Here is a 143,771-nt window from a genome sequence, read left to right on the forward strand (position 1 = left end):
ATTTTCACTATTATTATTATTGTTGTAATTTCATTAACGCTATAGTTTTAGTTTCCAACTCACATGTCTTTTCCCTCTTATTTCCCTCTTCCCTTTCCCTGCAGGGCTAGTGGGGGAGGGATTTTGGAAGCTCAACCACACGGGTTTTAGCTGCTGAAATTTAGCTGGGTGGGGCTAAACCGTGATATCTTTTTAGCACAATACCATGTAATGACAATTATAAATGTCATTCTTTATGACCTCTCAGCACCTGTATGTGGTATAGGTTTTCATTCCAGGTTTTTACTATGCCTCAAATTTCTCAATTACAACTAATACCTTTACCTTACAAGTAGGTGATGTAGATATTTAATTCAGGTGACACTACAGAAACATTGTGTTAGGAGGAAAGGAGACAGCAGTATTCCCCAGCACATATACTCATTCCTGAGACCCAGGTAATCAGCCTGCAGCAGGGAGTTTGGTGCTGCTGTGAGGCACGAAGTCTCATTAGAGTTAATGAGTGACAGACAGAAGAAAGGAAGCCCGCATGCCTCCGAGTTGTTAGATGTGAATATAAAGGGTCTTATTAAAGACGTTCTACAAGAATACAAAGTTAAGCACACTAAGCTGCATGCTGAGACAGACCAGGTCTCCATCCTTACAAGGAGCGTCAAGCTGTCAGAGTGATGATTCTTGGAGAGACTGGCATTAGGCTAAGATGAGTTGTTAACACGTCTGACCATTGCGTTATTTCTCTGTCACGCACTGCCTCTAGTGGCAGGGAAAACTGATCGACTTACAAAACAGCGTTTGAACTCCCACAGTTACATTTGACAAATGAAAATCAGTTTCGACCATCATATATAAAGTCAAAAAACATGGTGGCACTGTCCTTCTGCACCGCTGACTTTCTCAGGATGCTGATGTGAGAAACACAAACAAAGCATCTGAACATATGGGTTAAGTTTGAAGTAGCAAGAAAAAGACAGTTCTACATCTGTCAGCTCAGTAGTTGACTTCTTCATGACTGCCATATTGCAATGCTTTGTCAATTATTTGTTATTTTTGTCAGTGAACTTTTTTAAGGAGAAACAGAAGAGAGCTTAATTCATGGATGACAAATCCATGCAGGATTGCACAAGTACTCTTTGAGGCTACTTGCCTAACCCCCTGGCCCAAACTGAAGGTTCCCAAAATCAAACCACATAGCTCAGAACTTGTTGGCAAAGTCAGCTTAGCGTAGCTGTTAGTACCTCTGCTCAAGTGGCATAACTCTCTTGTAGCAGGCAATAAATGACAATCCACCAATGCTTTCTAATTAAGAGTGAAATCTCCCCTTCTGCTCCCATCTCTGCCTACCATCTCTTCTTATCACAGTAATGAATACTGTTATTATGAAGGTTTTTTGGATGCAACTTGAGCTGACAGCACTAGAGGAAACTGTCATCACAATGATGGCCTCTGTGCTGACAACACAGCAAGCCTCTCAGAAAATCCACATGTGGGATCTGCCTGCCTGTGGATTTCAATCTTTGGAAGGAAAAGATGGACAGACACCACCACCGCCCCCCCAGTCCCGTGTCTTTTTATTGGAAATAAATCTCTAAAATGAAATAAAGAGAAGGAAAAAAAAAATCCTAGAATTGAACACAGAGAGGCTAGTTCAACAGCATAAAAATTGAGATTTTATTCCGGTCTACTTATAGAAGCTTGAAAATGAGGAACTGGACTTCTAAGATGAACAAAGTTTAGCCAAGCAGAATTCTCAAGTCAGTAAATAACAGAACTGCTTCTGGAGCCTTCCTGTAGTTGTGATGGACTAGAGGAAAAAAAGAAATCTAATTCCCAGTAGGTCTTCAGGAACATAAGATCAACATACGGTTGTCCAAGGCAGTGCTGCATTTTGGAGCCAAAGAGACTGTAGCCATGCATGTCTTTTTCCCAGACTCTCACACTACTGGGCATCAGCAAGGTGTAAGCCAAAACAGAGCCTGCCAAAAGTGTTCAAAGCACTCCATTAAGTCGCCAGGATGTTTCTCCATCTCAGCTTGACAAGCTAAATCCAGACCTATCCCTGTTTTATCCTCTGATTTTATTACTGCCATGTGGAGAGAATACTTTACACCAGAGACAAAACTGACATAGTTGAATATGAAATGCAAGGAGGAAAAGATGGATTTTTATGGGATTTTTTGTTGTTGTTGGTTTTTGTTTTTATTTTTATTATTCAAAGAAAACCAGGCCTAACTGTATCCTTTCTTGCAGCAATCCCTCCCTTCTCTCTGAGAAGCAAATGAGTATCAAGAGACCACAGGTGAAACCTGCTCTGTAAAGGAATCATTGCACTAGAGCACATGCAATGTAAGAAGTAATGGCAGAGCAGGAGTTAGGCAAATGGTGTACAGGCAGCAAGCCAAGAGAATAAGAACAGTCACAAAAGCCAAGAATGAGCACAGGTAAAAGCAAAGAACTGGTAATGCCGCCTGGAGTGCTACCAGCATTATGACCATGCCATGGGTAAAAGCACAGGACAAATACAAAGCAACAATTGTATGTTGCAACTCAACCTGGCTCTGAGCCTTCTTTGTCAAAACAAAAAAGCTGCAGGGATCTCGCAGTGCTGGCACCAATCAAGAACCAGAAAGAGATGAGTACATGATGGCTAGCATCCTTGATCTCCACGGTATCTCACTGGTATCTGTGAGAAAATAAAATCAGTTTTGTTCACCCTTTATCATGTGCTCATACAATAAGCTTTGCTACATTTATTGTGGCAAAGTAGAAGGAAACTCCCAAAGCTTTAACTATATAAACAATATCAGTACAATGCACAGAAGTTACTCAAATTCCATTAAGTCTCCATGTAAGAGCCATCAAGTTTGCAAAGAGGAGGATTAACTTTTCAGGAAGAAACAGCAGTTATACATGATAAAGGAGCAGTAAGGGCAGAACCGTGTCAACCCAAAAAAGGAGGCATTTAGATCTTGTTACAGTTTGCACAAGTTTGCAACTTAAACCTCTGTACAAACATGCACAATGCAGGCCTAAGACAAAGCATCCTTTATTGTTGTGGTTCTGAACAGAAGCCAAGTAGACTGCAGCAGCAATATATTCAACAAAACTGGTGTGATAAAAGACAGATTGTCAAAGCTGAAGTGTGATTAGCACGATATAAAGCTTACAAGGTAAGCAAGTCACAAATTAATCAGTATTTAAATGTCTAATTGCCTATGACTCTGTATCAAATTATAGTCAGGAGTTTCAAGTCAGAACTCTGGAAGGAATTTTTAAGACACAAGTTAAATCAAAGTATCTTAAAGCCTGAGATTAAAATATTGTGCTGATTTTTTCTTTCTCTGTAGTATACACTTTATCTACACACAACACCACCAGTACAAGGCAATTTTAGTTCCTGACACAGTCGGCATCATTAATTAAGTCAGCTGAAAACAAGGCTTACGCACACCCTCACAGTATAGTACAGGCGCTGACCATACATGCAGTGCACAGGACACCAAATGAATTCCAGTGTGGGAGCAGAAAGGGAACAGCTCATGAATTTTTGAAGCATTGCTTTTTTTTAAGATTCTGCTGTGGTAGACATGACTGGAGGCATTCAAGACGGTAACTTTTGTCACAAAATATCCTCTCTTCAACCCTAGTCTTAGAGCTAACTGTGCTCTGTACATCCAAACACTAACAGCCCATGTAACACAGCACTCGCCCTACAACTTTTGCCAGCAAAAGCTTAGAGGATTTCTACTTGTTCTGCTGGAAAAGGGGAGGGTATCATCCAGGCACATGCAGCATTTCACGAGGGAATGGCGTTACTCTCAAAAGCAGAATTGGCAGGATACTTAAATTGTCCCTGCCATGCAAAGTCTATTTGTTATACCCAGTAGGCAGGACACTCACTGAAAAATCCAGTATCTGTTTTAGGGGCTGAAGGTTTCCAGGCTTTGAAGTCCATTCAGAACGCTACCCTAGATAAGTTCAATGCAAAAGTTTAGAACACTTTTAACTTTCTCTTCCCAATTCAGATCAACATTTTTGTTGATCTGCACATACAACATTTTGTTGTATGATGCACATACCTGTGCAGCACCACAGTTCTCTTAATACTCCAGCCTGTGTTCAGGCTGTAACTAATGTTATTTGATAAACATTTTCTCTACATTGTCAATTAAATCTAATCAAATATAAGTTTCAATTTTCAACCATCAATGCAGAACATGGTAGGGTATTGAGAGACTAGTAACTACTCTCCCTTAGGGAGGAGTAAAATGAAGTAACAGGGGAGCAAGATGATGGTTCTCTTCCTCTGCAAACGTCCAAGCCTTCTAATAATACAGTTGCCACATACATCAGAAAAAAGAATGCTAAAAGCAGTTCACAGGTGGGAAAATGACAATGGCTCACCAAGTACCCCTGAGATCCACTGCACAACAGGGGTGGACATGTAGTTAAGCTGCATCAACAGCATATACTGGCTTGTTTCTCTTCACTGCAGAAGTTTGGCTACTCAGCCACTTTGCAACACAGCAATGCTGAAAATCAGGCAACAGAGCTGAGCTCAGTATCTGTACCATGAACTGTTCAACAGCCACAGGTTGACAGGAGGGCTGGTATAGTTTTCCCAGCTGCATTTCCCTCCACCTCTTATTGCACTCTTGAGGCTGTGAAAAAAAACAGTATTTATATGGTCTCAGATAATTTCTCCTGGAAGATCGGAGTCCACAAATAAACACCATTGCTTCATATTCAGTCTATGCACTATATTATTGTCAATACAGTGGATATGTCCTTGGAAAATCTTAACACGTGACCAACTGAGAGAGCACATGCAAACTCACTTCTTATTACACTGGTCTTTTAGCTGGAATAAAAAAGGCACCCTGCCCTTCCCTTATTATGACACAGTTTTCCCAACATTTATTACCTGGCTAGCAGACAATCCTATCTACATTTAAGCTCCAGGTGAGAAGGCTGTATTTACAGTTTTGCTCCTTAAAGTGTGCATCTGTACAGGATAAGATGTGATTCAGCAGAAAGGTTCTGCAAAATTAGTCTGTGTCCAGCAAGCAGTTTCAATAGTTACCGCCTTAAAGCAGGAGTCAAAGTAATGAGACAGCACAACAGAGAAAGTAATCTTATTGTTTGGCTTAATATTTTATTCGGAATAGAAGCTGTAAGGTTAATAAAACCTCAGTTTCAGTAAGTTTTCAGTTTCACATTTTACACATAAAAATATTAAAAAATAACCATCCAGTGACTATTACAGCTGGGACTTGGGCCATTTTCACTCATTTTCATCCACCTTCCACAGCATCAAAAAATCAACTTTTTTGGTAATCCTGAAAAGCGTAAATCACATTGTTACCAAAGTAAAAGGGTTTGCTCCCCTCCTCAAGGTTTTAGTATTCATTTTATATATTCTTGAGATACATCTACTCTGAGCTGGTTAATGCTGTCTGCTGCAGCAGCAAGCATGATTAATTTCTGCAATGAATCTGTGAAAGAGTATTAGAATCAAAACCCACTTGAATCAGTAAGGGTACTCCAAATAAGTCCAAAATTCTACAATTAAGTGTTAATTGAATTTAGGATCCAGGTAAATGTTTCTTTTTGTTAGGATAAAAAGCTAGCCAGTTAATTCTACTTTTAAACTTAAGGCAGGCAAGCTGTTCCAACACTTAACCCTGCCCTACTACACATACATTCCTAATGTTTTTTTCTTACATGCTGTCCCTACTCAGCAATAAGTTGTCTGCAGGGACTAATAGGTGTTTTAGTCTCTGCCTCATTCTTCAACCACGTCTTTGTTCGTATCAGCTGTAGAGATGGGTGAGGGCAGTAGTACTTTTATGGTGCTACTCCAGATCTTATCCTCTCATTTCTTCATATGCTGCTTATTTCTAATGTAGGTAGAATAAAACACAGCTGACTTCTCGCATGGATATCAAACTTACTATGAAAGCACCCAACTGCCCTACAGGCAGATGTCCTCTAAAACACAGGTATTGTATCATGCCCACAAACTTGAAAAATGCCCTAATAATACAAATTCTTAACTCAAGATATGAACAGAATGAACTTTTTCCTAAGCCAACATAACCAGTTCTGAAATAAGACAAATTCCCTATACTGCATTAACTCAGGGAAAAGTTTAATGCTGTATCTTTTATGCTCTTGTTTTGCAAAATTATGGCTCCATAGAAATGCAGATAAATGCCACTTGAAATTGATGTCCTGGAAAAGGGATGTTGCTTTTGATTGTGTTTGCCACAGTGGAGAAGATGGGCAATGATGTCATCATATCATCAGTGTCTCCACATACCTCACTGATCAGAAATAAGTTATAGCAATAGCCAGAAATGACGCACGTTTAATACTTTTCATAGGCTGTCATACATCTAGTGATACTTTTCTCCTGACAATTTAAGAGGCTGTTTCTTGAGAAGTACAGCTGCCACACATTTAAGTTTGGTGAATACGCCCCACAGGCTACAGCGTTTTGTTCTTGTGGAAGTACAGCAACTTACAGGGATAACATGAATTCTTTCTTCTGGCAGCTAGCCCTCGATACCCATCAGGAATCACTCAATCTGTTCTGCTAAGCTCCAGATCACTACCTCAACATGGCTGAGGTAAAGAGAATGTACTGTACAAGATGATCCAGTGGGTCCCTTCCAACCTGGTTATTCTAAGATGCAAGTACAGGCTAGCCTAAGACTTTCAGGGAACGCAACTTAGTTTTGTTTGGAACTACTTCTGCACATTTCCACACTCAATAACTATAGCATCATGCTGTACTTCAGATTTTATTTAAACAAAGATTGTAGGTTTGTTCTTCCAAACCAACATTCTGATTTTAAGTTTAGATGATAACACTATGTACGGATGTCAAATGAAATTCAAGGTAGCAGATTTGCTAGCTCTAATATTGGCCATCTCCTTTAATGTTTCTTGGCATTAGAAGACCTACCTTTGAGACTCTGAGGTTCTGTCAGCCCAGCTAAGATGATAACACAGCATAATGGATTTTCCAATGTGCTTCAAGAAGCACTTAGTGGAAACAATACTGCTTTTTAGACTGTTACTCAAATGTCTTGAAAAATAGTGCTGATGTCCTAAATGCCTAAGGTATAGCCAGTCTCAAAAATCCTGGCATTAAGCACACAAAGTGCAACTTCCTCTTGCTGAAGATGAGACTTTAGGAAAGACATTACAGCTATTAGTGTTTTAGCTTGATACAGGTCTGGAAACTCTGCTTATTGTCAAATGCAAGACTTCAAATGGTTAAGTCACATAATTCAAGAAAGCACTTCTTCCTCTTTCTGGTCCTTTAGTTAACAGTCCTCTTTTGGGGCATGTACATCAAAACACTAATTGTGGACCCTCACGTGGTGTTGCAAAAGGAGCAAAAAAGCTTCAGTCAATCATTTAAGCTATGGTCACTTGACAAGTTCACACATGGCTGTCAACCCATGGTACTGTGGTTAGCAGAGAGCACGCAAATAGTCAACTGATTAAATTTTCCTTTTAGATTAGAATCTTAAGCCTCTTTCATTTGGCACAGACTAAGAAACAATAGGTCAAAGTGCCTGAAAATTATGTTAGACTCTAATAACGTAGCTGTCTCTCTGAATTCAAGACAAAATGCACTTCAGTAGAAGCATCTCCATTCCAAAAAGATATCGCTCACATCAAAACAGAGTTTCAAACTGGCAATAATAAAAAGCTGATGCTAACCTGATAGTAGTTATCTAGCATACTCCAGCTGTTAAGAAGATCAACTCAAGTTTAAGAGCCAGTATCTGCACCTCTGCTAGAAGGTCCAAGTAATATAGGTCTTAAGTATTCAGGGCTTTTCTTGCGATGAAGATAAGAAGTACATGCTACTGTTTGGGGAACACTGGAAGCTCCATATAGAAGTAAATGTTAAGGAACAGGGTTGCCTTTTACAGGGGTCATAGAAAAAGGCTTAGTGCTCCTTAACCAGCGCGGTCTTAACTGTTAAATTGCTTAGTGTAAAAGAGAGAGAGAACAGAAATCTCTCTTCTGAACTCTATACTCTCCAGTTTGTCATCTGAAAGATTACATGCTATGTTTCTTTTGCTACTTTGTCCCATTACTTTTTTTTGTTTGTTTGTTTTAAGGGACACTAAGTTAAGTTACTTCCACCTGAGTAAGATAAAAGGCCTCATAAAAGCCTGTAATTTACTGGGTAGTATCACATTTCATTACAGAATCTAATGGAATTAGATATTTCTTCTAACAAATACGATTCGTAATTGTCATAAAAGAGCCTTTTTTGTACCCTTTCCGTTGGCACACAGAACTAAGTCATTCTCACCCCAAGGCATTTATTCTAAAACAAATTATTAAAGGACTTCAGCTGGAGCTGGCACCCAGGGATATAGTTCATTCTTGTTCCAAAACACTGAAAGTATCATATTCTTTCTGAAAATGCAGCTCCTGTTTTAAAACATTACGACATTACCTTGATCTATTCCTTCTGTTCTTTTCCTTTTTAAATTAAAAAGTGTATTTTGTTGCTCCTTTAGAGCTTCCACAGGACAGTTGGGTCTTGGCAGCTGATTTCCTGGAGTGGGTCCTGGCCGGTTACTGAAATACTTCTGTTTCAATGCCTTAATGATAATGGAAGAAAAATAACCAAGTAATGAGTATAAAGTGTCAGAACACCAACTATAATGAGGTTATAATGAAATAAAGTACTTGCAATTGTGACTTCAAAACTATGAGGGCACTGTTGTACTAGAATGCGGACTTCAGGCAAATCAAGATTTTATGTTCTCAGAGACTACCACAGCACTTCCATTTGTAAATCAAGACATAGACATGTATTATTTTTAACTAGTACTCAGACATCTTAACAAAACTATAGTCTACATTTCAGGAAGTCCTGTACAAACAGCAAGTTTCTAGCTCTGAAAAGCTTACAATCTGAATAGACAGAGGAGAGAAGAGGATAATGAAGAAAGTAGGAGCAAAGAAAGATTAAAAGAATAACTCTGAAGTCTTGATCAGATCCAGGACCTGGACACCATCTGTTTTGCCAGCTTTTATGACAGATCTTTCCCACAGTTTTCTTTAACTGTGCTGTTTCTAATCTGTAAGCTGTGAGAAAAATGCAGACTGAATTAGAGCAGAAAAGAAACAGAGGAGCGGGGTTGTTTTCATGTAGTGGTATTACATACCCTATTTTAAATTTTAGCTTCCATAAACTGTGGTTAAGAAAAATATGCTAAGTTGACTCTTGGGTAACTATTACTCTTGCTTATGTCAGTTACATGGTATTCAGTGCCAGCTACAAATCAAGCCAATACAGTAAGGAAAAAGCTATTTCCTGCCTTAAACTGTGGCATTGTCAATAGAATTACTACACTAGAAAATCATATATATTCAAATCACGATCATACAATATGACCTGTAAAATGACTTCATACATACAAACTAGTATAAAAAGCACCCCAAGCATAGCAGCACTAATTATTTGGAAGCTTATAGTGAAAGTTCCAGATGTTGAGCAAAAAAAACCTGAATATGCTCTGAAGAAGCTGTCTAGTAAAAAGATACTTAGCATGCACTAATCTTGTCTAACAAGCAATGAAGAAGTATCAGCCTTAGGGAGACAGCTCTGCTTCTCCTGTAACAGCGTAAGGTGACAGAAATACAGTTTTGAAACTGCCAAATGCTCTCCTCTTCACAGCAGAAATGAACGCTCTGAAAGGGAATACTCTAAGATTTCCATTCAAAGTCCTCCCCTTTCTCCCCATCAAGTATTTATGAAATTGACATCAGTTTTACACAAGTATGATGGAAAAGAATATTCATATCAGAATGCTGGTTTAAATCACCACAGAATTTAATGCTAAAGAATAAAAAAAGTTTAAATTAAGTTGAAGAAGAGACTGTATAAATTAAAGGTGAAAATCTTTTGAAACCAGGCAATGAGATATGCTTTAAGTTTTAGGTGACTGAATTTTAAATGTCAAATATAATGACTGTTTGAAGGCCATGACTCGTACACCCTGTAATTGTCTACCTTTGCTCTACACTGGTAACAGACAGGTGGTCAGTCAGTATTGTTTATGCCTTTCACAGATCTCTCTATAAAACACCAGAATTATCCCTAGTATTTCAGACTGAGCTATACGACATTTTATTTCAAACTCGGCTTATTGGCTTCAAAGCACATTTATCTAATACTAATAGTAGGTTAACTAACATTAGGACATAACACAAGTATACTATACCTGAGTAGCTGTAAACCTAGCAGAAGGATTAAATGTGAATAAGCCTTGCAGAAGACTGAGCAAATCATCACCAGCTGCACTGAAGATATGTTGAAGTGGCATTCCAGGGAAAGACTTAAATGTGACATAATCTGGAAGACTTGTCATCCCCTACAAAGACAAAAAAGGGATGTTTCATTTTTCAAGTTGGAAAGAATTCAGCTTTTCACAGAAAGGGAACTTCATATGGTTATTTTTCAGCAGAACCAAATTATCTTTCAGAAGACCCTGCTAAAAGCTGGTCACTGAAATGAAGTAGGAATAGGACTAGTGGATCATTAGCAACCTCCGCTTCCCTTGTGCTTCAGTGTTGACAAGTACAAAAGGAAAAACTGCTTATAAAGAAATGAAGTATGAAAGAAATTTAGAGTGGGAGCAGAAAATGAAGTAAAACTTTTCTCTTTTGCAAACTGACATGGTGGAAGAGATGATTTACAAAAACAGCCAGTCCACGTTTTCTTCAAGTTAACAATACACTGTCCTCCTCTTCAAAGTTAGCTGATCATCATCAGCATTTTGAGTTTCTTTTGAAAATAGATAAGTGATAAACTTGTTATGTGGGGAGTGGAAGGAGGGAAGAAAAATAAACAAGCAGTTAAACAACAGATTAATTCATAGAATCATAGAATAACCAGGTTGGAAGAGACCCACCAGATTGAGTCCAACCATTCCTATCAAACACTAAACCATGCCCCTTAGCACCTTGTCCACCCATGCCTTAAACAGGGAAGGTGAATTGCCTTCTTTTTTTTTCCTCCTGTAGGTACGAAATAAATCCCATTCAAATTACATGATTAAAATTACCTTTTTTTCATATAAGCATCAAAACATAGTATTTTAAACCTCTAGTCACACTTCAGTAATATTAACACTGAAGTGAAAAATATGCTCAGTTATAATCTTCACAGTAAAGGTTTCAATTCATGAAATGCATGGACTTGCAAATTAAGCTGGAAATGCATCATCTCTGTCATGCCAGCAAATCTCCTATGCTCTCATTTCCTCACCTATCTCTTAACTTTTCACTTCCAAAACAGCAGACATGTCACTACAAAAAAACTTTACGTGTTTAATTTAGAATCCCGTAACAACAGAATTGTATGGGCCTAGTACTGCCTTTTAGGATTATAGCTCCATCTGGTGATCAACCACCACCTGAGGCACCACTTGAAGCACACAAAGGGAATGCAGCACAAAGGGAGAGCAAAGGTAAGATGTGACAACTGGTTAGCAAGTGCAGAGAGTGCTTCCACAACACAACTACAAAATAGGACAGTGATCAGGGAAATCAGGACTTCTGCGCCCACTGGCTGGTCAAAGCTGCTGTTCAACAGCAGCCGTTGTCTGCTTTCTCTCAGCCTGCCTAATAACCATGGTTATGTAGGTCAGTGTGCACTCCGATGTTGAATTTAGCCCAGTATTAGTGAATTACTGGACTTAGTGTCATCTCAACCCAGATAATAATACAATTGATTTGTATTTGTAACTGCACCACTATTCTCAGATAAACTGTTTATCCCTAAAGATGTTGGTTTGCAAGTGGTTACCATAGCCTGAACCTGTACTTTGGCTGGGTCACCTCCGCTGTTTGAAGTGGGATATGGCAGACGGCATCATGACCTGTCCCAGCCCTGTAATGGGTGCCCTATTTGATTGTTTTGCCCTGCCAAAACCCACCAGATTCTCTGACAGTGGGAAGTATCTGTTCCCTTTTCCTAGCTACTTTAATTACAGAAATTCATAAAGACAAAAACATGAAGGGGAAGTTACTCTATTTCTCTTTGCTCACTGCCTCAGAAATACTAAGCACCATCTGAATGCAGCCAAAGCCTGAGCTATCTCCCTACAATGAGAACTAGCTCAAGCCCTGCAGGATATTCAGCCCGCATTAGAAGACAAAACTCTTGCAGCTGCCTTTGCTAAAAGCATGCATGGAAGAATTACAGTGTCTTGTGGTTGGCGAGGTGGCACCACCTGTCTAAGAAAAATTTGGCAGCTAGAAGCTACAGAAAAGGAAGTTTCTGCAACAAAAAAACCAAAAAGCTTTATATACTGATCAAGATGACCAGGTAGAAAATACTTAGTTTTGTTTGGATTCAAACAATGATACACAAAATTCTTGAAGACCAACCAGAGTTATGAATAGAATTAGTTATTGAAACTGAGTAGGATGTTAGTGGAGGTATTGCAGGTATCCCTACATGCTCTTTCACAAACATACAACTAGCCAACTCAAGGAAGTGCTACCATGGACCTGTTACTGTCAATTATTGTTGTGGTTTGAGCTAAAGTAGAACCAGTTTTCTAACTGCAGTAAAGTCTCATCCACATAATTTCATTTCCTGAAAGTTAACTGCATGTTTTTCAGACAGTGCTTCTCTCTACTACTGATAGCATGGGGCACTGGTATACAGAAAGGGGAATCTTATACTTAATCCTATAGTAACCAAGGCCATTCTTGGGCTAGTGGAATGCTGTAAGTCAAAGACAAAAAAGGATCACACCTGCAGGGAGGGTGGACAGGACAGGTGTCCCCAAACTGACCAAGAGAGCATTCCATCCCATATATGTCATACTCGGTACAAACTTGAGATATCATGAGTGTCCATATTCTTCAATGACCAATGTCCAGTGAGGACAAGTCTGTCTCATTTCTCCCTGATTCCTGATCCATATGCTCCTGAATCCAGTTCCTGAGTTCAGCTTCCTTCCTGCCACTCAACTTGCCTGCCCTGCAGCATCTGTGGTGACACAGTCATCAAGGGGTGGGGGTGCAATTTTGTATATTTGTATATATTTTATTATTTTCTTAAAAATAATAATGAAGAAAATATCACTAAAGTTGTGGTTCTAGTTTCCAAACCACAAGCCTTCTTCTCATTTCCCTTTCCCCAGGGATAGCGGGGAAGGGAATTGGGAGCCCAAGTGCTTGGTTTTAACTGCTCAAATTGGCCAAGCTGGGGCTAAACAGTGACAATTACCTAGCCTCGCTGGCAAAAATAATGGGGCGATACCGCCCAAACTTCAGAATTAGAAGCCCTGACCCTAACTTGTTACCTTTTCTGACATTGACAAACTCCTCTGGAGTTTACACTTTCTACATTCTATTCTTCATTATCACCATCACAAATTCTTTCCCCTAAGGGATGAACTCAATCCACTGTGCTTCACCATTGGGCTCTTGGTATCGCAATCATCACTAAAGCAGCCAAATTTTCAGGCCCCAGTCATTGTATTCTCACTCACCTCCCTTTCGCATTCCTGTTGCTACCAGCCATCATTCAGATTCGCCTTTTACTTAGAGTCTCTCCTTTCACCACCCCACAGGAGGATGCCTGGTTTACTGATGATTCAGCAGTCCTTTGTGGCAAGAATAAGTTTGGGTGCGACACCACTGTCTACACCACTGATGGCCACTGTCTACACCACTTCACGTCCAGTTGCTGTAACACTGCCCAGACAGCTAAAACTCCTAATACTTTGAGCCATTTGGTCCTCTGCCCACACTGTCTGATCCCTGTGTTGTTCTTCTAGGTGGACCTGGTGGCTTTGCCTTTTGGAATGTGTACTCTTTCCACACCCTTACCACAGAAATTGGGGGCCACCTTCTTTGAGAAGACATTTGCACACTTCGGCTATAGGTCATGTTGATTCCCATTCTGCTCACTCTATGGCTGAGATGAGGTGGAATGACCAAGCAGACGCCACTGCTGCAGAGGGGTAGAAGTGGTTATGGACATAACACCCATGATAAACTGATAGCTGCCCAACAGTAGCAGATGAAACTGAGGAAACCTTAGCCCAAACCTGCAACTTGTCATGTGGAACTATTGCTGTAGTTCACTGGTAGTGTGAGCACTGAAGTTTTCCCACTGTTACAGCCTTAGCCCAGGTTGCAGCACACTGTGGAATACACCTTCAAATACAGTCAAATGAATGCATTAAAAGTGCATTGCAAAACAGGAAAACTTGGCTTATGAACCTTGCTGCTTTAACACTACCCCAGCTGCTGAAACCTGACCAGCCACCTCTCCATACCAGATACTCCCAGTGAAGCAGGTAGCATCAGCATCAATCTTGGCCTTATGCTGACATGGCATGACAACCATGCTTTCTCCCATACAGTTATATAAGCAAGAGGTGGAAATGCAGGGCCAGCATTGCCTTATACAGTGTCCTCTCCATGTGACGGCCACACACCTTATAGAGCTATAGCTCCATTTAGTCATTATGCACTACATAAAATGGCATCCAAGAACTGTTCACACAAATGAAATGCAGTACAGACAAGGAGCAGAGGTGGGATGGGAAAACTGGTTAGCAAATCCAGACAGTGCTTCCACAACACAGCTGCTAAAGGGAACTGTCTGACTGGGTAATTTAGGACTCCTCATGCTCATCAACTGGTCCAAGCCGCTCATCCGAAGTTATGCCCTGCTCCCCATCAGTCTGCCTGATAACCACAATTAGGTAAGTCACTGCATGCACTGACACTAAGTTTGGTCTGGTATTACTGAATTTACTGTCATCTCAGAAATAACTTTACTACTAACTTGTATTTGTAATGGTATCATTAATCTGAGATAAATTGTTTTTCTCTAAAGCTATTGGTTTGGCATTTTTTACTGCATCCCAAAACTATAACTTATCCAGGCCAACTTAAGTCCCTACAAATTACTCCTACTTATGAAAGCGATTAAAGCCTTTCAGGTCAAAGCAGACTAATTAATCAAGCATCTCAAAAATGTTATGCAATGACCGTTATTTCATGCCAATAGCCACGAGAAACTGTGGATACACTCAGAAAGGAAACCAAAAATTCTAATTACTGTTGCTCAATGCTAACAACTGCTATATTGACTGGAGACTTGCCAAGAGAAAAAATAAATGATAACAGCTTATCCTCTTCTTTGTGAGATCAGGCATTTGCCTTCTGAAAATTTACTCAAGTATTCTAGTCTGCCCTTTCAATTAATTTCAAACGCTAAAATGGAGAGCATCAAGTAAAACTAATGTCAGTCTGCTAAACAAAAGGACTCACAGGCCATTGTTCTTCTGATGGAGTGCCCAGTGTTTCAAATATCCTTGACAGCTGGTCAAGATCTGAGTCTCCAGGCAAAAAAGGAACCTGGAAGAAGGCAACAGCATTTAATTGAATTAACTTCGATACCAGAGAGGAGCTCTGAGCTATACTTCATAAATGCAGGGCAAAATATCTTTGTATACCACTACTACATTAACATAACTAAACACAGCAGAGGAAAGATTTTATACCTCCATTGCCAGTTTAAAGTCAGTTGGTCATGGTGACCATCTATCCATGATCTGCTCCCTGAAGTTAGGTTTTAGACATATTCAAAGCATTTAAAGTGAATTATAACAGGATCACACAAGCACTGGTTAGACTGATGGAATGAGATCCCAGCACGAGGGAGAGCAGTGACCCACTATAATAGAAACTCTCTTATCAGGGTCACGACTCACTTGAAGTAGAAGACAGAAAAGAAGGTATTTCCCCAGTTCAACTTGCAGCTCGCACATCACGTACACAATGCAAGAAAAAAAAAGGACTTTGTGACCAAAGGAAAATTATGGTGGATTAGAGACAGTATTTAGCTAAGTAGGACCATAATGAAAAGCCATACTAGGCAGTGTACTAAATTTTGGTGTCACAAAAGCCCCTTGAACAAAAACTGCTTTTCTAAAGCTCCCAGAAGTTGCATTGTCCTTGACAGAGTATACTCAGGAAGAAAAAGGACAAATGTATTTAAAACTTTCACAGTAATAAAACTGAACCACAACACATTTTCTGCTTTGTGAGAAACCAAAGACTCAACAGAATTCAACTTTCTTAGTTGCTTTCTGACTTCCTTTGAGTTCATCCAACTTTAGCACGTCTAATGCATATTTATGTACGTATCAATAGCACTGCTTAAACAGCTTCTGTACATTTCCATTTCTGAACTGTCAACCAAGCTGTACCACCACACCTATTAGGGTAAAAATCCAAGGCAGAAGATTTGTTTCAAGGTGTTTTTCAGACAAACCAGTTCCCCAGTCTGGTTCATGAAATGGCCACACTAACAGTTACAGTATAGTGTAAAACCAAAGCAAGAGCCACTTGCTCATGGACGATAAATTATACTATAGGCAACTTTATGCTTTCATCTGTGTCTGTGCCTTTAGCCTCCACTCCTCACCTCATATTTGCATGTCCTCTCCAAAGAGCTGCATAATAAATGGTCTACTTCAGCAAAAAGTACTTAAGAACCATTACATTTGTGAACGCTACTCAGAAGCAGCATAGGATTAGCTTGATGTCAACCTCCAGCTTCATTCCAGTATTGTCAGCTAATGAGAGCTCAGAAAAGCACCAGTCTCTGTTACAAATAACTCCACAATTAAGGTAGTGGTGATAATTATTTACAGGTATTGAGGAATAACATGTAAGGGACAGAGTATGCATTTATCTGTGACGTTGCATTCCCAGGACAGCATATGAAAACTGATAGAAGGCTGTGCGAAAGGATAACACTAGAACAGTTATCTACTTGACATTCCCTAAGGCAAGGCTGTGAGAGAGTTCACTGCAGTTTTTTCACCCAGACGTTTTTAAAAGCTTCCAGCAATTGTGACGCTTAAGGATCCTCAGACTATTCCAAAGCTTCACTTTCCTTACAGTTGGTAAGCTTTTGAAAGCTTTTTCTAGCCCCCCTTCTCTTCTTCCCTTTCTAAAAATAGCCTAACTGCTTTCACCTGCTGCTGTTAGCAGTACAGAGGAAGCCCATGTAAGAAGTTGTAATTGCACTGAAAAAAAAATACAAAACATTTGCATTAGAAGACTTACCCTGAGGAGCAATTCCGCTAAAATACAACCAACAGCCCACATATCAACATTAACACCGTACATTCTAGCACCAAACAATAGTTCTGGGGCTCGGTACCACCTGAGAAGAAAACACATTTGGGGAAATTCAGCCGGCTTCGCTCACGTCAAATGCTGTATACTGTAGCAATGCAAGAACTACAAAGAGGATACTGCTCCTGCCTATATATTTTTCAGACGCTGAGAGCTGTACTCTACGCTGCAAAATATTTGGTTTAAAAAAAGACTGAATAAAATTGTGCATCCTTCACCATGTGGTCACATATAACCACAAATTACAATTTCTACCGAGCTAATTAAAAAGCAATAAAACTGCACATGGGCAAAGGAAAAGATATTTAGCAGGCTGGTTTGCATGTTACAGACCAAAACTTTCTCTAAATTTTATATTGAAGAAGTGACAGAAAGACTGAACTCCTTCCAGCTTCCAAAAATCTCTACATCAACACTAAACATAGAAACTAGTTTTATGCAAAATGAAACTCAATAGTAGTTTAAAGCAGCTACTTCCACTTCCTACTTTAATGTGATGATCTTATACACGCTTCATTTGAAACTACTATATGATTTCTGTGTTTTGAATAAAGGTGTTAAAATAAACTAGCTTTTCCTGAATAGCTTTAGCATTACAGCAGACAAAGGAAATCTGTTTTCTATATTGCAGTCCTGCTTTTTAAATCATACCTTAAACTTGCATGCAATAAATAACATTAACAACTATTTTAATTGGTTCCAGTTTTTGTCTCATAATAGGAATTGTGACTAGCTACAATATTCTAGGTCTCACATAACAGCTGCCCGACTCTGAAAGCCAGGCTTATACCCAGATACACATTAATTCCATGTGTTTCAAAAGAGTATCATACCCTAGGACAACATACACGAATGTATATTCTAGCACTTCTTTACAGAAACTTAGCCAAACAGTGCTTTCTTGTGTGTTTTTATGAGGCTTTTGCCACTGCAGCCATATCACATAAACTAGATGTCAAACTTCGTCCAAGTTGATTTGACATGACATATTTCAAGAGACACAGCAAAAGAGGTACGCAGTCACTATATAGGAAACAAAATAGAATGTCTTACCTTGTTACTACCTGATGTGTATAAACTCTATTTGGGCTTCCAAAAGACTTTGCTAAGCCAAAGTCAGCCAATTTTAAAACTCCATTTTCATCTAACAACAAATTATTTGGTTTAAGATCCTGTCAGTACAGAAAAAGAATTAATTTTGTCAATGTTGATAAAAAACAGGCATATAAAGAACCTACCAGCAGGTATGTCATAACAGTCTCCTAAAACACATGCTTGTGATGATATAATTAACCCTACATTGCGAGGAAAGAAAAAACAAATGGGAAATCAAGTATTTCATCACACATGAAAATCATAGTGAAATGATAATATCCAAATGGGTGTATATTTCAGGCACAGAGTCTAAAAACCCTGCTGCCTCTTGATAAGTTTTAGCTTTACTGCAGGAACAGCAGTTCTGCCTTAAATGCATAGTTGCCAACTGAATAATAAAAAGACCTTGCAAGTGTTTCAATTAACAGCAGAAATCACGGGAGCTGTATGGTTTAATACAGTAAAAATGTGCTGTGGGTTGACCTCTGGCCAGCAGCAAAACAAAGCAGCATGGGATAAACAGAAAGCCTTGAAAATACCCAGGCACTGTTCAGTAACAGTCAAAACACTAGTTTAGCCACACATTCAAAATGCAGCCCCATACAGGCTATTGTGAAAGAAGTTCAATCTCTCCCAGTCAGACCCAGTTCACAGTGCTAATAAAAGTTGTACGTAACTTGAGACACTTACATAAACGATAACCACATCAGTAATTGTTAACATTTCTTGTATTTCTATTGCCTCTCCAAAACAGCTGGCATGAATGCTTATGGACTAAGAATGGTTGAACTTCAAAACTATCTTCATTAGATTTCAGAATCAAATTCTATCAAATGTGACTTTTGTTACAGCATAAAGGCTGTCAGGTTAGCACATGCTTACCCTGTGTAGAATCCAGTGCTGATGTAAATACTCTAATCCTTGAAGAGTCATTAGCATATATGCCTTGATGTGAGACTGTGTCAGCACAATAGTAGTGTCCTTTATAATAACCTGCAAAGGGATAGATTAATAGTAAAGCTAATCATACAAGATTAACTTACATTCTTTCAGCTCAAAATTTATTTCATTCTCTAAGACAAAGTTTGAATCGGCAGTCACATATTCTCCACTGTAATCACTCTTTATCCAGAGAAATAGATCTGGTTTGGAGATTAGAAATCAAAATTGGGAGTCCACATAGCCTTTGTGAACTTTGCATAACCAACAAGGAGGAAATGGGTAGGAAATGAGTTTAATAATAAACAGTAGCCTCAGTGGTACCACAATATAGTTCAATGCTCTGCATACCACAGAATTATGTAGTACAAGAGTGTTTCATTCCTCTTTGTTTCTTCTTCATCTGTAAATACCGCAGTTACTAATTACAGAGAATGAATCCTCTAGAAAGTGCATTCATTACTTTAACTTCTAGTACCAAAAAAATGATCTAACCTTTTCAGCTGAGGTTTCAGTGAGGTAGCTTAACAGCTACATAAATTTCAGTACACAGTAGGTATAATGTGTGCATACACTGATAGAACACAAATTGTCATCTAGGCCAGTCTTCCAAAATGAAGACTTGTGCATCAAAATATCTCATACAAAGAGTTCTGCAAAAACTTCCACAAACTGACTTAAGGTCTTCGAGAATCTGTACAACTGCGAGACGCCGATTTGCGAAGTTAGTAGAACCTAGCACTGTTATATTTAAAAAAAAAAATCACTTTGGGTTCATGTGATTTTACTACTAGCTCATCACTTGTCATACTTTAATATCACACTTACTTCAACACATTTGGTAGTATGCTTAGCAATTGCACTCTGAGACACTGTTCTACGACTGAGGTTCTATGCTCTGACTAAAGCCCCAGAAAACTGACATAGTAAACAATTTGCTTCCTTAAGGTCATGCTGACAATTATTTAAAAGTAAGGGTGTTAACAGCTAAGAACTCAGAAAACCTGTCAAATTATTCAAACTACTTTTAAGACATGATCTTAATTTACTGACCTTTCTAGCACGTGCAAATGTAAGCCACTTGAAGTAGTATTTTCAAAAAACATTTGAAGATACACCAATAAAAAATCTTTACAAAAATCTTACCTCGAGGTCTGTCTCCATAAAATCAAACACCAAACTAATATTGGACTTGTGTCCAAATGCATCTAGAAGCTATGAAACAGAAAAAACATTATGATGAAGCACACTATCATACTTCCACTTTTCTCAAGTTCTGCACTGTTGTAGTCTGCACGTGGATTTTCATCTTGCTGAACTGGTTTAAATTTTTCAACTTGCAATATAAAATTTCTCACTCTGTTTAGTTTCTTAACTCAGTCTCAAAAAAACCCCTCCCATTAAGCATGGTAACAACATTAGTAACATTCTACACAATTGCTCCTCCTTCCTGAAGTTTGGTTTTTTTTTTGGAGGGGGACGACAGGAGGGTGCAGAGAGAAAGAATTAACTTTACTGTGTTAGCTAGAACAGATATTCTGATGCACACCTTGTCCTCTCCCTAAGCTTCATTGTTCCACAAAACTCCTGCCCTTTTTTGAGGCCACAACAAGCTTTGCCACGGGTTCAGCTCTCTGCATCTGCTTCCTGTAAGCAATTTCTGAGTGTTAGGCTTACTAAAGTCCTTTCAAAGACCTTCTTAAGTGTGTATTCATCTTTGTAGCAAGCTTTCTAGGATAAATAAAACTCTCTGGAGAATATCCAAACAGCCCGTTCCTAGGATGAAGCTTTTTAATTTGAGGTAACACAAGAGTGATGCCCTATAAGAAATACAGATCATCTAACACAGCATTCTACCCTAACAATCAGGAAGGTATGCTCTCCATGGTGTGGCTCAGTCCTTACCGTCTCCATATGGTGACCAGGAATTACCCAATTGCAAGAAAGTTGTTTGCATAGCTTGTAACATCAGTGGCTGTGCTCAAACTCTTCTTCGGCAGAAATCATGACAACAGGAGATACTATACAGGTATGGCCAGATACTATAAGACTATGGCCATGGCCACTCCTTTGTACCTCGTACCCCTTACACTCCCAACACCCACAGCAGTTTTATGAGGACTGTTAGGAAGGGTTTTGTCTCATTCCTTTTTTAAGCTGTGAATGCTATCCACTTTTACAATGTCTGTGGCAACATATTCAGGAAATTCACTACACACTGTGTAAATTTCCAAACATCCACTTCCCCTGATGCAAATACATTTTAAACACATCTCTTATTTCTAGTACTGTGAGGCTTTGTAAATATCAGTTCTGTATGTGCTTTACCTACCACCTCAGTTTTGTAGACCTGCCCATTCTAAGCTTTTTCCTCTCCTGAATGAGGAATCCCAGACTTTTTCATAAAACATACTCCAATCCCTTGCCATTTCAGTGTCATTCCCTGCACAGTCTTGAACTTTGATAGCCAAAGCAACCACTTCAAAATTAAGTTCACAATCCAGGAAAGAATCATATTTCCGCTTTGAAAAAGTTAAATAAAATATCTGGAAAAATCATATTTGGTCTAATATATATACAGCAGACTTACAAATTATCACCTTTAGCTTATTTTAAAATATATTTAGCTCCAGGTGGCTATCTTCAGCTGGAAGTGTCCTTAAAGGCAATCGAAAACCCACAGATTTTACTCCTGTCAACAGAGTTTTTCTATATCGGCTCTAAAACCCACTAGGGCATATGAATCCCACTTTACCAATGTTTACAAAAGCCTGCTTTTGGCTGTCACCAGTTCCGCATGAAGCAAACAATCAGGTAAATTCAGCACTGCTCTCATTTGTAAGTCTATCAGAGGATGCAAAATCAAATATTCCAAATTTCTACAATTTCCCCCATCATTAATATCCACATGCCCCCAAGCTAAAACGTAAGAGGATTTCAAGAGAAACTACTTTGTCTTTGTTATTAAAATAGGTGTTTTGTAGTAACAATTGTTTTATTGACTATTTTGGGATGGATAAAATGGCTTAAATAAAATTAGGTAGCATGTCCAAGACCCAACTAATTCTAAATTTCAGTTCAAAACTGTACCAAAAGTATTTGTGGACTGAGTCTAGAAGTTGCATTCACTTTACTTACACCAATAATATTTGCATGGCTTAGTTCCTGTAACAATTTTATCTCCCTGAGGGCTGTTCTGTTGATTCCTATATTGGGGGGGAAGAAAAAAATTAAGTGATTAGAGACGAAAATAATTAAAAACTTTGCTCCAAAGAAATCTCTCATTCTGTTATTCACTGATCATTTACTGCTACAAACTACTTCCTCATTATTCAACAATTTGTTAAACAACAAGTACATGGCCAAAGACAAGTAGATTTCTGCAGAATTAAAGTGGACATACGCTTTCTTCCACAGAAAAAAAGAAATCTACACCACAGTAATTAGATTTAGATTATGAAGCAATGTGTCCTTCTTTTGTCAAAATGGGAAAATTCTAGCAAAACCCTAGGAAAAAAAAAATCACCTTTTTTCAGTGTATTTTAAGCTCTGGTTTTATTTTAAAGCAGAGCTGCACCTAGCAAAGATCAGTTCTTCAATGTGTCTCACTTCTAGAGAGAGCTACACTGACAAACCTCACAAATATCTCTCTTCTGACACAGCAATATTTAGTAAGGCCAGGCACGTACGTTTTTCTATATTCATGCTATGGCATAAACAGTACAGTGCCCAAAACCTTCTTGACTCCTTTAATAGCCAGATATCATAGAAATATAAATAAAACTGGAGCATGGGGCAGGAGAGAGAACAGTGTGTTTTGGCAATCACACTGACTGTATGGCATCAAACCACGACTCATGCAGAGTAACAATTCCTCCTTCAAAAATGCTGGTATCTATCCGCTTGACTGGTAAGCAAAGTCTCCTGTATTATGTTGGACAGGAAGTTCAGCTGTGCACGAGCTGAAAAGCAGTGTCCTCCCAAATCCTGAGATATAATTCAACACATAAGACTTAAGCAGAAGTTTGGGCAAAGCTACATGGATTACTTTGCAGTCCCACTCTAGATTAAAAAAAGGTTATCAGATACCAGGTTATCAGATAAGGAAACCAGATATGATCATCAATTATTAATAACATCTTTGAACAACAGCTAGACAGTGTACGGGCCAAAAGCAATGACTAAAATGGCATGAGTCCCCTGAAGGCCAGATGGATCACAACTCTGCCACAGTCAGCAAAACTGTAAGACATGTGGACGAGTAGTCAGTTTCTCTCTAAAAATTTTTCCCTTGGAACATAATTGAAGAGTTGAGAGCAAAGATTCTTCCCTGGAAAGTTGGTAACCTGATGCAAGATCCCTGAAGGATAGCAGCCTAGACTCATACAAAATTTTCCTGCAGCATCCAGGTTGTGAGACAAGACCAGGATTATTGGGTTCTCAATTGCAATATCCATGCCTAAAGGCACGTGGCTGGTCAGAGCACATGATGAATAACACTGCTCCATGGACCACATTTTCCAACATAACACAAATCCTCACAGAGACAAGAGTTCTAAGATTTGGATTTTAAGTTTTGTCTCAGCATAAGTAATGAAAATAGAACAAAGGAAATAACTAAAAACACACAAATGCTCTTGCCTGTCTTAAATATTTAAAGCACAGAAATGCAAAAATATAAAAAGGTATTCCAAATTCAGTGCTGTAAAGGTTATTATCGTAAGCTATACTCATGTTTGTATTCCACTTAAACAGAGAAGCTAGCCTGTTACCTACTCACATTTAGACACATGCTATATATGCGGATATCTCTGCTGTTTTTTTCTGTCCCTGCAGTTTTGGAAGCAATTGTCTACTAAGCCTAACACCAAGAGAACTGAGCTGACTTTTATCAGCCAAGCTACGGTGTAGGAAATTAACGTACCAATTTAAAAAAACGAAGCAAACATAGCACTATGAATTTGTTTTAAAACTCACCATCTTTAGCTTCTGATCTATGTCCCAGTTTAATCTGAAAAGAAATGTTTCATGTTATGTAAGGTTGAGCCATCTGCCCCAAGAGCATCTCTCCTAAGACAGACTGAGTTTCAGCACTATGAACTGCTTTGCCAGCTGAGGCTGTTTGGGTTTCTGTCCCTCCTTGAAAAACAATTGCCTCTACAGCATTAAAAGCCTAAAAATAGTCACGACAGCACTGAAAACGGACATAATGCAAAGTGACAACATAAAATACTTAGTAGCCACAAAGCCTTATTACATCACTAACGAGCTTCTCCTCATAGAAAAATAAGGACAAAGTAATTTACAGTTCTCTTGGAATGATTCCAGAAAAATTAGCATCCTCTGTAAACCTGGGTTGGCTTGAAGTCTCTTCATCTCAATCATCTACTGCCCTGAAACTTTCAGACCTGTAATTCCAGCAATGCTATTTCCAGATGACAAAAAGGTAAGAAAATATCCTGATCAAACAAGAATGCTTTTAACAACAGCTGCTACAAGTAGTATGACAAGTAGTAACTACTAGTAGTAACCACACAGATAAAGTATTATAATGCTGAAGGAGATTAGTGCATCAAACAAAATCGTTCACCACTGACATGGTTCAACTCATCTAGTAAAGCAGGCCCTTTAACCAACCAAAGATCTGCAATGTGCATTTTTCATCTCAACTTCCTGCAACCCCTCAACAGTATGAAGTGAAACGCTTTATCGTAACATACTTTTTTGAGTACAAATGTTGAAAACGTATAAGTTGCAAATCAAAAATCACTTTTGTCAAATTTTGCCAATGAAACTACATTTGATTCTAAAGAACTTAATCAGAAACAACATTCATGGACTGAAGAAAGTTAGACACACCAAGAGTTAAGATTCTTTCTTTTTAAACAAAGGGAAAAAAATAAGCAGCTATGAAAAACTATTAAAGCCTGCAGTTCAGAAACGTGTAGTGTTTTCTTTAATAAATCTGCTTAACAGAAGTTTCAAGTCACAGACCAGGTAACTCCTCAGAGCGGCTGAAACCAGGCTCCCTGCTCTGGAGATATTACAGATAGGTCAACTCGACAATTTAAAAAAAAACACTGCAGGAACAAAGGCAGATACCGTCCCACGGTTAGTCGGTCGCACAGAAAAAGGCACGAGGCAGCTCAACAGCAAACGGACGCTCGACCACGGGACGGCGAGGGGCACCCACACTCACCTTTTTGATAGCCACGATCTGGCTGGTGTTCTTGTCCTTAGCCTTGTACACGGTGGCAAACTGCGGGGAGAGGGGAGGCGACCGTGAGAGAGGAGGGAGCAGGGCAGGGGAAGAGGGGACAGGGAGCAGGGAAGGGCGCAGGGAAAAGAGCAAGGGAGAGGAGGGGGAAAGGAAGGGGACAGGGGCAGGGGGCAGAGGCAGGGGGCAGAGGCAGGGCAGGGCCGCTCACCTGCCCCTCCCCCAAGAAGTCGATCTTTTCGTAGCGTCTGGCGCGGGCACGCGCGTCCATCGCCGCCGCAGGCAGGAGCGGGAGAAAAAGAAGAAGGAGGAGGAGGAGAAGGACGGCAGGCAGCTGTCTAGCAGCAGCCGCGAGGCCCGCGGCGGGGATTTAACAGCGAGCGCCCGGCCGGGCCCCGAGCCGCTTCCGGCCCCACCCCTGGCAACGGACGGCGTCGCCGGGCCCCGCCCCTCTCCCTGCGCATGCGCCATAGCGCCCCCGCCCGCCTCCGGAGCCGCCGCTCCCGAAGCCCCGCCCGTCCCGCGCACGTGCCCCCGAGCCCCCGCCCGCGGCCGCCCCAGGGCCCCGCCCAGGCCGCGGAGGGGCGGCGCCCGGAGCCTCCGGCAGCGCCTCGGGGCCCCGTCCCTGCCCGCAAAATCCGTCCTGACGGGAGATCCGCTCCTTTTCCACTAGGAAAACTACAGAAAACCCTTCTTCCACCACAGACCACGCGCGGCGCGTGGTCTCAACCCCCCGCCCTCCTCACGGGGTTTATTACATCCAACAGTTTTCTTAATACTAAGGAAACACCTTTATTTTGACTACAATAAACCATTCTTCAACAGTGGCCAACAATCTTCCATACTTATTCCGGACCCCCGCGCTGTAAAAGAAAAGAAGACTGTTAATAACACTCCACTAAACAAACAGGAAGAGGAGATCAAATCTTTTGCACTGTTACAGACTAATGGACAGAGCTGCAGTTAATTTGTACATTGATTTTCAATCTATATAACAAGACGCACAGTGTGTCAAACACGCATCTAGCAGTAACAGCTCCATTCTTCTCAGGGGAGAAAACAAAATGATTAACATCCACAACCTACACTCACAGCTGCTTCCACTTCCCCAACTCCTAAGGAACCAGACTGTCATTCCCTTCAGAAAGCTGAGAAATGCAGCAGTGAACACGAACTTCACATTTGTTTTCACTGCCCAAATTCCAAAGTGCAAAGTAAAACCAAAGCCACAATAAGCCATTACAATCTTCATAAGAAATCAGAAAGTTATTAAATTCATTATTTTGGCAACAGAAGTATTTTACAACTTTTCTCAGCATTAGAAAATCTCTGCTAGACATCCAGTAGTACATTACTATGGGAAATCATTCATTTTATTTCTAATACTCTACCCACATACGTGCAGGAAAACAGATTTTCTGTACTAACATGATTACACTGCAGGTGTCCTTATCATTTAACAAAGCTATGCAAGCATTTTTTTATTTTGAACAAAGAGCCTCTCACAAGTTCTTTATTTTGTGCAGTTTCCCTTTTTAAGTGTCAGTAGGTACACCTGAGAGCTGCTGCAGAACAAAACCATTTCTTCTTGCCTTTCATGTGCAATGCCACATCTGCAAATGCCGCAGAAAATCTTCCTATCAAGTTTAATGAAATATTTCCACTACAAATACAAGGTTTAACTTACAAATAAATAACTTATAAAAACTAGTTTGAGAAATACTTTGGACTTCAGTCACCTGGTAAAAGCCTTTGCTGGTCTAAGAGCACTTATGCTCCTGCCTGGCACATTCCAATTACTCATTAAACTGCTGTTACAAAATGGGAAGTGACAGTGACTAACGCAGGCTATGACTATTGGTTAATACCTATGCAGTTGTTTCATGTCCCTGTCCCTCTACTCAGTGACACCAAAAGCTAATAATTAGTGAGAGTTGGGTGCCTTCTGTATTAAGAATTTGTAGCCTGCGTATTCTGCATCAAAGCTCTGAAAGCCTGGGGTGCTCTCTCTCCCAGAATTACAATGCAAAACCACGTCTGAAATTTTGAACAAGGTATAGAAACAAGCTGAGCGTTAAGTAAATACAGACAATACACAGCAATAAATTATACTCACTTGGATATATTCTATCTCTTCGTCTGACACAAGTCTCCTTCTGTATTTTAGAGGTAAGATTCTTGCTAATTCAGAAGTGTCTGGTGTACCTTGTACTCTACTACCAGGGGAAGTGTTTTGAAAGGCCGGTGATCTGGCTCCTACAGACTCCTGTGCATTTGAAGCATGGAGGGATGGCACACTTGCTTGTAGAGATTCCTGTACTGAAACCCAGATTGCAAACCCATTTACAGAAATATAATAAGACTGTAACATTAATTACTGAGCACAGACAATAAAAGTGATCAGTTATTGACCATTTGCTTCATTATAAGGAACACTTAAAGGAATTAAGGCAACTCTACTTCTCAGAACCCATTTTTATTGTTGTTCAATATCTCAAAAGCCTAGCAAAAAAAATCTGACAGTATGAGCACATTTGAGTGGGAAGCTGTCCTTACAGAAAAAAACATGTGAGGAGAAACTTACATAGAAAGTTAATTAAGATAAATAATTAAGATCCATAAAGATGATGATTTTTGTTTAATGCAACTGTAAAGACAGAGAAATGAAAAAGACGTAGAGGCTTATGGAAAGACAAAGCTCACAATCTTGACACCCCACAACACACAATGCAGTGTTGTGCCCATTCTTAATATTACAAAACTGCATGCTCAAGCTGCCTTGAGTTTGAGAACAGAAGAGATGACAAAAGGACATTGCTGTCGAAGTCAGCATTGCAAACCCAAGGTCTGTCCCACTATGGCTCATTTTACAATGGAAGCACACAATTACTACACAGAGGACAGAGTCTCACAGCAATATGTTTATTTCATAAGCACTCAAGACCTCTATTTAAGGTTAAAACACCTGAGAAACCGGAATGCTTCCACAGGGGGTCCCCCTCAGTACTCCTGAAGAATGAGCAAGACAATTGCAACATTCTAACAGCTGGGATAGAGGGACTACAGAATGACAAAATAAACAGCATCAAGACTAGATGAGTCAAGGAATGTGAAGGGTCAAAGTACTGCCTGCCTCTCGCCCTCCTGCCTCTGAAAAGATCAATGGGGACAAAGGCCACAAAGCAGTTTTAGCCACAGTGCATCTGAGGCAACGGTAGGACTGGGCTATGAAATACTTGCAGCCATGTGATCCAACCACCACTGGTGAAAAACAAAAAAAAACCGCCACCGAGAGGCATATTCAGAAGTCCTCAGTCAGAAGACTGTATCTGGAAGTTGCAGATGCTTCAGGAACTACAGAAGGTCCAAGAGCAAGGCAGAAGAGAGACCATCAGAAAAAGCATATTCTGAACAGGGAGCAAACTATTTTTGTTTCAAGAAATAGCACACCTTATATATGAAAAAGCAAAAAAGAGTTTCTCTAACTTTGTTTCATTCATCACAAAAATGTGTAAAGACTTGCCAAGGATTTCCTCTATTCTATTTTTCAGTCTGAAGTGCAGCTGGAGTAGATACCTTAGCCAACTAAAAACTTCTGAAGTCAAGACTCAAAAGTAACAAACCTTAATATTGCTGTTGTTTTAGCTCAGATACAGTCTTTACTCAATTTTTCCTTTCCTTATTTCAGGCCATCGTGTTGCAGTAGTAATACAGTAACAGAACTCGGCTGGTCTTTCAAGCACTCACGTGCCTAAAAGCTTAGTCCTGATCTTCAGAGCTCTGTTTGGGTATCTAGAAGCAATGAGTCTGCCACAGTGAGACAGTTACTGCCACAGTGCTCAAGCAAGATAAGGTAGATTGCAATTTACTAGTAAGATGACAGAACTTGATTTAGGTAGAGAAGTCTCATAAGATACAGTCACAAAAATCATCTGATGCAGAGTTAATCAAGAGGTAAGCAACATGTTTTCAAGCCTTTGAGAAAGCAGTTCACTGACATGAAAAGTGGTGCATTTGGCTGACCTGGGCAAAACATACAAAATTCTGACAGTTACCACAGAAAGTAGTTCAAGAGGAATCCACAGGTAAGTTAGAAGTAGCACTGATGTGCATTGTAGATACTTGTTAGTGTTAATGTATTAAGTAAACTTAAATCTAAATCACAAACATGATGATGCTGTGGCTAATAACATGGTATGGTATAATTTCTAAAGAATCACTGAATGGTTTGAGTTGGAAAGGACCTTAAAGATCATTCAGTTTCAACCCCCCTGCCATGGGCATGGACATCTCCCACTAGATCAGGCTGCCCAAGGCCCCATTCAGCCTGGCCTTGAACACTTTCAGGGATGGGGAAGCTGCAGCTTCCCTGGGCAACCTGTGCCAGGGCCTCACCACTCACATGGTGAAGAACCTCTTCCTTACGTCTAGCCTAAATCTGCCCCTCTCCAGTTTATACTCGTTGCCCCTAGTGCTACCATTACAAGCCTTTGTGATGCACTGCCCAGCACTTTGTGAACAGTCCCTGCCCAGCTTTCTTGTAGCCCCTTCAGGTACTGGAAGGTCGCTAGAAGGTCTCCTCAGAGCCTTCCCTTTTCCAGGGTGGACAACGCCAACTCTCTCAGCAGAAAGAGTCCTCACAGCAGAGGTACTCCAGCCCTCTGATCATCTTTGTAGCTCTCCTCTGGACCTGTTCAAACAGCTCCATAGTCTTCTTACGTCGGGGATTGCAGAACTGGACACAGTGCTCCAGGGGATCTCATCCACGTCCCTCTGGATGACATCCCATCCTTCTGGTGTGACAACTGCACTGCTCAGCTTGGTGTCATCTACAAACTTGCTTAAGGTGCACTCGCTTTTGCTGTCTATACTACTGATGAAAATATTAAACAGCACTGCTCCCAGTAGGGAACCCTGAGGTTCACTTGTCATGGATCTCCATCTGGACATCAAGCCATCGACCACTACTCTCTGAATGCAACCATCCAAACAAATCTTTATCCACAAAACAGTGCACCCATCAAACCTATATCTCCCCAATTTAGAAAGAAGGATGTTGTGCGGGAACACGCCAAAGGCTTTACAGAAGTCCAGAAAGATCACATCCATTACTTTTCCTGCGTCCACTGATGTGGTTGCTCCATCATAGAAAGCCACAAGGCTAGCCAGGCAGGACTTGCTTGTGGTGAAGCCATGCTGATTGTCTTGAATCAACTCCATGTCCTCCGTGTGCTTTAGCAAAGCTTATAAGAGGATCTGTTCAGAGCTTCTTAAGAGGTCTCCTACTTTAGTTTCAAATGCTTTCTTAACTCAAATGGGTATGAAACCAACACACGGCTCATATAACTTTGATGTTTAAATGTGACAGTATTAGGAAACATATAAACATCAACAGAAATAAAGGTATAAGAAATAGTCACGAAGATTACAACTAATTTTTTCTTTTTTCAGCATTAATTAGTGACACAAGGAAGTACTTCTTAAAGTGTACAGTGCCATGGCTCTCCTAGGCATAATTGTTTTGAACACCACAGACAGACAGCACACTCTAAGAAAAGAAGAGATGAGGAAAACAGAACATCATTTCTGCAAAAACTAACAAAATACCTAAAGATGCTTCAAACTGACAATCATTTCAGGCAAATATTAGTATTTGGGAAAACAGGACTTATTATATATAAGTAGAAAAACAACACTAGAAATCTTCATGAATCTGCCTTGACCAAGAAAGACAGGCATGCCTGTATTACACGTATTGCCACAGTCATATAGAGCCTGAAGAGTCAAGAGTTCCCTTCAAACTAAAATGACTAAGTTCAGAAACGCTGCTCGCAATGTCAGTTGCGTTGCACAGCTGAAGCACAAAAATTGCGTGGCAGTTCTTACATAAAACAGTTAATACAAAGAAAGATGGAAAAGTTCTACTTATAGACTAAATACTTACTTTTAGGTCTGGGGCTACCTTTCCTGTCTGGGAACTTAATTAATGGAGTATGTGGCTTGACCACCTAGAACAAAGTAACGAGGAGAAGAAACAAGGATATTAAAATATATTTCCTGACATCTTCACAATCATAAAACTGAACACAGACTGCATTAAAACAACCACTTCTATAGTGCTGCTTTCTGTGATACAAAACGTAGAATATTTCGAAGTGGAATGTTATGATTTAAGCTGAAGTACAGTTAAGTTTTGCCTAAGCAGTAGTGGTTTTTCAAAAGTTACACAGAATGTCCCTCTGATAGCATGTTTTCTTTAAAATGGTGTTTTCCACACACTGTTTCTTGAAGATGATAATGTCTTGTGTTCACTATGCTCTATGCTGAGCAGATGTCTCTTCTTCTGTAATCATCCTGGAGCCTTCATCTATCTTTAAGCCGACGCCAAGCAGAGAGCTGAAGCCAGCTCCAAATTAGCAAGAGTTTTGACTGTTGCAAAGTTTCATAACATTGAAATTAGACCTTAGAAAGTAACAGAATATTCATAAGATTTCTGGGTAAAATTATAGATATGCATGTGAGCGGGAAAACTGTAACAAGCCTTTGCCCCACTGCATATGACGGAGATCACTTCCATATGTTGCCCAGACCTGACAAAGGATGCTTGCTTTCTAAAACTCCAAAACGAGTCTTAGAGAGTTTTATTTGCCAGCATTTTTGGTACCATCTGCACCACAGCACTGATAAACCTACTACTTGTTAAAGCTGTATGTTTCACCCCAGGAGAAATTCCACCTGTATAGGTATTCCTCTATCCCAACGTCCAGAGTAGGAACACAAAACCTTTTCTTTTCCTCACAGCAACCCGTCTGTGTGTGAGTGTGCAGGAACAGCTACTACAGCTGCATACGCGCAATTGTGAAGCTTTAGCACCTGGAAACGCGAGCTGCACTCTAGCTGTAAGTGTTGTCCAGCCAGCTGAAAATACTGCTTCCATTCGGAGAAAGTTATATATTAGAAAGCCGGGCAATCATGGAATGGTTTGTGGCGGAGGGGACCTTGAAGATCAATCAGTTCCAAGCCCCCTGCGATGGGCAGGGACTCACAGTTAACGCCACACCATTTATTCCCGAAATGCCTTTAGCAGATGACCCGCGCCTCACCTCGAAGAGGGCTGAGAGAGGAGCTGCCCCGCATCCTCCGGCACCGCAGAACCCACCCCGGTCCCCACAAGGACACCGGCCTCCCCGAGCGGCGTCGCAGCCCTCGGCAAAGCCGCCTCGGGGGCCAGGCCCCTCCACCCGAGCCGGCTTCCCCAGGCACCCCCCGCACACAGAGACAGGCGCAGAGACGAACGCGCGTCCTTTTACCTGCACGACCCTGGTGGCGGCCGCCATCTTGCTGCCCATGGTGGTGACGTACGACGCCGCGCGCGTGACGCCGCTGTGAGCGTGTCCTTCCTCGGGAGGGGCGGGGCCGCGGTGCGGAGCTCAGCCGCAGCCAGAGGATAGTCGGGAACAAACGTACCTGTCTGCCACTGAAACGTGTCCCTCAGCACCTCGTCTGCCCGTCTTTTAGACATCTCCAGGGAAGGTGACTCAAACACCTCCCGGGGCAGCATCTGCCAGTGCCCAATGACCCTTTCTGTGAAAAACCTTTTCCTAATGTCCAGCCTGAAACTCACCTGGAGGCGCTTGAGGCCATTCCCTCTTGTCCTGTCCCCTGTCACTTGGGAGAAGAGGCCAGCTCCCTCCTCTCTACAACCTCCTTTCAGGTAGTTCTAGAGAAAAATGAGGTCTCCCCTCAGCCTCCTCTACTCCAGGCTAAACAACCCCAGCTCTCTCAGCCGCTCCTCATAAGGCCTGTTCTCCAGCCCCTTCACCAGCTTTGTTGCTCTCCTCTGAACTCGCTCCAGAGCCTCAACATCCTTGTGGTGTTGAGGCCCAGAACTGAACACAGGATTTGAGGAGCGGTCTCACCAGTGCCGAGTACAGAGGGAGAATAACCTCCCTGGACCTGCTGGTAACACTGTTTCTGATCCAAGCCAAGATGCCATTGGCCTTCTTGGCCACCTGGGCACACTGCTGGCTCATGTTCAGTCGCTGTCAACCAACACCCCCAGGTCCCTCTCCTCCAGGCAGCTTTCTAGACAGACTTCTCCTAGTCTGTAGCACTGCACAGGGTTGTTGTGCCCCAAGTGCAGCACCCGGCATTTGGCCTTGTTAAACCTCATGCCATTGGACTCTGCCCAGCAGTCCAGCCTGTTCAGATTCCTTTGCAGAGCCTCCCTACCCTCCAGCAGATCTACACTTCCACCCAGCTTAGTGTTGTCTGCAAACTTGCTAAGGGTGCCCTCAATGCCTTCATCCAGGTCATTGATAAAGACATTGAACAGGGCTGGACCCAGCACTGAGCCCTGGAGACACCACTTGTCACTGGCCTCCAGCTGGATTTCACACCATTTCCCACCACTCTCTGGGCCCGGCCATCCAACCAGTTTTCCACCCAGGAGAGTGTGCGCCTGTCCAGGCCAGAGGCTGACAGTTTCTGAAGCAGAATGCTGTGAGAAACTGTGCCAAAGGCTTTACTGAAGTCCAGGAAGATACATCCACAGCCTTTCCCTCATCCAGCAGGCGGATCGCTTCATCATAGAAGGCGATCAGGTTAGTTTGGCAAGACCTGCCTTTTGTGAACCCGTGCTGACTGGGCCTGATCAGCCGGTTCTCTTGCATGTGCTTCATGATAGCACTCAAGATCACCTGCTCCATGACTTTCCCTGGCACTGAGGTCAGACTGACAGGCCTGTAGCTTCCCAGATCCTCCCTCCAACCCTTCTTGTAAATGGAAGGAGGGCAATTTGTTAGGTGTTAAAAATGAAACATTTTATTTTAATCCAGGAAGAGTGACAGTATTTCAATGCGTAATTGCAGTGTCACAGCCAATTCTCTTCAAGCACAAAGCAAAAATGCAGTTAATGAAAATGGCATTCAGGCACACAGTGGATATCGTGAAGTCACCTCTTGTTTTACTTGCATTCTCCCCAGGTTTGTCATTTTGCTAAGCAGGACAGCATCTACAGGCCGGGCCTACTGCTGGATGCTCCACTTAACGAATCAGCATACGGCACAGTTAAACCAGCTTTCCAATTAAGGGTGTAAACTTCTCAGTCTTTAAAATCATGTATAATGCTTTAACATTAAAAAAGGTAACACAAAACCAAACACTGACTGAACTACATTTACAAGTTCGGAATTTTAAGCCAGGCATAGTAGACAGGGTCCTGCATCCTACCAGAGCTCCACAGCCAGCTGGCATATGGGGAAAGAAATGGCAGAGTTTGGGTTTTGACCCACTCTTACATAAAAGCTTAAAATGTATACATTATTCTTTTTTCTTGTGTCATTGCTGCCTTTCAGAAGGAAAAAAGTGCTTGGGACAGGGTAGCTGTGAAGTGGCTCTTCAGGTGGTCCCATCAGCAATGCTGCAAATCTTTAGACAGAACAACTTCCAGAACAGCCATATTTTCAAATTCTTAAATGTGTGCTATTACAATACCCATTAACTATCAAGTTTAACACATTGACTACATGCAGCGTATAAAATTAAACACCAGTTCTCCTGACTCACATAAGATAGGTGTTTGTTTCAAGTTTTAGAACAGCTTCCTTTAAAGATGGGTCTTCTGCCCAGTTAGTGTTGCTTGCCATTACAATAATCTAGGAAAAAAAAAAAAAAGAAAGATTGCTGGTTAGAAAAAAGACTTTAAAAGGTATTATTCCTAGTAAAATCTCTCAAGACTGTCTGCTTTTTTTTATTTTTCATTTGGAAGCTCTTGAAATTCACAGCAGTGGGTGGGATGGAGAAAGAGGAGAAAGGAAACTATTGGTTTTAGATCCTGCTACCAGTTCATAGGTAAAATAAAAAGCAGTGCTTTAAATTTCCTAGAGACGCTCTCACACCATACCTATTTTAAACATAGGCATTTACAGGATTTTTTTTAAAAAACATAAAATAAAGTTTGCCTCAAAGAAAATATAACACAGTTAACATTCTCACCCCACCATTCTGAACTGAAAATAGGAACTACTTAATTTAATCAAAAATTGTTGGCTCTACTTACAGCTCAGAAGATTTCAAGAAAACAAAACCAGAAGATAATTCTAGGAATCTAATCTCACTTAAATGCTTTATTTTTCGTTCTTAATTTCAGACATAACATTGTTATGTTATTGTTATGCAAACCAGTAGCAGACATAATACACAGTATCAAAAACATGGTGCTTTTTCTGTCCTTGAAATTATTCTGATTGTCCAGATTCATAGCATGTTATAACCTGCCTGCCACCTGGAGCCCTCCAATATGTTCTCTCTTTTTCCCCAGTCTAAATTTTTTTATGAAAACTTTGTGCTTGATTAACTGGGATTTTACAACCCAGATAAACTCAAGAGCACTGCAATCAGAATTTATAGTTCACTGTGCCTCCCATCTTTGTACTGAAGTCCCTGATCTGTGACGCCAGGCAAAGGAAGACAAATCGCACAGCGAGAGGCCACGCACCGGACTGCAGTACAAGACACACAAACTTGTATTAAAGCCCCTCTGCACACAGGATGCTGTAGGAGGGCATTCTATCCTGTCCCAAAGCAAAAGGTCTTCTTCCTCATTTTGCATGACTCCATGCTCCAGATGAGCTGCTAGCCAGCTCATGGATACAACCCACTCGGCAATATCTGATACATGGTTATCCAAAAGGCTAAGGGCTACACCACCGAAAGTAGTGGAGACTGGCCATGGTTATAGACCAAGGCTTTCACAAGGCTGCAGCAGGCAACACTGAGAAATGCACGCGGTCAGAAGGGGCAGACAGACCAACAGCAGCCCAGCTCGCCAGTATCAAGAGGTTGAGATCTACTTATTTTTCCAACCTATGATATGGGGAAACTTTTGCGGGGGTGGCTCTCCTTGTAAGGAAATACAGCCACTACTTTGACAGACATTCTCCGGGAAAATCCATTATTTTGTACCTTTAAGGGAACATCGGAATAAAGATAGATTGATAGAGTGTCGGTAAACTCTGTAAATAATTATTCCAAAGGAGTTTGTGACAATCTTGTGCTTTTAGCCTTTAAAGCAATAAAGTTTTCCTTTCATATAGCAGTTTTTCCATTATCATCATTACTTAAAGTTTATAGTAGACAGAATTTTGTTCAAAGTTACATTTACTATACATTATATTATCTTGACTGCAATGCAAAACTGCAAACTTGCTTCTAAAAGCTGCAACACATTACCTGGAACACAGTTTGAATTATTGTAGTTAATTCTCTTTCTTTTTGTAAGTTATCATGTAACTTCTGCACACTTCTGGTCACTGACACACTTTCTTGTTCCACTGGTCTTTTCATCAAGTGTCTCAGTTGCAGCATTTTCTGTTTTCCTGTTTTTTTTAGTGCTGTTCCATTTTTACAAAAATGAAGCATGAAGTAGTTAGGTGAGCAACAGAATTAAAGATAAAATGTTTTCCTCAGACATCTAAGGAACTTCCACTACAATAACCCTAACTGCACACTCCATCCCTTCTCTCCAATACACTTCAAGATATTCCTTTCACAGGAGGCAACACAGGTTGTGGCTACTTGGTATTTAAGTACACCTGTTAGTTCCCTGGGTGCTAGCAAAACAGAAGTGCTTTGTATGCTGTCTTCATTTCCATCAGACATGGAGAATGATCTGGACACGTGTCCTACACTCTGTTTTCAGTTTTCACAGATTTTATAGCCAGAGGTATTCAAGACCATTTCCCTTTTTTCAAAATTGATCAAAACCAAATTCCAAAGTCATACTAGGGACGTACGGAAAACACCAGTGAATATTACTAGTTTTTTATATGATACCAGGCTGAAAACTAGACCAAATAAAACCATGTAGGGACAGTTCACATGTCGCAAGAATGCTGACACAGCATTCCATCCCTCATTGCCGAAGATATTAGGGACACTCTTTTTTCTGAGGAAGACTGATATTTCTCTGTGTTCGTTCATTACTGTCAACAGATACATCACTCTCTATGCATGAAACAAACAACAGCTGTTCACACTTTGGAAAGCCTGGTCATAGGACAGTAGGCACCTTCAAAAAATACATTTACCTTATTAAGTTCTGGAAATAGTCATCCTATCTAAATCTGTACAGGCCTACTGAATTAAAAATTAACAAGCCTACTGAATACCAATGCATCTACTACTATGAGAACTCCTTGTAAGTAGATCCTAGCCTACAAACATTTCGTAAAGGTCTGACATTTCATAAAAGTCTGACAAAAACCCCCAAAATCTTTGGGTGTTGTAGGACTGACTTAAATTATTAAGTGATGTGTAATTTTCAGGGGAGCGTATACTAAATAAGGAAACAGCATCACATTCTTTTTGAGTATCTTCTTACATCTCTCATTCTAACGTGTCAGTAACCAAGCTGAAGCAGAAAACACACCAGCTCATTTTTACAGTACTTCCTACAGTCTTCCAACTGTGTCGAGGGCTTCACAGTTACTTCAGATGTTAATTGATATTGCTACAAGAACTGTACATTCAAATATAAACAAAAGTCAATGTAACTAAAACACTCACAGAATCTTTTCTTTCTCAAGTCAATCAACTTCTGTTCCTTCTCATATACTTCCTAAAAAGGAGGAAAAAACCAAAAGTATTTCAGGCTCTTTGCTTCAAAAAATACTGAAACATGCTAATTCAATCCACAAAAGGAGTTAAGGGCAGCTCTAGAACCAGACTTTCTTACATACGCTCTTTACGTAATCATTCAGTAATTTTAACAGCAGTAGAAACCACACCCTTTGGGCCACATATTTAGTTTCAAATGACTTGTACAATCTTGCTACTTTCAAACTGCCTCCTAGCGTATTGACGTTGGTAGAGCTGCCCAACTGCAACAGAAGCTACCACTGTCACTTACCTCCTCACATGCAGTTAGGGCCCTGGTGTACCTTACTATGTCTGTGAGAGTTTCCATGATCTCTCTAAGGAAAGAAACACAGTTGCATAGTGAAGACCATTAAGTAGTCAATAGTGTAATGTTTTAGTCAAGGTTATTGGAAGGGGTGGGAAAAGGAAAGGAAAAGAAAGGATGAGGGGGAGGATGAAGGGAGCATGAGGAGAGGAGGAGAGGGGAGAATGAAAGAGGAGAGAGTTGTTTTCCTAAGGACTAAACAGTCTCTTTATTTCCCTAATGTTTCAATTCAATCTGTCTAACATTTCAAATCATAGAGTGTGGAAGGCATCAAGGAAGCCTAGTCACTTCAGAATGACTAACAACTAGAGCTCCTGAATTCTGGCAGCTGACAGGGACATCATGGAGATGCCGTGTCTTCAGTTGTATTTCTGGCAGAAATTAAATTTCTCATGTTTCACTTCATATTTGTACACTCAATAATACTGGACAGGAAATTAAAAGCTAATTTTAAATATGTTCAAAACTTTCAGTTCTTTTCCAAACACGTTAAGCTCCTACATGATTAATTAATGAAGGCAGCAAAGCAGATGCAAGGCTCTGTTGAAAGCCTGTAGTACGCATTCAGATATTATAAATGCAAGTAACTTAATCATTAAAGACAAAAAACTGTTAATCATAAACAGTCCTCACTAACGAATGAAAAATTACAATCTCTGTAATCAAAGGCTAGTTAGTTCAGAGCCCAAATGTAAATCTCTTCTGGGTATAAGAGGTCTGATCATGCCAATTCTAGCCAGAAGGTAGAATGTTATCATTCAGCCAAAACTGGAAGAAGGAATCTAGCTTTTAGAAAAGGTACAATGAGATAATGTAGAAATGTGTCACATTAAACTGTGTGAAGTCCAAGTCTTCTGAGACATTGTTTTCCCTGAGAACATCTTACTGTGATTCATTGTTGTTTTGTTCCAGCTGATTTTCCAGGGCACGTCTAAGTTGTATCCTGCAGGTTGTGGGGAAGAAACATAGCTGATGGGAACTGATAGGAAACTGCGAGAATTAGATTCAGATAAATAATGGAAGAAATATTTCCAAGGTTTCATTTATGCTCACTTTCACATTGGAATTATATATACAAAATATTCAGTAACCTTTTAACTCTCGCACTTCTTCAATTACAGAGCTTAACTCAGGACAAGAAGGGCGTATAAATGATTATTTGTGAGAGTTGCAATCCCCTTGCCTCTTGCCAAACAGACTCAGACACCATTATTTACAGAGTCTGCAGAAGGGAAGCTTGGCAGAGGTGGGAATTCAGACAGCCATGAAATACAGGAGACTATCAGCTTCCATCTTCTCACAGGTATTTGTAAAATACTGCCAAGAAACATGCTTACCCATTTATCCAGTCAGACTTCCACAATTCTGCAGTAACCTTTAGGTTTACACTTTTCAACTTACAATTTTTTGTGTTTCTTTATGGAAAACTTCGTCTGCGTTCCTATTGGTTCAGTGGTGCTAAAATCTCTCATCTTTGTAACACCCCCCCCATGTAATTTTGAAATGCTATTTTAATCAGAATTATGTATGTGTGCATAAACATAAAACAAATAAACAGGAAGAAAATTTTACCTTTGCAAGGCTAGTGTCTTGTTCTGGAGAGAGATTTTTACTTCATCAAGACGTCTTTGCAAATCTTGTATGGCACTGAAGGAGAAAAAAAACAAACACAACTCCCAAACAGCATGAAGCTAACAAAAAATTTAAAAGCAGTATTACATTTTTAACTTGCTCTCTATGTGTCTAAAGTAAGAATTTTTCCTGTAAAGCACAGATTATTACCACCAGGAGTATTATGGCATGTGGAACTATAGTAGTGAATCCTAGCCATTACAAGAAGGACTAGAAATTTAGAAACAACATCAGATAGAGAACTGGATTAGGAGACTGAGTAAAATATTTCTTCCTCATATTTTCTCTTAATTTCCTTTATTTTCACAAGTTTCCTGCAAAATGCTGATTGTTAATCCAGAGATTTACTAACAAGGAGCAACTAGAAGGGAACATCCCACTTCAGTTCTCAACTCTTCTCTTCTTTATTTTAAAATACACCAAAAGTTTAAAAAGATCCAATGACATACTTCAAAACCAAGTTTTCTTCAGTGACTTGGCGAGGGTGACGTTCTTGACCTGCAAAGGAAGAACATCACTAAAAAAGCATAACAGAGCTTTTAAACGCAATCTACAAAGCATAAAGTATAAGCAGTTGATGGCTGTACTAACAAGGTATTTCTTATTTGCATCTCCATGCCTTATCATCTCTACCACTGCTAGCGAGACTACACTACCAATTAGTTGTATCAGAGAAATAATTAGGATGTAAAATATTTCAATTTAGTGGTTTTTAGCCACACCAGACCTGGCTCACAGCCATGCCCTTTATATGAAGCTGGCTTGTTCAGCAGAAGAAGACATAGGCAGAGGAAATACAGTGGGAGCAAGAAGAAATGCCCTAAATCAGTATCGCTGCCAAACAAAAGATCTGGAAGAGTTTTGGGAAGACTTCAGCCCCCGCAACCAGATTCCTGAAAACTGCCATCCCACATCCGCGGTTTAGAGGCATCTAGAGTGAAAACAAAAGAGGAGAAAAGGCAGCAGGCAGTTCTGCAAACACTCAAACATGCTCCAAGTGCTGTACAGAAAACGCAGCAAGATGTTCACCCTAGAAGAAGGTTTATTATAACAAGGAACGGTTATACTCCAGTACCTGAAAGGAGCTACAAGAAAGCCTATTTACAAAGGCTTGTAGTGATAGGACAAGCGGTAACGGGTGTAAACTGGAGAGGGGTAGACTTAGACTAGACATAAGGAAGCCTTTCTTCACTGCGAGGGTAGTGAGGCACTGGCACAGGTTGCCCAGGGAACTGTGGCTGCTCCATTCCTGGAGGTGTTCAAAGCCATGTTGGATGGGGCCTTAAGCAGCCTGATCTAGTGGGATGTCCTTGCCCATGGCAAAGGGGTTGGAACTGGATGATCTTTAAGGTCCCTTCCAACCCAAACTATTCTATGAGTCTATGATTCTATATTATTACAATGGGGGCTGCGGGGGGTCAGCACAGGTGTAATCCTGAGCTATGAGTGTGAGCCGCTGCGTACAACGCAGTGTCCCTGCTAATGCCCAATCTAACCACAGATATCGATGGACAGAAAAGCTCTCGTTTTGCAATATTTAAGGAACAAAACAGCAAAGGCTGCAAAAGGCCAGCACTTCAGGAGCCAAGAGATGGGAGGCCAAAATAACCTTTACTTCAAGCCTTATATGGGAACTTTGAAGGCAGGAAGGTGCGAACAAGGCCAGGAGGGACTGTGGCACTGACCTTGGGCTCTACAGAGAGCAAACACGAGGGGGAACCATAGAATGGTTCGGGTAGGAAAAGACATTAAAGACCATCCAGTTCCAACTGTGAGAAACACCGATTCACTGGTAAAATATTGAAAAGGACTAAGTCTTTGAAGCAAAGGCAATAATACTTACGTTTTACAATTCAGTGCTGAATCAGATGCCCTTCTAAAAAAGGCATCCCATCTTACAATAGCAGTGAGTGTATATAGACTCATTTCAGACAAAGAACCATGTAAGTCCCCAAAGAATGGGGTTTATTTTAAGTTATCCAACCATGCCTGGAGACTCCCCTCAGACTGTCTCCTGATCTAAGACAACTTCATCTTACAAGACAACTAAGCATATTGAAAGAAGGAATAAATTGTTATGTTAAGGGAACGAGTTAGCTTAAGCAATAATAATTAAAGAATGATAAGAATCAAATCTTGGCCAGCTTGCAGTTAGGAAGAATGTGACTGTAACAGGAGTTCAGCTTGTTTACTTGTTGAAACAAGGGACAAATCAAGTATTGAAAGGACAGTCCCACAGCAGGCATAAAGGACAGACCTGAGCTCACCAAGAGGACACAGTGAAGAAGGGGATAAGATAAAGACCACCAGAGGCTTCTGAAGACAGAGAAACTGTGATATACCACAAGAGCAGGTGAAAAACATTGTACGCGTAACATGTTTCTGGGAATCTATGTGAATGTGTATGTTTAACCAGTATAAAAGTCATGTAACCAGTCTCAAACGTGGGTCACGTTAGGTGGATTACCCCACATGAACTGTAGTGCTGCTTATTAAAGGAATATCTGATTAATAGTCAAATTGCCACTGAGTTTAGCTTTTCATGGCATCAATATCAACAAATCCTTGCAACTCTTAAGAGTGTTGATTCTTTCTGGTTATTCATTCGTGTCTGGAGATGAATACTACTATAACAGATACTATCTCTTGACACAAGACAGATTTATATGACAAGATAATTACACATACAAGCCAGTTGCAGCAAAACTTTCCAACTAAATCTCACACAAACCCCTGCCACGGGCAGGGACCCCTCCCACTGGATCAGGGGGCTCAAAGACGCATCCAACTCGGCCTCGAGCACCTCCAAGGGTGGGAGGGGAGGGCACCTGTTGCCGTTTGCACCGCCGAACGCAACCACTGCCCGGACTTACTGGGACCGACGTCGGCGCCTCTCTCCGGCAGCTTCTCCGGCAGCTCTTCCCGCAGCCTGCGCGGGAGCGAGGGGACAACGGTGAGGCCCGGCCCGCGCCCCGCGCCCCCGCCCGGCCCCGGCCCCGCACTCACCGCCGCCGCAGCTCCGCCGGACACCGGCCCTCCACACCCGCCATCGCGCCGCCCGCGAGATCCCGCGCGCGCCAAACCGAGCGGCTCCCGGCAGGCACCGCGCGAGCGGCCCCGAGGCGCGGCGGGGGGGCCATGGGGTGGCGGAGTCCTGAGAGGGAGCGCGAAGATCAACTAGTTCCGACCACCTGACGTGGGCAGGGACACCTCCCACCAGCCCCGGCCGCCCAGGGGTCCACCCAGCCTGGCCCTAAACAGGCCCAGGGATGGGGCAGCGGCAGATTCCCTGTGCAACCTGTTCCAGTGCCTCACCACTCTGAGTGAAAAAATTCCTCCTTATGTCTAGTCTAAATCTGCCCCTCTGCAGTTTATACCCGTTGCTCCTAGCGCTATCACTACAAGCCTTTGTAAACAATCCCTCCCCAGCTTTCCTGTAGCCCCTTTCAGGTACTGGAAGGTCGCTATAAGGTCTCCTTGGAGCCTTCTCTTCTCCAGGCTGAACAACCCCAACTCTCTCAGCCTGTCCTCTTATGGAAAGTGCTCCAGCCCTCGGACCATCCTTGTAGCCCTCCTCTGGACCCGCTCCAACAGCTGCATATCCTTCTTCTGTTGAGGATTCCCAAACTGGACACAGTGCTCCAGGTGAGGTCTCACAAGACAGGAACAGAGGGGCAGAACCACCTCCCTTGCCCTGCTGGCCACGCTCCCTTTTGATGCAGCCCAGGACACAGCTGCCCTTCTGGGCTATGGGCACACACTGATGGGTCACGTCAAGCTTCTCATTCAACCAACACTCCAAGTCCTTGTCTGCAGGGCTGCTCTCAATCACATCGTCCCCCACCCTGTATTGAAACCACAGATTGCCCCAACCCTGGTGTAGGACCTTGCACTTGGCCTTGCTGAATCTTACGAGTACTTTCACTTGTGTACATACGGAACACTACAAGGAAGGCTGTCTATCCTTCATCTTCCATATACATCTCCTGGATTCTTGGTCAAGCCTGTGTGTGCATGTATCTTTCTGAACCACTTTCTAAACAAGGTCCCAGTGGCCATCAAAAGGGCGTCTCTTAGTTACTGAGCTTATTCCCTACTTGGGCCCTCCCAGCAAAATAGTCCCTCAGCTGTGGTGGCCACAAGGTACAAACAAGGCAGACCCTTCCCCCAGCCATAAGGGAAAGGGAGCAGGAGTACCTGCTTGTAACAAAGACAAAATAAAGCAGAGACAGCAGTAGGCAAAGAACAATTACCACTCATAAGTGAAGGCAGATACAGCTCTCTGGCCAGTGTTTTCCTAGAGGTAGAACTGATCTGTATGAGGTGAGTTATTGACAAATACTATACTGCAATAAATAAGCACTGAGGTGGATTAGAGTGCGGCCTGATCACCTTAACTGTCAGACGCTCTCTCCACCACTGCATGAGTGGTGTGATGCCAGCATTCCTGCCTGTGCACTCACTCAGAGGACCAGGAACTCTCGGGCTCACCCACCGCCTGTCCCCGTTCGCAGACTCAGCTGCAGGATGAAGTCAACCGTACTTCCACAAAAACCACCAGTAACAGCCAAAAATGTTTTATTAGATTTAACACACAGATAAAATATACTGTATCTGCAGGGTTTTCATGTGTTCAGGTTCTACATTTGTTTGCTTAGAGTTACATCTTTTTCATCAGAAATTGGTCTTGCCTCCATTTGCCGGGGAGTTCAGCTCTTCAATGCTGCTAATCTTGTGGTCTGATCTCTAGCTGTAGTTGATCTTGACCTCCTGCAGAGAGACAGGTTTGAAGACAGAGTCACTCTAAGTGCCAGCAGATACCCCTTGCAGTCCTAATCTACACATACCAACCTTTAGGTTTTTGAGATTCTTGCAGCAGCCGGAGAAGCGTGGGTCATCATCATCTTCATGTTTACCTTGCACATCAAGGAACATCATGGAAAGATCCTGGCACAATGTATCTTCAGCTAAGTCCCAACCATGGTTTTCCACACTGGTTGCATACCGCAGCTCCAGCTGCAAAGAAACAGGATGAGAGAGTTGGGGTTGTTAGCCTGGAGAAGAGAAGGCTCTGAGGAGATCTTATAGTGACCTCACGGCACCTGAAGGGGCTACAAGAAAGCTGGGGAGGGACTGTTTACAAAAGCTTGTACTGATAGGATGAGGGGCAGATTTAGTCTAGACATAAGAAGGAATATCTTCACTTTGAGGGTGGTGAGGCCCTGGCACAGGTTGCCCAGGGAAGCTGTGGCTGCCCCATCCCTGGAGGTGTTCAAGGCCAGGTTGGATGGGGCTTGGGTAGCCTGGGCTGGTGGGACGTGTCCCTGCCTGTGGCAGGGGGCTTGGAACTGGATGATCTTTAAGGTCCCTTCCAACCCAGACCACCCTGTGAGTCTGTGAAACTGGGGGTCAGCGGTGGCAGCGCCTCGGGGCGAGCCGCACGCCGTGGTTCGGGGTCTCACGGGTCCCGCTCCGGGGCAGCGGCGGGATGCGGCGGGGGTACCTCCTGCGGCTCCGGGCTCGGCGGCGGCGCCTTCTGCTCCTTGCTGGCTCCTCTCCGCACCCTCTCCAGCGCACTCCGGTACGGGGCGTCCACCGGCTTGGTGGCCCCTCGCTTCCTCGGGCTGGAGAAGCGGTTGCCGATGTCGCCCAAGGCGGTTCGCGGCCGCCGCTGCACCGCGGTGGTCGGAGCCCTTTCGCTCTCGGCACTCTGGAGCGCCTCCATCCGCGCCTGGGGACGGGAACGGGGCTCAGCGGGCACGGGGAGAGCAGCCAGGAGCCCCTGGGGATGCGGGAGAGGAGCCGGGAACCCCTGGGGATGTGGGAGAGGAGCCGGGAGAACCTTGGGGATGCGGGAGAGGAGCCAGGATAACCCCGGGGATGCGAGAGAGGAGCCAGGATAACTCCGGGGAAGCGGGAGAGGAGCCAGGATAACTCCGGGGAAGCGGGAGAGGAGCCGGGAGAACCTCGGGGATGCGGGAGAGGAGCCGGGAGAACCTTGGGGATGCGGGAGAGGAGCCAGGATAACCCCGGGGATGCGAGAGAGGAGCCAGGATAACTCCGGGGAAGCAGGAGAGGAGCCAGGATAACTCCGGGGAAGCGGGAGAGGAGCCGGGAGAACCTCGGGGATGCGGGAGAGGAGCCGGGAGAACCTCGGGGATGCGGGAGAGGAGCCGGGAGAACCTTGGGGATGCGGGAGAGGAGCCAGGATAACTCCGGGGAAGCGGGAGAGGAGCCGGGAGAACCTCGGGGATGCGGGAGAGGAGCCGGGAGAACCTTGGGGATGCGGGAGAGGAGCCAGGATAACCCCGGGGATGCGAGAGAGGAGCCAGGATAACTCCGGGGAAGCGGGAGAGGAGCCAGGATAACTCCGGGGAAGCGGGAGAGGAGCCGGGAGAACCTCGGGGATGCGGGAGAGGAGCCGGGAGAACCTCGGGGATGCGGGAGAGGAGCCGGGAACCCCTGGGGGTGTGGGAGAGGAGCCGGGAGGATCTCGGGGATGTGGGAGAGGAACCGGGATCGCCGCGCGGAGCGCCGGTGCTGGCGTGTTAAGTCGCGGAGCCGGGGCTCTGCACGGTGCCCCCATTCCAGCCCCGAGGCGCAAAGGGCAGCGGGCAGAACCGAGGGAGCAACCCAGAAGCACCTACAGAGGCCACCGCGAAGCAGCAGCCGGGGCGAGAGGAGGGACTCGGGGGTTTCACCCTCTGCACCGGGTTTCTGGGTGGAGGGGAAGAGGGAGTGGGACGGGGTGCAGGCACCCCAAGGAAGGGCAAGCACGATCCCCCGCTCCGCCACCCGCTCCCCTACGTGCCAGCCCGCCCTGTCCCGCACCTACCCTGATCGCCCTGAAAGCCATCACCTTAGCGTCGAGCAGAGCCCGAGCGCCCCGGCTTTAAATGCTTGGCGGCTGCCCGCAGCCTCGCTATTGGCCGCGGGGGATGCGGCCCCGCAGCGGGCAGGAGGCGCCGGAGCTCGGTTCCATTGGGTGTTCTCCTGACGCCTGCGCCGGGTCAGAAGAATCAAGATGCGGTCTGTAGAACCAAACCGTTATCGAAAAACACGTTTGTTTTTCTGTTCTGATAAACATATGTGCTGGGTACTGCCCGACACAAGAGCTGCACCTTGCTTTCTGTGATTCTCCTTTGGAGGTGCTTTGTTACAACTGTCGGCACACACATCCCACGAGCAGACAGAAAAACCTCTCTGCCGTAGCAGTCATTGAAACACAGATCAGTTGGCCTGCAACCAGAATGTGAAAACCTGCCCTCGCATCACGGCTCCGGCAGATCTTGCTGTGGATGTACGGGAAAACGCTGAACCCTCGGAGGCTTCTTGCCACATAAGGGCTCTTACTAAGCAAATTTAAGATAGGCAATGCTTATGGCTGCAGTCGGCCTGTCAGGTTAGCCAGGAAAAACACTATACACGTGTGTAGGGTAACACAAAAAAATTCCAGGAACAAGCTTATCTTTGCTGCCGTGATCATCCCACACGGTCCCAACCACCTCAGCTTATTTTGGGTTCTGTCGCTCAGCTGAAGTACAAAATCAGTCTTTGCCAAGCATAAAGGCTTTTCAAGTATGTTAAGCTAATGTGATTTGATAAGAATCAATCTCCCTCTCCTCCCCTCTTTTCATCCACCTATTGTAACAGGGCTAGTGCTCAGTTTGGTGAGAAGTTGTCAACTCCGGCCTCAAATATGAGTGGCACATGCAAATATTAACTGAAGCTTCTTGTTTGAAACAGTTCCCAAAATCTAAAGATCATCCTGCCTCCTGGCTGAGCACAAGTGTAGCATTGTTAGTCAACTGACCTGAGCCTTCTGGAGGGTGCGAGGTGAGAATACCACTACTGAAAGCATACAGTTCAGGAGAAAATGGGATCAAGCCTTGAGAACTCTGCTAGTTCTGCAGTATGATCCTGAGAAATGTGATTTGTGCCATCAACCTTCATCACTCCTTGTTACAAAAAAGCAACTGTTAGCAACTTTTCTGACCCCCATTATTCAAGTTAGTCCTGTATCGCAGATAGGAATTTAGCACGGCACCAGATAATGGAATGGAATGCAGACTTGTTTAACAGTTACAAAAGAAACTATACAGTTTGTTATGAACAGTCATATCACAAGAGAAGAGTTGCTCAGGACATTTCAAACGGCAGTCACACTATCCCCAAATTCCACTAATAACAAGTGCAGTCTTTATGATACTTTCAGAACTGATCCTAAATGCCAGAACAACAAAACAGTAGGACAAAATAAGACTGCCATGATAAATGGAACGATGAAATACTTGTTCTTGCTCACCACTGGATTAATTGGCTGAATTCCAAGGAAAATATTTTAAGGGCTTCAGACAAGAAGGGGAAGACTGTAAACAAATGCAAGGACAACTGCCTCTGAAGACACATATTATTATGCTCTTGACAGGTTTTCACTAAAGACAGAAATTTGTTTTCTTCACAGTATTAAGATCCCAACACACAACTATTTCTGAACACACTCCTTCTAGTCAAGAAGTCTCAATTTACAGTTTGTTTCAGCAACTTGCCAAGTGCCAGACTATTATCATAGTTTAGCATTCTAAACATGGATTATGTCCTTGGGTAACACACAAAGATAAAACTGGCTACAGAACCACCTGCAGCTGTGTTATGGCATTACAAAAAAAATGAAGTGAACAACAGAGTAAAAGATCATGAGGAGGTGAAGTTTAGCTGAATGCTGGAATCCTCACCAATTAATTTCTTTAAGCTTCAAACTACTGCAATTGCAGTTATTCATACAAAAAGTACAAAGTAATTATTTTACAGAGTGTTTTTTTGAGTCAGAGTCTTCCCAGGAAACAGAAAAGTGTCTGCAATTCTTTCTCCTCCCACTTTTTCACTGTTAACCTGTGGATTTCTCTCCTTAAAAAATAATTTGATATAAATGTAAAATGGTAACATCTACTTCTCTTATGCATTAAAATTATGTTTATAAATTGGATCTGTATGCCAAGACATAATAGAAAACCTGTCTATTTCTATTATCTAACAAAGTGTGCAAAACCATGACTTCATGTTAGTTTTTTATCCCCATAATAAAAGTGTAATTTCTTTCATTCAAAGAGTCTTCAAGCTCTGTTTCAAAGAAAAATTGTTTTTCAGTTGATTATGTTTGCATTTCAATATAAACCATTTCTGTTTCCTGCTAAGATGAAACTATAATTCTGGTGTTCCATACTTAGAGAGAGTACGGAATATATCTGTGCTCTTCCACAAGTTGCAAGATTTCTGTTTAATAAACTCCAAGTACAGCATTGAAGGTTTCCATTATTTTCACATATACATCAAATATTTAAGTCCATCTCATTTCCTTTATAAAAGCATCTTAATCCAATTATAATAAAGATAGTATGCTAAAAAAAAATTCAAATATATAGTACATTTGTTTCTGTACATGTATGTGCAAGATCTCCTGACAAAACGTAATACGAATATGGAATCCTATAGCTTCACCATTTGCACCTCCTTTGGCAAACTTTGAATTACATGATGTAAGTACCATCTTTGTAGTATTTCATGGATTCTAGTTGCTGAGTCATTGCAAGGACATCCTGAAATCCTGTACTGAGGCCGGACATGTGTTGAAAATAAGCTTCCTTCTCCACTTGGACAGTTAGGTTGTTCACCCCAGCATCTTTCAAAATCGCTGTAACCTGAACAGCACAGTACAGTTAATATCTGTGTTACACATCATATGCGCCTCACAGTAACTTGCACTGTTCTGGCTCTGAAATACTATGTTAAAAAGAAGGTATCCTAAGGATTACATTTTCTGGAAAGTGAAGACTAGCTTCAGTGGGAATGGCTCTGCAGCTTCAGCATAACAGATAATTCTCACTGTGTTGTGTAAGGAGATTAGTGTCTTTTCAAGAAAAAACAAAAGCCCAAGGCTGACAGATACCAGCAGGCCAAACATAAACCCACGATTAGCAATCAGACATGCCTACTGTTTACAGCACGAAATCACCTCCTCCTTCTTTTCTCAGAGCAGATAGGCTGCCACTTTCAACAGTGAGAAAGTCCTCCCTGCACCTGTATTTTTCATTCTTCTGGCAAATCTTTTAGCAAACAACTCTTTATGCAACTAATTCCAAAAAAGTAAGGTTCCATGGAAAAGTACATCACTGAAGACTAGCTCTGCGATATTAACTGATCAGCCACAAAACCAATCCCAAACAGCAGATTCAAAATTCAGTTTATGACCCAAAAAAAGGCAACAGAGTAAGAAGTGAAGACATTAGGGTCCCAAAACCTTGACCTTACCTGCTGTACAATTCTCTGTTCCATCACATCTGACACAACTTGCACATGTATTGTACCTGCCACAACAGTTGCAGAATGACACCAAAAATGGGGATCTCTGTAGGATATGACTCCCTCTATTTTTTGAATCTATAAAGAAATGACAGTAGCAACAATTAACTTAAGAACACACTTTAAATTTGTGCATCTACATGGATATTGGTGGCAAATATTTCACAGGGAAACAAAGCAGCTTCCCAGCTAAGCCATATGCAGAAATACTCAGTATTGAAAGGTCACTTGGATACTGTTGTCAAAGACAAGAAATTAAAAGTCAAACTAAGGGAAAAACCCAGACTGCAATGCTAAATAGAATGTAAAAAACCTAATTTAGCGTACAGATCACAACAACCTCAATGGACAGGCCAACCAGAACACTATCCGGGCATTTACCTCTTTCTAGGACATCTGTTCCCTCACTATTCAGGATAAGTAGCCATTTAGTTGGCTGATGTTGTGCCCATCTACAAGAAGGGTTGGAGGGAGGATCTGGGAAACTACAGGCCTGTCAGTCTGACCTCAGTGCCAGGGAAAGTCATGGAACAGGTGATCTTGAGTGCTATCATGAAGCACATGCAAGAGAACCGGCTGATCAGGCCCAGTCAGCACGGGTTCACAAAAGGCAGGTCTTGCCAGACTAACCTGATCGCCTTCTATGACAAAGTGACCCGGCTACTGGATGAGGGAAAGGCTGTGGATGTATCTTCTTGGACTTCAGTAAAGCCTTTGACACAGTTTCTCACAGCGTTCTGCTTCGGAAACTGTCAGCCTCTGGCCTGGACAGGCGCACACTCTCCTGGGTGGAAAACTGGTTGGATGGCCGGGCCCAGAGAGTGGTGGGAAGTGGTGTGAAGTCCAGCTGGAGGCCAGTGACAAGTGGGGTTCCCCAGGGCTCAGTGCTGGGTCCAGCCCTGTTCAATGTCTTTATCAATGACCTGGATGAAGGCATCGAGTGCACCCTTAGCAAGTTTGCAGACGACACTAAGCTGGGTGGAAGTGTAGATCTGCTGGAGGGTAGGGAGGCTCCAAAGGGATCTGAACAGGCTGGACCGCTGGACTGAGACCAATGGCATGAGGTTTAACAAGGCCAAATGCCGGGTCCTGCACTTGGGGCACAACAACCCTGTGCAGTGCTACAGACTAGGTGAAGTCTGTCTAGAAAGCTGCCTGGAGGAGAGGGACCTGGGGGTGTTGGTTGACAGCCGACTGAGCATGAGCCAGCAGTGTGCCCAGGTGGCCAAGAAGGCCACTGGCATCTTGGCTTGGATCAGAAACGGTGTGACCAGCAGGTCCAGGGAGGTTATTCTCCCTCTGTACTCGGCACTGGTGAGACCGCTCCTCGAATCCTGTGTTCAGTTCTGGACCCCTCACCACAAGAAGGATGTTGAGGCTCTGGAACGAGTCCAGAGAAGAGCAACAAAGCTGGCGAGGGGGCTGGAGAACAGGTCTTATGAGGAGCGGCTGAGAGAGCTGGGGTTGTTTAGCCTGGAGAAGAGGAGGCTGAGGGGAGACCTCATTGCTCTCTATAACTACCTGAAAGGAGGTTGTAGAGAGGAGGGTGCTGGCCTCTTCTCCCAGGTGACGGGGGACAGGACAAGAGGGAATGGCCTCAAGCTCCGCCAGGGGAGATTTAGGCTGGACATTAGGAAAAAATTCTTCACAGAAAGGGTCATTGGGCACTGGCAGAGGCTGCCCAGGGAGGTGGTTGATTCACCTTCCCTGAAGGTGTTTAAGGCACGGGTGGATGAGGTGCTAAGGGACATGGTTTAGTGTTTGATAGGAATGGTTGGACTCGATGATCCGGTGGGTCTATTCCAACCTGGTTATTCTATGATTCTATAACTGGATCTAATTCAGAAACATGACATCTTCCTGTAATTTATCATTTTTCAGAGTTGATTTTCATACAGGGTCTAGTGGAACAGACTGAAATTTCTTTTCACAACAGCCTGTATGGCACCATGTTTCGAATGTATGGCTAAACCAGTTTTGATAACAAACCTATGTTTTGGCTCTTGCTGAACAGCACTTGGGCACTTTCAAGGTTTACTCTTTCTCTCACTCTGTGCCTGACCCCTTGAGCAGGCTGAGGGCAGGCAAGAAGTGAGGTGAGGGAGCAGCTGGGACAGCAGACCCAAGCTGACCAGAGGGATATTGCATGGCATACAACATCATGCTTAACAATAAAACGTGAGGTAGAGGAAGAAGGGGGTTTTTTGGCTCCCAAGGTGGTTCCTGCTTGCAGACTGGACAGGCATCAGTTTGCTTGTGGTAGATGGTGCACTGCTTCCTCCTGCCACCTCCGCCTGTTAAAGAGCCTTTAAATTGCTCCCAGATTTTTTTTTGCTTTTGCTCTTCTTATTCTTTGCCCTGTCCACTGGCAGTGGTGGTGGTAAAGAGAGGGAGCAATCAAGCAGCTGTGTGGATGCCTTACTGCTGGCTGGGTTAACCTATTTTACTGTGATGTATTCTTTTAAATGTCTTTTTTTCTGTTACCTTTTAATGAACTGCTCTCTGATTGTTTTCAAAAAGAACTCAGTCTCCCAGAAGTGCTGTCTTCCCTCATCAAAAAGTGAAACCCCTTTCTGCATCTCCCTTTCCTTTCACTACACAAGTCTCTCCTAGCCAATTTCTATTTATCTCATACAGACAAGATGCATCTTCCTCTCTACCAACTGACAGTATACCATTAGGACAGTCCTCTGTGCTGCCTCTAGTTGACAGTATCCTCAAAAAACATGTAACTAGTTTTTTGACAGAGGGGAGTTCTCCACACTGAGGTCTGCATTACAATTCTGTGCAGGAACTTGAAATGAGCCAACAGAGAAGACTAGGTACAGTCTCAAAGCAGAAATGTACTGCAGCAGACAGGAAGAGAACAGACTAGAAAGAAAAAGTAATTAGAAAAAAACAGCTTTACTTTTGTCAACTCACCAACTGTGAACCAGCATGCCCATCATGATATGGGCAAGTAAGAATATCTGCAATTACAGGCACAAGATATAATCTGGTAGCCTGAACTGTACACATCAAGTTTTACAAGGTCATGAGCTTTCAGGAATTGCTATGTTACCTTCTCAGTACTAAGACCTTTCCCACACTGTTACCATACTTCTCTGAAATCATAAGCTACCTATGAAAACAAAAAAGTGCAAGTTTTTTCAGTTGCAAAAGAACTTCAGTCAGCAGAACTCCTAATCCTGCCACACCTCTGCAAAACAGATTTCAAACAACTTGAGACATGAAGTTGTCCTAAAACAAAGGAAGCTTCCAGACTGAACTACTTGAGTTTAATAATTATTAAAACCATAATAATAGTAATATAATAGTTTTGTTTGTTTGTATATGAAAACATTTAGAATTGTAGTTCTGACCTTCTCTAAAGCAGCATGCAGATCTTTCTCCTGTTCTGGAGGTATCCTCAACAAAAGCACTTGACAGGCATCTTTCAGCAGCGGGATAACGCTAAGAAAAATCAATGTAGCAATAAAAAGAGAGCAGAGTGGATCAGCTATGAGCCATCCAAATTGCTGAATAAATATTGTGGATACGATAACACCAACACTGCCAAGAGTGTCTGCTAACACATGCAGAAACACACCTGAAAAAAGAAATAAACTGAGTGATTTAAGTGAAACACGTCTGTTAAAAATGTATGTATATGTTCAACAGCAGAAACACAGTAGTGTTCATTTAACATAATAAACACCCCCCAAGCTGAGCAGCAGCACCTAGACTGGTGCAAAATTTATGATTTGGTAGTGGACAGGTACAGTTGCACTTGATGATCTCAAAGCTCTTTTCCAACCTAGGGACTCCATGAAAATTAAAAGAAAACATTTACCTTTCTTAATGTTTAATTACAAATCAATGTAAAAAAAAATTTTTAACTCTACAGTGCAACAAGCTAGGCAGGCACTTGCAAATTAAATCAAATGTGGATAGTCTAAATTGTCAATGGCACTTGTACTACACAGCATAATAATTTAACTCAGTAGAGAGACTCAGCAATCCTTAACAGAGTAGTAAAAGACCAGTGTAAACGCATTGGACTACTAATATGGACAGATATTAACACATTTGGTTTTTGTATGCCAACTCTGCTCCAAATTTATAAGAATATTGTCTATTTGCTACTGCTAGAAATTTTATACTTTATACTGCTTTAATGGTGGGTGGCATCTCAACGACCACTCAATAGGCACAAAAATAATCTCTTACCATTTGTAAGATTAGTGCTAGTGAAGTATCAGGAGTTGAAAGGATATTGAAATAGCTAAGAGTATGGGCATTCTTCACAAAAATGGCAGAGACCAAACCAGCCAACTGAAGTAGGATGTAAAATAACCAATGAAATATGACTACTCCCTAAAATGCTTGTGTCCTGACAAAGTTACAGGAAAAACTTCATTGATTTATAGGAATTCTTTTCTTATAAGCCAGTCAGCTGCTAAATAACTACTTTCTAACTAACATGGAAAAATTTTAAGAAGTAGCTATGCTGAAATTTTATACATATTGCCCTTCTCAATTAGCTTCTGATTTTAGATTTCTAGAAGAAAGTTTCATCTTTATCACCTTATCTCCTGAATCACAAACAGAAGCATATTCTAGATTGCTGGTCTACATTTATTCTTCTGCTTCTTATCCCCTCCCATCACATGATACCTAGAACCATGGTGATTATTCATAGAAACCTTGTAGTTTCATTTCCAGGTGGAATGTAGAAACAAGGTCTGTAAGCTTATGCAGTAAGGTTTGCAAAGACTGTTTATAAACATTAATGAAAACTAGAGGTTAATGCTTCTTGTGAGTCCTGAAGCATTACCCACATCTAAGAAAACCATGCAAATAAACCATTTAATGTTTCTTCAAGTTAAACTCCTTGATGAAGAAACAGTTTGAGAAATTGAAGTATACTATATTAAATGGCTGTCAGACCACTTCTGCAGAGAGATTTTAAGCATAGTACTGGGTCTGATTCCGAAGATCTGCAGCCTGCTGGGAATCACATATACCACTCACTACTCAATCTGTACTTGCCTCTCATGTTGGTATTCATGCTGCCTCCAGAAGACCCGTGGGAATGCCCGTGGCTGTGCCCATGATCACTGTGGGAATGGCCGTGCCCATGGCTGTGGCTGTGTCCGTGGTGAGAATGGCTGTGATCGTGTGAGTGACAACCTCCCCGGGAAGCCCCATGGGAGTGTGCATGGCTGAAGGCACAGATGCCAACAAGGTTTACGATCAGCCCTCCAACAGAGACTGGCTGTGAGAGGGAGAAAAGTCTTTAGCATCACTTCACATCAGGTGTTCAAGATGTTTATTTTCTAAAACATGGTAATCGGAAACACTGTACTCCTAATTAAGGAAAACTGTGGAAGCATTAACAGGACTATTCTAATATGTATTCCTCATCATATTCCTTTCAGCACCCATGCTGCTTTCAAAGGAACTTTCATGCCCTCTCAAAAAGATCCAGTTAACCCCAACCTTCTCAATAAAACCACTGAGTAACTGCCACAAAAATGCAAAACCTAATATCCACAAACCAGGACAAGATAGCAAATTCCATTTTAAGAAGGGGTAATGTATATCGTACCTAAGACACACACACTCATCTAAAAAGCTACTGAACTGAAGACAGCAGCTACTGCTTCATCGGTCTGCCTATTTTTCTCCTCTTCTCTTAGGAAACCAGCAGAGCACAAGAGTAATTCCAGCTAATAAGGAAGTTAAGCAAGTCTTACTACTAGGGGCTTGTAAGTTTCTCTGGCTATGCAGACTGTGCTCATGTAGAAGGGGTAATTCCTCCCACCCTCAAGACACAAAATCAGTAGTGAAAATGGAGAAAATATTGAAGATGAAAAGGGAAAATTAAAAAAAAAAAATCAGGTCTCGACTCCAGCAGCGCACATTTCTCGTTGTGCCTATATAAAAATCTTTCTCCTTGGTACTAAAGAAAGCAGGAGAGCACGAATATATGTGTGTGTGCGCATAAGAGAAAAAAAGTGTATCTGGAAATGTGATAAATGGAAGGCTTGGATTTGCAGAGTTCTATAATAAAAAAAAAAGTTTGAAGAAAATGAAATCACATTTCAAAGAAAGGGTTGGAAACTTGAAAATAGTCAAACTTGAAAATAGTCCCTGAAAAGGCTGTGGAAAGTAGAGAGACATAGGTGTAGTTAAGATCAGCTAAGCACAGCTTCATTATTGTTCACACCACAGTAACACATTCAGCACAATGTTACGAATTTTGGCTGATTTTTGAGGTTTTTCAGAGACTAATACAAAATAGTTTCTCCAATATTTGACCTATAGATACATTACAGCAGAACCAAATTTAGCCATGTACAGATTATTTCTTTAGGATCTTTTACTCTAGGAAGACCACCATCTAAAAAGAATAGTGCTTGTAACTATTATAGTTAAACTACATTAACCCTTATATATTTTTAAATTTTTATACTAGACATAGTTTGGATTTTAAAATTAGAATACATTAAAAACTCAGGGCATAGTTTAGCTTTCTTGAGTATGCCACTTTTCTTTTAATTGAGATGAACATAAATGAACTGTTAACTGCCAAACAACATTCAAACAGAATGACAGAACTTACAGTTAGCATATTTGTGTCTATGTCTGGAGGATCCACCAGTCTGGCCACTGATTCCATGAAGACAAAGAAAGCAATTACCATCAGAAAGAGGCCATTAATAAATCCAGACAGAATTTCCACACGTCCATACCTGAAAGCACACAAATGTACTTTTGAGAGTGAAAACGAGTAGCCTGAACAAATTTCAAAGCTGTAATAAATACTTATAATACATTTAATGCATCACTGTTTGCTTTCATTTTTTGCCTCCATGCCACAAAACCATGACTTAATTTCTGGGTTATTTATTTCTGACCAAGAAGTAGCTAGTTTACAACTGTCCAAACACCAATAGTAAAAAGCTATAATAATCTAAGTATTCTTTTCATGCATACTGCACATTCATGGCTTCAATGTAATTTAACTACATAAATTTTGATTATGACTGCAGAATTGAGATCCTCATTTAAACACTGACTTCTAACACATATTTCAATTTGAAGTTTTCTTCAGTTTCTGACATGGACTAGGTAAGGCAATTTCTAAGTAATACTCACAGGGACAAAGATTTATTTGTAGAGAAACAAAAATCAAATTTCAGACTCTCTGCAGGGGCAAGAGGGGAATTGCATGCACTTGGGGAACAGAAGAGATATACTAGATAACCCGTAGAAGCATGCAGCATTAAAACACCCCAAACATTTTATAGGAAGACATTTTGAAAATGAGCAGGTAGAATAATTTTCAGACTCTCATCAAAGATTCTAATATACACACCCATAGGAAAATATGCGAGTTGCTTTCCATCTTGTCATCAGAGCTGCAAAAAGCCCCATCACTAATGCAGAACAATCAAAAAGCATGTGAAATCCATCAGAAATAAGACCAAGGCTATTGGTCCATACTCCATAAAAAAGCTCCACAAACGTGAAAGCCTAAAACGAAAGAAAGTTTGAAATTTTCGTCGAATATTAACTTGTATTTTTATGCCTGTGTAGCTGGGAGGAAACTCTTGTCATAGGACTCCTAACAGTTTTCCAAAGTATTGTTCAATGTATTTCTACACTATTTTCTCCCTCCTCTAATGAAAAAAAGGTAAGCAATACACTCCAAGTTGATGAAGAGACATTTTCTAACCAACCATCCCAAATGCCTTAGACTCAAGGAAACAACCCTCTACACGACTAAATTCAAGTTTTCATTTAGAATTTTAAACTAATGTTGCATAAAGTTTTAAGAATTTTGTTATTAAACAATGTGACAATTCTGGTCTGATCTATTATTCTTGTAAAAGCAATGCTGTCTATACATCTGTTCTGTGAAAATTTTCATCACCAATTAGGTGACTGTTTAAATCTTAGGAATCAGTTTTGAGAAGGGGACACAAGGAAATATTTTTAATAAACATACTTTCCCTATACGATTTACTATTATTAACTGGTCTGCCTATAACCTTCTTTCCCATCTTTCACATTCCATAATGGAAGTCATTAAAGTTACAGATACTTCAAGTTTCAATCCCTGTTCTCTTGGATAATCACTGAAAACCAAAGATAGATCTTTGTAAATGGGGTTCTACCAGTCTTGCTTACTGCATGATATTTTCCTATTCGAAAAAGAGAGAAGGTAGGAACAAAACTAGCCCACTCCACAATGACACTAATCAATCCCACACTTGGGATGTTTTGTTGTCCCCATTCTTGAAGGCTTTATTAGCTTCAGCTTATCTGCTAGCAACATTGACATACTTCAATCTTCAATTACCATCATACTAGTATTTACTTTCTGGTATAACAGCTACACACAGAAACACTGCTATACTGTGACAAGAAATCAAAAAGACCTGCCACTTAGGGCAAGATTAGTGTAAGAATCTTCTATTTTAACACTCCATCTAATGAAACTCTTCTGTCAAGGGTCACTTTAAAAACAGTCAACCATGGGAACCCTTTAAAGAACAACCCTTCTTACTGTGCTATCTATGTACTAGTGTGATTTGGTTTGCAAAAAGAACACATGCACTTACCAGATTTAGGCACAAGAAATAGAAGATCTGCCTAGAATCGTACTCCTCAAGGATTTGTTTCAGTGACTCCTTAATAAACCGGGGTAATGACTGAGAGCTCTGCTGTAATGCATCACCCATGAAATTATAGAGAGGAGTGCCTTCAGGGGAATAGCCAATAAGGGTACCCTTCTGCCCTTTCCTGGAGGGGGAGGACAGGATATTGGCAGCTGCAAGGAAAGTATTGAAGTTTTTGTTGCTGTTTCTAAGCTTCACAGCTATTTTCAAGTATGTTTTATCAGCAATCAAAGCTTACATGAAACTTGCAGGCAGCAAAGTGATTGTCAACTTCATCTTGAGGTTTATCATTAGATTTCATTGCTATGTAAGACTGGATCATCACTTCCAGAATCAAACAGATCTATTACATCCTTTTTTTTTTTTTTTTTTTTGTAGACAGATAGCAAGAGCACAGATACAGACCCCTTTTATTCAAAAGGATCCACAAAAGCTCATCCAAAATAATTCTGCATATATCCATTTTTCTGATTGGCTTCCCAGCCACAGGGACAATAGATTTATTAAAACACAAGTAAAAATACGTACATAAGATGAAGAAGACAGCACTCACTACCACCCCTCCAGAAAGAACGTGCTCTGTGCTCTCCTGGTGTGGTGGCTTGTTCATAGCTCGAAGCTGGTCTGTTATCGGATGTGTCCAAAAGTTTCCAAAAAGCAGTGCACTAATGAAAATAAGAAAGGACCCATATCGAGCACACGTGGAAGCTTCCATCTTGACAAAGCATATGGACTCCACATAGAAATCCAGGATTACAACAAAAAAGATGACTGTTGCGAAAGGCATGATGAGAGAGGACCAAGACTCTACTTTACTCTGCAACGAAAAACACATTTCAGACAGGATTGCTCTCGGTTAGATGTGATTGTATATATAGCATTCATTCACTTTCATTATAAATATTTTCAGAAATCCCATCAAAACATAAACACATTCATATTTTCAATTTACCCTATAAATCCAACATTCCAGCTATACAAAGGCACATACAGCTAATATGCAGTACAGTATCTTATTTTAAATACTTTTGAGTGCTTAAAAGCAATGCCACACGTAATGCCATGTTTGCAATAGTCTACTCTCCCTACACATGCAGGCATAACGAACATGTCTTTAAATTACAATAATCTGCTCCTCAGGAATAAGAGAGCCCAGCATTTATACAGTCATTAATACTTGTGCAATGTTAGTATACGAGTTTTGATATAATATCTGAGCTAGAAAGATGAAATAAGTTATCACACAAAAGAAGAAATCAAGGTATCACACACATACACACCAAAATATAGAGGAAAAAAATGCAAAGAGCACTCACTACAAAATTAAAATGGCAACTTTGGTTATTTTAAAGGTGTTTTAAAGCAAAAGTTTAAATTCCACTTCACAAGCAGAAACATTACAAAAAATTATTTCATTGTGTACTTGCTCTCTTACCTCTGTTGTCAGAGAGAGGACAACGACCCATGGGCACAACAGAAGGACAGAAACAAGGTGAGACAAAGCCTGAAGACGCTTGGCTCCACCTACATCTACAGACAGTTTTCGGGAAGCCATGTGAAAACCAACCTTACAGCACAATGCCAGTACCAGAAGCAGCACTCCTCCCTGGAAATAGACGGATCCTGTTGGCATTTCTCAAAGACCTCACTCCAAACAAAATGACACTTATATGACAAAATATTATTATGCTTTCCTTAACTTATCAACAAAAGCCAAAGACAGGGTACTTCCTGTAATTGTTACTCTAGTTTAAAAGAGTAACATGCATACACAGTTATACCTCAGCACTACTCACAACAGCCTAATGTGACATGAAGTTTAAAACTCAATAGTGTTAACTGGCACATAACAGCAGTGAATTGATAGCAAAGAGCATACTAGAAAAAAAGAACAATCAACCAAAACTTAAGTTTCCTATCTTCCATCATTAAAAGAGTGCCAAAAGCATACATAAACCCCAGAAGTGTCATGTCACCTTGACCTCTAAGCCTTTCATAGTCCTCTCATTCACTTACCTTTAGATGCACCGTATTATATTTCTTCATCAGATTCTTTCAAAATTGTTCTATAAGTAAATCACAAGATACACACACAGCATCCCATCTCCCCCTCAGACCACACTTGCTTTGTGCACAGTTAGACAGTCTCTCAAGCATTTGATTTACTTCTAAATTAATACTCTCTCAGCTGCTCCATACTTTTTTCCTGATTTAGTTCTCAATGCAGCCACTTTAGCAACAAAAGTAAGCTAACAGAAAACTCAATCATCCAGGCCAATCCCATACACTAATGTTTTGCTACTCAGTTATTTATGGCACTGATTATAATGGCACTATACTTCTGAAGTATCAGAATCTGCACCTTCAAATACAAGCATCTAACTTAAAGGAAAGACTGGGGAAAACCAGAAGCAGCAACAACACAAAGACCTCAAAAGAGAGCAAGAAACTGCTTGTATACAAAGCATTTTGAAACATCCAGAACACTGCTACAGAACGCTTCAGGATAATTTTAATCAGACTTTATAGGTTATACATTACAGCAAAGTCCTTGCCAGCTGTACCAGTTGAATGTTGTATGGTTTGGGTTGCTGTACTGATGCTCCTCGTCCTCCTAATTCAGCTCCAGTACGGTGGATGTTGAACTTTTTGGTTTTGATTTAGGCTTGGATTAGCTCTGAGATGGTAAAATTCTTACTAACAAAAGTTAGAGGAATATTAACCCACTAAAATACAAGTTATTTACCTTGTGGTCTGCAACACCAAGGAAAGCAATGATTGTGTACAGAACATGGGTAAGAGCACTGTCATGATGTCCCTCAGCTAAATAAAAATAAGTTAAGGAATAGTTTCATTTGATGATTTTTTTTTTAACCAAAGAAGAGGTATACGTAGCAGAAGGCCACACAAAGCAGAAGTAAACAAACTGAGCTTTAAAGTTCGTCAGATCTTTAAAATTTAGGAAAGAAGAAAGTATTTCCACAGAAAATAGGCAGTTAAAAATAGTGCATGTGTGGAAAAGTGTTTTAAAACATAAGTACACAGTCACTGTTAAATACTGGACAGCAGTCATGACACAGGATTTATACTAATCATGGCAACCAGACTTTGAAATATATACTTAACAGCATTAAAAATTAGATTGATTTTTTACTAGAAGCACTAACAGTGAAGCGTCTAAATTATAGTCTGCACCTTTCCAGTTTCTAAATATTTAAACTTTAGAAAAGAAAGAGTATTTGTCAAGCACAATGCAGCAAATATTAAAGTAACAATAGCTTTTGGGAAAACCACTAGCAGGCACTTTAACAATTAACTCTTCCACTGAAAACTTGGTGGATTAATCAACACTAGTTCTGAATGTATAATTTGCATCTGTCATTCCATGTTTTCATCCTTCCTTGAGAAAGACTACTTTCACCTTGTTCGTTTTTACTGCTCACCCTTAGTTGTACTGCTTTTTGCTAGTACACTTCACTACATGAAGACAACTGGTTGAAAACTCACTTCAGAATCACTTCCAATTTACTCGGTAGCTTTGAAAGCATGCCAGCCAGCTTAAATTTGAAGCTTAAAGTCCACTCTTACTGGAGATACTGCAGGCTACTTCACATCATTTTCCAGCCGGGCAGATGAACTGTGATCACCATATTTGCAAAGGCACAAAGCAATCTTTAAGCCACTCACCATGATACCTGAAAAGTCATGGCAGTCAGGAGAAGTACCCAGTAACTGGAAGAAGGGAAGATGTACCTACTTTTATCCAAGGTAGAAAGGAAGATCCTGGGAACTACCAACCTGTCAGCCTCACCTCTATGCCTGGGAACATCATTGAACAGATCCTCCTTAGCCATGCCAAGGCACGTGCAAGGCAGGGAGGTGATTTAAGACAGCCAGCATGGCTTCATCAAGGGCAAGTCCTGCCTGATCAACATAGTGGCCTTCATTGATGGGAGTGACTGCATCAGTGGACAGGGAAGAGCTATGAATGATACCTATCCAGGCGTCTGTAAATCCTTCGACAGGGTCTCCCACGGCACTTGTCTCTCTAGTTTGGAGAGGTATGGATTTGACAACTGGAGTGTTCAGGGGATGTGGAATTGGCTGGATGGTTGCATCCAGACGGTAGTGGTCAATGGTTCAATGTCTGGATGGAAATCATTGACAGTGGTGCTCTCAGGGGTCTGTGATGGGATCGGTACTGTTCAGAACCTTCATCAGTGACACAGACAATGACATCGAGTGCACCCTCGGCAACTTTGCAGACAACACCAAAGGGAGCGGTGTGGTGACATGCCTGAGGGATGGAATGCCATCCAGGGGACATGGACAAGCTTGAGAAGTGGGCACACATGAACCTCAGAAGGTTCAGTGAGGCCAAGTGCCATGACCTGCACCTGAGTCAGGGCAACCCCTGGCAGCAATACAGGCTGGGAGATTAAGACAGAGAGAGCAGCCCTGCTGAGGACGACTCGGGGGTAGTGGTGGATGAAAAGCTGGACATGAGCTAGCAATGAGCACTCGCAGGCCAGAAGGCCGACCGTATCCTGGGCTGCATCAGAAGCAGCACGGCCATTTGAGGAAGGTGATTCTCTCCCACTGATCAGCTTTGGCGAGACCCCTATCTGGAGGAAAGTGTCCAGTCTGGAGTTCTCACCACAGTAAGGACATGGACCTGTAGGAGCACGTCCAGAGGAGGGCCACAAAAACGATCAGAGGGATAGAGCACCTCTCCTGTGCAGAAAGGCTGAGAGAGTTGGGGTTGTTCAGCCTGAGGAAGAGAAGCTCCAGGGAGACCTCACTGCAGCCTTTCAGTACTTAAAGGGGGTTTATAAGAAAGATGCGGACAGACTTTCAGCAAGTTCTGTTGTGACAGGACAAGAGGTAATGGTTTTAAACTGAAAGAGGGTAGAGTTTGACTAGATATAAAGAAAAAATTTTTTACAATGAGGGTGGTGAAACACTGAAACAGGTTGCCCAGAGAGGTGGCAGATGCCCCATCCCTGGAAACATTCAAGGTCAGGTTAGACGGGGTTCTAAGCAACCTGAGCCAGGGGAAGATGTCCCTGGGGGTTGGACTAGGTGAACTTTAAAGGTCACTTCAAACCCAAATAGTTGTATGATTCTGTGAATCTTTCTGGACGTATGGAAGAGACTGCCAGGTAGGCTGTCAACCACGTACTGCACACATTTAGGCTACAGCCATTATGTTTAGAATTTCCGAAAAGAAAAAAAAAAAATGAGAGCTGATCAAAAAAGCTTCTATCAATCCTAAGTGGCTAAGTATGTGCAAACAGGCAGGAAGCCTTTAACTACAGCTTAAAAGCTATAGCTGTGTTCTAAGTTATCAAAGTAAGCAATGCTGTTCATTCAGCTGAAATATCAGCATTTAGGTGTAAGAGTAAAATCCTATGCTATAGTATTCATGAAAGGTAAGACTCTATTCAAGAAAATGCAAGTATATCTAATTTACAGCACTCAACTTCACATTCTCTCTCCTCTGGTAACAACAAGCACTTGCTCTTACACACAGCAAGAAAGGATACGGTGTTCCGCTATTTTAGCCATGAGGTCATCATTATCAAAAAGCAATAAGCAGATGACAGCTATGATGAAAAATGCAGCACCTCTCGTCTGTAAAACAAAACAAAACCATAGTCCAATTATTATTATAATAAAATAAGGAAAAAAAAAAACCCATTGCTTTCTTTATGAAAAAGTGACCTTGACAATATAATTTTATACTTATTCTGACTTTCAGATTTACAGGATAAATCAGGGCAAATCACCACTCTAACCAGCTAGAAGCCTGTATCTTAGGGAGTAATTGCTTCCTTCTTCATGGTGTATTTCTGCCTGCCAGAATGAACAGCTACTTAAGCCTGGTGATTTAATATTTTGTAGCATCAAGGAGCTATAAACAAGGTCTAGTCTACAAACTGTAGGATTTTGTCTTAGGGGAGGTAAAGGCTAGAGTGCTCTACAAAGGCTCTGAGAAAGAACTCTGTGGTGTTTTTGTGGAATTGATAGAGGTAGCTATGAAATCCCAGCTCCCAAAGCCTTCATCACCCTGACTTAAGACGCTGTAGTTTTGGTATTCATCATCTTGGCAAGACACTGAGCTCTACAGCTACAAAATACTATTACAATTCATCTTCTGAAGCCAAACACAGCTACCACATTCTTATTTTGGAAAATCAGCTGACTTCTCTTTGTCACAGTTCATTTCAAAAAGCTGAAACATTCCGAGGACATGTTCATCACTCCCTTGTTTCTGCTCCCTTAGACAGGCAGCTTAACTTCCATCTATGGCCTACTACGACACCGACAAAGAACCTCTCTGAAAGTCTACATCTACCCTTCGGTGGTTGGTTGGAGAAAACAACTGTCTTCTAGATTCATGCTGGATGACCTAAACATGCCAATTAGATAGAGGTGAGCACAGAGTGTCAGAACAGACAACTGTGCTAGCCACTTTAAGGCAAGCCTAGAAATGATCAGTGGACTCCAACAGCAGTTATAAGAAAGAGATTACAAAACTCCCAGCCTAGTGCAGCCCCAAAGCCAGACTTTCTCTTATGCAGCCAGCACTTTATCCTCAGGTTTAGATCTTATCATAACATATCTTCCTCCAAGAGGGAAAGTGGCCAAGATTACCATTCCAAGGTGCTGGGATGAGCTCAATCTACTTAGGGCTGATTAGGCATAGTATTCAAAAAACTGTGTGTAATAGGACGCTAACAAAGGATGTCTCTAGTATAGATCTCTGATCAAGTGCAAGACAAGGTCCAAGTGTCCAACACGTTTAGGCTCACGCAGACATTAAAGTACTTAGAGAACCCTTTGGCAGAAAAATACAAAGTATGTGACAAGCTACAGACATTGAAGAGGCTAGGTAAGCTAAAAACTCCAACAAAATGCAGCTTCTATGAACACAGGGCCAAACCCATGTTTGTTCTGGGCAAAGAAGTACTTGAATACAGAGCATTCAGTATTTTTTACATTTGGTGAAATAAAATTTTAAATACCTTTGCTGGTCCTCCACCTGAGCTTGTGAACAAGACACTAAGGAGTGACAGCACAACCACATCACTGTGCTCAAACAGCAACAATGTCCTATAAAAAAGTGAAATAAACACTTCTGTCCACTTACAAACACTTATGCCCACTTTTAACTGGCCAAGCCTGAGATATACCTATTTCAGTTAAAATTCAATGACACAGCAGACAAAGATTTATCCTGTGATTTCAACAGCAAACTTAAACAATTCAAAAGGATAAATGCAAAAATATTTGCCCTTGTGAGTGACAGATCTAGCTGTGGACAGTGATGCATATCACAAAACAAAGAAACAGATTAAAATTGCTCATGTATAGATTACTTTAAATGGTACTTTCTTCTGTTAATACAAGAAGACACTAAGTTGCTCAAGATGGAGTTGTTATTGCATGACAGTATCTGCTCTAAGCCAAAGCTTCTAGTTCCCAGAAAAAAGGGGTCCTATTCTGTTTTATTACATCCTGTTCATTGAGGTGTGGGTAGTCTAGTAGTTTATGCCACCTCAGAACCTCTTAATTGCTGAAAATGAGAAATTCTGCCTTTCACAGTGTCTCCTTCAGAGAGCAAAGGCTGACTAATGAGCTGTGTTGACAACTTTCCAGTGCAAAACAAGAAAGTAATAACCACTGTCAAGTTTATCCAATGCTTCTGCCATTCTATGCATCACAATACAAACTGCTAGGGCCCACGTTACTGGTTCTGTTTGGGAAGATTGCCAACATCTAGAAAGGCGCTAAGATATTAAGCAACGCTTTATTCTAAGGTACACCTTCTCCTGTAGAGGATAAAACTTTAACCTCATAAAACGTTATCATTTAAGGCTTCCTCTCTCCAATGAAAGATGCTCTCTGATACATTAATCTTCACTTTTGAAAGTCTACCATTACTTTCTTATAGTTACTCAGTCAGTACTGCTAACAAACAACACAAGTAATTTCACTCAGGGTATATATACTAATGCTAAACAATTCCAATACAGCACAAGCATATAGAGAGTAGTGTTCTTCAATAAATTGTTACTAGAAGTTGTTTCTAGTCACCTGGCACAGGTATATACAGCTAGTATTAGCTGCCAAGCCCCGGATTTCAAAAAGTTAAATAAACAATTTGTGTTACATTAATGAGATTAGGGAAATGATGAAAGACTCAGTCAGTACAACAGTCAGTGATCTTTTACCACTCACATCAATAGTTTAAGCACCATTAAGAATTTCCCTTGCATCCTGTCAAAGAATGAATGAAGAAAATGACAAGTTCTATGGAAAATTATATGTAGCTTTTCCTAAGTACAACAGAGTTCACAGGAAAAACATAAACATCCATTTAAAATTTCAAAGAATAAAGCAAGAGGCTGGCAGAATGGACTAACAGACACATACAAAAAAGGAGCAAAACAGGGAAAACCAAAAATTAGCTTAAAAAGAGAGAACATTCTTGACCCTAAATAGATATTTACCTCAGTGGTCCACAAAGAGTAAGGCCAAAAAACCACAAGAGTGAAATGATACATCCCACAACAGCATGTTTAACAATTTTGATCCACTGCAAAAGAAAGGTATTTCATAATTTTCTCCACAGTTTCAAAGTAAACACCTCATTATTAGCTTTCTTTTAGCATAGTAGCTGTAGAAATAAAGAGGAAAACATATGCTTTACAAATTCTGCAAGATTCAGAATATGATTATCTTCATAACTACATTATCAGGCAATTAAGGTGATGAGCTAGAATTACTTATTTATTCACTATAGAATCTAGTGCTGTGGCAGATTAGTCTGAGATTTCTTTAATGAAGAACCTGATAAAGATACTGAAAAAAAATTTAAGTCCACTTACCAGCCAAAGATACTCTACTTTGTAATATATCGTATATATCTGACAAGCATCTATAAAACTACATAAAACAACCACAATAAAGAGACTAAGACTTTAAGCCTACAAATATTTATGCATGTGCTAAATACTTTCTTCAGAACGCAAATTATAATTCAGCTATTCAATACATTATTAACTGTAAACGCAAGTATTTTCAAGAAAAGTAGTTAATTTTGGAAATACATCAAACAAGACAATGTGCTTATGACAAACACCACACCTTCAAAATCAGAATTTTAAATTTCTTAGCAATAGTGAATAGATTTTTCTGAACACAAATTAAAGATGCAATTTATTCCTGTTCGCACTTCAAAATTCTGTCATACATGCCTATCCACAAATACAGTTGACATTTGGAACACTTCTGAGGCTATCCTTCAGATTCTCATTACTTAGTACATACAGCGATCACTGACATCGTGCACGGATCAAATTTTTGTATGCATATTTACATAAAAGCAAGATGAATATATGGAGCAGGTGAAAAAACTATTTCTTATGAAACAGCAGGTGCCAACCTGGCCCAGCTTAGACAACCTGGGATACTGGGAATTCAGGTCTGAAGAGCATCGAGTAACCCTTTATCAAAATGCACGATGCAGAAAGCATTGTTCTGGCATGGGGGACATGGTTGAAGCACTCTGACATGCTGGCAGTCTAGAAACTGCCCTTCAAAAACTGCTGAAGTCAGCTAAGCAGACTAAACTCCTTCTGAAAATCTAGTTCTCAAAACAGATGCTTCTATGGTGCCAAGGACCAATCTCTTCAAAATGCTCTCAAAAGCTAAAAATGCTGATTGTTTGTGTCTGTTGTCAATGTCAGCATACTACACACAGTTAGTTAGACATTTCTGGAAATTGCAACATTTTACAGACAGAATAACCTTTGTTCCACTTTCGTTTTTTGCAAGAGCCACGTTGTCAAGAGTATCTAAAAGATGCGCATCACTATTACATAGATCAACTCACCTGACGTTTAGTTACCACTTTTCCAGAAGAAAATGGTTTTTGAAACAAAACCATAAAAAATGCAGACCTGTGAAAAGAATAAAGTTTATGCATTAACACTTGTTTTTTTATTCAAACCAGCTCTAAACAACCACGTCCCTCATATTAGGCTCAGCTGGCAAAAATACTTCCTCTACATTTTTCACCAAAAGACCACACTGACAGGTTTTATTTTCCCACTGCATTACATGTGTCAGATACCAGTACAAAGATAATTACAAGTGAACTTCAGTTCTGGTTAATTTTAAACACAATTTATTCAGACAACGGCTAAAGAGAAGTCTACCTGTGATTCACAAAAATCAAAAGAATTGATCTCAGAAGTTGTGAGGAAAAATAATACTATGTTTTTTATTATAAGGACGAAAACGTGTCTTCTACACCCTTAAGAAAACTTGGCAAAAAGCCAAGTTTCTTATGACCAGTACTGTACTAGTATGATAAATTTTAAATTAGGAAAACCATTGAAGTTTCTCAAGAGCAGAGAGGCCTTACAGAGAGACCTGCACAGACAGGAGAGCTGGGCAATCCCCAGCCATATAAAATTTAACAAGACCAAGTGCTGCATCCTCCACCCTGGGGCAGGGTATTCTTTGTTACACATAAAATTGGGGAATGAGAGGCTGAGGAGCAGCCCCATGGAAAGAGATCTGGGATTAGGGTTGATGGCAAATTGAATATGAGTTAATGGTGTGCCCTGTCAGCCAAAACGGCCAACTGTGTCCCAGGGTGCATCAAGCACAGCACAGCTGGCTGGCTGAGGGAAGTGATTGTCCCACTCTACACTACATTTGTGCAGCCCTACCTCAAGGACTGTGAGCAGCTGTGGGAGCCTCAATGTAAGAAAAACATTATACTATTACAACGCGTCTGTGGCCGGGCAACCAAGTTGGCAAAAGGTCTTGAGGGCAAGACCAAGGAAGAGCAGCTGTGGTCACTTGGTTTGCTCAGCTTTAAGAGGAGACTCAGGGGTACCCTCATCACAGCCTACAACTTCCTCAAGGTGGGCAGCTCTGGGGGAGGTATTGACCTCCTTTCACTGGAGGAGACAGAATGAAGTTGTGTCACGTAAGTTCAGATTGGGCATAAGGAAAGGATCCTTCACTAAAAGCATGGTAAATCACCCAACAGGCTCTCCAAGAAAGTGGTCACAGCACCAAGCTTGTCAGAGTTCAAGGAATGTATGAACAACATTCTTAAGTCATATGGTTTAGTTTTAGGCAGTACTATGAGGAGCAAAGAGTTGGACGCGACGAATACTGTGTTTAGTTCTGGGCCCCTCACCACAAGAAGGATGTTGAGGCTCTGGAGCGAGTCCAGAGAAGAGCGAAGAAGCTCGTGAGGGGGCTGGAGAACAGGCCTTATGAGGAACGGCTGAGAGAGCTGGGGTTGTTAAGCCTGGAGAAGAGGAGGCTGAGGGGAGACCTCATTGCTCTCTACAACTACCTAAAAAGAAGTTGTGGAGAGGAGGATGCTGGCCTCTTCTAAGGGACAGGGGACAGGACGAGAGTGAATGGCCTCCAGCTCCGCCAGGGGAGGTTTAGGCTGGACATTAGAAAAAAAATTTTCATGGAAAGGGTAATTGGGCACTGGCAGAGGCTGCCCAGGGAGGTGGTTGAGTCACCTTCCCTGGAGGTGTTTAAGGGATGGGTAGATGAGGTGCTGAGGGGCATGGTTTAGTGTTTGATAGGAATGGTAGGACTCGATGATCCTGTGGGTCTTTTCCAACCTGGTGATTCTATGATTCCTATGGGTCACTTGCAACTCAAGATATTCTGTGATTCTGAAATTAAAGTGAGCACAGATATGAAAGGAAAACACCACTATGAACAGAGTATTTCCCGTACCCATTGCAAATGCCTTTTTGTTCTGTGATTAATCTGTAGCACAATGCTGAGTACACAAAGGCGATGCTGACAAAGAACATCACAGACAAAGCTTGCCCTAAGAGTATTGGACGAGGCTTCGCCCCCTGAGCACTCACCCCAGCCGCACTATGAAGATGAACTGCACGAGATGGACAGCCTTCAACAGATCATAGGATTCAAACAGCCCCACGGCTTTCAAAACCTTAGTGAAGCACAGCAGCACGATGTATCGCGTCAGCCTGCAAAAGGCAAGAACGCAGCTTGCACCTGCGACCACGCACGAGGCCGCTGACACCCCCCAGTCCCGGTTCCCGCTGGGGCCTCCCGTCGCGCACGCCGGCCTCACGCCTCGGAGCTCTCGAGGGGTGCGGGGACACGCGCGCCGCTCCCTCCGGATCCCCCTCGCCCTCCCCCGCAGTTACCGGGCGCTGGGCACATCCACAGGACCCAGCGCCTGCCCGCTGTACTTCTCCTCCATCGCGGCACACACTACGCATCCCCTCCAGCCGCCGGCGGACCGGAAGCGGAAACGAGGTCAGGGAGGCGAGATCGGAAGCGGAAGCGAGGTCGGGGGGGGGGGCCGACCGTGCGCAGTCGGGGCCGTCGCGTCCGGGGCGCGGGGAGGGCGCGGGGGGTGATCGGCGGCTCTCCGGGGGCGGAGGAGTCGGTGGCCACTCTGCGAGAATCGTTGTGGAGCTCTAGACAGCGAGACTGGGTGCACCCTCAGCGAGTGCACCCTTAGCAAGTTTGCAGATGACACCGAGCTGAGTGGTGTAGTTGCCACACCAGAAGGACGGGATGTCATCCAGAGGGACCTAGACAGGCTGGGGGAGTGGGCCTGTGAGAGCCTCATGAGAGTCAACAAGGCCAAGTGCAAGGTACTACACCTGGGTTGGGTTAGTCCCTGATTTCAGTACACGACGGGGGATGATGTGATTGAGAGCAGTCCTGCGCAGAGCGACTTGGGGTGCTGATGGATGAGAAGCTCGACATGAGCCACAATATGTGCTTGCAGCCTGGAAGGCCAGCCATGTCCTGGGCTGCATCAAAAGAAGCATGGCCAGCAGGGTGAGGGAGGTGATTTTGCCCCTCCATTCCTCTCTTGTGATCTGGAGCACTGCATCCAGTTCTGGAATCCTCCACATAAAAAGGATATGGAGCTGTTGGCGCTGGTCCAGAGGAGGGCTACGAAGGTGATCCGAGGGCTGGAGTACTTCCCATACAAGAACAAGCTGAGAGAGTTGGGGCTGCTCAGCCTGGAGAGGAGAAGGCTCTGAGGAGATCTTATAGCAACCTAGTACCTGAAGGGGCTACAAGAAAGCTGGGGAGGGACTGTTTACAAAGGCTTGTAGCGATAGGACAAGGGGCAATGGGTATAAACTGGGGAGGGGCAGATTTATGCTAGACAGGGGAGAATTTCTTCACTCTGAGAATGGTGAGGCACTGGCACAGGTTGCCTGGGGAAGCTGTGTCTGCCCCATCCCTGGAGGTTTTCAGAGCCAGGTTGGATGAGGCTTTGGGCAGCCTGATCTAGTGGGACATGTGGTAGGGGTGTTGGGATTAGATGATCTGTAAGGTTCCTTCCAACCCAGACTATTCTGTGATTCTGATTCCATGGATCGTGTGCAGTCAGATGGGTTCTGAGACAGGGGTATTTTTTACCCACAGGTGGATGTGTAAGTGTTCCCAGCAATCTTGAGCATGTTCCTTACTTTCCAAGGACTGATATTAATGTCATTGTGAGCTTCACAACAATCAAATCTCTTGCTGATTTGGAGCTTTGGAGCCAACCCTGCCTGACCTTTCCTTTGGGATAGAGAGAGGCTGCAGAGACAGAGGGGATCATAGGAGAAAATGCATCTGCTCAGCACAGGTCACACTGCACACGAGAAGTTACCATCTGAAAAGAATGAATAGTGCTTGGAAAAAAAAGGTCTCTGAAAGAAAACATGCTGTCAGAGGGACGTTCTGTCTTAATTTTCAATAAATGTAACTACTTACATAAACAACTCTAGCTTAAAGATATTTCACTTTCTGTAATAGTAACTACTTTTATCACTGAATGCACCACAGGAAAAGAGTCTTTGTGTTTGCACTCTGCGTTGTTTCAGGGAAGCCTGTTTCCTCCCTGTTTACCTGGACTGCTGTGTCCAGTTCTGGAATCTTCAACATAAAAAGGATATGGAGCTGTTGGAACGGATCCAGAGGAGGGCTACAAAGATGATCAGAGGGCTGGAGCACCTCTGCTATGAGAGCAGGCTAAGAGAGTTGGGCTTGTTCAGCCTGGAGAACAGTAGGCTCTGAGGAGACCTTATAGCAACCTTCCAGTACCTGAAGTGGCTGCAAGAAAGCCAGGGAGGGAGTTTTTAAAAGGGCGTGTAGTGTTAGGATGAGGGGAAGTGGCTTTACATTGGAAGGGGGAAGATTTAGATTAGACATTAGGAAGAAGTTCTCTGTGTTGAGGGTGATGAGGCACTGGCACAGGTTGCCCAGTGAAGTTGTGGAAGCCCCGTCTCTGGAGGTGTTTAAGGCCAGAGTGGATGGGGCTTTGAGCAGCCTGGTGTAGCAGGAGGTGTCCCTGCCCATGGCAGGTGGGTTGGAACTGGATGATCTTTAAGGTCCCTTCCAACCCAAACCATTCTACGATTCCATCATTCTAGGATTCTATGTTTAGAAGTACAGCTGTCCTGGTGGTACTGTGGGAGGGCCCATGGGTTGCCTGGGCATGAGTGGGCAGCATGCAAGTGAAACTGAGCCTTAGAAATGGTAACATGCACAGCATATGAACTACAGAGGGTTTGCCATGCCTTTCTTGTGACTTGCTATCCCAAGTCATCCTCAAATTTCCCCATTGCTTCCACTGTGCTTTAAGGAAAGTGCTTTTGTCTTTACAGATGGATGCAGCCGTCCTTATAGTGGCTTCACATGATGCCTTCACACACAGTGCTGCAGAGCTAGGCTGTGCCAAGGCTCAGCTGCTGTAAGAGTTCTCTGAGCCCTGAAAACAGGGCTGTATCACACAGTGCAATACCAGAGCTGTCCCGCAGCCATTCTTACTGATGCAGTGGTGTATGCCAGCAACTGCTGTTGTTGCAGGGTTCTGCTGGCAGGAATCAGATGGAATCAGTAGCCAGAATTGTGTGCTGTGTGTTGTGTCAGCTGTTTCTATCTGAAGAAGTTCATCAGTAGGTAGGGCCTTGCAACTTGTTTCCATTAGACGAACAGTGAAAACAAAACTCTTAATGAAAGCACAACTTGGAATAAATGCCCATTGGCAGCATAGCTCTGCCAGAGATCCCCAACCCATACAGATGCCTGTCTCTACTGTTTCAGTCACATTGTGAAGAACCCTTGAAGGTTTAATACACAAATCCTACCCGCTGTCCAAAAGCTCCAGTCCACAGCCTGAAGTTCCCTGAAGCCTATGCATCAACCAGAAGATGTCGATGATGTCTGGGCAGTGGGAGGAGGAAGATGCTTAGTTGGATGCTGTGTGCTCTGTCTCCAGGAGATGGAGATCTTGGGAAACAGCACAAGGGAGAGGACTGCAAACCAAAAGCAGGGGTGAGTGGTTTGGCTTGGGAGCGGATTAGGGAGAGTAAGTGCTGTGAGAGCCTGAGAAAGGTAAGAATCAACTGGCCATGTCAAAGCCATGCAGAAGGGGAAGGAGAAAAAAGGCTAGAGAGGCACTAGGGAAAGCTTCTTGGGACCAGAATTGGGAGAAACAAAAAGTAGAGGTGTGATTTAGATGCGGATGCAGGCAAGGTTCCTCAGTACTTTTTAAGGGTGGGAATGTGTGGCATGTTGCCCATCAGTGACTCGCCTGTTGCTGGGTGGTGATAGCCTTGTGGTGCACAGGCCTTGTGTTGTCCCAGAAGCTAGCCTCCCAATTCTCTCAGCTAATCCCCACTGAGCACCTTCTCAACATGTGTCTCAGGCACGCTGTGCCTGGTGGCCTCACTTTGGCTGCTGCTGGTGCTCGGTGTCCTCTGCTGGGATGGTGGCAGGGCACCTCTGCCCAGGCTGTACACCCTGGCAGCACCCCTGGCTCAAAGGGATGTGTCCAGGAGGACACATATCCTGCCATATAAGTGGTCCTACCTCACCTGTATGTACAGAAGGATACCTAGGATGTGAGCTTATATGCATGTGGATCTACTTGTAGGCTTGACACGGTGGGAATCCATCTTGGCTTATCAGCCTTTGCAGTGATATTTGGTTTGGCCAGGAGGTGTCTTGGTGTCAGCGTGTGAACTCTATTATTTGTGAAAATGTAGTGTGTCTCCACTAGTTGTGAAAATACACATTCCTAGACCCTGCCAAGGTCAGCGTGAGGGATGTAAAAAGTAGTTGTTCATGTACTCAAGTGGAGCAGAGAGCCTTGCTGTAAAGGCAGAGGTCAGGTAACCAAATCCCAAAACTGCAGAAGAAAATTCACCTGGTAAAAATAAGTTGGATTGTTCAAAGGAACAGTGAGAATAAATGAAAAAAAGTTAGAGTCTGCAGGGGTAGCTGAAGGAGAGAGAATCTAAAGTCTTGGAAAGAGTAAATTCAAACCCAAAGACTTTATGATTTAAAAGAAAAGCCACACACAGCAAGATATGGTGTTCTTGGATAGGGTTTGGGAGGGCTTTTATTTAAGTCTTTCAAGACATGCAGAAATGGTCAGAAAATCAAGACATAAAGCAGTGTATAAACATCTGTTTGGATGTAATTGGAGTGTTAGCAGTGGTCCTAGTGTATCTATGTTACTCATTTGAAGTTACAATGTATTAAGAAGGAGAAAACATGCCTAATAAATGTCCCTGGTAAACCATAAACCTGATTGTTGCTGCAACCTGGTGAGACCAAGGGAAACCTGGAAGAGAAAGGCTAAAAGAAATTTGGCAGGATAATTTTTTTCACTTTTTCCACTAAATTAGGTCTTAGGGTAATTGGAGAAAAAGAAGGACTTGCACCACTTTCTAAGTAATGTCCTTCTTTTTGCTATTTCAAGATAGCAATTAACTGTAGTAGATTAAAAAAAGGAAACTCCGTCCCCCGGAAGCAAGAGTGTTTATATTTATGGTTAATGAAGAGATGCAGAGTAATTTCAGAATTGGACTTCTGGTCTATCAAGAAAGATCAAGCATTTTCCTTCTGGATGGAAAGAAATGATGTGTGTGTGCGACACAGGAGTGGTTATCTGGGGCTGGCTCTGGACTTTGGCCTGCGAGGGAGCACGCTCAGGATGGTGGCAAACATCCTGGTGGAGGAGCTCTGGCAGAACTGTGCTACCAATAGGTATTTATTCCAAGCTGTGCTTTCATCAAGAGTTTTGTTTAGAAAATATCTTAATAGCCTTGTATTTATTGAATAATGGTGGCACAGATATCTGTTCCAGGAAAAGCTCACTGGGATTAACTAAATAATTGGAATGACAGAAAATGTCTTCTCTTTCTGCTTCAGTGTGAGAAGACGGTGACTTTTTGAGGACTTAGCTTCTGCATTTCTTCCTCCTGATTTCTGCTACAGGCCATGCTCCTTAATTTTTCAGCTAGCAAAAAGCTGCTGAGCAGAGAGCAGCATTACTGGGCAGTGCACAGATAGCAATGATCCATGGATCTTGGTTCAGCCAAGATACTGAACTCCCCAATTGAAATTTGCAGAATATTTCAGGATTGGCTTGTGAGGAAGCGAGGGAAGAAGGGTAGCTGTCTCTGAAATAACATTGTGGCTTGGATTGCTGTGGAGATCTATCTCTTCTTGCCCTGCTGTTATATATCTTTTGTAGTAATTCAGAGAAAACAAATGACATAGCAGGAAAGCCTTATTGTGACTTAAAAATGACATTTTCCTGCTATAAATCTCCAATATTTACTATGTAGCAGGCATGAGAAGGGAAAAAAAGTCTCACAGAAAATTAGAAAAGCACCTGAAAATCAAGGTCACTTTAGAGGCCTTAGTGATTTCCTGTCATGTGACAAAAGCTGTGTAATGTGTTTTTGCTGGGAAATTTGTAGCTGAGGACAATGTAGCAGAAAGTAAAAACTGAGAAAACATACACAAGGTTGCTGTGCTGGAATGAGGGTTGTGTTCCTTATCAAACTGGTCACAGAGGATGGTGCCTGTTAAAATTTACATAAAACAAATGCTAAAGCATCTGTTAGACTGTATTCTAACATGGGTGTTGCTTCCTGGCAGTTTAATTTTGTGTTATCAGGAAGCTTTTGTTTAGATATAAGCATTCTTTGTTACTTGGACTTGTTAATACAGGTTTTTGGCAATGATTTTCCCTCACTCCCTACTGTGGGCTGTTGACACTGGGCAGCGGGCAGCAGTGCGCGCTGCAGCCCAAACACCATCCTCCTGGTGCAGTTCTGGCACTGCTGTGCTTGGCATTTATGGGGCTGGTGGTGGAGATCTTGCTGGCTCTGGCATCTCTGGTCTGGAAGGCAGTTAGACTCCCTGCCTAGCTCTGTGCTTAAGTATGTGGCCCCACTGAGAGTTATGCTGCAGTCTGACCTGGGGTATCCCTGAGAAAGGCAGGAATTGGGTGATTAGTCCTCCTTTTCATTTGATGGTGGCAATGCATGCAGAGAGCTAAGCATTTCCCAGGGTCATGTGTGTGATTTGCTAATAAGTTTAGCACACATAAGGCAAGGGCCAGTGGAATGATGTGATTTTGTAGGGAGCGGAGTTGGGGGCTGAATGTCAGTCTTAGGCCAGTGGTTTAACCACAAGATCGATTCCTCATTCATTATGAACTATTTCATAACAGATCTGAAATGAATACTTGGAATTGTCTCAGAGATTTTTTTGCGATTTTCCAGTGAGAGTTACTTAGGTGCTATTAGTAAAGCACCTGAACCATTAGAAATGATTCACTGCTTTCCTTCATAAGGATTTAAATTAACAGACGTTCTGTTTTGCTGACAGAGTGAATTCTGCTTTCGGAAACTCATGTAGCACGGCTAGTGTGAGTAAAGACAAATGCATAATGCTAACTTTCCATCTGAAACCAGCAGCTTCAGTTAATTCTTATTTTGTATTGTCTTCCCTCTGCTGTGACAGTCCTGAGTAAGAAGAAACATGCTGCTGAGAAGCTGAACTATGCAAACCTTTTTCAACAGCAGTTTGCCTCTAATTTCTCTCTTCCCTAGCTTGACTGAAGGCAGCAATTACAGAGTTGCAATCATGTGAACATTAGCAGTAAAAACATTGTCCTCTTCAACTTCCTGGATGACACAGAGATAAAAGCATTGATGGTTGGTCTATACCAGCCCAACTATGTTTTCTTTCACTAGCAGAAAATTGAAGAAACCTGGTGATGCAGGCAGGGGAGATGATGGAGACATGGTAAATTCAAGGCAATAGACAGAATAAGTCCTGTGACCTGCTTCACTGCCTTCCTGCCTTCCCCCAGATATGGCGAGGCAGGGGTGGGGAGGATACTTGTCTTTCAAGATCCTGGGCATTTGTTAATAAAAGAAGTATGATAAAATGTGCTTTAAAACCTCTATATTTGGGCTATGTTATGGTAGGCTGTCCCTCACTGTATACGGCTTTGTGCCAGTGTAAGCTGTGTATGGCCTATGAGTGAGCACTTGGAGCTCAGGCTCGTGGCTGTGGAAGACTGCAGATGTACGGGCTTGAAATGATGTAGATGGAGGGCAAGCCCAGCCTTGGGAACGAGCTTGGCCCAATGCAAAGTGCAGGCTTATTCAGAAAGCTCTCTGCGCTGACAGAGATAAATGAAAGCTGTAGGAAAGTGATAGAAAGCAGAGTTCAGACTACTCTCTGTGGGTGATATTCCTGTTCATGTTTTATTTCCAGGTACTTTAAAATTAAGCCATAAATTGAAGGCAGAATTCACGTTACACATTCATCTCTTCTTCTGCAGGCCCCTTGGGGGACAGCCAGTCTACTTTATCATGATGCAGAGCAGAGGTTTTCTGACCATTGTTGAACTTTTGTGTGTATGTGTAGGTACCACTTGAACAGGGAGGTGTTTTCTTTTATGTTATCCTGGGACAAATCACACTTTTTTTCCCATGCTATTATTTGTTAACATCCGCACTGGTATTCCTCAGCCTTGTTTTGACAAGATTTATAGTAGAGCTTGGTCCCTGGGGAACCAGCACTTATGCTGAGTATAGGTTGTTGCCCATGTTGGAACACAGGGTTCAGTAAAATACTTTTTTGGGTTTGAAGAAACATTGTTACGAAAGCAGGCAAGGTGAGGAGAAGAAGGAAGAGAAATAAAAAAAAAAGGCTCTGTGAACAAAGGGACATTTTTATTGCCAAAACTATAGCTATTAATGGTATATGTCTTGTCTAGAATGACTTAGAATCATAGAATCACAGAATCATAGAATCACCAGGTTGGAAAAGACCCTACTGGATTATTGAGTCCAACCATTCCTATTAAATACTAAACTGACCACTGGATCATTAACTAAGCCCAAATGACTTTTTTTCTTGCTATTGAGGCATTTGGGATGGTCTTAATCTATGTGGATTCTCTATTGTCTTGTAGTTGGGTCAGACTCATTCTGAAGACTTTTCCCTAGTGGGATGCCAGTCTACGTCTCACCTCCATCTGGCTGCATATAGTCACAAAACTCTGGGAACTGAATGTGTCTAGGACCTCTACTGCTCCTTCAGTAATTAAGGCTGGCCAACAAGTCAAAGTATCTTAGGAGGGAATGAGCACAAAGCCAATGAAATTACCCATAGGCAGTGCTTAGGGAAGCAGGCTGGCAGGAAAGCACGCATTCAGCTGTAGTGAGCCTGCCTAGAAAATGAAACAGTAAACGTTTCTGGGTGCCAGACTGAAGCTGTGGTTTAGCTAGCTTCTGGTGTGTGTGGCCTTGGACTGTGCGTTCCCTTGGGTTGCCCTTGGGTTATGGTTTTGTTTCTCATCTCAAGAAAACTTGTTGGCATGACTACTCACAAGCTAATTGACCCTATAAAATTGCATGGATTGGAGATGGTGCAGTGGAGGGTGTCTGGCTGACTTAAGGAGGGAAGTATGTGGAGTTTCTAGGGGCCAAATGGAGTAACTTGTCCTGGTGTTATGGAAGCAAGGGAACCTAAGTAATAAGTCTTTGTTGGAGAAGCAATGGAAATGGAAATCAAAGGAAGAAATGCAGTGGGGGCTATTGCAAGAAAAGGAGCAGTTGAATTAAGATGAGGGTACTCTGACAAACCACTTCTTTCTTCTTTTTCATTTGTAATATAGCCCTGCCTACAGCTCTGAGCTCATGTTTTTGTTCTCCCCAGCTTGCTCCATCTGCTCCCACATGCTCTTTGGCAAATCCGAGTGCTTTCACGACTACGTGGCAAAGTACCAGGTTCTTTGGCACAACTGGTGGCTGGGATCAAAGCTTGTGTTCCATTCTGGCTTGGCAGGCTGTGCTTCCTCTCACTGCAAATCCTTTTGGCTTTTGCCATCCAGGCTTGTTCTTTCCTGATTGAGCATAGACTCCCTCCACCAAGCTAATGGTGCAGCATTACCCTCCTAGCAGTGAGAATTAGCCCTTGTAAGCAGCACTGCTTCCCTCTCAAATGGACCAAGGGGAGCCTGTGATGCAGAGGCTACAAGCATGTCCTTTCTTACCTGACAAGTGAAAATCCTCTTCTAACAGAGCTTCCCATGCCTTTTGGGGGTCTAAAGCTGTATTTCACACAACTCTCTAAGGTTCTTTGTTTGTTTCAGGCAGCAAAAAAATAGCAAGAAAGGACATGGTCAGCAAGACTGTTCCCCAGATGATTGTGGAAACATGTTTAATCTTATGTTGCTGTGAGTCCATTGTTTGTTTCTCAATGCTAGTAGTCAGAATGTTTATCATAACTGCTCTGGATTATCTCAATATGCCGTGATGGCAGGCAGTGCTAGTGTCTCCCTTTGAAGTGGCCTTTCTTTCAGTTGGTGGATTTAGCAAAGAAAAGGAGAAATTATTTAGTCAAGGTTATTGGAACAACCTGAGATCGCTGAGCTCAGTCAGAGCGGATGCTCCTGCATGAATGGTTGCTTTGTGTGCACTCAGGGAGCAGCAGCCTATGGGAAGCTCTGTAGGAGCATGGATCATGAAGGGCAAGGTCTGACACTGGCATCCGCAAGTGCGAGTCCACTGAAACCGACTCAGTGGCGTGTTGTGCCAGCTCTGGATTTGGTAGTGATTGTTAAAACAGATGGGATGTGGAAGAAGGAGATGACCAGAATTCACAAAATATCACTGGGCTAAGTAGTTAGTTCATATTGGAGATGGTCAAGCTGCTCTCTGTCTCTTGAAAAATAATTATTTGGATTATGACCTAAGGGAGGTGTCATGTCTCAGTCCTTTTAGTGCGGCCTATTACGAAAGCTCATTTTTCTCATGTTTGGTGCAGCTGTAAGCACTTGGAATGTGTCATGACATGGAAAGCTTGAGCCTCACAGTCACTGGAACACAACCACACAGCAGACTGGAGGGATGGTGCTAGCTTTGCCTGTGCTCAAATCTGGTCAGACACCAAGAGGCTCAGCCTGAGCATGCTGTGGTGAGAGGCTGCATGCATGTAGAAGGATTATCAGGTCCTGCCAGGGAGGCGAAGCAGGCCAGTTCCTCCCTTTGATCTACACTCTAGACACGTCTAAGGTGTTTGGGATGATGTTGGTGCAAAATTGTCTTCAGCCTGGCAGCTTCTGTGGATTCTCCTATGTAGGTAAGGACATCAGAGGAGTGATGCACCTTCACTGAGGAGGTATGTTGACCCTATAGCCTCTGGAGGTACAACTGCTGGAGACACCTGAAGCTGCAGAAGGGATGAAGAGAGGAGGGTGGCAGGGCTTAGAGCAGCATGGATACCTGAGCTACCAGGTGAGACAGATTTTGGCTCTGATGGCAACCACATTGCAGGAGAGGTTCTGAGGAAAAGCATGAGTATTTAACTGGGACGACTAACACATATTACAGCTTGATAGCCTTCCTCTGCAGCACGAAGAGAGGAACATGATTTTACCTTTATGTATTTCTGTCAGAAATTTTGACACCAGTACCCATAATAGCTAAGACCCATCCTTTTTGCCCCTTTTCCCCACAAAAGATGGCTGTCGTAGCCATGTGGAGTGTATTTACATCTCTGTGGCTGAACCTTTTTCCTGGACCTATGGATGGATTTCAGCTAGAGATGTAGAAACATTGATTTCAAATAATTTTAATGAAAATGACAGCCTGGCTAGAGAGGATAGATGCCATGGAGGGCTCCTTTGAGGGACTGGTACATGTCTGTGTTCAGCCTTTATTGAACCCTGTAGAAAATCTGCATGGGAAAGGGATATTTTGGGTGTTCCTCATAAAAGAAATCTTCATCTGGATTTTGTGCTCAATCAGAAAGCCCAAGCCTGAGAAGTGAAGTTGAAGGATACCAGGTTCCAGTGGCTTAGTGAGTCCTGGTGCTAATTCTCCTCCTCTTTTTTGTCTGCAGAGGACTTGCAGACCTCAGAGTGGATTTGGCTAATGATGCACACAGATCCTGGCACCAAAGGAGTAGAATTACACAGAGAAGCTTGCCTCATTTGCAGCATGCTGCCACGTCAGGGATGTGCTGTGAGCTGGGCTCAGAGGTGCTGGTCTGGAGGGAGAGGAAGAGCAGCAGTGAAACTTGGGAGATGGAGTGGGTTTTGCTGCTGAAGTCATGCAAGAGCCAACCCTGTCCTACACATGTGTTTTCTTCTTTAGCAGTACTCCTATAAAGTGTAGCTCACTGAAGGACAGTGGCCCATTTACCTAGGTGTTTTGACACTGTTAGTTATTATCAGGTTTTATTGGTGCTCTTTGGGGTTTTGTTGGTTCATGGAGACCAAACCCCCAGGGCATATGACAAGGGATATGAGCTAGAAAAACAAGTAGCCTTGTAGCAGAAGTCACATTTCTTTACTGTAAACATGTGAAAATTCTTGGCTAAAACACAATATGGGGGAAAGCAAACTTTGATGAAAACTAGGTCAAGGAGTGACTGAGCCAATACAGTTCATATGAAAATAAATAGTAGTCAAACAAAAGAAAGCCAAGAGCTTTCTTGGCTCTCTTGCAATGACATTTTAATTGAGAATACAATTACATTTTTTGTTTGTCTTGAGGTCTGCAAAATTCTAGCTAACATATTTGTTCTCCTTTTTGCATCCCTTTACACTTCTTGTTTTTAGACAGTAACACAGAAGAATGTGCATGTTATGAGAAAGACAGGTGGTGTATTTCTGGCCAGACTGAAATCAGGACTTTTCAAAAGCTTTCCTGGAAGAAAAGGCATGTGATGTTGTCATTTTTCTAAATCAGGTAGTTTTGGACACTTGAGAATTATGCCTCAGGGTACTGGTTGCTGTGCAAATAAAACCAGAGGACTCTGTATGCTGTAATATTGAGTTACTGGTTCTGCTGAACCTTACATTGTGTATGTAACTATTTAACAGGGACAGAATTCCCAGAGCTAACTTCCCATTTACATTATAGTCTCTTTGCCACCTTTGCAGTGCATCAAATACTCAAGCCGACACACGTACGTACCCACAGCTGCACCTGCACACATGCATACAAATGTATGCGTGTGTTTGTCCCTAAAATGCATACACCTTACATCTATATCTAGATGTGTTTTTTACAAGTGAATCCAGACAACAAGGATGAAAATCTGTTTTACGGGTGATGATTATGGTGTTTTCCTCTTGACACCAGTGAAAGATTGGTCATGCAAAAAGTCAAGGATCAAAAATACCTTTTGTGGTATCTATACTGTTAATAAAAACACCCTAGTCTAAATTCTGATAATATGGAAATCAATGGCAGTTCTGTCACTGATTCCAGTACGATGAGAAGTTGGCTCAAAATTTCAATTTATACTACCTTCTTAATAGTTTTGTCTATCAAATTTAAATTGTTGGAGGCTAGAAGATAAACATTGGGGATAAAAAAAATGTAATAAAATGGTTTAATTTGTTTCTGGGTCTAACAAGCATTTGTGCTGATAGTATTTTTATGTTCTTAGTTTTCATTTTAAAATAACCACAACACTGCAAAGGGAGATTTCCTAATTTCCTGTTAATAGTTTTTAAGTTGAAAAGCATTTTTCAGTAGGAGAGCTGCCCATTTAAATTATGAATGGCCATTTTATTCCATAAGCTCTTCTCTTCTGGCTGGATTTCCTTGAGTTATAAGGCATTTGTAGCTTCTTTAACAATACTTAACAACAACAAACTGACACTTCAATATACATCTCTACAGATGTTAAAAGGTTGTTATGGTTATAACCGAGAAGGGCAAAATCAACAAGTTACAAAAGAGAATCTATTCACCTGCAGCCCCTCCCCAGCCCTGAAACCTGTGTCTCCTCTCTCTTCCTTGTGGTGGTGACGCACCATGTAAGCGCACAACTAGACAAGTACAGGACTACATGAAACAAGAGCCCCAGGAGAGCCATGTCCTTCAGTGAAGGGAGGACAGGAGTGTTCCCATGGCCCTGACCATATGCCAGACCTGTGTGATCCACAGTCTGAGTTCCACCTAGTTCAGAGCAGAGGAGAGGCAAAACCTGGGACCTAGAAATAGCACCTCTCCTATGCCTTAATGCTCTGAAGTGGCCTGGGTTGTGCAGCTGGATCCCTGGGCAGGATATCTGTGTGAGCTTATAAGGCAACGGGACCTATATATATTTAGAATTTCTCATTTAGGACCATATACTTTATCTTTCCCTCCTTGGAATCAGAGAAATGCATGCATACAAACATACATGTGCATATCTGTATCTGTGTCCGTATCTATATGCATATATTTATATGAGCCATGTGCTCACCAAGAGGTAGGATTTTTTTGCTACTGATGGAGCTGTGAGGTTGACTTGTTGGCAGAGGGTTGAAAATGGCAGGTCGTGAGCAGAAGTGCAGGGCAGAAGAGGCAGCAAAAGGTTACACAAAGACACAGGCAAAATAAAATCTGATTGTGAGGTCCTGGCCCCACTGAAGTAAATGGAAAAACTCACACTGGCTTTAGAGCCGATATTTCATCCAATATGAGCAAGATATTAGAAAGGAACTGATTAGAGGGGAGAAAACCTGGTAACCAGTGACCGTGGAAAGGAAAACAGAAAGACTACACGACATCTTAGTGAAGCTTTAATTTAGCTACACATTTTATTCTTTTAGGGACTGATGTAGTGTAAGAGTGATTCCTCCACTCCAAATTTATCTGCTTTATTGGTTTTGTGTCACTGCCATAATTTTATTGATTTTTTTTTTTAACGGTGATACTGTAAGATGCCCCTGGAGCTCAAACATACAGCAAATAAACTCTACTACATTCATTTTATCTTGCAAGTCAGAATCCTATGTTTATTTTTTTTATTTCAAGGTGCACTTGAGTCTCAATGTAGCTTTATAAATGGCCAGTATGTGGGAATAAGAGAGGGAGAATTCTGTCCTCTAGGCTAATTTTTGATGTGCCTCTGATTCGAGATTATTACCACAGCATGTACCATCAGTCACATTGGATATGCAGTAAATGACCTTGACTGTTAGGAAGCCGTTAATCAACAAATCATCAATAAGATAAAACCTAGTGTCTTTTCTTGTGCCTTTGGATGTGAAGGACAGCATCTGATTGTCCCTGAGCCACTATAAGCGGAAGAAAAATACTATTGACTTCCTGGTGAGTTAGTGCAGTTTTGTTTTCCTGATACCACATTTACCTGGTGAGGGTGTGAAGTCTTCTGGACTAATATTGGAGGATGTTTTGCTGGCTGCTCACCTGTTGCCAAGGAAATTCAGGGGTTGGAATATCTTAATTTTATGGATGTGAACAAGTTGTTTGGGAGAGCTTGCCTGGGGCCTGAAATTGAAAGCAAGTGTGTGAGTGGTTTGCTTGGAAGTGATTTTTAAACATGAAGAAGCATAAAAAAACCCATTGTAGTGTGTGCTTCTGCTAAAGCATTTGAGGGTTATCGTATCTCCCATTCTGAAGAAATGCAAGGGGACAAGGGAAGCAAGTTTTGTTGTCTTTGAATGGGAGAAGATATTTACAAGCCATTGTTTTTTTGACGTTGCTGGTCCAGAGCACTGGCTGTTTCTGTGATTCCTTTCTTTATGGCTCCAAACTCGGTTCAATTTTCCTGCCATATATATTTGTGTTTTACCTGCAGCAGATTTAGATCTCAAAATATGTATTGGGTTTTGCAATGTTTCTGCTGCTTACAAGAATGCCTTAGTTAACCAGGTAGATATGTCTGATAGAAGAGGGAGAGTATCAAGAAAAATTAATTTCAACAGCCTTGAAATGTGGTATTCAAGCCTGTAACATGATTCAGTGACATGCACTCACTCTTGATATGTTTTTAGAACAGTTGAGAGTCAAACTCTCAGTCAATGCGTCTTTGTGCAGCTCTTTCTTATGTTTCCAGTTAGTGTTGTCTGTAAACATCTACTCATCCATGCCAAACTCAAGAGATGTCCCCTCCAACCCTCCTGATATCTTTGGATTTCATTCAGTACTGTACAGTGTAGAAGTGAGCCTCAAACCCTGGAACGCCTGTGCTCACAGTGCAGTTCTGGGAGGCACCATATTCACCGAGTAATTGCTAATCTCTACAACAGAGTATAATTCACTTTATCTGCTACTGTATGATGCATTGCAAGTGAGTTAGCGATTTTTAGAGCAGAGACTGTTGAGTGGTGTAACAGGCATCATTTCTACAGGTTACCAGAGCCAGTATACATTCTCTGTGCCTGGTAAAGCTGGGTCTCAAATCATCATATTAACTGAGAAGATGCAACACTACATCCATACTTCTGTGTGGGAGGCTTCTGAAACAAAAACCACAGCACCACTAGAACAAGCATATCCTATATAAGGACACTAATAAATGCACTGTTTTGCATTATACACATTAAAATCATGACATATAGTACTCCTACCCACCCATATTTGTGTTTGGTGACAATGAGGATAGGAACAATTAAGGGTTCTGGTGGTAATTGTAGAGATCAAGTTCAGCTAAGTTATAGCTTTTGCTAATGTGCTCCTTGACTGGTGAAATTCTGCTATAAATCAGTGAATTGGATATGTCTGTGAGCACATGCATTAAACCAATAAAGGCTTGAGAGAGTATTATTGGGTTGTTTAAAGGATGATGAACCTCCTTATTCCATGGACTGACAGTGGAAGCTGAAGGAGATCAGTAGTAGGCAGGAAAGCTAAATCTTGGTCTTGCACACACTTCTGCATGCACTCAACTTTAAAGCTGTGTTTAGCTTTCTTGGTGTTAATGGCACTCCTCAACGGAATTGAGATGAGTTGATTTTTAAAATCTTGCAGGTCTGTAGGCTAATAGCATTCCAGTATTGGACCACAGCAGAAGAAGGAAAAAATGTGTCACAAAATGTGCTGTATTAATTCAACAAGTGTTTTTAAGTTTTACTTATTTATAACATTTCAGAGTATATTAGTAAGTGTTCTGTAGCGTATTGGTAATTGTAATGAAGTCTGAGTAATTCAAGATCTAATTACATCAGCTGGCTATTAAGTTGTGCTTAGAAGCAGAAAAGAAGGCACCAATACAAGTTCAAACAACAAGATATGATTCAGCAAAAAATTGCTGGTTGGACTAGATTTCTAAAACTTCCAGGAGTATTGAGTAGTAAGTATCTCTGCCTGTCATAATAGATGGGATTATTTAGCTTAGTTGGATAACCTCAAATATTGGTTTACAGCATATGTAGTAAGACAAGCAAACTGTCCTATAATTTGTATTTAAAATGCATCCAAACTCCATCAAAAACCTTCCAAACCTCCTTCCTGTAACTTTATTCATGGAAGAGGCTTCACATTGTTGTGGGATGCACTGCCACAGCCATAAAGACTAGTGCCAGCACCAGATGTGGTTTGGCAGGGACAGGGCTGGCAGGTCCAAAGGGCCTGGGTAATGAGCATCATGAGGAAAAGATTTCTGACACAGCAAGCCAAGGCCAGGTCTCTGAGGAGGCATCCTGGCTTCCTACTGAAATACCAAGGTGGTGGAAATGGCTGTCATGGCTGATGGGCAGCTGTGTCTGAAACAGCTTCCCCTGCTTGTCTTGTGTTGCCTGCTTTATGGTGCTCTCTTTTGCCTCTTCCCTAGCACTGTCATGGAGAGAATGCCAACATGCACCCCTTGTAAATGCATCAAGAGACCATAAAAGGTGATAATTAAGAAGATAAGACTTCCCTAGCTCATTAGCATTTATTTTATGATATTTCTGGTTATTGATTCCAGCAGTTTTCATTTGTTGGTGTTGATTTTGGAAGTCCGTGCTTTGCCTGAATCTGAGTTGTTTTGACCAACAAATGTGAATTAAAATCAATAGAAATGTCATTAACATCCCATTGCTACGAAAGATAATACGACCATTTCTCATGCATACAGTTTATTAAAATTTGCTAAAGTGTGAAATATGTATGACAAGTAATGATGTTTTAATCTTTCACCAAGGTAACAATTGAAAGCTGATTGATTCCATTCGGTAATTATAAAATCAAAATGATGGAAGATTGTAATCAAGAAGGATTCTGTCTTATACTCTGTCACACCTCCATGCAAGATGAAATTCTCATTTTTAACATCTCTTTTATCTGAAAAGAAATCAAACTCCTATTTTCCTCAGTTTAAATCTCATGGCTAGTTAGATAATGAATATTTTTTTCATTTTTTTAAACTCAGATGAGGTTATAAAAGCAGAGGGGTTATACCCTCATGTATGCTGCAATACCTTGAAAGGTTTTTCTCCATTTCCAGGTATTTTTACGTGGGTCAAGGCTGAGAGAACACCTGCATTGCTTTGCTGGGGTGCTAGCAATTATTTCAGTCTTTGTAAGCCAGCTGAACATCCAGTCCTTCCTCTTTCTCCTCCATAAAAAAGCAGTGTTGGCTTCTAAGCCAAACTGTGGAAATGTTCTCAGGGTCTGATAGGCTTTGATGGTGACGCCTGGGGCCAGGCAGTGTGTGCTGCCTGGGCAGAAAAATGCTGCCTCACTGGCTGCTCAGCATCTCCCCTGCCTCTGACTCACCCCACAGACGTGGGCCCCAAAAAAGCTAGTCAAGAGGCTAAATCTCGAAAACTACCCATGAATGTTTTGTTTGAATTTACTCAAAAGATTTGAAACAGCTCCAAGTCAGCATTTCACTGTAGTAGCAAGATCCATTAAGAGGACAGGGACTTGGGAGATCTGGCTTTTTTTTCTGGCTCTGCCATTCATCTTCTGTGTGGCCTTGGCCCTCCCCTTCTCCTTGCCTCCCCTTGCCCATACACCTGTCTTCTGAAGTGTGTTATGGCAGTACCGGTGACTTACTGCAGTACCATGGCTGGTTGGATCTACACAATTAAACAATAAAGGCATAATTGTGTAATGTTTTAAAAAAAATATTCTGCTTGGCAAGATCTTGTGTTAACTAGGGACAGAAAAAAGTGTGGTATGTTTAGGTTTCTCTACTTCTGCTCTCTGCTTACTTTTTGCGAAAAGTGGAGTCTGTCCACTAGCAGAACAAAACAATAGTAGGTGGCGGGTCCCAACCTAACAAAGCAACTGGTGGATTAATTAGAAATTGTCTGAAACCCAAACAGGGAGTGAAAGTCAGGCCAGCTTATATCTTTGCTTGCTTTAGGCAGAAAGAGTAGTCTGTGGGATAGATGGGTACTCAGTGATGTCCTGGAGCAGAAAGGAGTTTGCTTTCTGGACTGCTTGGTTTTGATATCCAGATTGGGGAAGCACTCAGCTGTTTTTTGAAGTGCAGAATCATGTCTCTGAAACACTGGTGTTTTATAGTAGACTGAGTGCTTGAAATCTCAGATATAGTGCAGCTGGTGGGTGGCCTTAGACAAATTTCAATGGGCTTTGGAAAAGGGGCCAAGTAAATCTTGAAAAACTGGAGAAGGAAGCTTTTGTTTAGCCAAAGCTGCAAGCGTGTGCTTAACCATTGAAATTAATGAGAATTAGGCATATACTTGAGTCTTCTGCTGACCTGCACTTTAACTACTAAGTTACAAATGCTAACCTGCAGACAGGGAAATGCCTTTTATATACCCAAGGGGCAAAAGTTATTTAAAACAGCAGATTTCTTTGATTTTCTAGTGACATAAGAAAAGCAGAATTTGGCACTGTGCTCCTTGAAATAAGACAATTTAAAATTATTATCAGCTGCAGCTTCTCACTGCAACATTTTGCATGATGCAGGTTAATGGCTATCTACTAGAGAACTCTGTTTCAGCCATCTAACAGGATTGTTGGCATCCTGCTCATGAGAAGGGCTATTGTCTTTAATCATATTCCTGTAGGAATGCATCTTTTAAGGATCCTGCTGCATTCATTTGACATGACCTTCATATCTTTTCAGCTTGTATCTGCTGGAATTCTTTTTCTCCTGATAAGAAGAAATGTTGCTTGGTGTGATTTGCTAACAAGCCTTGATGGCAATCAGGGAAAAAAGCTAATATACCCAATGGTTTGATAATTTCAGGCTCAAAACAGATTTTAAGCATTGATCTTCTTGCACTTGCTGATGAATCTCTTCGACCATGCAGCTGTTTGTATGAGATCTAGCTGGCAGCACGCAGAACACATTAGGAAAACAAAGAGAACGTGAGATTAAACTGAAAAGAGGCAAAGCCAGCATTTCCTTGCCGTTCTACATGAAGGCAGAAGATGCTCCGAGAGGATACAAACTCAGTTTCCTTATTGGACCTATGGCCTCTTCCCCCCATCAGATTATTCAAAGGTAAATTCGCTTTTCACTCTTTCAGGCAGACCATTTCCCCCTTGCTGGTATACTTATTTATTAGTAACGTTATTTGTAAAATGCTAACTACATTGCCTGCATTGTTATGATATTACCTCTGTGTCCTCATGTAAGAATGTAACAATGTCATGAAGAAAAATGAGGTAAAATTGATATGGGTGCATAAAATAGGATTGACAAAATGTAATATATCACTGTTGGGCTGAAGAACAGAGCTGCATGTGTAATGAAGTACTTCAGCATTACATCATCGTTTATGTAACATCTGGCAAAACCTCGTATTTCAGTGCTGCTTGGAATCAGGATCATTTTTTCTCTCTGAGAAAAGAGAAGAATGAGCTGTTAGGTTTTGTGCATAGAAAACCAGAAAAAAGAAAAAAAGAGAAATCCTTAAAATATCCCTGTGAGGTTCCCCTGAGAAGTTTTGCCATCTCCATTGTGATGCAAATAATATAATGTCTAAGATGCCTACCAAATAGTTATTATCCAAGCAGGATTTTTTCAGCTTTATAAAAGAAACATATCTGTAATGCAATGGGGGTTTTTTGAGGTTGCACAGATAATTTCCCCAAATAAGAGTTCTTCTGATTTGCATCATCACACATACCCTTGATCCAGACTTCCAGCAAAAAAAACAGGTGTAAATTATATGTACTTAAGTGTTATTCACGGGATATTTTTTTGTTTCAAAGAAGAATTGAATTATCTTTCTGCCATTGTGGACTCATGGTCTTGTCTCACGCAGGCATACAGCCAGGCACTCCTTCAGTGTAGAGTCCTCTACCCCAGGCTTCCAACAGAACCTTCTTTTTGGGGTGAATTGCTGTGCCCAGGTTCATCTGGGATGCCAGGCAGGACAACATGGTATACCACTGGTGTGAATATTAGTTGAAGTATTTAATTAGCTATTGCACTAAATGAAATCAGAAATTGAAGCGTCTACTACAAAAGTCTCTGGATGGTACCCTGACCTGCCTGAATTCAGCAATTTTACTATTAATTTTGAGGGGACTTGGATTTTGCCTTGTACTTCTTGCACCTGAGGCCACCTGGGAGGTCCTGGTGCAGTGGCTGCAGAGCGGTGTGGTGTGCTGCAGGGCTGCAGACTGCCAGCCTTCCTGGCAGTGGTGACACTCTTCTTCCTCGAACCTTAAGTGGGTGGCAGCTGCTCAGGACATGAGAATGGGGCCTTGGCAAGAACTCGCTCTATCTAAAAATAGGCCTTTTCCTCTATTTTCAATACTCTACCATTCAAGAAGGAAATAGGACAGGTTGCCAAAGACAAAACACTTGTTTAGCTCCTTTTCAGTTAATCAAATATCATGCAGATAAGCCACTGTTAGAGGAATCACTCTTCTCCCAGAAATTTTCATATGGTATATTTATCCAGCAGTATAGGTCTGGCTGTTACATACATAGAGCTAGTTGTCATATACTGCCCCTCTGTATTTTCCCCATGATAGGAATGGTTGGACTCGATGATCCAGTGGGTCTCATCCAACCTGGTTATTCTATGATTCTATGATTCCCCAGGTTGACAGAAATGGTAGATCTTGATATACTCTTGAGTAAAGTGCGAAGTAAGAATTTGGCTTTTCCTGGGGGAAATAGCAAAGGGAAACAGAGTAGTTTGGATAAAACAGTTACTGCTCTAGAAATCCAATGCGGTATAGGCATCCAGAGTACTTTATGAGCAATCGTCAGAGTTATCAAAAAGTTTGTTTGCTTCATTTTTTAAATCAGCAATGACTTGTATTGATTTTTGTTTGGAGAAGAGAGATGCTATAGAGCATGAATGTCACTCTAAGCAGGACAGTGTAAAATTGGCAAAGGCAAAAGAGAGAGGCAATGGCCATATGACTAAGACGTAAGATTTGGAGTTAGCATGTCTTATTCCTATTTCTGATCTTCTTGCAGGGGACTTTAGGGAAAGAAATCACTATCAAGGCTGGAAGCTGGCCATGTGCAGGGCCACAGTGGCTCTTAATAGCAGCAGGGGAAGCAGTAGGATGTTTTAGAATGAAACCTCTTCTTTCCAGAACCTGATATTTTGGGATGAACATATTTTTCCCTTTCTTATGTGAGTGTCATCACAGTGTACAGCTGACCTAGGGATTTCCAAGGGAAAGGAGAAAGATATTTACATCTCAGAGGCATCTCCATGACATATTTGACCATAGACATTGCAGGAGCAGAAGCCGACTGTTGCATCAGGGTGGTACTGGGCAGGAGCAAAGGAAAGTTTGAGGACAAACGCTGATAGAGGCTAAGCATATCTCAGAGTGAAAATGTAGTTGTAGTGATGCTATCTCAAGGAACTCCTCCTTCATTGAATTGCTGTGTGTTGAGTGGTGGGCCTTTGCAATGAGGTAGCAGTACACAATGCATCTTCACAGGGGTTTCTGCAAGACACCAAGTAAGACCTCCAGTAAGCTTAGCTGTTCCATTGCACTTACAGTTTGTACCTATGCCCCTCATGCTATGCCACCACTACAATTTAAACAGTAGGGGACTAAATCATCTAATCCTAATAAGGTTCTTCCAGTCTCCTGGGAAGTATCACAAAAATACAAGCTGTCAATGCAAGAGTATCCATGAGAATCAGTGAGAAGTGGCTCTCAAGGAGAAAAGAAGAGCTTTTATTTGATAAAATATTGGATGCATGGCAGGTGAGGTATTTTTTTTTTTTTGCCTTCCTCAAAAAACAAGGGGGGACTAGCTTCTTCCAAGTGGATTGCACTACCCACTGTTTATTTCTTCTTAGTGAAAGGAGGTGATTCTGGTTCTAGCTTAAATGCTTAAACACTGTGTGGGCACTAGTCCACACAGTCACAGACCTTGTCTGACTCAGTGTGTGGCAAGGCTCTAGGGCAGTCCATTGCAGTGCTGAACAGGAAGGAACATTTTACTCCTTAACGGAGCAGTAACATGCTCAAGTTTTATTCAGGTGCTAGGACAGGTGCTAATACGTACCACTGGGACAAGAAAGGAGTATCTCCAGTCTGCCAAGAAACTACTGGGATGAGAAATGAGTATCTTCAGTCTGCCAAGAAGATGATAACGTTTCTGGAGAAGTGAGAGTGGTCATTCACCAGAGAGAGGGCTGAAATAGGCCAGGGAGCAGTGGTGTCTGGGTGGGCAGAGGTGCTGGAGTGGCTCGCTCCTGCTGCTGGCCCATAGACAAGTCCTTGCCTCTCACAGCTACCAACGTCCTGTGGCTTTGCAGCAAGAGTAAGATGCCCTTGTGATTTCACTCTGTGCAGGAAGAGATAAAGCATGAGTTTTTCCATGTCAGCCTCTGTCCATAATAAGCTTTGCGTCTGTGCTGCCTGTTGGGATTTACAACCACCTTACTCACATTTGCTTGCACAATGTCTTGGCTCAAATTAAGGGTGAGCTGAGGCTAGGATCCAGGCACCACCAGGCTGGCAACCCGTAACATGAATCCCTCTCCTTGAAGCCAGCACCCAGTGGATAGCAGGAGGTCCCTGCCATGTGCAGCAGCATTTCTGGTGAACACAAGCGACTGTCACCATCACTGTCACTGCTGTTTGCCTGGACAAAGGGCTGTGAGTCGCTGAGATGGCCACACCAGCCTATGGGCAGAGAGACAGTCACCAATCAGCCTTTGGCCATTGCTCAGCAATCAAAGCTTTGAATAATCTTAATCAGTTAATTCACCTCTTAGCAAATGTTTAGCTGCTGGTATAACAGATAAAGGAGCAGTGCCGGTTACAGGGAAAGAATTTTGTAAGGGGATGCGTAACAGTGTTATTTCAGCTTTGTTTCTTTTTACTTCTTGACAGCTGTTTGGCATTACACAGATGTTCAGGCTGATAATTTTTCACATAATTTCTACAGCATGAAGCTGCACTTAGTTCCCACATATTTTATTTAATTCAGCCAAACAATATTCAATTACCTATTTAAGCAGAAGGTTGGGGAAAATCATGGTTGGACTGGAAGAAAAAAATATTGGTAATATCTGAGTTCTCTGTAGAAAGATGCTTGCAGCAGTCTCTGCTCCCTGCCTCTTTTCCCCCTGATTACAGAGAACTGCAGGGACAGGGGAAAGCAAGTCCTTCATCTCCTGCTGTGACCTCAGCGCAGACTCTGCTCCCATTGAGCTGGTAGTGTCTGGCAGGAGAAATATTAACATGAATAGCTCTTGTTGTCAGTTGGTAGGCTGATGACTGCCACCATGTCAGGTCCGTGCAAAATATTGAAAGAATTTCTGCTGTCTAAGGTTGTTCCTGCCTTGTTTCTTCCCCATGCTGGTTATTCATGGCCACTCTTAATAAGGCTACTGGCTTATTCCTGATTGCTCTTGCATTGTATTTTGTTTGCTTTGAGATCATGATGTTTGGCTGACACATGTCAAGTTATTCCCTATTTATTGCAGATGAGGTCAGAATCATAACCATTATTTGAAAACAATATGTTTGAATTATATAGTTTGGGCATTTTTTTCCATTTGTTCTTTGCTATTTGATGGTTTGGGTCCAATGTTCCTGGTTGCTGACTTCCAATAGAGGTTTCTTGCTTTGTAAACAACTGGATTGATTTCCAATATGGACGTTTACTTCCTTGAAAAAAGATCTCCTCAGGGGAAATTGGCAGTTCCCACTGTATATAATTTCTTACTTGGTTTTATTTGGAGGGGTTTGGAACTCAGAGACAAGATTTATGTCAACAAATCTCTCTCCCTCTTATCCAATTTAGTTGTTTTAACATAATGCAATCATTTTCTAAATCAAACTGATGGAGCGGTTCCTAAAGGCATTACACCAACTGTATATCTGGAATCATATTCGCCTCCTTTTATTGCATTAGCACCAGGCTTGAACTTTTCAAATTTGCATTGTGCTTTGCAGAAGTTCTCAGGGTATTTGAAGCAGTTTGTAGCTGGAATCTGTTGTGTTTTAAACAGAGACCAGAGAAAGAATTATAGAGAAAAGCTTATGTATATATGAAATTTTAGTTTCATCGAACAACTAGGAACCAGAACGAGAAAGCAGGAGGAATATTACATTTGCTGGGTGGTTCTGGAGGCATTGCAAAACAGGTGCTGTGTTACACTGATTGAGGGTGTCTCACCAGACTCTCTAAAACATTTTACCTTTTCTTTTTGAAGAAGGTGCTGAATAAGGGTCTAACATACAGCGAAGATGTTTGAGCAGAGAGTGCCCAGGGGAATGAACCTAATAGCTGGAATGTAATCCTGTGGTGTGTCTCTGCTGGCTTTTGGCAAATACGTCTCCTCTTATTTGAATGTTGTCTTTCTTTTTGCTATAAGGGCTGCCACTACCAGGCATACTTCTCAAGGTATGCTTTTAATGCTTATGTGGAGAATTTTCAGACACAAATGAGACTTTCATGGTCACCTGTGCTTTTGAATATGTACTCTCTTGTTCTTGTGTAGTCATTCTTGGTCATCAGGAGCAGCAGGTAGTTTGGAGCAAGATGGGTAAAGCAAGCTATTTAGAAAATAAGCCCAAGGACATACAGTAAAGGTATGAGGGGAAAAAAACAGAGTTGAGGCATGGAACTGAGTTCCCTGAGATGTGGGACAGAGAAGTATGTTGATGCAGTGACCCCCTGTGTGAACAAGACCACTGTTCTTCTAGTCTTGGGGTACTTTGTGTGAAATCCTTCCACTTCCTCAGCACTTGGGACATACACAGACCAGCAGGTTCCTTGCGTGTTACTGAAATCTGACTGTCACTTAGATGATGAAAATCCCAATTTGCTCCTAACTAAGTGCCTCAGGGCACTGTTATTATAGAAGCTTGTGGAAGTAACTGATTCCAGTATGGTGTCATTCGGTATCAATTTGTACCTTCCACAGCAAAAACCAGCTAATGCTTTTGTAACTCACGTCCCTTTCACACACACAGACGCAGATAAACGAGTGCAAAAGAGGTTGTTGAGGTGCATTACTGGGTCCAAGAAATCACCTGGCAGAAGAGTAGTGTAGGGAAGTGAGGGGTACTTGCAATTGTAATTCCAGCATAGTGAATCTGGCCCACTTCAAAGCATTCATTTCCGACACCCACTTCTCCAAAATATTACAATCATCTAGTGGACAATAGCTTGACGTCTAAAAACTTAATGTCAGTGTTATGAATAATATATTATATGTTATAAATTATATATTATAATAATAATTGGCTTAAATAGCTGGCAGCTGGAGAACATTCTCTGTTTTAAGTGAAAACCTTACATTTTAATAAATAAATAAAACATCAATAATAAAATCCATTTTGAGGCCAGTTCTGCCATTCTGGGAACAACAATACTTCAAAATAAGTCCACTACCTGCAAATGGTACTTCCATGAACTTCTGGGCTGCCAATGTAGACATGTAAAAAGAAGTTCTTGGTATTTTTCTTGCAGGGCAGATCCTGTCACGCATGGCAGGCATTCCTGGGAGATATGAAATAGCCTTGTGCCCACTTGAAGGATCAAGGAAACTTGTGTGCTGGCCCAGGGCCAGGGTTTTTGGTGGTCAATTGATGATTTATGATGGTTGGTGACAAATCCACAGAAGGGGAGCGTATGCTTAGCAAAGGGTGATCAGGAAAGGTACTCAGCCTGGGTCCTGGCTGCATAGATGTTCGTGCATTGGGTCATTCAGGATCCACTGATACTTTTGTCCCTTTTGCCTTACTCTCTCTACAGCAGGGCTCAGCTCCTCTTTCTGGAGTAAGGACTGGGCATCTGGTACTCTACCTGCACAGAGAAGTTAACCACTGCTAAGTCTGGACCCAGTGTACCATATTTTTCTGAAAACCAAGACGTTTGTGGCATGGCAGATGTGTGTGATCTGATAAAGAGTGTTACCACTGATGCTGCACTAACCCCAGCCCCGCTGATGGCTGCAACACCTTCTTCAAGATGTTAATTGTTACTAAGAGTGTTTAAAACCTCCTCTCAATGCTTGCCATTGACTGCCCATATAAGCAATTTTACTTACAGCCAAATCTTTCCTTTACTATAGATTAGAAAGAAATGAAAAATATGAAACTAGTGTTGCAGAGAATAAGTCAGTTTATTAAGGCTGCCTCTCCAAATTGACTGTTCTAAAATTCAATAGATGAACATAAAAAAGTGATCTTAGTGAGAAAAAAGCACTCATGCAGTTTGTTCCCTCTGCTTTTTATTGTTGGGCTTTGTGAGGGAACCATGAAGCTGAAGTATGCTCTTACCAAATGATTAGTAACATATTTTTACCTAGTTAATCACTTTTCTCACCATTTCAAACTGCAACAAGTTGTCATTATCTTCTACATGTATTTCCCTGTGCTGTATGTCATCAGTGTAGTATTTCTCTCTGTTTTGTCAAGTGGTTTTTAGATCAATATCCTAACATGTGGTCCTCAAGGTTAATGCAACTTACAAATATTGAAAAGTCTTACAGAGCTGTGGTTCTGTGGTTTTGGGGAATCTCTCTCTCCTCAGAGGCAGTCCCATAAAGACATGCTGCTCTCTTTTTGTGTGTGGCCAGTGACCGAAAACAATGGGACATCCGTCATGGAGTGGTATTCACGGCCATCAGCAGTGGCAGAAAAAAGTCTAATGGAGGCATTTTTAAATTTGAATGGTCTTGATGGCTAAAGATAATAAAAACACCTGAAGCATAGTACCTCTCATCTGTGATTTTTCATGCTTTCTTTTTGGTCAGGACTGGTGGCAAAATCCCAGGTAGTGTTATGATAAATCTGTGTAGGGAAGGAAGGATTGCCTTCCTGTCCAGGGATATGATCCTCCTTGCTTGGAGAAGGATACCACACTGATTGCCTTCCAGCCACAAACCACCTGCAGCCTACACCTAATAGGCTATCTGCTCTCCCCTGGTTTTATTTCAACCCTAAATGCATTTTCAAAGGGGATGGTATTGTGCTAACAGAATTGGTACATCAGTACATCTGTTGTAGTAGGACTGAAATGCTGAAACTGAGGAAAGCAGCGTTTGTACCCGGCACTTGGATGACAGTCTGTGTGGCACAAGTGGCAGGCCAGATTTGTGCTTTCTATGAGAATTTGATTTTCACTGCATGCATAATGCACCCAGGTTATCACTATGTGGATAGGTGATGGAGAGTGTGTCCTCCTTCTCCACTCCCCAGCCTGAACTCCTGCAGTGCCTTCCTTTGACTTACATTGTAACGTCACTTCTAATGTCTGTGGGTTTTGACTCAATAGTTAAATATGCCCCAGGAAATCAGCAGCAAACTGCCCTAACTCAATTTCCCTAACCTGGGAACTTCATTCACCACCGTCATCCTAGCACATAGATTTTCAGATGTTGTTGTTCCTTTAATGCAGTTATGAAAGGACACTGCTTTGTATAACCTTGCAGAACTGCTGACGGAGTACAGAATAAACCCAACACAAGCCAAATTTTGTCCTTTTTTCTCCAGCCAGAAATTAATTTACCAGCAGAGGGCTCTCTCATGATTATGTTTTTTTTTTTCTTTTTTACTTTTTCCCCTTTTACCAAGGTTATCATGAGATGTAAAAAAAATAGAGAAGGTATGAAGCTGTCCATGTCCCCTGAGTGTAGGGCAGAGGTCTGCTTGAGGTGGCCTGTGGCTTTCTGAGTGTGCTGGAGCTCTCATTTCTCCATGCAGAGCCGCTTGGGTTGTTTTGGGGCAGTGCCTGGCTGTGGCACATGTGCTCCCCTGGTAAGGTACTTTGCAAAACTGCTGCTAGGATAGAGGGCAGGATTTTGGAAAACACATCAGGGGATGATTCTTTCCAAACCTAACCTGGGCTACAGCCAGCATCCTGAGGAGGGTACTGCAAAGCACAAGTCCCAGGGACCATCGAGAGAAGGGGGTAGAGAGGATGGCTACTGCTGGTAGCTCATCCACCAGAGTCAAGTGATCCAGCGATCAGCAAGGGGTCTGCTGAGGGGCATCGGGAGCAAGGATGTCCCCTGTGGCCTCCTGGGAAGACACTCTGGCACCAGTGCTCCTGGGGCTGCCCGCCTTCACAGCAGGCAGGGCACAGAGGCTGGTGTGGGGTGTCTTCTCTCTGTCCCACCCTGTGCCTTTTGATGGAAACTCAGAGCTCAGGGCCTCCAGCCCTTTGCTAAATACTGGAATGCAATGCCTTCACTGTCACAGTAAATACTAATAATAACACACAGTAAATGCTAAATGCTGTCACAGAGGAAGGTCATGTTGAAACAAGCTTTTACAACTGGAATAGTTATATTTTTGCCTCTTGCTAGTGTGGTGGGAAAGGTGTTTCCCTCGCCAGAGCCTGTTGCTGATGGGTCTTCGTGCTCCTGGTTGTGCTGTTGAGATATGCTATTTGTGGTATATAAAGCACTGCAAATGATTTTGCTGTAATGGTACTCTACAAAAATCTCATGAGGTAGTGGCCACTGGGATCCCATTGTGATCCAGCTGTTGGCCTTTTGTAGTGTAAATATTACTATTTACTAATAATGTATACAATGAAAGACATGTGTATGTAAAGGCACATGTACATTAACACGATTCCAAATGATACCAGGATTAATAATCTGTGTGAATATATATGAGTCTGTTTGAAATTAAGCTGTATGAACTCTTTATATGAACAGGGCATCTGTTTTATGAAATGCAGTGATTCTTCCAGTGATAGAAGGTGGGACACTTATTATTTCAACTGAGTTCTTAAAAATACAGGTAGAAATTTTCTCCACAACCTCCTTTCAGGTAGTTGTAGAGAGCAATGAGGAGATAATTATTGCTCTCTACAACTACCTGAAAAGAGCTTGTGGAGAGGAGGGAGCTGGCCTCTTCTCCCAGGTGACAGGGGACAGGACAAGAGGGAATGGCCTCAAGCTCCACCAGGGGAGGTTCAGGCTGGACATTAGAAAAAAAATTTTTCATGGAGAGGGTCATTGGGCACTGGAACAAGCTGCCCAGAGTGGTGGTTGAGTCACCTTCCCTGGAGGTGTTTAAAAGATGAGTGGATGAGGTGCTGAGGGGCATGTTTAGTGAATGGTTGGACTCAATGATCCTGTGGGTCTTTTTCAACCTAGTGATTCTGTGAAATAAAATCAAAAACAAAAGTAGCATTTTCAGAGGATTTGCACAGATAACAATGTTTATTCTTTTAATGTTCGTAGTGTAGGCACACTATCCATTCTCTTTGTCCTTTTGGTACACGTAGAACTATATTCTGAGTGGAGCTGAACAACAGGAATTTAGTTTATCAATTAAAATGATATTTCAGGGGAAAAAAATCCTGCTTTTGTTTTTATTTATGAAATCTGAAAAGCAATGATATTCACTGGACTTTTTGGTGACATTATAACACACCCAAGTGATATCAGAACCTGTCTTATAACCTTTGTTGTATAAGCACATGTAAAAGTTCTGTCAGAATATAACTAGGCCTAAATGTTCTGAACTTTCAGAGGTGATGGTCGGTCCTGGACCAGATGCTGCCTGAATAGTGAGAATGAGAGCTCTGGAGGCTTTCCTGGCCTTCGTTTATAGTGTGGGTGAAAGCACTGAAATCTCTGGGTTATTTTGTTCTCTGGAGGTCCTTGTGATACACTGGCTCTGCATAATTGGAGGATGAATCACAGAATAGGCTGAGCAGTTTGTCTCCAGGAAGTTTGTAGCTGAGCTGAATGCATTCTCTAATGCCCCCAAAATAGTATTCAAGACACTAGGCAGACCTGAACTTCTATGTGGTGCCAAAAAAGATAATTATTAGCAGCCTACAACCTATATATCACCACTGTTGTTTGAAAGCACTGTATTTCCGTATGAAGATAATATGATGAAAATACTGGCCCTTCATAGCTGCTTGGTGCATCCTGGCTTTTTGGGCAAATGCCACGCTAAAAGTGGGAAGCTGCTGTGATGGGAAGATAATTCCATCCCATGTGCACTTCCCTGCCTCTGGATAAACTTCTCCAGCACCCTTTGCTGTGGTGTGGAGGCATCCACTTCATCAGGAAGATCACATCTCATTTGGGATGAAATTTGATGCCTTTGATGACTTGAAAAAACACCTCATTGGAGTGTAAGTGTTGCCAGACAGCAGGCACAGCTCAGCTGGTGGCGCTTTGGCTGAGCTTACCCTTAGCTGATGGATGCCTGCTGAGAGCAGGGAGTTTCGTTAGTGCTTGACACAGCTCGCAGCTCAACCCAGAAAGATAAGCTCCTCTTTCCATTACTGGTGGAGACCTAATGTGTGTGTCCTGCATAGTTATTTGCTAAATGGCAGACTCTGCCTCTTATCTCAGTGTTGGCTATCAGAAAGCATTTTGTTTAGTTTTATTTGGGTGGCTGATGCAGGTGTTACTGTACAGTCTCAGTCATAGTGATAAACCCACCACCTGTGTGCCTGGGATACTTCATGCTCTTTGCTCTTTCCCCGAAGATCTGTGTCTCTCCCTCATTCTCTCTCTCCTAGTCTAAACCAAGATTTTTAATGAAAGTTTAGATCTGTTTTTTTTTCCCCCTTAAACTACAAATAGTAATTCAAGAGTAAAACAAACCTATGAGAAGTCCTTAACAAATTGAAATAACAGCTTCTTTTAGCTGAGGACAAACCCTGCATGTATTATATAAACTTTTAGTACTTAAATATAGTCGTATCAAGGGAGTCAAGTGCTACACAGATGAACCACCTTCTCCCCATGTCCCTTCTCCTTGGGGACTGTGTGGGAAGCTATACCCTACTACTGCAGCTCTGGCAGTAATAGCTGCACCATCAGCTCCTGCTCCCACCCCTGCCCCACTGGCACATGTGGCCCCTCTCCATCTTGCACATACATCTTTACAAGCACAAGCCTGGGTGTGAACAAGCAGGGGATAAATTCAGATGTGCAGAGCCTTTGCATGATCTGGCACATCATGATGTAGGTATTTACTTTGGCTACTTGGCAGCTAAATGACTCGATCATTATTAAATGATGTTAGAAATTGGGGCCTGGTGATTTGGCTACTGGATCCTCAGCTTGTCTGGGCTGGTATAGCTGTACATAAGCTGGGAGGGTGCACTAATTTTATACAAGCCCTGGATCAGCTGCAACCCTCCTATGGATAATAAAGTGAAGAGATATCATGTTTGTGTGGACATGTGGTTTTAAGAATTAATGACAGTTGTCAAGCCAGGAATCAGCCCAGATCTTGGAGATGGCAATGTCAACACCAAATCCCCTAGAATAAAATTTGGTATCAGTACATGCAAGCAGATAGAGTTGACATTGTTGAATGAATGGAGCATAGACATCAGCTTAATATCCTTCAGGCACATCCACTCCATGTTCTGCAGCAGTTTTACAAGTGACTCTGCTGTTGTGTGTACTGCTATTGGTGATACTGAAGCATCAAGTCCATTCAAGTAATACCTGCCTTAATCAAACAGTGACAAATGAAGACTAAGTCAAAATATACTCTCCATCTGTATAGAGGTTACCGGATGAAAGGTGATACCGGTCAGAGTGTCTCCATAGATCTCTGATGCCCCACTTTAACAAGCTCGTTGGGGAACAGGATATGTGCTTTGGATGTTTTATCCAGCTAATGTTGGTCTTTGTTATGGCATTTACAGTGTCTTAAAGGAAAGTACCAGTGATTTTTCAAAATCCTAGCCTGTTTTTGAAATCAGTGGAATCGCCTTTGGGGGAAAAAAAAAATTGTATTTCTGAGACAAGTCATCAATCAGGCAAAGAAAGAAAGAAGAAAACCCAAAAACCCAGGAAAGAAAATGGTGATAAAGATCCCAGATAAAGTCACTCTTGTCAGTGGGCAGCAACTCTGATGAACTGAAACGGAAAGTCCTTCTCATTGATTTCCCTGGAAAAAGTAATTGACTCTGAACTCCCCAAATAAGATGCAATCTGTGTTTAATTTCTTGTCCAAGGAGGAGAATGTAATTTTGTTTTACTTGTGGCTCCTATTAGCTTTAATGTCAGTTGCACAGCTGAATCCTTTGCATCAAACTCCAAATTTACCCCTGATATCAGTGTGCTTAGGACTGAAACAGAAATCAGCCTTTCATCTCTTGGTTGCTTAAAGGATCATGCCATAATATCACATTTATTAATTCAAAATCTGTCTTGTCTGTACATGCACAAATGGAGCTGAGTATCCACAGGAAAGGCAGAGAAAGTGTAAAGACTGTAATTTAACTTCTAGACATTAATGCAGGCTATTAACTGGAAATTCTTACAGTTCTGGCAAACGTACACATTTTTGCCCTTGGACTGCCTGATGGAGACATTCAGCACTTCAGGCTGCCAAGGTCACAGATCCAAACTGCTGACTTTCTTGCGGGGCCTCATTTCTTTTTGAATAACATACATACAGTGTTAGTTTTTTTTTCATCAGTTCCAGTGTGGATGCAAGTCTGCATCCAGCTAACCCCTGAGGATACACAGTAGAGCCACAGTGGAGTTTCCTCATGAAGATGAGTTTGTGTGAGATCCTGGCAGTCCCATATTGGAACAGCCACCTGAAGGCAAAAGAGCTGTGCTTGGGTTTGTGCACTGTGTTTTCCTGGTTCCAGTATGAAGAATGTGATCTAATCCTGCAAAGCTTTCTGAAATTAAAATCTTACTGTCCACATGACCTGGGTATGCACAAGCTCTCTGAAAAAAACTCCTGTCTTCTTTATTTGTTACACTGACTTGTTTAGCCAAAGATTACTTGGAAGAGAAAATGGTTCTGATGATTAAACTGAAGGGTTTACATTGGCAGTTTGGGGACATTACTCTTTCAATCACAAACAAGAAGATTAGAAAGCTCATCTAGAAAGACATTTTTATGAGATATAATGAGTCTTGTTAAGTCAAGACTCCAGTCAGCAATGTGTGCTGGAAAGGCAGCAAGCACTAAACAGGCCCTTAAAATTCCAGAAGAGTGTAAACAGACAATTGTGTGAATGAAGATTGAGGGTCATTTGTTTGCATTTGTCATCGTTTTTTCTGAAAATTTAAGGGACAAAGGCAACCACAACTGTGTTTTTTTGAAGTGCTCTTGTAGATAGAAGTCATGAGCTTGAGGCATGGTCAGGAGAGGTAGCCTTCCCTAGGTCTCCCACAGGTACCTTCTTTATGCAGGAGAGAGCACCCTTCCCATGCTGATAGTTTCACAGTTATAAAAGCCTAAGGAAAACTGGAGAGATGGATGATATATCTATTTAAAAATGATGCTATAAATATAAAAAAATGCTGTACTATTTTCAAATGCGTCTCCTTTTTAAGAAAAAGAAAAAGAAGACATACGATCCAAACACAACTGCTTCCCAAGAGAATATGACTCTGTCTTTTTGTATGCAGAGTAAAGAATTAGAAGAAAAACTTTTTTTTTTTTTCTCCCCCAGAAGTGTTGCTAATTTGCAGGTAATTTCTTGTATTTTACTCATAAAAACAGAAGATCAGGCCAAACTATTGCTGTGCACCAGTGCATTACATGTGGTTTGTATCTCCAGAGGAACCAAGTCCCTGCCCTTATCAAGCTGTAGGAACAGCCTGAATGTAGGTGTTTGTGTCTGACTACATGCCGCCCAGTATTCTGTGCTGTTCATGATTATGTTTGTCTTCCTCTTGCTTTTTTGTGACAATAGACATACAGATTTGCTCCACTTACATCAAATTCTGGCAGTTTAATGTTGCTCCTAGAAGGACATTCTTGTGCCAGTGGAGTACCAGTTCTAGTCTTGCTTTTTACTTCTTTTCTTACTGGTTCTCACACACTTTTATCAGTGGTTGTATATTCAGTCTATACAACTTTGTCATCATGTTTATCTCAAAACTGCTTTCCTGTCTGTTATCCCAGGAACTTTCAAGAACTTATTTTTTTGTAGTTCCATAGAAGTTTTTACAAGCCACTTTGCACTAAGTTCTGCTACAGGCTCATAGAAATGTTTTTTCCCTTAACTACACACTTTTCCTTTTTCTCTTGGTACTATAAGCTGTTGCAGACTATTTTGTTTGAGAACATGACCCTTATCCCTAGCCATATCAAGAATTTTGCTATTGATATTACAGTACTGTGAAGGTCACAGCAAAAAGGGCAACCTGAGAAGTTGTAGAGATGTTCCACTGTAAAGGTCAAGCCTATGTGCACTGCAGTGAATGAACTATATATGGCACTGCAGGGGTTCAGAATTACCTGAGTAAATGAGTAATAAACTAAACCCAGAGGTAATTTTGGACACAAAGGTCCAGGGTGGTGTACATGAGATTGATTCTGACCAGCATTACCAATTGTACTTGAGAATCATTCAGGCTGCCCAGACCAGTGTGGCCTTGCAGATTTTCTTGTCTTTCAACAGAAGCCCTAAACTGTTCCCCAAAGCTAAGGCAAATTTGGACCCAGCCATTGTGATAAGCAGATATGACTTGCTAGAAAGACTTACCCTTGTGATGAGTCCGGGTGATCCTTTCTTCCACAACAGAGACACCTTCCTGACTTTGAGATTTCATCAGAGGTCTTGATATAAACTTAGTTCTGTTGCAAATAGTTCCCAGTTTACCATCATCTCTGTGTAACAGGCTACAGGCACCAGGCAGGTTTTACTATTAATTTTTAGTGCACAGTTAAGACCTTGTCTGAAGGTTTTGATGCTGTTGACTGAGCACTGTTGCTTGCAAGCAGATGATGCCAGTAGTCTGTGGTTTTAATCCTTCATGGCAGAAAAGGAGAAAGCTGTGGAAAAGTCTGACTGTACATTTCTAGAATGACATATGCTGTTCCTTGAAGTCTAACCTGCTTTCTCTGTTCTGCAACATATTCATGAGACATTCCTTTTTTTGTGGCACATACATACGTTATCACACTATCTCAGCACTTCAGCATCTGAGCTATGTTTATCCTCACAACCTGCCGTGAACAGGGAAGTATTTTTATCCTTACATTTTTTAAAGAGTGAGGTATTGTCAGGAAGGTATTAAATGACTTGCTGAAGATCACAGTGCCATTTCAGGCCAGGAAATCCTAAATCATAAGATCATACAGTAATGATCATACCATCCTTCCTCTGAGACCACGTAAACAGACATTTTCTAGCACTGAGAGACAGCCTTGCTAACAGGCTGATAATGCAAGAATGGATTTGTCTGGTGGGCTTGGTGTGACGTGGCAGTGCTCCCAGATCTTGAACAGAGCCATTTGGTGGAAGGAAATCTGTATTTTCTCCATGTTTGTGCTTCTGAAGATATGTGGTTGGAGGCAACAAGCAGCAGCAAGAACTCTGGTGTTTTTTCAATAGGATATTTGTAGACATAAGTGTGAGATGTAGGCATTTTTGTGTGTTGCATTGTATTTGCTGGCTGCATTTTTTTTAACCCTGATGACCCAGGCCCCCAGTCAAAACATGTGTTTCTGCATCTCTCAGTGAGGCAGCACAGAGCAGCACCTTGAAGGCTTCCTTTGAAATAAGACTTATCAGTCATTTTGTGATTGATGTTCCCATCTGCATAAAGGAAGGAGTGATATTTATTCTCTTTTTCCAACTGCCTTTAACTTTTAAAAGGAATGGAGGAAAATTTGGTTTTATATGGCTCCTCTGGCACTTCCTTATTCCAAAGCACTTTTACAGAGCAGTTAAGTTAGGGTACAGTGCTAGTAATGCAGTGATTGTAGGCCAGTGGGGTAGTCTGAACTGCATCGTATATCACTGCAGCCACCTCTGCTGCATGTGATGAACATGCGTTTTGATCTCTTTAAATACCTATTCCATATATGTCTTTGATTTTTACCAACTAAATCCAAGCTATTAAATCCATGGCTTGGTACTTTTTTATTAAACACTTTTTTAAAAGAGAATTTAGTACTTGTACAAGTTGCCAGATTAAGGCAGATTTATAGAATATGCAATTTTATCCCCTAATAATGACACCAAGGCATTCAGAGTTTCAGGGAGCTTGGGAGAAGCATAAAATCAGCAGCCAAACTCTATTGAGCTTCATCTGTCTGTAGGACTGCTCTGGGAAGACTGGCCCTTTCTTGTAAACAGTTCTATTCCCAGTGATAAAGAAATAGACTTTTTCCTTGCAGGAGGTAACTACTGAAAACAAATGACAACTGCCTTTCCCTGGAGGCAGATTTATTTACTTGCAAAACACTGCAACTTCTGCGTGTTTGGGAGACATGCAGGTGTCTGCTGGTGCCCCATGGAGAGCTCTGCGTCACCTCTCCTTCCACTACACTGGAGGCAGATGTGCATGTTCACACTTACAGCTGGGGAGCACCGCTGGGTAGCCTCCCAGTTATCAGAGCTGCCTCAACAGCTGGCTCCTGGAGAATCAAATGTATTTTTACCTAGATTTTTAACCTGTTCAGTGTTTCAGAGCAACAGGTATAGCTTTCACATTAAATGTGAGCTGCAGCTGCAGCAAGCCGCACAAAGCTTTTTATTCACACAGAACTACCAGTGTATGAGTTTATTAGTAGCCTTATACCCCTAAACATACTGCTCCATACCGGGCTGTAGCTTGTGTGATTACTCGTTTTTTATCTCCCATTCTTGCCTTTAAAGTGAAACAGTAAACAGTTTTTCCTGCACCCCAGAATCTTCACAATAGTCTTCATCAATTATTATTTCTGTCAAAGTCAAGCTGATTCTGTAAAAATTGTATATGTACAAGTGACCAAACTCCTCTCTCCTACCCTCTTAGGCAACATTATTGATGTCAAGTGAGAACAGAAACCCACTGAAGTGTGAGTATAGGCTGGATTTCACTCAAAGGCTACACTGTTCTAAAAGCTTTCCTGCCCTACTATATGTTGTAACCAATGGTTCTACTGGAAGAATTATGCACTTACTTGGCTACAGGATGAGGGAAAGGCTGTGGATGTATCTTCCTGGATGTCGGTAAGGCTTTTGACGCAGTTTTTCACAGCATTCTGCTTGAGAAGCTGTCAGCCTCTGGCCTGGACAGACGCACACTCTCCTGGGTGGAAAACTGGTTGGCTGGCCGGGCCCAGAGAGTGGTGGGAAATGGTGTGAAATCCAGCTGGAGGCCAGTGACAAGTGGGGTTCCCCAGGGCTCAGTGTTGGGTCCAGCCCTGTTCAATGTCTTCATCAATGATCTGGATGAAGGCATCGAGTGCACCCTTAGCAAGTTTACGGACGACACTAAGCTGTGTGGAAGTGTCGATCTGCTGGAGGGTAGGGAGGCTCTGCAAATGGATCTGAACAGGCTGGACCTCTGGGCTGAGACCAATGGCATGAGGTTTAACAAGGCCAAATGCCGGGTCCTGCACTTGGGGCACAACAACCCTACACAGTGCTACAGACTAGGAGAAGTCTGTCTAGAAAGCTGCCTGGAGGAGAGGGACCTGGGGGTGTTGGTTGACAGCGACTGAACATGAGCCAGCAGTGTGCCCAGGTGGCCAAGAAGGCCAATGGCATCTTGGCTTGGATCAGAAACGGCGTGACCAGCAGGTCCAGGGAGGTTATTCTCCCTATGTACTCGGCACTGGTGAGACCGCTCCTCAAATCCTGTGTTCAGTTCTGGGCCCCTCACCACAAGAAGGATGTTGAGGCTCTGGAGCGAGTTCAGAGAAGAGCAACAAAGCTGGTGAGGGGGCTGGAGAACAGGCCTTATGAGGAACGGCTGAGAGAGCTGGGGTTGTTTAGCCTGGAGAAGAGGAGGCTGAGGGGAGACCTCATTGCTCTCTACAACTAACTGAAAGGAGGTTGTAGAGAGGAGGGTGCTGGCCTCTTCTCCCAAGTGACAGGGGACAGGACAAGAGCGAATGGCCTCAAGCTCCACCAGAGGAGGTTTAGGCTGGACATTAGGAAAAAATTCTTCACAGAAAGGGTCATTGGGCACTGGAACAGGCTGCCCAGGGAGGTGGTTGATTCACCTTCCCTGGAGGTGTTTAAGGCACAGGTGGACGAGGTGCTAAGGGGCATGGCTTAGTGTTTGATAGGAATGGTTGGACTCGATGATCCGGTGGGTCTCTTCCAACCTAGTTATTCTATGATTCTATGATTCTATGATTCTATGATTAAATGGGGTATCTTAAACCTGTAAACCCACCATGAGAACATATAACAACTACCGTCCAAATTAAAAAAAAAAAAGGTTTTTTTTTTGTAAAAAAAACATCCAAAATATTTAGGCTGCTATAAAATGAGAAACACACTGTATTCCAGCACAAACCACTTATGGTTAAATTCTTCTCTCAGTCTCTCATAAATCAGACTAGCTCCTCTGACTTATAAGTTATGCTGAGTTTATGCTGGTGTAGTCAGCTCATTTTGGCCCTACGAACTTGGCGTTTGTTATTGTAGATCTCATCCAAACCCTATGAAACCCCTTGGGAATCTTTTTAGTCAGATAATGGGATTTGGATTGGATCATATAAATTTAACAATAATCATAATTAGCTCAATTTGATATTTGTGTTGTTCATAATATGCAAGAGAGCCTCATGAGCCAGCTGGAGCACTGGTCTTGTTGCTTAAGGATGGAAGTCTTTCACTTAGTCCACCTAATTGCAATCAGGTGGTAACTACTTTAAGTAATTACCAAACCAGAAAAATCTTGGTGTGTTGACCTTATATGATAGGGTTTTTAAGTTTTGAAATAGTGAAAAGTGTAAAATCCTCCTCCTGGGAGGACTCCAGACAAGTGATTATCCTTTTTTTTTAATTCCAATTTTAATTTAAGTCTTGGCCATTCGTTATACTCATCTTGTAATACTGATGTGTTAATTGCCTTTAATATTTTGTATACTGCAGGAACAGTATGATCTTGCCTACTATGTTTCCTTAGTTCATTATGTTCTGTGCATGTAGTGGACAAGAAGATCCAGAGGTCATGAAGCCTGTATCTGACCTCATTTATGTTGAAGTTATGTCAGCAGAATTTGATGAACTTTAATGAAATTATTCTTGATTTATAGCAGAGCAGCAGAAATACAAGGCTGAGATCTACTTTTCATCTGCTAGGATGACATTGCTTACAAAAGGATGAAAGGGGGCTGTGGCTGGCATATATATGTATATTACATGATTCTTTAAAATGGTTGTTCATGTTCAAAAGGAAAAAAATATTCTGTGGTTCATCAGGGGTTTTCTGGAGATATTGTACTGGTGTTGATGGCAGCAAAATGTAGCATGCTTGGAAGTGAAATGATACACAACAAACACACACTTCTCTTTTCCAAAATACTCTTACTGTACAGAATGTCTATTGCCTTCTATGCTGGTGAAAGGAAAACAGCTAACTGCTGTATAAAGACAAAAAGCCTTTCTTCTCCTCTTCATCTAAAAAACAAGGATGCTTTTGTATCAATATCACATAAAAAGTAATGAAATTGGAAATAGATTCATGATGTATCGTACCTCCAGCAGCACACTTAAGTATATGGGAAAATTGGCTTTCAGCATATACAGTAGCTGCTTACATAGCGTGACTAAAGAAGGACTCTGTAAATATGAAATGTCCCAGACGAATGAAGCCTGGAATGTGAAACCTCTATCGTGATAGCCGATGGGGTTGTGTGGCTTTTGTGTGCCTCACCCGTCATTTGCCAACATTTCCATTTGATCCTTGGCTGGCAGAATCATTCATTTAGTAGGGTGTAAAGACCCCTTCCTCCACCTGCCGTCTGAACTGATAAAAATCATTTTGTTGAAACCATCCCTTTTTCTAGGTATCAAGCATTGAAAGACCTCACCCTTAGGAATGTAAAGAAGCAGTGGTGTAAATCCCATGCAAGTTACCACATCACTAACTATGTTGGAGAAAATACAAGGCGCATCTCTTGGCTGCAGGGAAATGATTTTGTTATAGGAAGGAGAAGAGTGCTGTGCTCTAAATCAGTCAGGAGTGGGAGGGTGTTTGCTAGGAGGGGAGAGGCAGACCTGGAGAGTGCAGCTGATGTGGAATGGGACAGTCCCATTTCTGACACACCTGCTGGCTTTTCCCCTTGTGGAACTGCTATGCCTGTGGAAGCAGGTTCCCTTCTCTTTTATGTGTATGACCCCAGACTATGGTCATGCTTTTCCAGCTGTCTTGTTTTGTTAGGGTGAGTATCTTCCCAAGACCTTGGTGCTCGTGACTTGGAACAGGAAAACAGCTGAAATCTTGAAATGCCATGTGAGACTGGAAAACATGTTTTCTAAACATGATTTGAGAAAGTACCAGCCTGCTCAAGATGTGGTCTCTCTATGCCAGCAGGTGTGATGGAGGAACAGGCTTGCGTGTGAAAATGCGTTCTTTGTGAGGCCCCAGCTTATAACCAGGTGTAAGGTGAAATTTCATTTCCACATTAATATTCCTTGGGCAGGCCCTGCAACTGTATCTGTTTCTTAGATCTCTCCAGCTAATGAAATGGCCAAATACAATTGTCTGGCAATAGAATTGCACTTCAACAATACAAACAAAAAGACCCTAATTTACATTTGTACCAACACCATTAATGTAAATTGGTTATTAGCCATTTATGCTAAAAAGCTGTAATAAGAAGCATAAAGGTAGTTTTATTAACTAAATTTTGCCCTGTGAAATCCATGCTAGAAGGCACACTTTGCAATCAGTGATTTTCTTTTCTCAGGCAATATGGCATTTGCTCCACCTAATTAACATATTTATAAACAAATGACTATCCCCTTTCCTGCACTTTGCATTTTATAACACATCACTGCTATGAAGTTAATAGGACAGCCGTGTGCAATGCTTTTGTAATTCAATTGCAATGTTGGATTATTCTTTACCCTATCAGTCTCATGTATATGTAGGAAGGGGTAATTAAAGAAAAAATGGCATTTACAAACAATTATAATGCAGGAATAACAAGGAGGGAAATGGGCTTCAATCATTGCTTTTTAATAGGGATGTGGGGAAGGATGAGGATAGGAATTAAAAATAGCTGCACCTGATTTGCCTTTTTCAGTCTCTTCATCCATTTGGGGGAAGATTTTCTGGGGTTTGTGGCCAGATTTTAGCTTACGCAGTGGTGCGATGCCCATGCTGATGGAAGGGAGAGTGGGACTGGGACTGGAAATTGTCTTCATGTAGAAAATGCTAACTCCTGGATTCCTATCACAGCCATTTCAATGTTGTCCTGCATTACCCAGGTCTCCTCCTGAGCCTCTCTGGAGCACTTGCATGAGTGCCAAGTCCCATGCCCCACCAGTGAGGTATGCAGGCAGAGATGGAGAGAGGAAAAGAAGGAGTAAAGCTGATGGACAGCAGAGAAGGGAGCTGGGAAGTCGCATGCTATTTGGAAATAGTCTGGAGGTACAGCGTGTGTGTGCAAAGAAGACTCCTGCTAGTGTCTCCTGGTGTTGCTGTAAGAGTCTGTGTAAGTAGCAGTGCAATTTAAAATGTTGCATGAGGCTCCCAGACCTAGAATCCCAGTTCGTGGTATCACTGAGACTAGACTTGAACAAGGCTTTTGCTTGGAAGCAGAGGCAGCTCAGCAGCACTGATCTCCTGCTCTCCTCATCTTGGCTCTCTTGGCCAGCAGGGCACCAGTTTTGTCGCAAAACTCACATTGGTCCCATGATACAGTTGTGCCCACCCTAAACAGCTGCCCTAGGACATCCAGTGAGGGGAAGAAGAAGAAGAGAGGAGGAAGGAGTGGCTGTGACTGGGACTGGCACTGACACTGGCAGCTGCAGCATATATATTATGCAGAAATGACTTTTACTGCCCACCAAGAGTAAAGTACAGATGGAGTGATGCCTAGACCAGAGGCAAGTCACCGACTGGCTCTCTGGGAGACTTGAATATCCATGGATGTTGCAAAACTGGGAATCAGTATCAAGAGGGGGACACATGGTGAGGCTTGAGTTGTGCTTGGGCTGAGTTGTGTGGGCATGCTTGCTGAAATGCTCCCAGGTGGAACCTGGGTTTGTGCTCAGGTCTCCCCACACTCAGGCATATCCCCTTCCCAATGGTGAGGTGGCATGCCTTAGTGAGAGCCTGTGCCTCTGCCAGCAGCTCCATTTGAGAGGTGGATGTTGGTTCCTTATGATGGGAGTTGCTCAAGGACATTTTGGACCAATTCAAAATGTGACTACAATATACCTAACAGTGACTGTGAATTTGGAGGTAGTTTATACTATCTCTTATTTCTGTAATGAACACATTCTGAAGAATGAAAATAAATTTTGTTTAATGAATTCACATATTCCAGTGGAATTTCAATCTTTCATATTGATGTCAAAAGTTAGAGTTAAGTTGTATTCTTAAATTATAATGTCATCTAACCCTGCTATGTCTGTTCTCCAACAAGATGGTGTTAGTTTAAGGAAAATCAGGTGATCTGGAATAGAGAGAGGTAAATCTATTTTCTGTGGAAACAAAATTATAAAACTGTGGCTAAATAATAGCTATCAACAAGCTTCTTAGCAAAAGGATATTTTTTTACCCAAAGAACACTGGCATTTTCCACATGAGGGTGCATAGGAGGGTTTGAGCATGTGTAGTCTATGATAAAAAGTCAGGTGCTCCAGTAATTTTCATAAGGAGAAGTGCTAGATTATTTTTTGTTGTGAGTTCATATTGGAGGTTCTTTGGCTGTTTGACTTCAGTGACTTTGCAGTAGATTGTTCTTGGGGGATTGTTGTTGGTGGCTGGGAAGGGGGTGTTGTGCTACCCTCTGGACACCTGGTTGGGAGTCATAACAGAGGTTGGTGGCTCTGGGTGCAGGTTGGAGCATGAAAAACAAGTTAATAATTGAGCTATGCTCCTTGTTTTTCGTTCTCAGGACTACAGACATAGAAATGATAACATCTGTTTTTTAAAAACTTTTTATAAAAAATAGAATGTTTTTTACACCTTGCTTTAAAAACAACAGCAGAAAAGGTGGGGCAAGGGATGGATGATTTGCTCACTATTTTTAACAAGCGTTCTTTAAAGAAGGAGAGATCAGACACTGCTAGGGGAGATCATGCAGCATTCAGAAAACTTTGTGAATAATTCCAGATAGGCCGAGGCTACCGTTCTTTGTATGACTTTCCAAGTTCACATAAAGGTTACATGGTTACCAGGATGAAAAGCAGTCTCATCTGTTTTTTTCTACCACTGCCTTTTTCCATTACTAAAAATGAGTATTGTGATGAATCATGTCTTCAGCTGAACATCAAACACAAGTCTGTAGTTTTCAGTAAGCATTAAATATAGAAATGAATATAAGTAGAGAAGGTTATTATGTAGGAAGGAGGAGGATAATAACAAGGGGCAAGTAAGCTATTTAACATGTGCTTACTATCCTCTTGTTATCCTATGTTCTTTTATCTTGGGAGAAAAGGGCAATGGATTTATATGACCTTGTCATAGCCTATGGACACTCATCCAAAAATTGGGGATGGATAGTCACTCTCATCCATGAAGCAACTGTGATTCTACTCTACCTCTGCAAATAACTTAACAGGTATTTTACCCAGGTTTGTATTCACATGGCTTTCACCAGTAGTATTTTGTGTCATTACCAGCACATGTGATGCAGAGAAGCCCCTGCCTTTACACATGTCTCTTTCATTAAGGGACTTGGTTGCAGGAAGCCTGCAGTTTAACCTCATCTTCCTGCCAGCATCTCTGCTCAAGATCTCAGGATTCTACTCTTTTCTCCAAGTCCTGTGCAAACCACTACAAGCAGCGCTCTGCTCCCCCTCATTTGAGCCAGGGTGTGAGCAGGTCTTGTCTTCCAATGCAGATTAATTTAGGGGTGTTTGTTCAACATTCTGCTGCTATAGCCTGCAATGCTGCAGGTGTTTGGTTTACTGGAGGACTCCCAGCTGTGTATTGTTTGGATACTGTCTCCAAAGGCCTCAGTGCTCAGCCCATGTGCTAGATTTCAAGCCTACCATCCAACCCAATTTAGTGATTTCTGTCTCCAATGTTTATTTTCTGGATGTAAATGCTGAGACCACTAGCGGGGCTAGCCTCTCTGCCTTCCTGGACTGTTGCAGATCCTGGTGAAGGCAACAAACTGAAATGACTCTCTTGGAGTTTGAGCCCGCTCCACCATTGCTCCCAGTGTCACTAGTGGTTGTTGCACAGCAAGGGATGCAGAACCCTGACCATGCACTGGCCTCCCTTCTCTGTGTTCCCACGAGGCCTTTCCTTCAGAGGATTCCAGATCGACAGGGCATCCAACATACAGATGGAATCCTATCTCAGGCTGAAAATGGGATGGGCCATTGATCCTGCATGTGTAGCTTGAAAGCAGAACCTGAGAAGTGTATTAGAGAAGGTAAATGAAGACTTGCATGGAGCAGGCAACCATTTTAACAAGGCTCAGGTCAGACCTATCAGCAGCTAGCTTCTTCTTGGTAAGGTGGTGCTTGTCACCAATCTGCTAATAGAGTCTGATGGTTCTCACTGTATTTCAGTCTGTATGAAATCATTTTTATCCATGTAATCATCAATTTCTATCATCCTTCTTTTCCATTGAGAAAATAACAAATGCCCTTGTTCATTAAGCCATCACTTTACTTTTCAGATTACCCAAAATATAGTGTACTGAAATAACAATGCATTTGTACCTTTTGGGGATGGAGTTGGGACAGTCTTCCTTGCAACTTTGTGGAGTTCCTTGGATACAAAGTTTTAAATATCTATTTTATCTGGTTGTTCAAAATTAGAAACTTAACAGTGCGATATAGTGGATCAGTCTTCAATGGTTACAAGAATTTTGTAACTCTAGGATAAGACACAAAACTTCTAAAATAATTTAACACTTAGGAAAGAGAATCAGAAGTTGTGATTCAAATACAGCCCCTTTAATTAATTAATCTAAAGATAAAAAGGGTCCTCTAGACATCTATGAGGATATTGCTAGCAGAAGAAGTTATATCTGCTTTCCATATACATATCTTTGGTGGATGTCTTCAGTGAGCAGAAGAGCCCTTAATGACTTCGCTTAATTATTACTCATCAACACCACTGCTCCATCTGTCCTGAAGTGGTAATTTTCTGTGATAGCTGTATAATACCACAACATCGTTGCTCTTAAAATATCAGGAGACGGAATTAACCGTGAAGGGGTTTTCATTAGCACAGGGAAAAACTGCCTCAATTAGAAAGACTTTCTTAAAAAAAAAATCTGCTCAAGGATCGTTTCAGCCTTAAAATGAATCTGAAATGCATGTGATAAACTCAGGAAGGTTGCTGTATCCTGTGCTGGTCCTGACCCCTCAGGGAATTCCTATGAGTACTCTCTGGTCTTTCCCTGAAGTCCTTTCTTGCTTGAAACTTCTCAGTTGTATGTAACGATTAACCTGCTATGACTCTAATACCTGTGTGTTTTTACTGCCTGTGAAATGTGAACATTTGCAAGTTGGAAGGAGCTGACCAAACTCATCTCCTTCCACTATGACAAGATGGGTTACTTCTGTTGCCATTCCTTTGCAAGTGAGTTGTTGCTTTGCTACTCCCACTCCCGGAGAGCTTCTTATGATGTTTAACTTGCATCCAGCTAGCTTGCTGCAGTATGCCCACTGTCTGGTCTGTTCCACCACTGGCATGGGTGGAACATTCCTTTTTGCTTTTGCTGTAACCTTTTATGTATTTGAAGTTAAATTCTCTGCAGACACATTCTTGATCAATGTTTTGGAGGTAACATTCTCCACGAGTTTGTTGTTCCAAGGCTTTCAGAAAGGCAGTGGAAAGCAACAGCTGTCTAAACTCTTCCAGCCACTGCAAATAAGCTTCCCACTCTCTGCCCTGCGCTGTCTGATGGCACATGCTGTAAATGTCAGAGACGGAAAGCCCCTTTGGCACCGAGCTTGTCTTTTTCTTGGATGAAAACAACTGACTGAATCTGTCTGGGCCACTGTAATGATGCTAAGTGTGGCTTTGCTTAGTACTGCTGCTCAGCCATCAGTACACACAAACTTGCAGTTTTCCTTGTACCCAGTATCTGAGCACATGGTTATTAATCATGTACAAAATGGCTGTTTATGGTCCAGTTGTCACTTGTTGTTGGACTGAGCCTCAATAGTAACAGTTATCGGTATTTTGAATGCCAGTTTGCCCAGGAATTGTAATGTAGATTTTTTCTCTTGTATAGCCTTTTCCTGCATGTGCTGTGAGATCTAACAATGTGATTCACATCCAGGAGAGAACAGCAGTGTTAGAAAAATATGCTGAAAGCACTCAGGCCACCTTGTGTGTGCTTACAATCACCAGGATGAAGTCGGAGCATTGTCAGCACACAAAATGGCCATGTTACGGTCATTCCTTATTTGAATTTTAAGTGCTTTTTTTTCCACAGTTGAAATTGCTTACACTAACAGTAAGAGCTAATTGCTTCTCTGTTGATAAGGCCAGGACATCATTTAGCTTCTGACAGATTCCATAATGATTGTTGTGTTATATATGGGAAGATTCTGGCATAAAATGTATGCCTGTCTCTATGTACTACCTAAATTTTGTAGTCATTAAGAATGCTGAGTGACTTCATACTTCTGCTGTTGCTTTTCAGTTTGACCACCTATTTGGCTGCCCAAGAAAATGGATCTTTAGCTCTTACTGGTTCTAATGATTACCCTAGGATTTGAATGTGTAGTCCAGGCACCATGAGAGATGACAAATCTGTATGACTTCAGCAGGCTGGGGACTTTCCCTTGAAGTGTTTTCTAAGGCTTATCTGAACTTCGGAAGAGCAGAGTCTGGGTGTTTTAGAGCACCCTCATCATCCCACCACCACAGCAGGAGAATCAATGCATATAAATTCAGCCCTTCCCTCTTCCTCCGATCCTTGCTTTTTTCTTATTACACTGTTGAAGATCAGATTTAAAGCCACACAAAGTCAAGATCTCCAGAATTATAATTTCAGTGATATCTGAAAATAGCACGGTCTCATGTGTAACCTTACTTATTTCAGCATGTAGTGCTGAATCTACGGCACAGTAGTGGTTTATACTGGTGTAGAATGGGAACTCCTTAGGGCATGAACAAGTAAATCTCTGCTGGCCTGAAGAGGGCTGTTCCCAATGCCTTACTGAAAATACTTAATCAAGTGCAATGATGGATATGTGCATTACATGCTGTAGTCCTGTTCCTGTAGTGGCATGGTGAAGGGGAGTCATGAGGTGAGGGCACAATTTACCCACTTCTGATCTGGGTTATATAGGTTTTCTTCCTATCTCAGGAACACCAGATGGGGGTGTTTCTCTCAGATCTTCTTGCTCTACTGCTGGGAGCAAGGCTGTGGGGCTGCACGAGGGCCTGTGACACCTCCCCTGGGTATAGTTTCTACTCCATCTGTGAAGCCACATGGAAGATATTAGAAAAAGTCAGTTTATCTTGAGTTGTACTGATCCATGAAGCTCTGCGTAGACTTGCAGTGCAGCATACAGAAAGAACACCAAGGAATCTGCTTGCTCATTTACTGATATCTTCCTATTGCTGCTTCATATCACTGGAAAATGTCTCTGGGGATGGGGTCTTGGGGAAACAAGCAACTTGTGCCTTACTCTGGGAAGTTGTAACAGGGCAAGGAAATACAGAAAATGGGTTTCTTTCCAGAGTCTCTAGCTATGTGCTGGTTATCAGTCAGTGGGATCTCTTGTTGATTCATTACCAGTGGAGGTCATGAAAAGTGGATGAGAGTAATGAAAAAGAAATGAGAATGGAGAAACAGCAATGGGAAGAAAGAATCCTGGAGAGTATCCTGTTTCTGTCTTTGCGTTTTCCACACTAATACACACTGACTGATGTTGGAACTGCTGCTCTCTACAGCAGAAATAGATCATCCTCTTCCCTAGCATTTCTTATCCTACAGGAGAACACACAAGTTTGTATGGGGCAGGGAAACATGGGAGAAGGTAAGCTGACTAGATAACTCTTAGTGGAGAGCAAAGCAGTAGGAAGGCAGTGCTGGCAAATATTTAAGGACGCTTTCCATAGAGCACAAAAGCGCTCAGTCCCCTGATGAAGGAAATCAGGCAGGGAAGGGAAGAGACCAGTGTGGCTCAGTCGAGACCTGCTGGTTAAACTGGAGAGCAAGAGGGAACTGCACAGGCAGTGCAAGCAGGGACAGGTGACCTGGGAAGAGTACAGGGATGCTGCCCTGTTGTGTAGGGATGTGATCAGGAGGGCCAAGGCACAGCTGGAGCTGAACTTGGCAAGGGAAGCAAAGAATAGCAAGAAGGGCTTCTACAGATATATCAGCCAGAAAAAGGAGGTTAAAGAAAGCATACCCCCACTGATGAATGAAAATGGTGACCTCGTATTAACAGATGAAGAGAATGCTGAGGTACTCAACAATTCTTTTGCCTCAGTCTTCACTGTCATCCAGTCTCCTTGCCCCTCCTGGCTCAATGGACAACAAGATGAAGACCAAGGGGATATAGTCCCTCCCATTGTAGAGGAAGATCAGATTCATGACTATTTGAGGAACCTGAACATATGTAAGTCTATGGGACCTGATGAGATGCATCCTAGAGTTCTGAAGAAATTTGCTGATGTGGTGGCCAAGGTACTGCCCACAATATTTGAAAAGCCATAGCAGTCAGTAGAAGTCCCTGGTGACTGAAAGAATGGCAACATTGTGCCCATTTTTAAAAAGGGTAGAAAAGATGACCCTGGGAACTACTGACCTGTCAACCTCACCTCTGTGCCTGGGAAGATCATGGAACAGATCCTCCTAGAAGCTGTGCTAAAGCACATGGAGGACAGGGAGGTAATTTGAGACAGCTAGCATGGCTTCACCAAGGGCATGTCTTGCCTGACCACTAGTGGCTTTCTATGATGCGGTGACCACATCAGCGGACATGGGAGAAGAAATGGATGTAATCTATAAAAGCTTTTGACACAGCCCACTCCAACTACCTTCTGTCTGAATTGGAGAGATATGAATTTGATGGGTGGACTGTTTGGTGGATAAGGAACTGTTTGAATGGTTGCATTCAAAGAGTAGCAGCCAATGGCACAATGTCTGGATGGAGGTGATTGACAGTGGTGCTCTCAGGGGTCTGTACTGGGACCAGTGCTCTTTAATATTTCCATTGATGCTCTAGACAGTGAGATTCAGTGCACTCTCAGCAAGTCTAAAGATGACACCAAGCTGAGTGATGCAGTTGTCACACCAGAAGAACAAGTTGTCATCCAGGGACCTAGACAAGCTGGAGAAATGGGCCTCATGTGGTTCAACAAAGTGAAGCGCAAAGTCCTGCACCTGGGTTCAGGCAATCCACAGACTTAATACAGATGGGGGATGATGTGACTGAGAGCAGCCCTGTGGAGAAGGAGTTGGGAATGCTAATTGATGAGAAGTTTGACATGAGCTGGCAATGTGCACTTGCAACCCAGAAAGCCAACTGTATCCTGGGCTGCATCAAAAGAAGATCAAGGGAGATGACTCTGCCCCTCTCTCTGCTCCTCTATTCCTCTCTTGTGAGACCTTATCTGGAGTATTGTGGCCAGTTCTGGAATTCTCAACATAAGAAGATTATAGTACTGTTGGAATGGGTCCAGGGGAGGGCTACAAAGGTGGTCAGGGGGCTGGAGCACCTCCCATATTAGGACAGGCTGAGAGAGTTGGGGTTTTTCAGCCTGAGAAAGCTCCAAGGAGACCTTATAGTGACCTTCCAGTACCTGAAGGGGCCTACAAGAAAGCTAGGGAAGGACTTTTTACAAGGGCATGTAGTGATAGGATGAGAAGGAATGGCTTTAATTGGAAGGGGAAAGATTTAGATTAGACATTAGGAAGAAATTCTCCATGATGAGGGTGGTGAGGCACTGGCACAGGTTGCCCAGGGAAATCATGGATGCCCCTTCCCTTGAAGTGTTCAAAGGCAGGGTAGACGGGGCTTTGAGCAGCCTGGTGTAGTGGGAGGTGCCCCTGCCCATGGCAGAGGGGTTGGAAGTGGATGATCTTTAAGGTCCCTTCCAACCCAAGCCGTTCTATTATTCTATGAGCCAGAAACAAGTCCAAGCAAAAAATGTGACTACAACAGATGCAAACCACTTGATGGAGTTTATGACAGACCTTAGGGGAATGAAGCTGGTAAAAGGTCTGGAGAACAAATCTTGTGAGGGGTGGCTGAGGGAACTGGAATCGTTTACTCTGGAGAAGAGGCGGTTCAGGGGAGACCTTGCTGGTCTGTAACAGCTAGCTGAAGGAGGTTGTGGTGAGGTGGGCGTTGGTCTCTTCCCTCAATAGGACAAGCAATAAGACAAGAGGGAATGACCTCAAATTGCACCAAGGGAGGTTTGGATTTCTTTAGTGAGGAAGCATTGGAACAAGTTGCCAGGGAGGTGGTGGCGTTGCCATCCCTGAGGGTCTTTAAATAGAGTGTAAACATGGCACTTCAGGACATGGCTTAGTAGGTGTGGTTATCATAGAATGATAGAATCATAGAATAACCAGGTTGGAAGAGACCCACCGGATCATCGAGTCCAACGATTCCTATCAAACACTAAACCATGCCCCTTAGCACCTCGTCCACCCGTGCCTTAAACACCTCCAGGGAAGGTGACTCAACCACCTCCTTGGGCAGCCTGTTCCAGTGCCCAATGACCCTTTCCATGAAAAATTTTTTCCTAATGTCCAGCCTAAATCTCCCCTGGCGGAGCTTGAGGCCATTCGCTCTTGTCCTGTCCCCCGTCACTTGGGAGAAAAGGCCAGCACCCTCCTCTCTACAACCTCCTTTCAGGGAGTTGTAGAGAGCAATGAGGTCTCCCCTCAGCCTCCTCTTCTCCAGGCTAAACAACCCCAGCTCTCTCAGCCGTTCCTCATAAGGCCTGTTTTCCAGCCCCTTCACCAGCTTCGTTGCTCTTCTCTGGACTCGCTCCAGAGCCTCAACATCCTTCTTGTGGTGAGGGTCCCAGAACTGAACACAGTATTCAATATGATGTTGAATTCATAGTTGGGCTTGATGATCTTAGAGATCTTTTCCAACCACAATGATTCTATGATTTTATGATTATGCATGGCTACCAATGACCATACTTTTGTAGCCACTGCTGCCCCTGCTATTAAGGGATATATTTTTTTCAGCTGTCGTAATTTTCCCTTTCTTTAGTAAACCCAAGAGTATACCTCATTGTGCATGGCTGATATCACTGCTGGGATGTATCCTGAATATTTAAGTAACAGCCCTGTGTGGCTAGGACTGGATTGTTCTCTATCTTGACTACTAGTGTGTTCTTGATCTCTTAATATTTATTCTTTGAGTGCCAACTAACTGGGCCTGGCGCCCAGTCAGTTATAATATGACTCAATGCTGCCAGTCTGGCACATAATAGGATGCACTGAGGTGTCATTTTAATCTTTCAAGGTCTACTTCATTTTTGCTAGAGATATAACCGCAGAAACATCCCCAAATGATGTCATATCTCAAGCTTGCCCTAGAAGTTCCACTTTACTGAGGCTCTTGCAATGATTTTTTTTCTGCATTCCAGCTCACATTGCTGTTTTTAGTGTTTGTATTTTGAGGTTCTTAAGGTCTGTGTATTAAGAAGCTCAAAGTGAAAGAGAATTTTAATGGCTTGATCTGGTGTTAAACTAGTCTGTAATGGAGGTTGCAGCGGGGACTTTTCAGTCTGACCTCAGACTCACTTGCAACCCAATTCAACTTGAAAAGGTGCTAAAGTTTTGTTAATTTGTCACGGAACTTGTGTTTGTAATTGAACTTGAGAAGCCGTGGTAATCTGTCGTGCAAATGCTCAGATATGAGCTTAAATTTAGTCAGCATTTTCAGATCAGCTACCTGTGTATTTGAAGTTCATTAGGAGCTGATATGTTTTCCAGAACTAGATCCTAATTCTGTCCTGAGTTCTGTACAGATCAAATAATTTCTAAAATAATATGTGAAAAGCAGGTATGAATTGTTTTATAAATGAGAATACACCTTAAAGAGCTTTCCTTTTACATACATATGAGAATGCACCTTTACATAGGTATGAGAATACACCTTAAAGGGCTTTACATACATATGAGAATACACCTTTACATAGGTATGAGAATACACCTTAAAGGGCTTTACATACATATGAGAATACACCTTTACATAGGTATGAGAATACACCTTAAAGGGCTTTCCCTAAAGGGCTTTCCCTTTATGTGTAAAGAATACACATTTAAGGGCATTCTTAAAGAGTTTTCCTCTGTCTAGCAAGATCCTGTGATATGAAACATTCACATCTGTTTACTAGCATTCTACATGACAGACTAATGAAAATTAAAATTAAGAGATGCATAATTTCTGTGCCAGCATCACCCTGGCATTTATTAACTGGCTGGACTAAAAACTAACCTTAGATAGAAATAATGAAAATGCGAATTCAAAATGACTTGATGACCTCTGTAGTTAATGGTCTCATTAGTGATGCCACTGTTTTAAATGATGGTAGAATAACTCAATATGCATGTTAATGTAAGGCCTTAATAGATTATTAATTATCTAAATGCTGAACTAAATCCATCCCTTATAAAATTCCAGGGAAGTTGCATCATGACAGAAATAAAATTGATCCACGTTATTCTAGGTAAGGTTGTTATGACTAAATTGATACTGATTCACTATCTAAATGTCTGATAAAGGCCAAGACAGGCTTTTTGTGCAATCAGAAAACCGTGAAATGAGTGTCAGGGACTTTTTTATGGTTGTGGAACTGGAGGGCCTGAAGAACTTGTGCAGCCTATTTCTTGTCTGGAACACAGGAGCAGCGAAGCCCAGGTTATTCCTGGCAGATGTTTGGCTAATCTGCTATGAAGAGGTCTTGAGTGCTGGAGATTCCACAACCTTTCATGACCATCTATTCACTTGCTTGACATCTGAAGTGTATATAAATAATGGGACATCCTGGGATGCTGAAAGGCAGCTAGATGCCTGCCTCTTCTACCAATCAAAAGATATTAGGGACTTAGATAATTCTCATGATTTGGGTATTTCTGACCCTCAGATTTATTTGTTACATTATTTTAGATCTATTTACCAGTCAGATACATTGAGGTAAAGCCAAAATCGAATTGTTTAGCATTACAACAATCCCGTCCAGAGTATTGTTCTATATCTTAACTTGGTAGGCAGGTATGTGCTGGGTCTTGTGTGAATACCTCTTACTTGATACTGATGACATCACTGAAGAACTCTCACCTAGGGAAAAAAACCTTTATCCAGCTAGAGAGGAAGATCAAGCTCTAATTTTTATTGGAATTCTAGAGTAGGAATAAATTAATTTTCTCAGTACTTATTTGGGGACTAGTATTGTAGTGCTTTAATGATATCTCTGCATGAGTTAATGTTTTACACAGGATTGGCTTGACTTCCACAAAATCTGAGAGTACCAAACTGATTGTCAGTCTCCTTAAGTAACATCGATTCTACTGCAATATTCAGATGATGAAGTAACTGCATCTTATCAGCTTATCGAAAAAGTCTTATTAAAGCAGTCAATGGTCATGGACTTATCCAGCTCCTCATTTCTCTTTAGTTGCTGCTCTGGTTTTTCTTTTGTGGGTTTTTTTTTTTTTTTATCCATTGGATCTGAGTTCTGCAAGTTGTCATAACATTGTTCTGTGTTCACAGAACGATGTGTTCTCCCAAGTGACAGGGGATAGAAAAAGAGGGAGTGGCCTCAAGCTCCACCGGGGGAGATTTAGGCTGGACATTAGGAAAAAATTTTTCATGGAAAGGGTCATTGGGCACTGGCAGAGGCTGCCCAGGGAGGTGGTTGATTCACCTTCCCTGGAGGTGTTTAAGGCACGGGTGGACGAGGTGCTAAGGGGCATGGTTTAGTGTTTGATAGGAATGGTTGGACTCGATGATCCGGTGGGTCTCTTCCAACCTGGTTATTCTATGATTCAATGATTCTATATCACAATGTCACCTCTATTGTTTCCCATTCTCATCAAAGAGAGCAGCCTGTGGTAAGGTGCTGTCCAACTCAGACCTTCAGTGGTGGTCACCATATCAGGCAGAGGAAGACAACGGGATTTTGGTTCAGGACAGAACCTGTGAACATGGGCCAGTGTTACTTTGGCTATGTGAAGGTGGTATAGAACCTGCTTGAGGCATATTTGCCGATGGTCTTTGCAATAAAAGGGGCAGTACTGGGAGTCACCACCAGTGTAAAAATACAGATTGGTTCATGGTGTGAAACTGCACTGTCATCTGATGCTTGCATTGACCAGAACGGTATTAAATGCCAAATTGACCATGCTGATTCAGAGTGTTTACAAGCATCTGATGGCATGCAGTCTGCGAGACCCTCACCCCATTCTGAACTGTGTTGCATCTTCACAAGAACAATCTCCCTCAAAAGAAACTTCTGTGTTTCTAGATTCCTCCAGCAAGCACCTATTGATAACCAGCTGCCAAAAACTTTAATCTGATTACAGGCAATAAAACTGGTTTCTATCTCTGGCGCCTGAGTCAGGTTTCAGAGCAAGGGAAAAAGTATGACATCACCCCTACTTGCATCTGTGTTTGGTAGCTAATGAAATTACACACAGGGTTTGAAGACCATTAAAGTCAATGTTGATCTTTATTATTATTAAGAGCACTATCAAATTTACTGCACCACAGGGCAAGCTTGAAAGCATCATTTTTCAAAGGTGTGTGCATTGCCTTGGATTGCAGTGAAGTGACCTGCTGGCTGTAGAGGACATCAGCAGCACAGAGAATCCACTCTGAAATCAATTTGCTAAAAAGTCTGCATAGCTCTCTCCCTGCACAGAACCACACAATCCATTATTTGGTCATAATGGGTACAAAAACAACCTTTGGATAAGAAAGCCTTGGGTGGTCTCGCGTGTGTGAGGAGGGGTTGGTGCTTTGCATAGGTTCTGGTGTTGCATAGCGTCTGCTCTCCCCTGGGACACAGCTGAGCTTCATTCAGAGGCACAAATGACTCTCAGTAATCCCCGCTTAAGGCTTTGGGTCTCTCTTTCACCTGTTCCAGTAGGATAGTTGGGATTTCCAAAAGTTGGTATTGCCTTCTGGGGCTTTGACCAAAGATACTTTGATGCTTGGTGCCCACTTGTCTCTGGTCCTCAGTGCTTTCCCTTCTGTAACTGCTTGAGCTTGTCTATTTTAGGTGAAAGTGAATTGAAACTGAATAAGATAAATAGTGATGCTGTCAAAACACAGAGATATTTTGTGCCAAATCTTTGTTCTGTTAAATTGTTCAAAGTGTATTGTAAAAAATGACACAAGCCATTCCCTTGGATATGTTGGTATCTGAATATTTATTGCATATCCTGGAAATTGTTTCTTCAGTCAACACCCAGGATAAAGGAGAATTTTACTCGATATGCTGTAGATATTTCATTAGATTTTTGGACAGGTAAATCTGCTTTCTATTTTAGACCTCAAAAAAAATTATGTAGTGGATAAGAAAGGAAGAGATTTTTACACTGGTGTTTTTGTATGAGCTGGGTGAGCTGCTGGGCATGCCTGGATTTTGCTTAGGAGAAGATGTCGCTGATCAGGCTCAAGTATGAATAAAAATTTTGCAGACAATGATAGAAATAAAACCTGCTTATGTCACATGCAAGCTTTCAATTCCATCCCAGGAACATGGCTTAAAACCTAATTTAAGGAGGCACAAAACCATTTTCTTAGCAAGAGAACCTGATGGCTGCTACAGACTGCTAAGGATGCAGATGTCTATTCTGCAGGAGTGTTTGTGTTGGGACTGCACAGGAGTTTGATAGCGTGTCAGGGTCCAGACTGCCTGCTTGTGGCTTTGAAGTAGGGTTGCCCCTTTGGATACTGCAAAAATGAATATTCCCATTTTAAGCAAATATCTACTGAGGTATTGTTCAGTCCATTCTTGTACTAGGGTTCCAGTGGTGCCAGGAAATCTGAAGGAAAACCAGTCATTGAACTGAAAAATTGAAAATGGCTGTTCAGAAAAGAAAAAGCCTCACTAGCATAGGGTAGAAGGATAAACTCATAGAAATGCATGGGTATCCTGGAAAACACAATTCTTTTCACTCTGATGCTGCTTGCATTTCAAGATTCTGGAATCGGGTTCCTCCTTCATGTTTATCTGCCTGTGGGCTGTAGAACCACTTTGGTCACAGTCCAACAAAGTGCAAATTTTGTCACCAAGTTACATCAAAGAACTTCAACTAATTTACACGCTAAACCATGTTATATTTCACTAGCCTTCCACATTTCAACATTTGCTTCAGAATAATTAACTGCCTATATATTGGGTGTTCTATCTATAGAAAACCATATTGCAGGCTGTTAACTTATAAAAGATAGGAAAGTGAGAAAGCATTCTAATTTCTCTTCAGTGTAAGAAAAGATAAGAAAAAATATTAACACATTGGATAATAGATTTCTGAATAGAGTTGGATGAGTTTGCCAGAGAGGAGTCTTAGGCACTGATCCTGGTCTCTGTTAGATCTGGAATAAATTCACAGGAGTCAGTGTAATACGTTTTTCCCAACTTGGGGAATAACATATTTTTTAAGAAGCAATTTGTGCAGGCCAGATTCTGCTTTGATTTTTAATTACTGTGGATCTAGTAAAATGTCACTAGTGTTAGTGGTGTCTCTGGTTTGCCTGAGTGCTGCTGAATCAGACTCATAAGGCAGGAACCAACTACAATCTGGCTTTATGGATCAGTCACAATAAAATAATAGCTGGGGACATAACAAAAAGCAGCCTATGGTCAGTACAAAAAGCTTCATAAAAATGAAAAACCTGCATTTTGGCATTGTTGTTACATTCCTTGCAATAATATCTGAGCTGGCTTGGCTAAATAAGCTGTGTGTTTAGAGGATTTATCATGACAGTGCTGTCTGCAGTCTCATGCATGGCATCTCACAGTCTCAGCTCCTGTGCTGCTGTTTCTATTGAACTACTTACCTCCCTGCGGCAAGCACCAGCCCAGCACCATGTCAGTGTGGCCAATGTGGGCTGTGTTTAGGAAACCCAGTGGAAGCCAAATGGCAGTGGTGGAGGTGATGGCATAAGTGGCAGTGGATGTGGTTGAGGACAGCAAACTGAGCTATCTGAGCAAACTGAAGGAGAAGGACTGAATTTCTGCAAGAGACAATTGCCATAATCCTTCAGTGGGAGATAGACTGTTATCCCTGTTTCAGAGGTGCTGGAGAAGAGATTTACCAAGACTGTAATTTTAAAACTGAAAATTTTAAAATCTGAAAATATATTTCTGCCTTAAATCTGCAATTGGATGCTTTAGTCTTGGCTTCTGAGAAATGATGAACGTCACAAAAGAAGTCAGTTGGAATTACTCAGGTTTGCTTCTTTAGTTTAATGAACCATTTTGTGTTTCTAATGAGAAGGCTGTTTGTCCTTTATATTTCTTGGTCAATTAAACTATGTGAAAAGCCCCTACAGGAAAGCTTGTAAGCCTCTGGCTAGCTTTGTGAAATTTTGGATACGTTTGCAGCCTAAGCCAGAATTCCTTCAATATATAGAACCATAGAATCATTTGTTTGGAAAAGATCTTTGAGATCATCAAGTCCAACTGTACCTGTCCACTACTAAACCATACTCCTGAGCTCCTTGTCTACCCATTCTTTAAATACCTCCAGGGATGGTGATACAACTGCGTCCCTGGGCAGCCTGTTTCAGTGCCCAATAACCCTTTTGGTGATGAAATTTTTCCTGATATCTAATATGAACCTCCCCTGGTGCAATTTGAGGCTGTTTCTTCTTGTCTTATCACCCGTCACTTGGGAGAAGAGACCAACAACCACCTTGCTACAACCTGATTTGGGGAGCTGCACACAGTGACAACGTCTCCCTTCAGCCTCCTTTTCTCTAGGATAAACAATCCCGGTTCCTTCAGCTGCTCCACCAGCTTTGTTGCCCTTCTCTGGACACGCTCTAGCACCTCAGTTTCCTTCTTGTAGCGAGGAACCCAAAAATGAACAGTTCTCAAGGTGCGGTCTCACCAGTGCTGAGTACAGGGGCAGAATAACCTCCCTGGACCTGCTGGCCACACTGTGTCTGATATAGGCCAAGATGCCACTGGCTTTCTTGGCCACCTGGGCACACTGCTGGCTCATGTTCAGTTGGCTGTCAACCAACACCCCCAGGTCCTTCTCCGCCAAGCAGCTTTCTAGCCACTCTTCCCCAAGTCTGTAGCACTGCATAGGGTTGTTGTGTCTCATGTACAAGACTCTTCACTTGGCCTTGTTGAACCTCATACCACATGTTGCAGCCTGTCCAGATCCCTCTGTAGAGCCTCCCTGCACTCAAGAAGATCAACACTTCTGCCTAGCTTAGCATCATCCACAAACTTACGAAGGGTACACTCGATCCCTTCATTCAGATCATTAATAAAGATATTGATCAGAACTGGACCCAGCACTGAGCCTTGGGGAACACCAATTTTGACCAGCCTCCAACTGGATTTAACTCCATTTACCACCACTCTTTGGGTCCAGCCATCCAGCCAGGTTTTTACCCAGCAGACGATCCGCCTGTCAAAGTCAGCAGCAGCCAGTTTCTCAACCAGAATACTGTGAGGAACAGTGTCAAAGGCTTTACTGATGTCCAAGTACATTATACCCACTGCCTTTCCATCCTACATTAAGTGGGTCACCTTGTCATAGAAGGTGATCAGTTTAGTTTGGCAGGACTTGTTTTTCATAAATCCATGTTGACTGGGCCTGATCACCCGGTTGTCTTGTGTGTGCTGTGTGATTGCAGTCAAGATGACCCATTCCATGACCTTCCCTGGCACTGAGGTCAGACTGACAGGTCTATAGTTCCCCACATCTTCTCTCTGACCCTTATTGTAAATGGCGATAACATTTCCCATCTTCTGGTCCAGTGGAATTTTACCAGTCAGCCAGGACTGCTGTTAGATGATGGAAAGGGGTTTGGTGAGCACTTCCACCAGCTCCCTTAATACTCTTGAGTGGATCCCATCCAGCCCTATAGACTTGTGAATGTCTAATTGTCTGAGCAGTTCTCTAACCTTTTCACTGGAGCTCTGTTCTACTATCCCTCTCTCAGGAGGCTGAGTACCCAATATATGAATATGGGTATATATATGGATATATGTATATTCAATATATTCTTTTACATATATATATATCTATACATAGTCTAACCAAGGCAGGTACCACTGCAGCAGAAAGGAGGTCTTGTGAAAATGGTCAGTTTATATTCCGCACAGTGCTTTTTGCAGAGTGACTTCTTCATAACACTTGTCAGGTAGTTGCTGGCAAAGGCTTTCTCAATCGTTGAATGACAGACCAACATATAACAGGTGATAATGGATGTCTAGATGGAAAAGTGTCCTTCTTACATCAGGAACTACTGTGGGGTTTTTTTTGTTTGTTTGTTTTAAAAAAGAGAGAAAAACATCCATTTCTCCCCTCCCCCAAGTACTTCCTGCTCAATGCTTTTCAGGCATTTTGAAATCTCTGGCACTTTTAATCTTTGAATTCAGAGAACCTTTGTCTGAAGTAGTAAAGTCGCTGACTACCTAAGGCTGTTATCAAGTGGAAAAGGATTAGTTTTCTTTTGATTATGGGAATGATCTCACAGACAGCGCTTGAAAGAGGCATGTTTTGCCTGCCATCAGCCAAGTTTTCCAGCATTAATCTTCTTAACCAGAAGGTGAGATTTTATTTACTTGTTTTCTCAGAAAATATATGAAAAAAAATTAGGCTTTGGTTCTTCTTGGGTTTGAAATAAAACATTCCATGGAAGTTTAGAGGCTTTGACTGTAATGTCTTTTTGGGTTAGACTGGATAAGCTGGAAAGTAGTAAGGGACACTTTACCTATAAGGAAGGGAAAATGGCTGCTTCTTACTACGGCGCAATGTGCCCTTCAAGTTTGTTTCTGACCTCATCCAGTGCAGATTAAATAATCCAGGTCTTCAAGAGAGTCCCTTGAATTTTCTACCTGCCTCCGTTTTAGGCATTGTGAATAATTTCTCTATCTCAGATTTTCCCAAATAGAGCTGAGGGAGTTGGCAACTTCTCAGTGGTCTATGGTTCAAGTGCAGATGCCTTTGTCTGCATTGCTTACCTGGGGCTCACACATGAGGGGGTGGCCTCGGGCTCCGCCAGGGGAGATTTAGCCTGGACATTGGGAAAAAGTTCTTCACGGAGAGGGTCATTGGGTGCTGGAACAGGCTGCCCAGGGAGGTGGTTGGGACACCTTCCCTGGAGGTGTTTAAGGCACGGGTGGACGAGGTGCGAAGGGGCGTGTTTTGGTGTTTGGTGGGAGTGGTTGGACTCGATGATCCGGTGGGTCTCTTCCAACCTGGTTATTCTATGATTCTATCATGAGGGGGGATGAGCAAACCTTATAGAACCGGGATTCATTCCATGTTGAAGCACAAGTACAGATAAATTGTGATGAATTGCAGCCCGAGCCTCTGCTTAGACTACACGGGATGCTTCAGGTATTTCATCCAAATGATGGTGACACACTGCATCAGTCTTCTGGGGACACTCACAGCCCTGATGTCCTTGAGGACCTGGCCCCAGGGCCTCCCCTCACCTTGCCGGTGGTCCAGGGTCCAGTTCCAGCCCACCAGTGGTGAGGAAGGAGGTCCAGCCATCCCCTCTGTTGGAGAGCAGGAGTCAGGGACACAGAGGTTGGCATGATCACCAACACATGTTGCCTGTTACGAGCTGGAAAAAGATCAGTGGCGTGGGTCATCCTGTGGTCAGGCTGCTGTTGTGCCAGTAGAGCTGGCGGCTGAGCTGGGGTGGTGGGGACCCTTTGCTTGTCTGTGGGGAGTGCCTCCAGCCCTCCTTGATGTGGTTGGGAGCCTGACACTGAGACCGTAGTTACCAGGACAGCCTGGGAGGAGACACTTGTGCTGCTGCACCTCTGGGGGGCTGCACCTCTGGAGTACTGCGTCACTGGCTACTGCAGCACCAGGGGACTGGCACAATGTATATTCTGCAGAAAGTTTGTAAATACCAAATCTACAGGAGAAGCCCACTTCTGCTCTTGTAGCCCTGTATGTTTTGACTGCTTTCCCAGTGGCCCTCACTCTTGCTGAGCTGTGTTATAACCCATTACTGCATCCTCAGTGTCACACTGTGTAGAGCACTCTTGTATGTTGGGTATAAAAGACGCCATAAAAATGTGATTATATTCTGTATCTAATGTTAGTATACTCTCTCAACTAGTGAAGGACTTTGCAGTGCTCATTTAATTTCACTGATGTTAACTTCCTAGACAAACCTACCTGCAGTATAAAGGTTTGAGGTGGAGCAGGATTTTTCCTTTTAATTTCCTTCCCAATTTTTCTTTTCAGATGAAGGCCTAATTTTGCAGTGTACATTTTCCTTATTTCTAGGTTGAATTCAACAAAAAGTGGCTAGAAGCTGTAAGAGCAGTAGGGCTACCTGTCTCTCATGTTGAGCCTTGTTGCAAGTCTGCATTTTTTCTAAGCTGGAGTATTCACATTTAGGATACTGGTGGCTGTGTACAAAAAAATAAACATTTTCCTCAACAGTCCAGTGTGATGGAGAAATTTATTTACAGTGCTTCACTTGAAATGTATTTAGTCAGTTGCTAAGCCCTGCCTTGAAGTTTGTTTAAGAATTAGGAAGCATTTACCTACTGCATCTTGACCGTCTGAGGGCAGTGTCAGCTAATACTTGCTGAAGCGGTTTTCCTGGTCACTGTATGTGTTTGCACTGCACCCACCCTCAAAGGACGTCATCCAAAACTCAAGGATGTCAAAAACAGCCTTTCCACACATCTTAACTGCATATTGGACTTGGATATATTGCACTCACTCTCTGGCCCAGAGTGTCTGTTTGTGTAAACCTTTAGAGGCACTGAATCCAGTTTGGAGAATTTCATCTGATGAATTTGTAGACACGAAACTAGATGGGGCTATGTCTTACCTTCAGGTTAGACCTCTCATAGACATCTAATGTAAATAGGTACAAAGCGCTCTTTGGATGAAGCAGTTTATGCTTGGCTAGAGGGTGGCTTGGGGAAGATTCTCCAGTCTTGTTTTAAAGACCTCAAGTGATAAACAATCTATAACTGTCTTTGATGGATTGCTGTGTAGGCAATCAAGTTCACTGTTAAAAACATCTATCATATTGAAAACTGACTATGTTCAAGTTCACATTTCACCACATACTCAGTTACTCACAATAAGTCTTCCTTCACTTAATTTTGACTTTGTTGTTAATGCTAATTGTATGTTGTGAAATACAGCAAACCACCAGATGTTCTTGTGAGTATTTTTATTAAGTACATGATTGCAGGCAGTTATCTATTTTCATTTGATTCCATCTCATCCTGAAACAAAGCCTTCTGTCTACAGGAAAACAGTTGTTCTAGGCAAGAAGGCATGGGAAATCCTAAGGAAGAAACATCAATAAGGAAGGAAATATGGGGCTTCTGAAATGGGTAGAGCCTTTCTAGATTTCCTCCTCTATGTGTAAAGTGTGTAGGATGGGGGCGATGGGAAAACATAGAAGACAACCGAATGATGATATTTTTTATCAGCTAAGAATATGATCTCATGCTTATGCTTGACTCCGGTTATTTGTGCATGACTGAATGGTGGCATGGCTGTGTTTCAACTCATATACTCATACATATAACAGCAGGTACATTTATATAAAGACATACCTCAGACATAGTCCTTCCTGTTTTGCCTGGAGTACTAATGAGAACACAACACACTTATAAGCTGGTCTTTAAATCGTGATGGAAACCATTGTGATGTGATTTCTTCTGTGGGAGATGGCAGAGTACAATGATTTTGAGACAAGAAAAGAGGAAAAGTGATGAGACAGCATGTCTTGGCCCTTCTCTAGCAATAGGAGTTTTAGGTGGCCAAGTTCTAGATCAATGTCAAATAATCAGGAAAAGGAAAAAAAAAGAATAATTTTGGCAGAGACATGTAAAAAACCTAATGGCTATTATGACCAACACAGTAATCCTGATATGTTATGAGTTGTTAACCCTGAAACTTTTATCAGCCTAAATCACTAAGTGTAAGGGATTCTTCTTTCATATTTTCAGGATGATTGGTGCTGAGAAAGCTGTACATTGGCAACAGAAGCACAGTGGTAAATACAATGCACACATTTAATTAAACACCAGCATATCAAATGAATTTTAGTGGTTGCTTAGGCACTAGTAATCAGTTCTGGGCACTAAAGGTCATTTTAAACACACTGAAATGCAATTTTGGAAACAGAAAAAAATTGCTGGAAATCTCATGTCTGGTGAGTGGGAAGTTGGCTCAACCCTTTCTCTCTCCTTCACACATTTTTAAAGCTCTCATATTGTGTGAAATCACTTACAATATTGATCTGAAATCAGAAAAGTCTGGTTTAGGGTTGTACAGGGCAGTGATGAGGCAGTTATGTTACTCTGTCCAAACCAGTTACTGAATTACAGCTAGGCCCTGAGCTCCCTGTTAAAACCCACTGGAGTTCTTCAGTGTTCCAGCTTCCTCTCTAGGGAGCCTTCCAACACCTGCTCGTTTTGGCAGAAGCTTGTACCATCCAGTCCCTGGCCTTGGCTAGGCTCAAACCCACAAATCCTCACCCATGTGGGAAGGAGCAACCTCCAGCAGTTCCCCACCTCAGGCTCTCTGCCTGGCTGACATAAGCAGTCAGGGAAGAGAAGGAAGGGTGTTGGTTCTCACACTCAGCTTTTCTTCCCTCTGGCCCAAGTAATCTGTAAATCCAGCTTTCCTTTCTCAGTTTTCCAGTTTTTCCACTTTAAGTACTCCTCCTACTGCCTGTTGTGCACATCTCTCTGCCTGCTCTAACTCAAATTCTGCCATAACCAAACTACTTCCTTCTGATCTAACATGTGTCAATGACTCTCTCTCCTGCTTTGGCTGAAGATGCCTGCTAAGTGGGCAGAGGTAGTAAGGAATAGGACCAGCAGAGCAAAAATAGGAAGTTTTTACTTCAATATGTTTAACTTGGGCTTTCTAGCTACTTAGGCCTCTGACTTGCATAAGCATCAGTTGCTTAGAGAAAGCCTTGTAAATTCCCAAGAGCTTTAGAAAATGCTCTTTGCATGTTTAGCTTGAAAGCCAAATTCTGTGCCTGGACGGATGGGCCTGAGACTTGGGTTGCACAAGACACATGGCTAGGACTGATAACAGTCTGCACAAATCCCCTTGTCTTGGCTGCAGCCTGTACATGGCTCCTTTACTGGCTGTATCTATCTTATTTAACAATTGCTGGTATGAGTAGCTATCTGGGTGTCCTCATCTGACGCAGCTTTGTTTGACTCTACTGGTTCCATCACTATGTAGGCTTCCCTTCACTGTGTCTCTTTGAGTTAGTTACTAATGATATTCCCACCTTGTAACTTCTTGGTTTTCATACCATAGTGCTGCTGCACTTACCATTTGGCCTAATCCCTGTGAGATGAGATGTCAGGTACAGTATTAGCTCAGAAGCTGAAGAGTTTTTAACGTCATTACATTGAGTAATTATCCACACCACCCACAAAAAAGAGAAGGCTGAAGAAAACCACAGGTGATGGTATGCTTATAGCACGTGATTTATGTTTTTTTTTTCTTAAAAAAAGGAAAAAAATGGAAAATTAACGAAGAAATGTGTTCCTGAAGGGTGCACTGAAATACTTTATGAAGAGTGTGTTACTAGCACACAGAACAGGTTGTGTATTCCAATCTGCACCACTGTGCTCTTGGGACTTCATGCCATCTTGCTTGCAGATTTTCATGTTGTCTGGAAGAGAAACAGAAGGACATGTTAGACAGCGGCCATTGGCACTGGAGAGAGCAGGCTCAAACATGGTGCTGGAGCAAAATAGGAGCTCAGTATTTCTTCTGTGATGGTCATAGACAGCTTCAAACCCAAAACAGCGGAATGGAATTGTGAGCCAGATGGAAACATGTCTTCAATCCATGGTAGATGGAAAAAAATGTTCATCATGTTCTGTCTTTACTCTTAGCCATTCTTGGCAACTTCATCGGCATCCTGGAAAGACTGGAAGAGATGAAGTGTGGAGGGGAGCCATTAGGCAAGTGAGTTTTGAAATTAGTTTGTACTGTGCTTAAGGAAGCTATTTAGCTTCAAAAGAAAATATCTGATTGCTGAGAAAAAGTGTAGGAAGTAATTATGTTTATTTTTTAAAACCTCATCGCTACTTCTCGGTATTCCTTTTACCACTGTTTTACTATAGAGCACAGTGACAATAATCCTTAGAAGATGACAATGGTATGATGGTTGCAGCTTGATCAGTCAGCTGTGAATGTGACAACAGAAGCTAGCTAAAGAGTTAGGAAACAGAACTGTTTTCGTGATTGGGGTCAGAAGGTAAAACATAACAAAAGCTACTTTTATATTTCAGATCTTTGTTTTTATTGTTGCTTACATGTATCGTTGCAACCAAAAATAATTTTAGTTCATTTTTCATTTCCTATTTTGATCTACGCACAGTATTTAGCTATTCAGTTCTCTGATGTTTCAGCAAACAGCCAAACAATTTTTAAAATAAATGTTCTGTTAGAATGTGTATATTTTTTGTTCTGCTCATTACTGAGTTTGGGAAATTGAAAGAGACTTCAGAAGCAGCCCAAGCTGATGAAGGAAGTAATAAATTGTTATGTTAACGGAATGAATTAATTTAAGCAATAGAAATAATAAGAATCAAATCTTGGCCAACTTGCAGTAAGAAAGAATGTGACTGTAACAGGAGTTTAGCTTGTTTACTAGTTGAAACACCAACAAATCAAGTATTGTGTATCTTAAAGAAACTTATCTCCGACTGATGCTCCAAGCTGAGGAAAGGGCTGAAACAAAGAACAAACCTGAGCTCACCAAGAGGACACAATGAGGAAAGAGGTAAGATAAAGAGCATCAGAGGATTCTGAAGAGACAAAGGAACTGTGATGTACATACTAGAGTGGGTGATATGATAATGAGTTCTATGTATGTTTAAGCAATATTTCCCAGAATATGTAATCAGTATTTCCCTAGGGTCTATATGAATATGTATATTTAACCAGTATAAAAGCCCTGTAACCAGCCTCAATGGACACACATACGGTGAAATGATTCCTTGTGTCCAACGTTGCATTTCAGAAATACCTGCTTAACAATCGTATTGGCATTGATTATTAAGTTTATCTTTTTAATGGCATCATTTATTTTAGAAGGAGAAATACTCTTGCCTCTCTTCCCCCACCCCCGGTACCACAGTATAGTTTTCTCCATTTTATTGTCTCAGAGTTGAAGTCAGATGTGATTTTTTTAGGGTTTTCAGGATTTCTTAAGCACCTTTTTTTCTGCATCACAGAAGTTAGAATACATTTTCTGCCAGATGACTAATCTTCATCTATGTTGCTTAGCTACATGGTTACAAGATTCTATGTATATTTGATCTATAATGTCCTAGCAAAACCCTTCTCCTCTCTCTTTGTCTCATTTCTTCGTTTACCTTGTTTTCCTGGGAAGACAGAACTTATGCAGCCTCAGTCTCTGCTGATCACTCTGGTCACTTGTGAACCAGTTCGTACCTTTAAATCAGATTTGCAGGAGGTCAAGAAGGATGTTCTGCACATTTCATGAAAGTAGGAGGTCTATTAACAGATGGCTACACTAACAGTATTGGCCACACTCCTGTGTCCTCCTGCATACCCTGTGCATCTTCAAGCATGAGAAGTGGATGCTCTGCTCAAAGCTGAATATCACAGTGATTCCAGGCTGGCTGAAATGCAGCAGTAATGGCCACATGTTTTGTCCCCATGCTGTGAGCTTAATTGCCCCCTTCTGCCTCAGGCTGCGGCTACTGCAAAGGAAAAACGTGGTGCAGAAGGAGAAGAACTTTTGGGGAGAAAATGCAGAACTCCACTGGCTGGCATTGCACTAGAGGATGGGCAACATCATTGTCTGCTGTGTTCATGTCAGCTTTCAAGCCACTGGCAGACGTATCAGAGTCTCCCTTGTGGAGCAGTGTTGGTTGCCCCAAGAAAAACTGCAAGGATCTGTGACATTACAAAGAGCTTTTTTAAAATAAGAATGGCAAGAGCATCTACCTAGAAAGCATGTCAGTACATACATTTATCAGAGAAGCATTAGAGACAGTTGAGGCAGAGCGTAACGCTGTGCATGCCTTTGTTATACCATTACTGATACATTAATACACCTTCACTTAGGGCTTAGATGGCTGGAATGCACATATGTAAGTGGCTCCATGCTCCTCCATCCTTAGCAGACAATTCTGAATGAACTCCAAACCCCCTAAAGCTCCCCAATAACTTTAAAGAAACATCCTCGTGCAACGGTGTGACCAACAGGTCCAGGGAGGTTATTCTCCCTCTGTACTCGGCACTAGTGAGACCGCTCCTCGAATACTGTGTTCAGTTCTGGGCCCCTCACCACAAGAAGGATGTTGAGGCTCTGGAGCGAGTCCAGAGAAGGGCAATAAAGCTGATGAAGGGGCTGGAGAACAGGCCTTATGAGGAGCAGCTGACGGAGCTGGGGTTGTTTAGCCTGGAGAAGAGGAGGCTGAGGGGAGACCTCATTGCTCTCTAGAACTACCTGAAAGGAGGTTGTGGGGAGGAGGGCACTGGCCTCTTCTCCCAAGTGATAGGGGACAGGACAAGAGGGAATGGCCTCAAGCTCCGCCAGGGGAGGTTCAGGCTGGACATCAGGAAAATTTTTTCATGGAAAGGGTCATTGGGCACTGGAACAGGCTGCCCAGGGAGGTGGTTGAGTCACCTTCCCTGGAGGTGTTTAAAAGACGGATGGATGAGGTGCTGATGTGCATAGTTTAGTGATTGATAGGAATGGTTGGACTCAATGATCCTGTGGGTCTTTTCCAATCTGGTGATTCTATGATTCTGTGAAAGGGGCCATGCTGTTCTGCATTCAGAAGTGTTTGAAGAAGTGATTCTGAGCTCAGTGTTTGAAAGGGATGTGCTGCCTGCAGCTGCCTGCACAGAGGCTGTGGGGAGCCCTGTGTGACTGAGGATGCAGGCTCTCAGGAAGGATGGGTGTAATAGACCGCCAAGTTCTTGGGCCTGGACCTGGCTGGCTTAATTTGGTTGTCTGATTTTGGCGTCTACCTTGGACTGACATTTTAGGCTCCTGGTGAAGTAGTTTTGCTGAACTGTCTGTGCTCCCTGCCTACAGTGCGGGCAGATGTAGGAGTCTATACCTTGGCAAGCAGGGTGGTCCTGGGGGACTTTCAAAAGTTCTGTTTTCTTTTCTCCACAGAGCATAGATATTTACTTTCATATTTTGCCTTGGCAGGCATCTTACATTCGATGGGCTAGTAGGTTAGGTGATTTGGGCGCTGTTCTCTTAGTTCAAGCATTTTCTTGCAGACTAGCAGTTAACAGACACAGTTGCAAGCAAATATCCTAAGGCTGCTCGTATGCTGGTGTGCTGCTGCAGACAGAGGAGTGCCTCGCTGAATACATACAAAAGCACTCACTGCTGAAGGCATTACTGTAGATTTGGGTGAAATGTGCTTTGTCATTACAGGCAATTATCCTTTCACTGCTCCCAAAGCTACATCTTTTCTGAGATGAAGGAATCCTTCAATGTATTGACTCATCCCAAAGTTTATTTAATAAAAGGAAGGCAGTATACACTTGTGTGGCTCCAGGCATGGCTGGTAGGATACTAGGTGCTCAGAAGTTTTCATTTGTTCCTAAAGAATAGGAATAATCTATAACAATTATAGCCAACTGATTTTCTTACTTTAGACATCACCACAACAATATGAACAAGAGGGGCTGAAAAAGCAGGTATAAATAGCAGAGAGATGTGCTTATTTCTGATATTCTTGCTGAGATTTTATGATGTGTTTTTCAGTCTTGATTATACATCTTGAGGCAGAAATCTGGCTAAAGCAGATTTTTTTATCAAATGTGCAATGAACTTTAGATTATTTCCTATTGCTATTTTATTCATAGGAAGTTAAAAAAGAAAAAAATTACTTTAAGGGCCTATCATTTAACAGGTATCCTCTTTTAGTAAAATGGCCTTATCTGCTGTGGTTTCTGAATCTTTGGCATTCGTTGCTAGAAATACTACAAGTTTTTTTTTATTCTGAATCCGTCTCACTATGAAAGTCAAAACATCCTATTTATTGTCCAGTTTTGAAAATACAGAAACTTTGCATCATGGATTCACAAATACGTGTATGAAGTTAATAGCCTGCTTAATTTTTTGAGGAATACCCCTTTATTAATCACATCAGTTAATTTAACTCTACAGCTTTTAATGTATCTGTAGGCACTGCAGTTTGAAGTCACTAGCAGACTTTTTTTTTTTGTTTGTTTCATGGCATGTAATGACCAAAGAGCAAAAAAACTGACAAAGAAGTTTCAGGCAGTATTTGTTTGAGATTGGTGGAGTAAGTGAATCTAGGTAAAAATCATTAGCTACTGTAACCTGAAACCATAAAATACTGTTCAGATTAGACTGCAGAAAATGCTAAATACTAGGGGAAAATAAAAAACCAGACTCATGTCACAGGGATATTGGTTAGGCTAGTCAGTTAATGTCTGTAAAATATATTGAAATAGAGAAGTACAAATCAAAATTCAGTTATAACTGAAATTATTTTTTCATTTATCTCTTTATGGGGCTAGTAGAAAAGCATAACAAAACAAAAAATAGACTGGAACACAGAATTAATCTTACAGAAACAATGGATCAATGAACAAGAGTATAAACTTTGGACTAATATCCCACTATTTGTGAAAACCAAGCAAAAGCAGACAATGCTTCTGGAAGGCAGTGATCAGAAAGGCTAGAGCATGAGGATGCTCAGACCAGCTTAATTTTTTTTACTAGATTTACAAATCAGTATCTTCACTGGGGCAGTTCCTCCCTATATTCTACATTTCTTCCAACATATTCACTACATTAAAAAAATGAGTAAATGAAATGTGTTGACCTTTGAGTTCTGCTGAAACTCTAATTTTCAGTCAAATATCAAATAATGAACACAAGCAAGTTATAGGATATACTGCTTGCTCATTGCTTCTCTGTATGATAACCAACACAGGACAGTGGCTCTGTGGCCAACTTCTAACTTCAGAGTGAAATACTCTCATTAAGCGGAGAGTGTTCCATAGAGAAAAATACTTTATGTTTTCATCCTTGGATCAATCAACTTACACTGAGAAGAGAAAACTCAAAGAAATGATCCCAAGAAGTGAACCAAGGCTTTGGTCCTTCACACTGTTGCATCTTCAGTTGAAGAGCAAACAGCAGCACCTAGGAAGCAGTAAACAACTTTGGCCACCTGGCAGTAGCCTGAGACTCCCCCATGGATGACAAAAAGTAAAAGCTAAGAACAATTTCAAAGGGAATTGAGAGTACAGTGCAGGAGAAAGATACTTAGGAAATGCTTGTAAATGTCACGGTTCTTGAATGTGCATGAGCATGCTAGAAAGACAACGTAACCTCTGAGGCCTCTGCCTTTTCAGAGAAAAGCCTGAAAATTCACTTTTTGCTCAAGACATCTCTAGCACAAGTATATCTTCAGATGTGAGAGAAGAGTTGGAAGGGTACAAAATAATAGATGACAAGTATGCAGTAGTGATAAATAGGAGTAAAAAAATAAAGCAGGGAACAATAACAAGATTATACTTAAACCCCATGCTGTTAATTGGAATCAAGTCACAGTGCTTTGTTTCTTGTAAAAAGAATAGTAATTTGTCTTCAACTTTGGCATGCATAAGAGCAAATAATATTTGAAGGCAGAACAAGCCGTCATGGCACCAAGTGGGATAAATGCTTATCTCATAATCATTAACTCTTGGCCTAGCTACTGCTTTACATTGCCAAAAAATCAGGACTTAGAAAGGAATTATACAGGCTATAAATAATAGTTTCAAGGAGCAGGATCAGAAAATAGTTGCAACTGTATTTGCCTCTAATCATAAAAGTTCTACAAAAAGAAACAAACAAAGATAATCTCCTCTTGGTGGTCCTAAATCATGGATTTGTCATGGTAGCTTCTAATTTTTGCCACAAAAGTAGCTTATGTTCATATTTTCATGAAACAAGTACCTGCTTTTGTTGGACAATCTTTTCCATCTTTACCTGCCTGAACTGAAAAGGCCTGCTGTTCCTCGAAAGGAAAGTAGTTGTAGCAGCTTTTAGATGGCAGATCAGAAGGGTTTTGGACTCTTGCCTCGGCACGAAGTTGATCCACTGTGTTAAGCCATCTATTTAGTAAGATAACCATCTGCCTGGAGTAGGGTTGATGACGTAATGGTTTTATTAATTTCTTATAATAAGTAAGATGAGCAGACGAAACTGCCTGTGGAATTCAGATATATTTGACCTTCACAAAACTATCTCCCTTCCTTTATCCTACAAACTGTGATGATTTCCAGTGTATCAGAGGTGTTACTGGATTAATTTTTTCAGGGCTTTGCAGTGACCATGAGAAGATGTCAAGCAGGTAAGCTTGAACTGCTTTTTCACATCAGCAGAATAGGTCCTTTTTAACCACCAAGGACAAAGCAAGATAAGGCTATTTTCTCCAGGCTCTTCCACTTCTACGCTGAAGGATGTTGTATGTAATCCACATATTCTTCTAACTTTGCTAGATGAAACTGAACTTCCTGAAAAGCTATAGGTCTTGATTAGAAGGAGCCATCGGAACTTTCCTTCCGATGTAGCTTCTACAGAAGTTGCCACCCAGTGTTTAAAAATAGTGACTTGTTCCTTAGCTATGTGTCATTCTTAAATTTCCAGCCACTAGTTTTGTCTGTGCCTTTCTCCTTGAGCCTAAAAGAGGCTCTAGGATTCAGCATTTTCACTGCCTAAGGGATCCATGGCAAAGCACGTTGCTTTCTGAAGTGTGCAAATCAAACTCCTGAAGCCTTTCCCTATACCAGTCTTCTTCCAGCCCTGAAACATTATAAGCCCCTGTATTTTCACTTTTTCAGCATCTTTTTTTTTTTCACCTTTATGGTGACCTTTAGGAGATAGGATATAAAGAGGCATGTAGTATATAAAGAGGCATGTAGTATATAAAGAGGCATGTAGTATATAAGGAGACACAATGATGAATCATGAGCAGAAGTTCTTGTTCATAAAATCGTAGAATCATAGAATAGTTTGGGTTGGAAGGGACCTTAAAGGTCCCACTAGGTCAGGCTGCCCAAGCCCCCATCCAACCTGGCCTTGAACACCTCCAGGGATGGGGCTTCCACAATATTCCTGGGCAACCTGTGCCAGTGTCTCACCA

At 42.0% G+C, this 143,771-nt stretch overlaps 5 protein-coding genes across 7 annotated transcripts; all 5 read right to left on the reverse strand.

Annotated features, from left to right (window-relative positions):
- Positions 1-4,285: 4,285 nt before the first annotated feature.
- Positions 4,286-25,854, reverse strand: CDK7 (cyclin dependent kinase 7). Of its 3 annotated transcripts, none has more exons than XM_069880742.1 (12): positions 25,683-25,851; positions 25,454-25,513; positions 24,232-24,265; positions 22,393-22,460; positions 20,401-20,469; positions 19,198-19,308; positions 18,274-18,392; positions 17,149-17,248; positions 15,343-15,429; positions 10,263-10,412; positions 8,486-8,633; positions 4,286-4,658 (listed from the first exon to the last, which is right to left on the reverse strand). In XM_069880742.1, the coding sequence occupies exons 1-12, from the start codon at positions 25,740-25,742 to the stop codon at positions 4,642-4,644; spliced, it is 1,023 nt and encodes a 340-aa protein (XP_069736843.1). In that variant the 5' UTR covers positions 25,743-25,851; the 3' UTR covers positions 4,286-4,641. The 3 variants fall into 3 exon arrangements, with proteins under 3 accessions (XP_069736843.1, XP_069736841.1, XP_069736842.1); XM_069880740.1 differs by lacking the exon at positions 4,286-4,658 and adding an exon at positions 5,142-5,492 and having other exon boundaries at positions 25,683-25,854; XM_069880741.1 differs by lacking the exon at positions 4,286-4,658 and adding an exon at positions 5,142-5,336.
- Positions 25,855-26,238: 384 nt separating this feature from the next.
- KGD4 (alpha-ketoglutarate dehydrogenase subunit 4) lies at positions 26,239-32,843 on the reverse strand. Its single transcript, XM_069880748.1, has 4 exons — positions 32,782-32,843; positions 31,416-31,479; positions 27,588-27,790; positions 26,239-26,334 (listed from the first exon to the last, which is right to left on the reverse strand). Exons 1-4 carry the CDS (start codon positions 32,818-32,820, stop codon positions 26,317-26,319), a joined length of 324 nt encoding a protein of 107 aa, XP_069736849.1. The 5' UTR covers positions 32,821-32,843; the 3' UTR covers positions 26,239-26,316.
- Positions 32,844-34,273: 1,430 nt separating this feature from the next.
- Positions 34,274-43,156, reverse strand: CENPH (centromere protein H). Its single transcript, XM_069880746.1, has 9 exons — positions 43,074-43,156; positions 42,941-42,996; positions 40,517-40,565; positions 40,008-40,082; positions 39,322-39,378; positions 38,382-38,445; positions 38,039-38,090; positions 36,704-36,864; positions 34,274-35,127 (listed from the first exon to the last, which is right to left on the reverse strand). Exons 1-9 carry the CDS (start codon positions 43,115-43,117, stop codon positions 35,035-35,037), a joined length of 651 nt encoding a protein of 216 aa, XP_069736847.1. The 5' UTR covers positions 43,118-43,156; the 3' UTR covers positions 34,274-35,034.
- Positions 43,157-44,688: 1,532 nt separating this feature from the next.
- LOC138733705 (tetra-peptide repeat homeobox protein 1-like) lies at positions 44,689-46,653 on the reverse strand. The gene is made up of 3 exons (XM_069881170.1): positions 45,571-46,653; positions 44,919-45,083; positions 44,689-44,837 (listed from the first exon to the last, which is right to left on the reverse strand). The coding sequence occupies exons 1-3, from the start codon at positions 46,651-46,653 to the stop codon at positions 44,814-44,816; spliced, it is 1,272 nt and encodes a 423-aa protein (XP_069737271.1). The 3' UTR covers positions 44,689-44,813.
- A 1,934-nt stretch (positions 46,654-48,587) lies between these two features.
- Positions 48,588-71,411, reverse strand: SLC30A5 (solute carrier family 30 member 5). The gene is made up of 17 exons (XM_069880725.1): positions 71,326-71,411; positions 71,020-71,142; positions 68,997-69,063; positions 67,612-67,697; positions 66,124-66,211; positions 64,642-64,729; positions 61,842-61,918; positions 60,531-60,701; positions 59,624-59,912; positions 59,039-59,247; positions 57,790-57,947; positions 57,034-57,163; positions 55,458-55,683; positions 53,789-54,015; positions 50,376-50,504; positions 48,852-49,765; positions 48,588-48,812 (listed from the first exon to the last, which is right to left on the reverse strand). Exons 1-16 carry the CDS (start codon positions 71,379-71,381, stop codon positions 49,595-49,597), a joined length of 2,295 nt encoding a protein of 764 aa, XP_069736826.1. The 5' UTR covers positions 71,382-71,411; the 3' UTR covers positions 48,588-48,812; positions 48,852-49,594.
- Between the last annotated feature and the right edge of the window lie 72,360 nt (positions 71,412-143,771).

The sequence above is a fragment of the Phaenicophaeus curvirostris genome, chromosome Z, assembly GCF_032191515.1.
Source record: "Phaenicophaeus curvirostris isolate KB17595 chromosome Z, BPBGC_Pcur_1.0, whole genome shotgun sequence".
Taxonomy (NCBI): Eukaryota; Metazoa; Chordata; class Aves; order Cuculiformes; family Cuculidae; genus Phaenicophaeus; species Phaenicophaeus curvirostris.

Bases quoted from the DNA above. Each gene is read 5' to 3' on its own strand.
- CDK7 (XM_069880740.1), bottom strand. From the start codon at position 25,742: ATGGACGCGCGTGCCCGCGCCAGACGCTACGAAAAGATCGACTTCTTG. The intron at 22,461-24,231 runs GTGAGTTTTAAA...CCCCCAATATAG, and splicing joins TAGATCAGAAGCTAAAGATG to GAATCAACAGAACAGCCCTC. The intron at 20,470-22,392 runs GTAAGTAAAGTG...TCTGTTTCATAG, and splicing joins GCCATGCAAATATTATTGGT to CTTCTAGATGCATTTGGACA.
- KGD4 (XM_069880748.1), bottom strand. From the start codon at position 32,820: ATGGGCAGCAAGATGGCGGCCGCCACCAGGGTCGTGCAG. The intron at 31,480-32,781 runs GTAAAAGGACGC...ACTTTGTTCTAG, and splicing joins CCGCCACCAGGGTCGTGCAG to GTGGTCAAGCCACATACTCC. The intron at 27,791-31,415 runs GTAAGTATTTAG...TCTGGGTTTCAG, and splicing joins AGGTAGCCCCAGACCTAAAA to TACAGGAATCTCTACAAGCA.
- CENPH (XM_069880746.1), bottom strand. From the start codon at position 43,117: ATGGCGGGTGTGGAGGGCCGGTGTCCGGCGGAGCTGCGGCGGCG. The intron at 40,083-40,516 runs GTATGTCATTGG...TTTCTCCTTCAG, and splicing joins GAAGAAAACTTGGTTTTGAA to TGCCATACAAGATTTGCAAA. The intron at 35,128-36,703 runs GTAATGTGTTGC...TTTTTTTCCTAG, and splicing joins TAATTCAAACTGTGTTCCAG to ATTATTGTAATGGCAAGCAA.
- LOC138733705 (XM_069881170.1), bottom strand. From the start codon at position 46,653: ATGGGGGCACCGTGCAGAGCCCCGGCTCCGCGACTTAACACGCCAGCA. The intron at 45,084-45,570 runs GTACCCCCGCCG...GTTTCTTTGCAG, and splicing joins CGAGCCCGGAGCCGCAGGAG to CTGGAGCTGCGGTATGCAAC. The intron at 44,838-44,918 runs GTTGGTATGTGT...GTCTCTCTGCAG, and splicing joins AGAATCTCAAAAACCTAAAG to GAGGTCAAGATCAACTACAG.
- SLC30A5 (XM_069880725.1), bottom strand. From the start codon at position 71,381: ATGGAGGAGAAGTACAGCGGGCAGGCGCTGGGTCCTGTGGATGTGCCC. The intron at 71,143-71,325 runs GTAACTGCGGGG...TGCCTTTTGCAG, and splicing joins GTGGATGTGCCCAGCGCCCG to GCTGACGCGATACATCGTGC. The intron at 69,064-71,019 runs GTGAGTGCTCAG...TTCTTTTCACAG, and splicing joins ATCTTCATAGTGCGGCTGGG to GTCTGCATTTTTTATGGTTT.